The sequence below is a fragment of the Colius striatus genome, chromosome 2 (genome assembly GCF_028858725.1).
Source record: "Colius striatus isolate bColStr4 chromosome 2, bColStr4.1.hap1, whole genome shotgun sequence".
Classification (NCBI taxonomy): Eukaryota; Metazoa; Chordata; class Aves; order Coliiformes; family Coliidae; genus Colius; species Colius striatus.
The window spans coordinates 64,485,922-64,630,100 of record NC_084760.1 but is presented as its reverse complement, the minus strand read 5'-3'; the positions used below and the strand labels follow the sequence as shown (position 1 = coordinate 64,630,100).

At 38.1% G+C, this 144,179-nt stretch overlaps 1 protein-coding gene across 4 annotated transcripts; it reads right to left on the bottom strand.

Moving 5' to 3' along the window:
* Nucleotides 1-26,070: 26,070 nt before the first annotated feature.
* Nucleotides 26,071-139,747, bottom strand: ADGRG6 (adhesion G protein-coupled receptor G6). Of its 4 annotated transcripts, none has more exons than XM_061990821.1 (26): nucleotides 139,548-139,747; nucleotides 133,554-133,654; nucleotides 93,784-94,125; nucleotides 88,298-88,918; nucleotides 82,431-82,499; nucleotides 79,252-79,335; nucleotides 72,093-72,178; nucleotides 70,666-70,718; nucleotides 70,533-70,586; nucleotides 61,332-61,474; nucleotides 60,506-60,620; nucleotides 58,429-58,490; nucleotides 56,817-57,024; nucleotides 56,186-56,351; nucleotides 53,990-54,130; nucleotides 51,447-51,563; nucleotides 50,253-50,298; nucleotides 47,332-47,438; nucleotides 44,580-44,707; nucleotides 43,028-43,296; nucleotides 41,331-41,445; nucleotides 39,983-40,266; nucleotides 36,147-36,248; nucleotides 33,761-33,913; nucleotides 31,554-31,601; nucleotides 26,071-29,207 (listed from the first exon to the last, which is right to left on the bottom strand). In XM_061990821.1, coding segments are annotated over exons 1-25 (3,582 nt in total). In that variant the 5' UTR covers nucleotides 139,550-139,747; the 3' UTR covers nucleotides 26,071-29,207; nucleotides 31,554-31,587. The 4 variants fall into 4 exon arrangements, with proteins under 4 accessions (XP_061846805.1, XP_061846804.1, XP_061846806.1 ...); XM_061990820.1 differs by lacking the exon at nucleotides 139,548-139,747 and adding an exon at nucleotides 138,752-138,810; XM_061990822.1 differs by lacking the exon at nucleotides 139,548-139,747 and adding an exon at nucleotides 138,695-138,743.
* Between the last annotated feature and the right edge of the window lie 4,432 nt (nucleotides 139,748-144,179).

Genomic DNA, 144,179 nt, shown 5'->3' with positions numbered 1-144,179 from the left:
TTATGAAATTCCTGCATAATCAAATTATTGCAGGCATCTAATACCTCAGTATGTTATTTTTCATTTAAAAGAAATCTTTACTCCGATGACCCTTATGCCACTCTTAAAAGCTGATCCAAACTGCTCTGCAGTCAGTGGAAGGATATCAAATGCTTTTACCAACTCTGGATCAATCTCCTAAAGCTTTACTTAGAAAAATATTGAATGGTAAGTTTCACTTTGGAACTTTTTTGTCAGTAGGACATTTTCAGAATAAACTTTTATTACTTTTCAACAGTATCTGAAATCTATTAGAGGAAGAGGTAATGCTAAATGAGTGTACACTGTAAAACATAAATCAAAAGTTATAGGAAAACTAAAGATAAATAATTATGTACTGTAATTATATGAAACATAAATCAATAGTTATAGAAAAACTAAAATAACAACAGTTATTAAATCCACCTGTTTTATAGTTTGCCAAATATCACATGCATTGCTAAAGGTCATCTCACTATGATAGAGGTATCACACCATGAGGGCTCATTTGGCGAACACTATGAGGAAGATGAAGAAAAAACACTAGATGAAGTAAATGACCACCTAAGTGAAAATCAAGGACGTTAAATGGACGGTGGATGGCAGCAGGGCATTGTGAAAGTGTCAGTCTAAAAAAACCTAAAATCACTGAAATTATGACACAGTTTGTGACTGTTGGGGAGAGAATATGATAATAACTTTTGAAATTGTGTAACTTTTTGGGAATAAATATGGGGCTGTTTTTTAAATTAGTTTGGCATGTTTGGTGGGGATATCCCCCGTGCATCCAGGGCTGCAATAAAGAATATCTGCTTAATAAAAACTTTGTTGTTATTGAGTCCTTTTTCTGGAATCCTTACCCAGCTGCACCTAACCTCCCATTCTTAGTGAGGAGTTAGAAAGCAAGGAGGTTTGGAAACTCCAGCTTTGAATCAATTGGCACCCAAGATGGGACTGTCTCTGCTCAGCTGCAGGATCCATTGAGAACAGGACTCCCTTGGGTACTCCTGGGAGCTTTCCAAGAGGGACTCCTCACCTCAATTGGATTGCTGTGGGAATAGATCCATCCACTGAGGAAAAAGGTATTCTTTTCTTCTTTGCTTTTCTGGGGGCTGGTCCAGGAAACCACTCATAAGTCTCAGAACTGATACCTGTGCAGAAGTAGTTGCACAGGGTTGCTAGCCATTACTGTGCACTCTGGCCATGTGAGGCTTTGAGAAGGTTGATGAATTGTGTTATCCGGTGGTTAATATTCTTTTAAGATGGGAGGACAACAAAGTGGAGGTATTCTAAAGAAAAGCCCATTGGAATGTATATTAACCCACAAAAAGCATGTTGCTGGTGGGCAATGAGGAATTTTTAATCAGAAAAATCTAATTAAATACTATAATGAATGGTGCCCTCTGTATAAGTTAGATGATGGGACAAACAAGTTGACTGTTAAATTAAGAGTATCTTGATATCTCTGCCATTGAACTGTGGTTTTGTATTTTGGTTAATGACTTTTGTGGTACACGGAAATATTTTTGGTATATTACTGTTGATTATAATTTGACTTTTGCCAACTTGTATTTTGTTCACTGAATTATGATTATTATTGAACTAAGCAGAAACTTAATTAAACAGAAAGCTTCTGATTCTTCCTTGACTTTAGTTTAAAGATTAATTCAGTGTAAATTTCCAAGATTTGTGTCTGAGTGCTAAACCTGTTGCGTCAGTCATATTCTATGGCAAACATAATTTCTAGAAACAAACCCCGTTGTTTTTATTATCCAATTAATCTTAATTAATCAGTAGAATATAAAAGGATGTGGACAGTGCAGATAGAATAACATTGGTTGCCAGATAAAATTTCATCCATAAGTCAATGCAAGTTTTCCACATATAGTGGTAGTGCACATGACCACTAACGATTTAAACAGCCAATACTCTTAAAATGGAAGATTTTCTTGTAAAAAAAGGGCATGGAGTCCTATGTTTATTGACTCTTCAGACATTTACACTGGAGATAAAACATTGCCCCAAACCAAGCCAAATTATGATATTTTGTGACATTGTGGTGCCTTAGAGCAACTGTGACTCAGAACATAATGTTTCTGTGACACTTGAAGTCTGACATCTGAGATTCATAAATGGAAATTTAGTATATGAATGAAGGGAGAAATTCATTTGGTTTACAATTATCATTTAATGAAATGCCCAGGACTGAAGAGCTGTCTATACATCAGAGATATTTTCAACTTCTACACATTTTGAAACTGAAGTTCTAGGACTTTATATTGAACAAAAAAGTCTCGTTATTTTGTTATCTAAAACACACATCATTATTTAAAACAAGAAAACATGCCTATTTATAAAAGCATCATAAAATAAAACAAACTTCAAATTGCTCTTTTAATAAATAACCGCTTTCTGGTTGCTTACTGCTTAACATGTAATTTACACCTCTCTACAGTGGCCCAGATTCTTTAGGCCTAAATAGCATCCAAACAGTTTAAACCATAATCCAAAGGGAAAGGACACAGAACAAAACCTCTGCTCTTGCAGGGCGTGTGACACCATAATTGAAGCTGGCAAAGGGCAAGAGAACATTGACTTCCATATCAGACTGTGTCTAAGGACTGTGCAGCATGCTCCAAAGAAGGTGTAGTAATGAGAAAATCCTTGTCAGTGTGCACATCTTTCAGGTACCCCACATCACCTTTGCAATGAAGGTGTATGGTGCCTTTATGGACCCCTAAATCCCCTCGCCGTGACATTAGGAAGCTGCAGGGATTCCCAGTTATGCGAATAGTCAGCTGTCTGGGCTTCAGCCTCAGCTTGGCTTTTCAAGGCGTTTTGAGCCAGGGTTTTGGGCCAGGATTTTGGGCCAAAGTGTGTGAGTAAGTCCCCAGCATGCAGCAGACTCTGCTTGGACTCGTTCCGGCTGCACCAGGCCCAGCTGGTGCTCCAAAGGGCTTGCCGGATCTGGCGCTGAAAAGGAGCGGTCACCAGGAAGCCTCTCACCTCAAACCACGTCATCATTCCTGAGTAGCTGTCTGCAGAAAGAGAGATTACTGGCCCGGTCACAACTGCATAACACCCTGACACATCAGGACTTAGTTATCCTCCCAAAGGAGTTGCATGGGCTCTTTGTATCAACATCTGCATCTTACCACTAGAAACCTACCAAAAGGTTTCTTCTCACTCCACTGGAGCAGACATACTGCAGGATGTCTCCAGGTGAAAATATTAACGTGTCCCTCATCCTTTCACAATTTCTACTTCTAACAGCATTGTGCAGGGTCTGCCCTATTCACATCACCTTTCATATTCTGGTCAGGCAAAGATAGCTTTATAGCTACAATAATAGCTTTTTTTGATTTTTTTTCCACTTTTGTTTTTGCAATCATTTCCCCTAAGAAGGAAATCTAACAATAAAAATTATACATCAACATTTCTGTCACGTATGTATCATTATAAGGATTATTAGAATTGTAGAGTGAAGCCTCACCAGTATTAGGCATTTTTATGGCTTTCAGGGACTTGCTTGTCATGCTCTGCAGTTTTTCACCATATATTTTTTGCGCTATGTTTAATGATGTGTGGAACAATGAAGAACGGTGCAGTACAATAATAACGCTAAGTCCTCTCAGAAAACAACTTCACATTAATTTTAAAGGAAACCTTAGTCATTTAGGGGGTGCAGACTTAGGCTAACAATATTTAATGAGCTTTGTTCCAAAGTCTTTCCTGATATCATCAGCAATTCTGATTCAAAGATGAGGATGCAAATAAATGGGAATTATTTTCCAGAGCCATTAAAACTAGAAGATGAAAGACAAAAAATACAGCTGTGGGAAAAAAAGGTTATTATTTATCAAAATATAATTTAGCAGATTTGCTCAGCTTTTATGCTCCTGCTAATGAGCATGAAGTTATATAAACTACTTAAAATTGTCTCTTTGAAAGCTGTTTCACTTCACTCCAGCAATACTTTATTTATCAAATATTTTCCTTGTCATAAGGCAGTATGTGGGGTTAATTTACTGCAATTAATAGTGGTCATCCTTGCTTACAATTAAAAACATGCTGTAAGTAATTTCAATTCATTGAAACAGAAGGATTACAGAAGGTATTCTGGAATACTGTAAATGTTGTATTAAGTGTATAAAATAACTATCCAATACCTTGGTAGACATTTTGAAAAGCAGGTTGGGGAATTATATTTCCTTTATAGAAGCCCAAACAACGTGCAAGTTATTGTCATTATATTCTCATAATGCAAGTGACCCTTACATTTTTGTGTGAGATGCAGAAGGAACTAATCAAATTTTATAACCCAATCAGGATATGTGAGTGGTGGATAAACATATGCTATGGAAGTGGTTGTATAACATCATTGCCACTGATAGTTTGCATCATGGAAACTAAAATCTGATTAGGAACAGCATTGTCTCTTCTTACTTTCAGATGGCATCAAAGATCCATGGGAAGTTTGTTTCCATTAATGCATTCTTCATTGATAGCAGCAGGAAAAACTTTTAAGTCTGGAAAAAAACAAACCGTCCTTTTTTTTTGAAGTGGTGAATATCTGTAAGTTTTTTTAATTTAAAATTTCTTCAACATATGCTTTGCATTCTGATGGAGTAGAGACTTCAAAATCCTTACATCAGATTTTTTCATAGTTTTGTTACAGTGTGCCACACAGCACTCCCTCCTTGTTCCTTGAGAAGCTATTTCTGGTATCTAACTGCACCTGAGGCCAACACCATGCAGAAAATAAAGCCTTAACCAGGACTATGAACGACCATCACAGACAATGAAAGGCAATATTTTCTTGTGTCCTATGTACATTAAATGACACATGAAAATCAGAACCCTGGAACATCCGAGGTGAGACAGGACCTCTGGAGATCATTTGGTTCAACCTCCCTTCTCAGAGTAGGGTAAACTGGAGCAGGGAGCTCAGGGCCTTGTCCAATTGGGTTTTGCGTCTCTCCAAGGATGGAGATGCCACAACCTTCCAATGCTCTCAGCTACAAGGTAAAATAAAAAATGATTTTCTTAAGTTTCAGTGGAATTTTCTACATTTCAACTTGTGCCCAAAAAAACTCACATGATGACACTATTTACAGTTGTTAAGTCTTTCAGGTTCTGTGGCTGAACCAACCATAGCCTAGGAGTCTAGAAGACGTATTAGCTAAAGAAGTGAACATACAGTAAGGTATGCTCAGTGATAAATTTTAAAGTGAGGGAGACAACCAGATAGAAGAGCAAACCTGGTTTAAATCAGTGACAGAAAGTGATTTAAACTTTTCATCTGCTCCTGATCATTTGGTTGGAAATCTCAACTCAGTTGACCCTGTCAAGCTCATATGCTGCATGGCCAGCTTAGTAAAGCTTTATTCATGTGGAATTAATGATCAGGGTACGAAACTACATGGTGGAACAGTTATTTGAGCACTAACACAATCACACATTTGTCTTGAGGTCGGCTTGTCAGAGGGCTGTCTACAGGTGCTGAGAGGGGTACAAAGTATTAAAATAGCAGAGCAACTCTGAAGTGCAGGGTATGACTGAGTGCCTGCAGGCTTCCTTCAGCTATCTGTGATTACTGTATCAATCTCCTCTTGGTCAAACCACACAAGAAGTGACAGTACTCCCTGTATAACAAATGCATATGGCCTTGAAAAGTAAAAAAAAATACAGATATCCAGTTGTGGGTAGGAAAGTTCAGTTGTGGCTGAAACAATTTTTGTCCACTACCGTGGACATCTCTTCAGCAAGGCTGACATCCTTTGGTCTGAGGAATGGTATGATGTGCATCCTCAGGTCCTAGAGAAGTGAAGTGGCCCCTTTGATAGCAAATGGAAAAAGAAACATAATGTCATCCAAAGACTTGATCCTAGCAATGATGGGGGGGGAACCTATCAGTAAGCTTATGAATGGCTGCAGATTTACTTTTTTTCCAAAATTTTAACCAGAAGAAAAGTAAACCCCGGCCAGTGCTTGTTGCTCTCACCGTACACAATAAGCAAACCTCACCAAATCTTCTGTACATCAGCCTTTATGAGGTCTGCAGACAAAAGTTTTACATGTAAAATGTTAATGGGCCTCTCAGTGAGTGAAAAGCCTGAATATTACCTCAGCTCCCTGACAGTTAGTCCATTGGAATGGATTTCCAGGGTAAGGCCTGGAGGGATGGAAATGTCACTGTGAAGCAGAAAAAGAAGAAAGCACAGACCAGACAGCCGACAGTAACAACAGAGAACACCTCTGTCCCTCCTCATCTCGCTCCATCCTCAGCTCTATGTGCTGAATCTAAACCAATAATTATGTATGGAGTGTGCAACACGTGACAACAGCCAGGAGACTGAGACAAGGTAAGCAGGTTGTTGGAACAGATTTAAGAAAGGAAAAAGGAGGGAGACAATGTCATGTGAACAACTTAGGTTGGATGGGGAAGGTCAGGGGTTAGATATAGAATCCCCAAACTCTCTGACCTGGGGCAAAAGAGTGGCTTACATGAGGCCTAAATTCAGCTGAAGTGAAGTGGTCTTCATTTTGTCCCAGCCAAGAGAGCCTTGAGGCATGGCCTCACATTTCCCATGTGCTTTAACTACCAAACCAAGTAATCTGGAGAAGATCCCTCCATATTTCCCTGCAAGCGTACCTTCAGCAAGACACATACCTAGGAGACCACGGGATGAGGTGAGTACTGGGAAGCTCAGTATGACCAAGGCTTGGTGTGCCTTCCACTCCCCAGGGACAGATATTTAGAGTCTCTGGTAGTAACTGGCAGAAGCTAAGGAGATTAAAAATCACATGCAGAGTCTCTGTCTCTCTATGTCTCTCACCTGTCCTCAGTGCTGCCTGCCAATATGTACTCACATTTCTCAAAAGAGGCAAATGAAAAAGCTTTTTAGTTGACTAGTTTTCCTGCACAAACACGGAAGCAATATACTCCTTATTAGTCTTTGTCTCATTTTTTTACATTATTTTTTTTAACTCTGAAAATATATTATAGAAGAGTGCAGCAAGGTTTAAGATCTCAAGTCCCATGTCAGGATTTGATCCTTCAAATCAGATAGATGCTGTTATACATTTTATCCTAAGCCTTCCTTTCCCTTCTCTAATTTGAGCTTAATTCTCTTGATGTGCAGTGGATAAATGAAATGAAACAAATAAGTCTCCTTCCTGTGTATTTTGCTCATTTTCTGCAACTTGAGTCCCTCAATGTTTGGAAATTATTTTCAGAGATGGATTTCTTTAATGGCATATGTTGAATATGTAGTAAACATATCTATAGCCCTAGTCTGAATTGTTAGGCAGCAAGGAGAAAGATTTACTATCAAGAGGCTTAAAGTTGTAATTATTGCCGTTTTGGAGAAAGAGACTTATGCAACTGTTTAAATTGATCAAGCAATTAATTTTTATGCTAAAGGTCTTCTCTTTTTTTTATTCCTATTCCCCTGACACAAATCCTTCTTAGAAACTGGTAGCTTCATTTCACTCCAATAAGCACCAGATTCCTTTTGGGAAAAGATTGGCTCTAGGCATATGATCTGTTCAGTCAACCTCTTTACTTTGGAGGGAAAAGAAAAAGATGTCAACACAAACACAAGTCTATGACTGATGAGATGTTTTAGGGCAGGAGGGAATATTTCCAGTTTCAATTTGTTATGCCCTTAATGATGAAAAAACTGAGGTGATCCTGAAAATTTATTTAGCTTAAACTTACTCCGAAAGTCTAGACTTTGCCAAGAATGAAATAAAATAAATTTTAAAAATATTTTTTTTTTCTGTTGAGTTAAGGATTTTAAAAAAAATTAACTTCCTTTTTTGAAAGGCATTATTTGCTTTGGTACACAGCTGTGCCAGCCTGGCTTTATGTGGATTAAGTGTGTGGTAATGACTCCTTGAATAATGGATTTTTTTCATTGACCAGTCAGTCTAGGACAAAACTGACAATTCCTGTGGGCAATGTCAGCTGTGAGACCAAGAACTCAGTGATGCCAGTGACCAATAGCTGGTCTATTCTCCTAGAAAATCAGGATTGATTTTCTAAGAATAACTGAGCACTGTAACCAATGGATATTGATTAATTCAGAGAAAGGCTGTCTCCTATTAGACTTGTTTCTTTCCCATTAATAAGAAGACATTCATTAGAAAAAGGGATTTGAATCTTGAGCAACTTCACAAGAAGTGACCTCTGTTTGTCACATATGTCACTTCAGATTTGTGTAGAAAAATTTATAACATTCAGTCATATAAGAAACAAACTTTCCCTTAGAACTTACATGGGTAAAGAAGGAAAAAAGAAAGGTTTTACGTCATTACAACATAATTCTTTCTCATCTAGACAACCAGCGAAGTCTTCCTAAGAGGACTTTCCCAATTCTGAGTTAAACTACCTCCTTTTCCAAGCATTAGATTGATTTACTTGGTCCTGTCCTAGGAACATATTATTTTTAGGAGTTTTGCCCATTTCGTTTGCTAAACAAATACAACTGTAAAATTAATGGGTTTTAACTGCCCTTGTGTGTTTTAAGACCTCATTCAAAGTGAAATCTTTTGGAAAGATCAAAAATATTCCTCTACTGTGCTTCCTGTCTGGGTTTTGATTTTTTCTAAGTTTTCTTGTTAGTGTTGTGGTAATTCTTATGACACAATGGCTTTCATTTGAAAGAGAGAAAATTTTACCTTTCTCCTTTTTAACTCATTTATAGACCTTTCAGGTTTCTTCTGCTTCATGGCAGGAGAGAGTGTCATAGGAGAGCACATAAATAATATTGCTTTTGCTCATAGTATTTACATGAAAGAGGAGGGATGAGGAGGGACTATGTTACCCAGGCAGCACCTGCAACAGGTAGAGCTCTTAGTACATGCTTAGTACATAATTTGAACACTGTAGCCAAGTGGTCTTTCAGCTGCTGAGCCTGTGCTCCAAACACAGCTTCTCTGAAAATGAGCAAAATTCAGCTTGAGCCCAAAAGTCCCAAAGAGCATGGACTGTCTATGTCTGAAAATGTTCGATTGTGAGACATGACAGGTCACACTGTGCTTCCAGTCCAGCTCTAGATTATTGCATTTGACTTCCAACTTATTACCTAGAGTCTGTCAAAGAGGAGAACAATTTCCTCACCACCATATGCATTATCATGGGCAATTTGTTTTCCTGTTCCTGCAGTCCCAAATTAAAAACTTTGTTTTTCAAAAAAGTAATTTTAGTATCTCTTGTAATACAGAGTTTCAGCTTTCTATTATGGAGAGATGCTCAGCAAACGTGTCAGCAAATTGCAAGTGGGCTGTCTGCACGCCTGGTTTCAGTAAGCCCCCTTGTTAAAAATGGATGTCTCCCTAGACACTTCTCTGCAGCCAAAGATTTAAATATTCAAATAAATATTTAATGACTTGATGGTGACTTGATGGTTTTCTTCTTCACTGGTGTGAATTTCCCTTTACATGCCAGAGGGACCTAACAGGAGTGCCAAGTGGCTTGAATCATGATAACTCTGTTGCCAGTAAATGGCAAACTGTTTTAATTGGCAAAGACACTAAGGAACATAGCAGCTGTGAATTATTTCTTGTCTCGGAATTAAAGGGGTTCGCAGAACAATTAAAAATAAAGCCAGATAATATTGGGCTGGGAATGATGAAGAAGTTGGGGAAAATACTGAAAATAGCTGAGAAAAGTCTAGAAGTCTCACTCATGTTATTCAAAACTATGCAGTTAACATCTACAGTCAAACTACAGACTGCTCTACATACCTTTAAGAAAATGAACAAGAATGAGAACAACGACTCATGAAAAGTTACATCTGTTTTCCTTACACAGAAAAGATTAGATTTTCTAAAGAAGAGTGTGTATGTAGGGCAAAGCTGTGAATTAGCCCTGTTAGTAAACTATGGAAAATCTTAGCTGAGAAATGGAAGTTGGAAACGGAAAGGTCTTGTTAATTCATCTCATTCAGACTTATCATGCCAGGAGGGCTGTCTCATGATATTTTCTAGTGACTCATCTAGCCTCCCTTAAATTCATATCTATGAGGTTATTACTTTCTCTTGCTTTTGAGAATTCATGCTCATGGAAAGGGGGAATCTAGGCTTAACTACTAAGAAGTTGAAATTCATTGCATCAGAATCCATGTCTCATCTCCAGCAGAATGCTCCCTTGTCCTTTCTCATTTAAAAATGAGGGATTTGTTCACCTTCTCCTCAAATATCATGATTCTTGCTGTCTTGTACATTAAGTACTCCATAGAGCATGCCGAAATTACAGGAGTTTTCCTGATTAGCTGTTATGGAACAAGATTCCTTCAGTACCCAGTTAGCTGCAGCATACCTACTGGGCAGCAGCAGTTACAGACCTTGATGGATATAGACTTTATTAAGGTTATGATTAACATTTTGACTGCAGCAAAAGCATGTATAGATTGTAAATAGATTTTTAGATGTGGAATGCTAAGTGACTGGCATTGTCCTGCGTACTTTGTAGCCCCAAACTAAAAGTGATTAGATAAATAATGTCATCAAACTATTTCTCTCCTGGTGCCATGAAGTGCTAGTCACTGAGAGAAAGCTGTCCAGATGTAGTGAGAGGCCCAGAGGTGAACTAGCCCTGAACACCACATGTTGCCAGAGCTGGTAGCACAAGTTCTGAAGGATCTCAACCGTACAACTGCAAAACTATTACCTCCGTCAATAACACATAGTTTAAACCTTCAGTAACACCAAAGAAATGAAAGCTTACAAAGGTAACTTTACTCACTGAAGGAGAGGTTTTGGAAAATCTAGACCAATGGGTCTAATTTTTCATTCTGAGATATCAGTAAAAAAATTACTAGAGTGGAATAAACAGATACTGGATAATATATTACACAAAGGAACAAAATATGGATGTTAGCACAGACAGTTATGTCTCACATAGCTGTTGGAGTCTGTTCTAAGTAATATACGTAGATTCATGTAGTATATATGGACTATAAGCTTTCAGCAAGACCACTAGTCTTAAAAATCCTGAAATCCCTTAAAACCCCCTTCAACTAGGAAAGAAGCCCCTTTGGGGTAAATAACTGATAAAAAATAAAGAATTTTATCAATGGAATGAGGTTACTAATGTAGCCCCATGAGAGATGCATTATTGCAGGATGTACTCTCAAATACACCTATATACAAGTTGTGATGAAAACAGAGAGATCACGAAGCCTGAAGGAGATTTGGGATACTCAGCTGGAAAGATGACAGTAAGAAATTGAAGTGTGGTATTGGGCAAGAGGGGAATAAAATGACAGATGAAATTTAATGTGAAATACTGCATGAGGGCAAAAAATGACAATTCCAGTCAATGGTCTCAAAGTCGGTTACCAGCAATCACTTCAGACATGGCTTGTTTTTATACTTTTTCCTAAAGTGCCTGCTGATAGCCTCTGTTGGCCAGGCAAAATCTAAGCTAGATGAATTTTCAGTCTGAGCCCAGGTGACATTTTGTTGTGATTAAAAGTTTCGATTAAAAAATGTGAAGAGATGCAGACTTCATGAGTCCACTTTAAATATTTTCTGTTTACTTATCTTCTCTCTGATGATCAACTTTATCTTAAAATATGTGAACCATTAGTCCTGTAATATTGACAGAAGAGGACAAAACATATTAATTGTGTCATTCTCACCATGAAATGAAAATAGCAGAAGAAACTTGTATGACATTGAAAAGGTGATAGGATTCAGGAATGTAAGTATATGTAAATACTTGAATGCTTTAGATTTAGGAAAGATGTAAACAATCATGTTTTAAATCTCTTGGGAGTTCATTTCTGATCCAATGAGACACAGATAAAATACTATGCTTTGGACAAAAAAGAGAATTTTAGTACTAGCCTGGCTAAATCTAGAACAGATTATTATATTCTATTTATGTAAATGTCATAGTAATTTTTAACCTTTTTTGATTGTTTTTCCTCATAAGTGCTCCTGTACAGATGCAGTATTGCACATGTATTTGTTATATTCCCTTAGTGCTTTAAAAGGTTTCTTTCTGTACTGTTTTCAGAAGGATCAAGGTTATCTGCAGGACAAAAGTGAGAAAGACCAGCATCGGTACTTTGTTCAGGTCTTTTTAGTTTGACACTGTCAAGCTGCCATACATACACCAAAATCCATTTAGCAGTGGCCTTTGTGTACCAGGACTGACATTGGAAGGAGCAGGTGCATGGGAGAGACTGGCCACTTGAGGACCATCTCCTCATTCAGGACTGTCCTGTAGAAATGACCTAGCTCTCCCTTTCCTTCTTCAGTTCAGTCATTGTGCTGGAAGGAAAGGTGGCATCAAGGAGTGACATCCACCTTCACAGACAGAGAATACTCTGTTTTCTCTAGACTACCCTCTACATATGAAGAACTGCAGTGGAATGTATACCACTTACTATACTGTGTTAACTTGGCCAGGTAGTACTACAAAGTAAGGGATATCTTTTGTCCTGTTTCTTGATTTTTATTTCTCCTGCTTGCTCTTCCCCTAGGTGCTGTCATCAGTTCTAAACCAACATGTGCTGCACATGTTTAAAAAGCATTATCTTACATAAATCGTAAGCTCGAGGGTTGCAAGTCTTTTGTGATCCTTATGTGCCAGTGAATAGAGTCTGGTCTATTGCTGAAACTGAACGTCTGGAAAGGGAGGAGGAATAAACCAGAAAATTGTTTCTTTCTGGTGGAAAGTAGGAAAAAAAAATATCCATGGAAAGAATTCCCCTTCATAAACAGTAAATTGCACTTGTAGTTTATTAGCTCAGAACAAAGACTTGATACTTATTTCCTTTCTATTACAACTCATAGAACTCACAACTGAAATTTGCTTTTTAGAAAACAATAAAAGAATAACAAGGAAAAAAAGAAGTTGCAGTGAGCCAGCCCATAAAATGGTATCGGACTCTTTAAAATTGTATTATAATTGGAATTTTAAAACCTATATAGAAGCATTACTGTGCTGAAAAATCTGAAATAAGGTATTTTCAACATAAAAGTTAAACAAAAATAAATGTCAGTAATTTAGAGTAGGAAATTACAAATTGAATCCCTCCATTTAGAAGGGATTATGGCTAATGTAATACTAGGCCTTTCACTTAACATTGCTCTACTTCTTTGGAACTATGCACCAAGAAACAGTTGAACTATTGCATTGTGTGTGGCTATAAAATGCTATGTACAAATTCAAGTTACAGAATAAAAATGCTGAAAAAAAGAATTTTGTGACTTAGGCTTGCTCCTGTCCCAGCAGTGGTGGTATGGAGAGGAAAACCAGAATAATCTCTCTAAAAAGGGCAGAAACTGAGCACCAAAGCAACAGGGATCTGTGGTTCTTGGTTTAGGTTCAGGTCTTCCAGTCTGGGGTCTGGACCATTTGTTTTTTTCTGAGAGAAGAAGGAACAGTTGTGGTTTCCAGTGAGGAAATAGCAGAGAGAGCCCAGAGTGTCTGTTGAGGACCAGTAGATCCATATAGGTAAACACCAAAGAGACTGTAGCTTTCCCAGGCTGGGGTCCAGCACTATGTCCCCACTTTGCCCACAAAAGGTAACAAAACCAAGGCAGACATAGCAAGCAGGCATAAATGGAGATGTTGGCACTACTATGACTGCATTGGTTGCCCCTTGCAGGTGCACATCAGGTCACTGGAGCCCGTGGGGCTAATTCTGACCTAACTTGATACTACATAGTAGTGCTGTTATTGTGTAGTCAGTTGTGGAGTATTGCAAGATCAGAGTGAACCCCCAAGTTAACTGTTTAAGCTTTTAGAAAGTTTACTAAAAGTACTTACGGTTACTAAGAGAAGACCTCATGCAGTGACAAATTTTTTAGCTTGTAGCTGCATCAGTTATGACTAAAAGCAATTCCAGTCCCAGGGTAAACACATTGTTTTGTAAGCATTTGTATCTTAATTCTTTAGAATTTATTACAGGGCTGGGAAAGAAGCAGCATGTGAGATAAATGAAATGACAAAAAGATGTATGAGAAGAACCTGTGATTATCAGCATAGATTGCAATTCCACCAGTGTGACTATGCTGATTTATGCCAGCTGAAGTTGGGGTTGTTTGTCTGCTTGTATTAATTGTGTTTAAAGAGTATTCCATTCTAATCCTCATGTTGCAGAGAAGTGCTTGAAAACATAAGTACATCTAATTGTTCAAAGAAGCAGAATGCAATTATAAGAGAACGTAATGGTATTATTATTTAATGTTGTGGTATTTAAACAAAATTATTCACAGTTTTTTTTCAGACTTTTTAGATAGTTTGATAGGAGTTTTGTATAATGGTAGTTTCCTTGGTGTTTTTGTATATCTCTCAAACAGTGCCAAAAGACAGTAAACACTACCTATGGTAAGAAATCTTTAGCATTAAGATTAGACACGTTCGATGGTAGCAAATGTAGGGAATACAGTAGCTGAATTACTCCCTGCTTATCTGGAGGAATTGATTGCATCCTGTACAAGATTCCTAGAATTTTTTGACACTAGAATTTGAAATATCTTTTCTCATAACTTCACATCAAAATAGTTGAAGCCTTCTTTGACTGAACGACCAGAAGGAAAAGATTTGAAATCCACAACTATATTGAAATGAACTACAAACATCTTATTGTTTTCAGAATTCTTTCTCAAGCAGCAGATACAATCTATGAAACCTTTTCATACTTTTATGGCTCGCCTTTAGTGGTGATCTGCCAACGTTCTCTGAGTTATTGGATTTGCTGCTGAGCAGACTATACAGACTGTCTGTTTGCTAAGGATGTTTTTCTTGGGCTCTGGAAAGAGAAGAGGCAATTATTTTCTCATACATTTCAAAGAGTGCAAACCTGGAAGAGGATGAACTCAATCACTTGGAGGAATGAAAAGCTAAGATGGGAAGCAGGGAGCACAACAGCTTTGTGTTGCATCTCTGCATGACTGTGCTCTGTGTTTGTGTGGTGTTCTTGCAGGTACTGGTCAGTGGAAGGAAAAAACTAAACCTTTTCTGATACTTACGCGCTTGTCTTCTTCACACACCATACTTGGTATGCTAAAAAGCCCTAGTCACCACACAAATGTAGAAAAATACTCAGTGAAGTGACAAAGATTGTTGCACATGAGTAGTAAACATCAGAAAGATATCATCTTTTCTGCCTAGTATTGTTAAAGAATACAAAAAAGAGTAAAAACTGACACTGGGGTAGATTTAGGCCCCTTCTATTCACAGCCATCTGCTGCAGAGTTGGGGAACTTCGTAGCAACAACTGATCAGGCATTTAAGCTACACCTATTTATCATTTAGCCTCTCCACAAAGATTATTTATTTATTTATTTAATTGCTGATATTTCAGTTCTGATGAGCCTCACAGTTATCCAACAATAGGTAGTGTCCACCAAGTTGATTTGCTCCTCTCAACACCAAAGAGAAGCGCCTCAAGGAACAGCCTACAAGCCAAACAGTATTTTGGGGGTGACAAACTTGAAGAGTGGCTCACAGGTCAGACTGCCACAAGAGCAAAGTGACCCCCCTCAGATGACCTCAGGGCTAATGGGGAAGTTAGATGCAGGCAGAGGTTTTGCAGGTGTGTTGGGAGTTAAGTTTTGCACATGCAGCATGTAACAGACATTCTGTAGATACTAGGTGAGACAAAGTACATGCATGCATGCATTTTTTTGAAACCCTATACAATAGATAAGATCATTCAGAAGGCTGCCTGAGGAGCTGGTAGGAGGTAGAGGCAGCTCTTAGTCTTCATCACTGCAGCCTAATCTGCTCACTCAAAGGACAGCAAAACTGTTTTTAATTCAGCCATACACTGTAGCCTGCAATATCCTCAGTTAGATGAGTTCAGAAAAACATGCTCATCCCTTGCATTATTAGGTTCTCTGCTGGGAGTTCTCATTTCTGTGTATTTTATCTGTATTAAGCAGGAAAAATCCAAGTTCTTGCAGAGCAGGAAAAATCTGTTGTCTTTAGCTCTGCTTGCAGTTAAGTGGCATTGTTCAGGCACAGAGAGTCTCCTCTGAACACGCTGAAGTGCAGGCTTGAAACTGATGTGGAATGAAGAGTGATTTCTGACAAAAAATAAAACTTCATTCTAACCACTACTTCCCATATTGGTTTTCTTTTTGAAAACATAAATAGATAAAAAGAAAACATCCGTCAGCATGTAAAAGTTTTCTGTACATACACTTTTTGGTTTAAAACTGAAAAAAGATGCTGAAGAATTAAACATATAGAATTTGTAAACATACTCCCGTAAAAATATTTAAAACTTTTCCAACAACTTCTCTTACTTCTCTTTAATGTCTTTATTGCCTTATAGCTTATGCATCAATTTATCTGTGTCTTTACCTGAATTTGAAGGCAACTATATCAGACAGATGCTTAATGTCTGACGTGTGACAGATTTCATATGAACATCTTTGGTCATGAGTCTGAGGCTCCTTAGAGTCACTGGTGAATCTCAGTGACATTTGTCTTTCTCCATGAAAAGTGCCATCACACAGTCTTGGCTCAATAAACCCAGTCCAACTTCTGTAAGGTCAAACTTGCACTGTTGCACTTCTGTCCCTGCCGTGGCTGCAGGAGCACAATGAGCATGGCCACAGTTGAAGATGAAACCACCAACACGGTTTCTGCTGGCAAAGGTCTCCACGTGGCCTATCACAACTTGCCCCGCAGCTCGCTCCTTAACACCAGTTATTCCTCTACCTATCTAGATGTGTTTTTCTCTAATTGTTCAGTACCCTAGACCTGATTTAGCTTATTTTTAGTCAGCCATCGATCTTTGAGGGTTCCTGACTCTTCTGAAGCCGTGGGGCTGTGTGGCAGGACGTTATAGCTGTGGCTCTGCTGCCTTCCCACGCATGGCCTTGTGCCCACAGATGCACCTGCCACTGGGCTGGTGGCTAAGAATAGCGCTCTGTCAGCAGGAGCCACATTGAAGACAAATAACTGAAATAGAGAACATGAGATTCTTAGGGTGCCAGTGGGGTGCTTTGAAAACACTAGCTCCTTTCTGCCCATGTCAGTTTGCTCCAAGTGCCCGAGTGCTCACCAGCAGGATCCACAAGGAGTTTGAGGGTAAGACGACAGATTAATGAACGCAGGAACTGAGCTTTGCCTAACACTGCTGTCAGAAGGAAGATTTTGTTTCACTGACTGCAAGATGAAAAGGGCCAGGAATGAGAGGGAAAGGTGAGACGGTGTCTTGCTCTGTAATGCAGCTTCCTGGTGGAGGAAATGCTTCTAATCCTGTAGTGCTCTAGAAAGACTCTCACTGAGCAGAGTGAACTGGGCTCATGCCTGTCTCATGGAGGTCTCCTTTTGGTCCCAGTGCAGAGTGCAGGCACTCTCCCAGACTCCCAATATGGACAAGTGTGGTGTCCAGATGTTAGGCTCACAAGCTGAATGCTTAACACTCCTTCACTCCCTGCTTTCCAGGGCAAGGACAGCTCAGATGGGTGCCCTGGCAGGTCCCTTTCTTGGGCACCAAGCCCTGAGAAGTAAATACAAATACAAAGCAGTAAGTACTTTGCTGAGCAGTAAATACAAATCCTCTCACAAAGACCACACTTAAGCCTGGATCCCCCATCCTAAGTCTGGTGCTCTCCCAGCAGAGCGACCCTGAGGGCCTCTTGCCCGGTACACAGCATCACAGAATTCACTCATGACTCATCCTGGGGACAGTCTCATGGGCCAGACTTGGAATAGCTTTTACCCTAGAGTTTCACGTCTGCAGGAGACAAATGACAAAATTTAAGGCTACCCTTCATCTTGATTTTTAGCTTTGGCTCATTACTGAATCTTAACTATAAATTTGCTTTTGGTTAAGCTGACAGTTTCTTGCAATTGATGGATTTTTCAGCGCAAGTAGAAATTGTCAATTTACATTTCATTTAGTGGGCTTGCAAATATTTTTTTGTCCCCCCAGACAGAAAAGACTTGCTGATCACTCACTCTCATGCAGTGACTGACCAGCTGCAGTTCCCTATTCCTTACTCAGATCTTTGAAATCTGTTTTCATCTAAAATTTCACTGTCATAAACTTGTAAGCAATGTTGCTGGTAAATTCAGTATGACAGAGAATTTATTTTCCTTTTTGTCTTTTTTCCCTAACACACATTATAGTGCATGCTACTAAGAAAAATTAAGGTATTTTTAAACACTACATGTTTATTATTAAATGATCTTGTAAGTTGATGTTCCCCCCTTTAAAAAAAGATAATTTCAGTTACATATAGCTATCATTCAGCTATAAAAGCTACAGATAGAATTGCCTCATTCATCAACTCTGAAATAATTTATTCTTATGACCAAAATAATTTCAAAGACAAGCAATTGTTTCTCATTTTTATATAGCTAGTTACAGCCTGCTTCATAGCTCAAAAAAACCCATCATGCTACATCAGTAGCATGTCACACTTGATCGTTCAGTGCATGTAGGTCTCAGGCATGATGTTCTGTTGCAACAATTCAATGTGCATCGAGTGACTGGCAGCAGCTAGCTCAATTCTTAACTTGTGGTGAGTGTAAGGTAAAATACGCTGGAGAGAAAGAGGTGGATGAAGAACCTGCACCTTGTCAGTCCCAATGACTCAGGAGGATTGTGCAAACTTTGTAAATGGCAATAACTTGGTTGTATGTCTGAGCCCCAAGATTTATCGAAAGGATGAGCTGAATGCCTGAGAAAAGATGCCAAACTTTGTGCATGTGAGAGGCCAGCCAGTAAGACTACATGTGGCTGACTATCAACCCTGTGGCTGTAAGCTTCTCTTACCTCTACAGTGAGGCTATATGTAACATAAATACCTGAATTTAAAAGCTTTTGCTGTGCAGCTAAATGGTTCCTGATAAAATGGAAAAGTGAATAACCCATTGGGGTTGGTTGTGCATTTTTCTTACAATGTAAGTAAGACCTGGAGAATGGTTGCACTAACGCTCCCCTGAAAGGGCATCCATGCTAGTAAACCAAAAAAGTACATAGGGAGGCAATGCACAACATCAGGCTCAGTCTGAGCCCTCCTCAGACTGGGAAGAGAAAGAAGGAAGGCTCTGTTCAGTCTGAGTTAAGCTGATGCTCTTCATCCTCCTTCAGTTGTGTGACTTCATAAATAAATGACAAATTTATGACAAAAGAGTTCAAGCAAGCTGGTCCTATTTTAGCTGATATCAACAGAACTATGTCTGTGAGAGCTTCCTGTCTTACATATAGGTGTTGGTTCAGTGTACTCTATCCATTCGCAACTGGACAAATAAAATTGTGCAAGACAACCAACCTTTGTTTTCTGAACTCAGGCACTTGGTCATTGGTAACTATTTAGAATTGCTAAATGCGCCAAAACACTTCCTAAAGAAGTATTTTTTTGTTCCTCGACTATTGCATCTGCTGCTTTTCCACAACCACCTTAATATTAAAATGGTTCTCTTGGCATTGTGCCAGCCATGGGAAAAACAAGCTGGTTGAAAGTATCCACACGCCAATCATAATCATAGGGCTGCTCTACAGACATTGAAATGTCTGGCTTACAGGAATAAGTCACCGCAACTCCTGTCATCAGGCAGCCAAAATCTTGTGATTTCTATGTGCCAAGACAATTCAAGGTTTGTGCGCACAGAAACCCTGTTAGGCAGAGGTTGAGAGCTGAGGAGGAAGAACTCTTTGCCAAAGGGAGAACTCTTTTTTTTTTTCTGTAGTATGAAAAATAACAAAAATCGAGCCATTTAATTAAATGTCTAAATGTGGAACTGGGTTGATCCACTTACTTGCAAATATCCTGGAAAATTATCTGCTAGTTTCTATATGCTGGACTTTGGGATGATTGCAACTAGTGTTTTGCTTTTACCATGGATGGTGTATGAAGCACTTCAGAAAAAAAAGAAAAAAAGAAACACATGGTCTGATATTTAGACTTGTCTGGGATGTGTGTATGTGCATAGAGATATTCCTTCCTCCACATGCAGTACCAATTTGCATTGTTCATTACATCCTTCCCGTCCCACTGAGTACCTGCTGAAATGGTTTCTTCAATGGGGAGCACTGCCGCAGTGTCTGAGTCTGCACACCCAAGCGTTTGAGAAGCTAATCCTTTGAGTCAAACTTCATGTTAACACTACCCCTGAAGCTTCTTTCTCACTGAAAGAAAACACTGAAAATGTCTTTTGCAGTGTCTTCAGTAATGGATAGATTTCTTTTAACTGGGAAATAAATGGCCTGCCAATTTTAGGCGGCAGAAACAAAGGAGATGCAGCATGGTCAAAGCAGCACATCACACAAGCAATAGTGTAAATTTAACACAAAGGTTAAGGAGTGAAACAAATATCTGAAGCTTTAGCACAGATTTGACCCAGTCCATAAAGATGCCTGTCAGAAGCCCTGGTTTCAGTGTAAATTGTCCACACAAGCCTACACTGGATATTCAACTATAATGAAAAAGGAAAATAGAACCAGAAAGTTTCTCAGGAGAGTGTCTAATTTTCCTCTCTGCTTTAAGGCAAACTTACCAGCATCAAAATTAACCCTGAGATACATCTGCCTAACTCAGAGGTTTGCAAACCAGCTCTGAAAAGGACCTGTGCTAAAAGATAGTGGTGGCGATGGTGCCTGCCACTGCTCCTCCAGTAGATGTGTTGCCTGCACATAGCAGTGCCAGGCTGCTCAGGAGCCAGGAGATGTTGCTGTTGTGGCCATTTCTGCTTTAAATCTAGAGCAGAGGCTTCAGTGAGTGAAGAAATAGGGGCTGTTGCTGCAGTGGGAGGAGGCTGGTTGCTTCCACACTTGGTAGCATGGAAGTGTGGTGGATGTGGGGTCCTTGTTTGGGAGAGTGAAACTATTTGGTGGATAATGCAGCTGTTATCGTCAAAGGGTTTAAAGACAAGAAATTAGGGAGGGAGAAGAAGATAAGCCATGGAGACAGGGTACTAATATGAACCTATTGTGGGAGCACCTTCCTCCTCATATAGTGTACTGTTAACAAAAATAGCTACATGAAATTAAAGAAGATCATGGGGCAGGAGGTTGTCTCTGTGTGTCATCTGATACTGCTGTCGGTGTTGATGGTGGTATCCACATACGTGGGTTTAGGAAGCCCAGGTTCAGCTTGTTCTTAGACACTTCCAGAGACAGAATGTCTCTGTCCTGAAAGTCTTCTGGTGCTTCACTAGGACATATCCTTCACCTTTGCCTGTATCAGGAGACAATTTATAGATTGTCTTTACACTAGGCTTCAATTGATGTCTAGTCCAATTGCAGTGAGAGGACTTCTTCACTTGAACATAGGAAACATCATATACAGCATCTGGTAGGATAAAATATAGTAGGATGGATTGCTTGTTTTCTGAACCAGACCACTCTCAGTTTGGGTGAAAAAAACAGGCAAAGTGAAAGACTCGTCTTTGGGAGATGTTAAAAATCAATGACCATAAAAGAGCGGGATGTGTTAAAGTCAGGTGGCTGTTACCCAGCAACAGTATCTGACAGTTACACTCTCAAGGACAAGTTGCTTCCACTGATCTTGTTCAGGTTGATCTCTTATGCAATGAAATGTGCATTTGGATTTTCTCTCAGTTCTGCCCAGCCACCTCGGAAGTACAACAGCTTTGCTTTACCATGCAGTATGAGCCTTGAACAGGTTCACTTTTTTTTTTTTTTTTAAATCCAGCTAAGTACCTCCACAGAGTAATCCTTAAAACTATCTACTAGGAGCTGGCAGGCTTGACACACTGGCATAAGCTGCTCAGAGAGGGTGTAGAGTCTCCTTCTCTGGAGATTTTCAAAACCTGCCTGGACACATTCCCGTGCGACCTGATTGAGGTGAACCTGCTTTAGCAAAGTCCCTTCCAACTCCTACCATTCTGTGATCCTAGCTTCACTTCCATCTCATGTGGCTAGAATAAATTTAAGTTCCTCATCTCTGGTAAGAGTTGCCACCTAACCAGACTGGGAAGTAGGTGCTGGTTTGCAAAACCATTTTAAGGCCCAGCCTGCCTAAATACATCCTGCTAATATGCAAGAGGAATTAGCTTGAATGCTTCAAATCTTGCTCCACAAGTAGCAACATCTCTAGGCTACACCAAAGAAAATGTGAAGAAACCATCCATGGGTTAAGTTCCAGCTAGGCTGCTGGAACTGCATCGCCTTGAGCTGCCGTCCTTGCAGAGCTCAGCCTGGGCCAGTCCCACACCAAGTTGTTGCAAACACACATAAAACTCCTCTGAGAGCTCTTTGAAGATGCACTCTGAATTGGAAACCACAGTATTTCAACCCCTGTCCTCCAGTGCCCCTGCAAAGCTTTGTAAGTGCAGGTTTCCCATGCTTGTCCTCCTTTCTTGAGCACTCTCACTGTTCTAAATGGTTGATGGTAGCTCTGTATATATACTGGGCAGTGATCTGGGCAGTGCTGCCAGCATCTGTATACTCTACCTTGGGTAACTCTAGAAAATTGCCATGTCTGAGCAATGACACATTTGCAGCCAGACTGAGAGGCATGCTGGCATGTCTGCTTTCCTGGGAAGTGAGTGCTGGTTGTAGGGAGCACAGAGAAACAGCAGGGGACTCAGGCTGGCTCCTTTGCTGTGCAGAGCCACACTTGTGTAAGTTCACTGAGAAGGGATGTGCCAGCAATGCAGCTGTGCCATGACTCTGAACTTGTGCAACACCAACATCACAAGTGTTTTGGAGAAGTAATGGTATCATAACATAAGTCATACTAGCCTTGTGCCCTGCACTGTACACCAAGTCTTGATTGTTTGTGGCCCTCCCTTCCCACTGCTCCTTCTTCCTATGGCTGAGGCAGTCACATCTATGGCTAAAGCAGGTCATGCCCTTCCCTGGCTTCCTCAGGCACTATATGCCCCAGACCATCCCTGTTCCCTTAGCTATGTGCCAGCTAGATGTTGGTGCAAGTGCAGCGGGAGAGCAACATGACAGTGAGACCCCAGGGACAAGCACAGATGAGGGAATTCAAACTGCTTCAGAATTCCTTTCCTCAAAGATCTTGCCAGAACTGCAGATGAGACATTCTAATTTCAATACAGTGCCATTTTCCAATGCAGCAGCTTTCTGGCCAGCCCTGCCCTATGACAGACCAGCCTTGGAGGGCAGCTGATAGCCAAGCATGGAGACAAGCATGCAGACCTTAGGTGAGATGACTTGGTAATATGTGCCATGGGGAAATTCTATGTGGAGCAGAGGACTCGGCTGACAGCAGATCTGTCCCCATGCTGTTGAAGTAAAAAGTGACAGAGAGGCAAGGTCCTACGTGTCCCTGTCAACAGAGGGCTGCTGGGTGTTTTTTTCCTCCCTGGGTAATTATGCATATAGTGAATTTCTGAGTCACAGGATGGCAGATCAAATCATTTGCCCAGTACTGGAATAAGCTAATGTGCAAGCCTGAAGTGGTGAGCTGGCTCTGTTTGCTCAGCTGACAGCAGTGTAGCAGTTGCTAATTCGACTGCATCCCCTCAGAGCTAAAAAGGAGAAAATGTAGCAACCAGCAAGAGAAAATACAGAGAGATTCTGTATTGCTCTTTCCACTGAATATGCCCAAATGCAGGCAGACAGCTTTCTCCTCTCACTTCCGTGAGCACAGAGTGTTTTGCTTTATCTGGTGATGTAACAGATTGCCAAATAATAGACAAACCTGATATGACCTCTCCTACTTATCTCTGCGCTGGTGCTTGCATGTAGAAGAATTTTATTGCATTTTTCACTTGATTTTAACAGCTTTAAAACCAGCAATATGCCACTGCCCTCTGCTGGAAAAGCACATGATAATGGAAAAGAAAATCAGAGGGGAATTTTGTAAACATCTAATATCATTGAATTTACTGCAGTTGGAATTGGAGTTGAAATGCAGCATGAAGGGGACAGCAGGAGCCCTCTTTGGGTAGAAGAGGATGAACTCCTGTGCCATGGCCCTTCTCTTGCTTCAGTGGTTTCTCAGAACAGGAAAAAACTGGTAGTGGAAGAAAACATCAGAACAAATGTTATCAGAATTCACTCTTTCTCCTACACCTCACACACAGAATACAGTAAGGCTATTGAGAATTCTTACTAGAACAGGCTGGACACAAAGGGCCTAGTTTAGGCTGAAGATTCAGGCTGTCATGTATTTTTTATGGTAGGTCATTCAACACTCCTTGAGAAAAACATGTCATTCAAACAGCTGTCAGATGGCTGTGGTTATACAATCCGTACAGACATCACCACAATGTGCACTCCTTATGAGTACAAAATTTCGTCTTAATCTAAGACCACTGGCAGCACTGGCTTTGAGTGAGCAGACATAACTGAAGAAGGGCCATCTTTCCAGATGAGGTTTCCATGAGATTTATTTAGCTATTTCTGGTGTGGTGATTGAACCTTTTCAAACTGACTTCTCATCATGAAAGACATTAAGTCCTTCCTGAAGTACAGAAACATTACTGCTAGTTCAGTTTCAAAGCACAGAAATACTAGACTTGCTGCCTTGAAGAAACATGGCTGGATGGTCAAAAATACCAGTTTTGACTGAGAGGTGCACAACCAACCATGATGGTGTCTTCCACCTACCCCAATGGTCTGCCTCCATCACTGGTTAAGGTCATATATCCCATGCTAAGGGGCAAGAAATCATTGGAAAGTGTAAGAAGATGTAGAGCAGGCTTTGACAATTACCCTTTCCCTTTCTGCTTCCCTTTCTCTTCTTTCTTTTTCCCTTTCCCTAGCAATGCAGTAAATGATCATTCTGAGGATGGGAGTGCCACGATGTGACTAGATTTGAAAATTAAAACAGGTTGAGTAACCGAAGACCAGCTAAGCAGAGAGTGAAGGGGAAAATCTCCTTAGCATAGCGGCAGCTGAGGCACTGGACATGAAGCAGCTGCTCCACAGACTAGTTTGCATGATAGGTTTCCCTGACATTAACTTCTAAGCCCTTTGCCTAATTTGCTGACCCATACATGATTTTATGTCTTTCTATAAAGGCATAACAACTTTTTATAACGGCTCCATGAATGACACACTGCTGCCCTGTAACTTGGTAGCTATCCCTGTGGTTACATAGATGTGTCTGATTATAGATCAGCCTTTCAAAAGTAATGAAATGAAGTGGCATTTTATGTAACTCAATGGGTTACAGTAGGAAGCTGTTAACAGTAGAAGATTAAAATAAAATTGTTCTTGGTATTTAAAAAGTGATGAAACAAGGAGAAAAATAAACCCACCCCCAAATGCTGCAAATCGCTCCTTTCAAGTTTGGCATCTGCTAAGATCCTACTTGAAAAGAAAAAAAAAAACTGGGCTCCTTCCCTCAGAGGGCCCTCCCACACTGTTCAAGACATAAAGCTCAAGGGTACTGTTCACTGGAGTCCACAGACATGCACAGATCGTCCACAGGCACACCCAGCACTCTCAAAATAAATATTGCCTGCCATTTGTTTGGGGTTTTTTTAATTGCTTTCTACAAGATATTAATGCTGAATCTTTACACTCTGTGCATTTTCTGTGATGAGACTTAAATACAGGGGAGCAGACCTGACACATTTCAATAGGTTTCCATCTTCCTTAAAGGTAAACATTTAAAAGTAGGCCACTGCTGTGTTACATTTAATGGTTATATATTAGTGTGCATTAATCAAGTGACTGACTAAAATATCTCATCAGTGATTAAAGCATGATTACAAGTTGAATCAAGCTATTGATAAGGAGGGACTACATTCAAGTGAGAGAAATAACTCCTGAATTTTAGATTACCCATTTGCGTTACTTCTAAAAGATCACCTTACCATAGTTTGTTGCCTTGATCTTCTTTTCATTTCTCCAACATGACAGGTACTATAAATAAATGAACTTGCACAACTTTCAGATCATTTGCTGAACGTGGCATTGAGTAAATCACTAAAGGGAAATGCATATCCTGCAAAACGTGTTCTTCTGACAAGATGGAGTTAGTCTTGCACATTTATTTCCAAAATTTTGGATAGGCATGTACCTCACATACTTAATAAGCACATGATTATTTTCCAGGATTCCACTGAATAATTTTTGCCATTAAACACTAAAAAAGAAAAAAAAAAAAAAGCAGCCATTTGCTATTGAAAGACTTTAATGATTTGGAACACTAACATCAAGAATGTTTACTTGAAAGTGTTTCTTTCAACTTTAGTCCATCTTCAAACCTGTTACACTATATTCCACTGACTAGTATTACAAATTACACTGATGTTGCCTCATACTTGTAAGATAGAACTACAGTAAGTTGTTTCACAAGGTGTTTGGAAAAAAACCCCAACATATATAAGAATTTTTTTCCCTGTTTTTCTATGATGAAACAGAAGCTTAGTTTTAAAGTAACAAGAACAGTCAGTATAGAGCTAAATATATTTGACATATTTAACCTCACAAATAAATAAATATATACAAGAGAGGTTACAGCATGTCAACTACAAATTAGAAGTTTTACATTGGAGAATGAGAGCATTCAAGAGCATCTAACTGACACAGACAGTTTAAGATTACTACATGGTAGTAAAAAAAGGGGAAAAAAAATCATGTTTCAGCAAAAAAATGCAGGTGGCTGTACATTAAAGTCATAGGTTACAGCTCAGCTTCAGTCAAGATACTGTGTTTGCTGTTTATTTATACTTTAGTGTTCTGTTTTATCGATTCCTCATTTTTTCAGGAATGTTTGGTTTTCCTTCTCTTCACTTTTGAACATCTTAGGTAGAAATCTCACAGTAAGCTGCTACGTGAACACTATTATCTACAGTAGTTAAGCGAGTGGGATGGTAAAATGTAAGTTCAGTAAATGCTTGTACATAATCTCTCCCTAAATTATTTCCCTTATTAAAGATATCTGACAACACTCATCCCTGTTAATAATTACACGTTAAGTGAGTCGGGCTGACTGTCATTCACGTCACCACGAGTCAGTATTTGCAGTTCCAAGATGGAGGCTCTGTTGTGGCCTGCATGGGGAAAGCAGCGTGTCTGGCTGGAATGCTGCCAGGGCATCCTCTCCTGACAGGTGTCTGCCCTTTGTGAAGGGAAAAACGTGCCCTTTGTGCTGTCACAGCGTTAAACGACCTTTGCCTGCCCAACTGCCGGCAAAGAGCAAAGAAAGGCACAAAGTCACGTCCCTAAGCACGGAGCACCCACCTGCTTGGTAACTGAAAAAAACACCTCAGCACAACGTTCTGGTTACCTTCTGCAAAAAATTAATTGAATATTTGGCAAAAAATGTTTGGTAAAAAACCTCAACAAAAGTGTTTTTTTAAAATGAAAATGTTCATTAGGAGACATTCTCCTCTGAAAACTGTATTTGGAAATATCTTTGATGTTTTGTCCCGTGCCTTCAGTTACAGATTCTACAAAACCCATCACAAGGCAAGATGTGCTTTGCGAGGAGAGGTGCACTTTTGGCAGTCACGGCCATGTGCTAGTGTGTCACACATTTATAGAGATTACAGCAATTAAGCTCTTGTCTGTCCTCTGCACACATACACAACTCAGTGTCGTTTTGCACTCAGTACAGCAATGTGACATTCTCTAACATTGCCCAAACACTGTTTAAACTCTGTGTCACCAAGAACTTCAAGCAAGGAGTTAATGGACAAAAGCTGGAACACAAAAAGTTCCACTTACGTATAAGGAAAAACTGCCTCACTAGAAGGGTGAGGTTGCCCAGGGAGGTTGTGGAGTCCCCCTCTCTGGAAGTATTTCAACCCATCTGGACGTGTTCCTGTGTGACCTGATCTAGGTGGACCTGTGTGAGCAGGGGGGTTGGACTAGACAATCTTTGGAAGTCCTTTCCAGCCCCTTCCATTCTCTGACTCTGTAGTAGCAGGGCAGGAGAGGGATACTGATAACATTACATGCCTAGAAAGACATTTATTTATTACTGGTAAATGCATTCCAGGTTATTCTCATGCTGCAATGCAATCTGATGGAGATGTCTATACATACAGTATATCTGAAGTACAGAGATTGGCAAATGAACCTATGGGTTTACAAAGTATTTGTCTTGTATTTAAATAGCTAAGTTTTAGCACCATTCACTGTTCCACATTGTGGTTTTTTCTGTCCTATTTACTGTGTGCATTATTATAAAAATACGTGTGGAGAGAGATCTAGGTATACATTTACGTATCTATATATAGTTGAATGTTCTCCATTCCGTTTAGTGAAAAAGAACACCAGGCACGGAACTGCACTGGGAGATGTGGCATTTCATGCACACCAACCAGCCAACACTGAAATGAGACTCTGTGTGATCTTTGGATTTACCTGTGTACTTATTCTGCGCAGATGCAAATGGCGACCATTGGTTTCCACACATATCAATGGGATGGAAATTTGCTGGAGTTACTAGTAACCTGCACACCCTTCTCAGCCAGCACATCTATGTAAGAAGTGTGCTCCTATGTACATGGATACAAAATAGCCTGAATTTACAGCATATACTGTTTTGGTAAGCAAGATTTGCATGATTAGGTCTATTCAGTCAGAAATAGTTTAAAATGACCCTTTAACACCAGTGTTAGGGTTTTATTCACTTATGAATAAAGAGCAGACAGCACTAGACTGCTGAGAAGCAAGAATCTAACACGTGTTGTAGGGAAAATCCATATTTTTCAAGAGAAAAAGACCATCAGTCAATTGCCTAATAAGAGCTTGCCTGCACTCTGTGACATGTCTACTATTTTCTCCAGGAGTTGAGCCTTGCTTCTGTTTGGACTATATAATTTGGATTTAGGCTTGTGGCTCTTCAGTCTTAAAAAATATTTACACAGGATTACAATTAGCTGTCCAGGCATCATGTTGGCTGGCACACATTTAAAACCAGCTCAATATCACGGTGGAAAATTGTCTTTTTTCCACAACAGTAGAAAGGTAGAGAAATTGGTCCTCAAGTGGAAGTTATTAAGAGGAGAACATTACAGACTTGGAAAATGTAACTGAACAGGTCACATTATACAACATCCAGTATTCTCCATTCCAGGCAGACTTTTGGTTTTCCTTTGGTTCAAAAAATTCAGAAGTCCAGTTAGAACTTTGTGCTGTGACTAAATGTGTCAGACATGATGATATTTTTATAGAAGTTGTCAGAGCGAGGATTGCAGTATCCCTTGACCTTGTCAATAACCTGGTGGACGGGGATGATTGATGTCTGCTCTCCATCCTCTTGTGCAAATTTTGAAGGTGGCTTGTCAAGAAAAACATTCTCTAGGAAGAGGAAAAAGCAACAACAAGAAGTTAGTGCTTTTTAAGCACATTCATAATTTGAGAGTCATATCGTGCCCACGTAGATATGCCTTCAATTGTCACTACCGCTGAATGAAATTACTGCCCTAAAAGCCAGCAAACAACTTTTTGGCTTGGCATTCCTGCTCCTAAATTCTTTTGAGACGCCTGGTTTTGTGGGCAGATCTCTCAGGTTTCTTGAAATTATCCCCTACTCTTTTGCCTAAAGGATAACTGATTCCTCTGACCCTTTAATTGACTGTTGATGCTTTGAATCTTAAAAACCAGAAAATGTCGACAGCACTGGAACAGAGGTGAGTTCCACATCATCTAGTAAATAATATCTCTGCATTATGAAGTAGTGGAAAATGTCAGTAAACTACTTAATTTAATTATTTAAACTAAACAGTGGAGGTTTTACACTATGCACAGAAATGATGTGTTCTGCACAGAAGATGACTTGCATTTTATCAGATAACCAGAGTCAAAACTTGCCTAACCTTTGTGCTTGCCTAGCATCACTCTGGTTTTTTTTAACATAATGTGGAGGCTCCAGACTGAACAACTGTGAGAATGAAAAGATGCAGAAAACTGGCATCTCTTCAGAATTCATTTGCCAAGAGGGGAGCTGAGAAAAAGAGGCAAAGCAATTCTCAGCTGGGCTGGGAAAGTCTGCTTCAGCAGCTAACACTACTGCTGTTCAGAGAACGGTCAGTAGGTAGAGCTCATGTAGTGAACATGGAGAAGAAGAGAGCTTGTATCTCATTTTCTCAAGTACATTGCCCTAATGAGCTTTCCTATCTCTTCCATGGTAGCAAATGAAGCTAGAATTAATTCTCTTAACCCAGGCAAGTTTTGGACCATCACGAGCAGACAGTAAGATGGAGTATCCTGTGAAGTAGTGTTTTCTGCAAGTGATATTCTTGATGGCTGTTTACAAGACCTGGGGGAAATCATCTTCAAATATTCCTTGTTAAAGGGTCATTGAAGAATTTAACATTTTACTTAAATTATGACTTCATACAAAACTTTTTTCCTTTTAAAAATAAATTAACTCAAAGTAAACAGAAAAGTAACCCACCCCTGCTAAAGTCATGATGTCAAGCCATAAAAGAAGATGAAGTGTTGCAAAGGAGAAATGGATCGCAGAGTGAGAAATCAAAAGAGTTTCACACATGAGAAAAAGAAACAGGCACGTTCAGGCACATTTTTCCAAAGCGCAAAAGGATGTCCATGAATTGCAGCAAATAACTCCATGTCCAATAGCAAACTGCTGAGTACTGTGTGCCTTTCAAACCTATGCCTTTTCCAGCCAATAGTATTACATTTTCAAGTTTTTCTGTGTATTGAATATCTTATTACAAAGGTAAAAAGTTAATTCTCAAGTCTTCAGAGAAAGTATCTGAAATTCTGAATTGTGAATTCTGAAATTCACAAATGTGTACACTTTTTTTTTTCACAAGGCACCGTTGCATTGTTAAACACCAGCTATGTCCTTAAGAAATGTGTATGCACGGGAATCCTGCAAGGCCTTAGAAATGAGTGGTGCCCTCTTTTTTTTTTTAAACTCAATGGACTTCATGCCTAAGTACAAAGTTAAAACCCTGTATCACTGAAGTAAATGAGACTTGGACCACCAAATTCTCTACCAAAATAATATTACCTTCTAATTCATAGAAGTGTTACATAAGGTATTTAAGTAGTGTCTACAACAGGTTTGTTTCAGATTCATAGACACAAGGTTTTAAAGTGATTTCTTTCATTCAGCCACTAGGGTCCACCCAATATTCATGTCCCAGTTGGTGCATTCTGCATTCAACCAGCAGTTCACAGCATTGCTTTCAGGCATATAAAATCTGTCATTCGGAGTTATTTTGACGGGACATGAAAAAACTAATGGCTAGAAGACTAATTCCATGATGGCCATAGATCAAATGCAAATGCAGTATCTTAAAGTTCCTGTTAAAAAGCCTAAAAATATTATCCAGGACTCAATTAGATTGGTTTTGCTCCTTAATGTATGTTTTGTGTCTAGTGTTTCTACTTAATCTCCTTTCCCCAGACTACAGTACACAGGCATTAATGACAGGACACGGTTTCTTTTCTAAAATGGTACCTTTCAAATGCTTCATGCCCCATGCAGAGTGCAGACACCCAGAGTTTGAAGCACACTTATCCTCTGATTCAGCATCAGTGGCGCAAGGCGTAGCGAGAAAGAAGCAGTATCTCTGATTAGCAAAGTCCTCTGTGTCAATGAGGACATCATGCAAGTGGTATCCCTCCACCCTGTTCAAATCATGCATTCAGCAAAAGTAGTTTTCACTTTACCTGCAATGCTCCACCACTGATGAGGAAAGGGCCTTTAGAAGACATTATCTATACCACAAACACACGAATGCTTGTGTCAATTCCACGGGGCACATTACAACCATATTAACAAGAGTTGCCAAGACATGTAGCTATTACGTTATTTGACTGCAATTTAGCTAAGACATCAAACTGCTAAGTTCAGCTGTATTAAAAATCACAATGCTATTTTCTATTCTTTTAATGTGTGAGAAGACATGTCAGTATTTAAAACTCTAACGTTGGCAAAATTTCTTTTCAAGTATCACAATAACATTTGTTAGAGGTCAAATCAAAATGCATTAAAATATTAAAAACAGAGAGAAAACTGGGGTATTCCCTTAAGGTCCAATAAACCATCCCATTAAAAACTGTGATTGCATTACAAACTGTAATTCCTTTTGGGAAGTAATTTATGCATGGGATTAAGCTCACCACTTTTGAAGAAAGTACATGATCATGTTTCCTAACTGCAAGTTTCTTTTAACTAGCTACTTCTTATCTGGAACTGTTTTATTGTTTTGCTTCAGAAATGCATCGCAAAAAAGCCCTGAGTCCTACAAAACATGTAAGCATATTTTTAACATTAAATCCAAATCCAAGGGTCTAAAGGTTTATCAGCCGTGAGTACAAATGGGAGTTCTCTGTGGAACAGAGAATGCTCTGCAATAGTAAGAGCATTACACTCTCCACCTCTACTATTAAATTATTAGTAGCACTGGGATCAGTAGATGTTATAGATTCTGTTTGTGGAAGACTGCCGATAGATGTGTCCCTTCAAAGGAGAGAGAATTGACGACAGCTTGCTCAGGGCAGCTGGGGGCACTGCACATAAAACTTGAGGCAGCAGCAGAGACAGACACCCTGGTGAGGCAGGAACCAGCTGTGTGCTCCCAGCATAGCTGTGAATGATGGTCCTCAGAGCAAGCTCAGGTACACCATGGAATTTTACAGACACTGCCCATTTTTAACTGTATTCAAAGCAAGCGTACTTCATGTAAACTCTTGATAACCAAAACAGATTTACACTCTTAATATATCTAACGCACAATCACTCATGTTAATGGATGCACTGAATATAGGTCAATGAGAAAACAACAGTGTAATTCTTAAAAAGGGGGATGTCTAGGCAAAAGCTGTGTGCCTAGCAAAAACAGGTAATGATCACCAATAAAAATAGGAAGGTATTTCCTGGAAAGTACACCACATATCAAGAAAGGACACTGTACCATCATAAATTACACCTTGGTGCTTCTGAAAATAATTTACTCTTAAGAAACAAGGGAACTTTCCATCTGGTAAAATCATCTATTTCACTTCTAAACATTGCTTCTAAAAATATTTTAAAGCAAGAAAATACATCTTTGGGTTAAGTATGTCTGCAGACTTTATTTCCACAATGGTTTAGAAGAGTATTCTGCGACAACATTATATGTGACTTCACCGAGTACAAAAACATGAGTTCACAAAAACCCAGTAACAAAAATATCTAAACTACCTAAGTGATTTTCTGAAACATTATCTCCGATATAAGCCAACAGACCTGCAAATCATTCCATCTCCTCTCTTTTTGTGCTCTTTTAAAGTGTTCTTAAAATGAGTGCATTTTTATGACATGAGTGGATGCTTTTACTATATACACCACTGACATCTAAAAAAATAAGAAGTAGGTATGGCATGCTATTTATAGAAGGGACTGTGGAAACACTAGATCCATTCCCAAGTAGCCTCCGTTTGTCACTTTACCCATAAACGTCACAGGTGAATGGAAGCAGTTTGACCAAGTCAATCAGCTATGGACTTGGATTCAGAAGACTTGATGTCTATTTCCAGCTGTGCTGCCAGCTTTCATGTTACCTTAGGTGATGAACATTATTTATCTGTGCTTTGGCTACCCTATGTTTACAATGGGATAAGAAGGCTTACCTGCTCTTAGCTAAAAAGGTAGATGTGCTATAGAAAAAGCAAGATTTTCTTTCATCATAGCTATTTTTAGTATAGTAACATACTGAGATCAGAAGTATATATTAGAGGTATAATAAGTTAAGATTTCCATTAACAGTAACACGTTTTTAGAATACCAAGACTATAAATTGGTGAAATTTTCTCACATCAACCTTTGGGTAGAAATCCCTATTGTATGTTTAACATGAACCACGTATTTACTGTGTTACAGAACAAGAACTGACCTGTATGGCTGTTTCGTTTGCAGTATGTATTCGTTGTAGATTTTGATTTGGACGTTAAGTAGGTTGAATTGGAGCCGATGGAACTAGAGGATAAGGATTTCCCCAGATTATCGGAACTCTTCTTGATAATATTGGTTGCTGTTTTGCTCCAGTCTAAAAATAATTGAAAAGTTTTACATAAATAATTACCATAGATACTAAATGCTTGATTTATTTAATTAGGAACATTCCAAGTATCAGATGTCATTTCTTAACCTTGCCTATAAGAAAAACCTATCCACTCCCTAGCCTCTTTGGTTCTCAAGAAACACAAAAACTATTCCAACTTGATTTATTTGCTGTTTATCACAGTAGTTAAAATCGGTGGCTCTAACAGTCATTTTTCTTGCATGGCAGAACTGCAAGATCTGGCTTTCCAGGACGCAGGACAGCAGTGAAGGTCTGTAGCAGTGTAAGGATGACAAAGTTTCACCACCTAAAGACAGAAATCCAAAGGGATAGATAGGAAAGGGATGGATGGGAGCATTTACAGAGAGAGGGCTCCATCTGCTGAGGTAGATAGTACACACTAGTGGATCTGCACTTGTTATAGGGTTTTGCATATTGGTGCACTATTAATAACAGCAAATAATAATGATTATTCAGTAGTAGTTGACATTTGGAGAGTTTTGTCTGAACCATTAACACAGTAGGCTCTTATACTGGAACAATTTCCAAAATTAAATTAACTAACTAATACCAATAAACTTGAGGAAAACCGATACTTGAAAAATTAATCACAAATGGCCGAAAACCAACAGAATAAATGTATCTAACTACATTTGTATCAAATACTTGCAAGTAGGTACATGTAGTTTCACACTTTTGCCTTCCTGCTGTTATTCACTGTACTGCAATGAAATTCACAAAATGGAAGAGAAGTCCAAACCAAAGATGCATGGGCCACTTTAGCATTGATTTAAAACCAAGACAAATATTTTATCCTAAATCGTTGCTCTGGGGTATAGGTTACATATCTCTGATCTAGCTATGGCAGTGTTGCAAGGCTTTGACTTGTTTGTTTCTTTGCTTTATCATGTTATGCCCTTAAGTCCACTTCAGTCAGACAGGGATGCAGGTTCACGTTTGGCTTACACTTTAACTGTGTCAAGTTCATGGAGAATAAAACCAGCCAGTGAGGATGGAATGGTTAATATCAGAGGTAATGACCACACGTTAACTATACCCCTCATGCACTCAAATCCTTCAGGTTTTAAATTCTATCGTAACTACAAGCTATGCGACAGCAGCATAAAAGTCTGGAAATAGTTTGATCCATCTGTGTTTTCCAGTTCACAAGTTACAGCAAGAAGTACATGGAAAGTGAACATATGAATCAATCTGGATGCCTCATCAGAATGAAGAGGCGTTTCCTGATTTTTATTAACTCTTTTAAACCACAGATCAGGTTTTCTTACTACAAAGTGAAAGCATATATGTTTCACAGTGTACAATGAGAACGCATGCTCTAAACAAAAGGGAGTAAGACAAAGCAAAAGTCTTGATGTCAAAGCAGTTAGAACCTTGAAACAAAACTTGAACGCCAAGAGAAAAAGGATACAAGGTTTTTTGGACCACAGGATAGACTGGCTCGCCTTACTAGGCAATGAGCTTATGCCACCTTACATCAACAATAGATTTCAACCCTGGTCATTGAGCAAGAACCATACGAAAAAGAATTATATAGTCCAAAATACTACATTAGATAACAATGCAAGATGCAGTTGCATAAACACAAGAGTGTAGTGCAATCTGACATGGTCAAAGGTGCAAGAGACAACAGAAGCAGCATCTGAAGTGTTGCACTTTTAAATACCCAAACCAATCGCTCTCTATCTCAGAGTTGCACATAAAGGTGAACTTCAATTCTGGAACCTAATTAGGTTCCTGCTAAAGTATTTTCTATGTCTTTTTTATCTCTAATAGTCTCTCTGAATTATTTGTTGAAAGACAGAACAGTTTGAAAAGGCAAAAGAACTGAGAGTATTTCTATCTGCCTTTTACGAATTGCTCCTACATCAACCTAGCAGTTCACAAAACTCTGTCAACATACTGTAATGTAGAAGAAAAGAAGTAAGATGAGCTTTTGAACAGTAGGATTTACCAGTTGCCTTCGGTGGAAAACTGAAAGACAAGATTTAAGAATTTTTATGAAGTGATTTCTGAAAAGTCCCTTTGCAATTGTTAGTAATGAAGTGAAGCCTATGATTAATAGGCTACGATTAATCTATTTTTCCACATCTCTGGCTTACATTGTATTACATGAAAAATAATATAGTAAGCTCTTCACCTGGACTTTTAAGGATTACTGCACCACTTAAGGAGGGGAGCTGTGAACTGCTTTTACCTGAATTGTCTGCCAATCGGAATCTGCCACAACAGAGATGTCTCCTCCATTGTTTCTGCACATTTTCTTTCATAGCACAATGAAATACAAATATAAACAAACCTGTGACAAAAGTAAATAAACAGAAAATTAAGTATATATTTATAAATTGATAAACAGATTAGCTGAAGTCTGCTAACAAAAGACTATGAGGTATGAGAAAAGGAAAATAATCTTAAAGATTTTTATTGTCATCTATGCCTTATTTAAAAGGTATGGAAATTAATTAAAGCTTTCCCATCCTCTAGCTGCTATGCAGGTATCTAGGATATTAGAAGAGAGAAATGGGATCCTTGTTATTGACACTGTTGATTCAATTGAAAAGATCCAGCTCATTTTGGATTTTTTTTTTTGGCTTTGATAAAAATAATTAAAAGTTTTTTGTCTGTGAACCAAATTAATATTTTGCACCCAACAAGCACACAAGAGCCAGATTGCAAAGTAAATACAGACACTATCATATCTGTAAGGAAATATTTTATCTCCTCCTGTTCCATATCTAGAGAAATGTGGACTGTATTCCTTCAAAGCCAGAAGTCTTGTAATTCGCACTACAGAGTACCCTGAAAAGCATACTTGGGTTTATGTGCATCACATGTACGTTCTTGGAATGATTATGAAAATGTTAAAAATATGTTCACAAGTACTATTTAGGTGTTCAGCTTTTTGAATCTGAAGAAAATTACCTGGTTTGTACATGCAATCACAATAAATGTTTTTGTAGAGTTAATTTTTCTCATGCAATTGTAATCTTTATTTTTGCCACAAAAGATAAGCATCTACCACGTGGTAAAGGAGGTCTTAAGTGGGCATATGGTATGATTTCATCATTCTACAGAGATACTCTGGAGCTAAATATAGAAACTGGAAACCTCATATGCTCCTGGCTCTTCCCAGGCAGGCACCGGCTGTGGAATCTTCTGTCATTCTCTGGTTTGGCCTGTTCTTGTTTTACTCTTTTTTTCTGGGAGAGAGCCAGCCTGAAGCTCAACACCTGATGGCAAAATGCCACTGCCAAATCCCTCATGATTATATCTTAAACACAAATAAAAGTTACATAATGTGGGCAAACGTGGTTAGGAGCCATCCTCTCAAACTGTTCCTTTATGATCAGCATGAACAGCTCTCTATATTAAGGCAATTGGTAAAACACAATGGCAGAGTATAGCTTCGGAAAAAAATATGTTCTGGAACATAAAATTATCCTCTCTCTCCTCTAAAGTGCTGAGATCTAATGTTGCTCGAATATATGTCATTGAACTGGACTTGTATTTGACTATAGACATTGGGTCAGGCTGAGATCACTGAGATCAGTTAACTTTACCTAAAGGTTGTGTCATGAAACATTTTTTGCAAAGTTTTTCAGAGCTGATGGGGAAAAAAAGGGAAAAGCATAATTTAAGACAGGCAAGCATATCTTAATGCATCCCATATGCAAGCTCTCTTACATTACACTTGCTGTGTCTGCATTTAGTAGAACACTTCTGTGTGATACATTTTAAGCACAGAGTAATTTGAATGCAATCACTATCAGCTCTTATAGGCTCAGAGATATGTAGTTGATTGTGGTCCAAAATACCTTTTAGGACTTCTGCACAGCTACAAACTTACTAAAGTGATGTTTATTAAGTTGTGGTGAGTGATTGAAACATTCTGAATGGTTAAAAAAGAAAATGCCTTTGTCTACAGTAATGCAAACCAAATGTACTGCATTAAGTACTTTGCCTTTGCCCTATCTGGGCTTGGTCTCCAAAGTTTTTTTCTCTGTATTTCATTATTCATTAAGTTTACAATGTGCTTTAGTAATAAAGCTTTGGTTTTGTTTCCCAGAGCCAAATCAGACCCTAGGCTTGGCTCTAGCTTGGCTCTGACTTGAAAGTGTTTGGCTTGCCCAGGCATATATATAAAATGAGCAGCCAAATAGAGATGTTACCAGATTTTTTCCTCTGAGCATCAAAGAGAGAAAAATCATTTCCTATGCAGATGAAACAGCAAAGTACAGTAACACCAGTAGCTGCTGCAATGAACTTTTTCACTGCTAGTGCACAGAAAACTGTTCATGGAGGCTGCTGGTATAGCTTAAAGTAGTCATGCATTTTTCAAAAGCTTGAGAGAGAGAATGAACATATTTACTAAAACCTTGATAATTAAGCTCACACTGATACTGATGAAAGACATTTTTCTGCTAGGAAATGCTTCCTGATACTTTTTTTCTTTTTTTCCCCCCTTTGCTTCATTCCATCCCTTACATGTGCACTGCACTGGTCACATGATTTTAGATACTGGACTGGTATCTTCCTATGCTTAATGTGACATCTTTGACCATATACTGTGTCACCATTGCTACCACAATCCATGAAAAGTTCATCACTCTTCTTTTTGCATTTATACCCCAGGTCTTTCAGTTTCATTTTCTGACTTAACTGCCTTTCAATGTTTCATTGAATAGTGCTATTACTTACTCCACAGAGACTTATGCAGTGGTGGTCAAACCTCTGCACTCTGCACATAAAAAGCTGCACTTGCAAATTCTGGTTACAGAGAACTTGTTTAATTTGATCCGTGGCACGCTTTTCAGACTTTTAGTCTTTTTTTCATGTTCTTCCCATACTTCCAATCTCTCTAGGCCCTTCTGAATTTCTAACACCAACACACCACAGCAAATACTTCACTATGCTGCTAGGGCAATATCAGAATCTGTGTTTTGGAATAAAAAATCTTTATTAAGAACACCACATCCAAACAATTTTTGCCTTTTACCTAGCATTTTAGGTTGAAACCGAACCAAACCAAAACCCACAACGTTATTCTCTTTCCATGAAAGCTCAATAAGTCTTTTAGCACAGTAAATACAACTCAACTGTAACAGATAAAATTCACACAGTGTAACATTAATTACTTTTTCCATACAGGGAGGATATTTTGCTGACCTTGGGCATATTTTTTTTAATCTCAATATTTGTGTGGCCTAATATATACTCCTCCAATAACATTCTTGGGTTTGTCTTACATTACTTTTTAAGTAAAATGATTCTTTATACCAATATGTGTGTGATAGAACATATGCCCTTCCAATGCCCTTCTTGGGTTTTTCTTTTTGTTATGTTTTCAGTTGTTCCTTATTAGCAGATAGGACAAGTGCAGCAGAGATTCCTACATCATTTGGTACACATGCAAATTTCAGCTCTGAGCTGAACTGTCAGCTACGTAATTCTGTAATTCACAATTGTTTGACAATTCACAGCATTTTTCAGAAGGATAAAGTGCGCTAGAAAAATATTCAGTAAGGAAACAAAACCAAGTTGACTGTAACAGTCACTGGACTTTCCTTAAAGAACTAAAGAATATCCCATAATTCTCTACTATCTCTCCACACTGAAACAAGAGCTTCACATACCCTAATAAAGTAGTTGCGAGCTTTACAGATTCCCTACAGGTATAAATTAAGGAAAAAAAAAAAAAGACTCCTGTATTTATCACAAACGGTGAAAGGAAATGTTGAAGGTCACACAGCATCTATCTCAACACAGATCATCACACACTTTTAGCTAGGAACAGGGCTATTTATTTATAACACAGTGGATTTTATGGAAAAGACCTTGAAACATTAAGATACTCAACCCACAGGGACTTGGTGTCATTATTCCACAAAATGGGAAACTAATAATGGTTTAGTGTGAAGGAAAAACCTAGAGAGCTTGGATCTGAGTTCCCTAGTGAAATCACCGGACATAATTATGTCCCAGAAGAGCAGCAGCTCAAATATTATTGGTCCACAGAACAGAAATTCAGCTTACCTTGTAATGAATTGAAAATTGAGAAGAGGTACAGAAAAGGAAGAGTTAAGGGACCCCAGGCAAAAAAGGCAAAGCCCCACGTCATGCCCAGGAGGAAGGTCAGGCTGACCACGCTACGGAGGTTCCTCAGGATCTCTTCCTTCAGGGTCCGATTAGTTCTTTTCCCATTCCTCCCACAGATCTGCACCATCACCACAATAAACATGGCAACATTCATCAAAAACATGATTCCAAAGTAGCCAGCACAAGTCACATAAAAGACAACTTCATTCTTGATCCAGCAGCTGTAAAAAAATGTGAAAATATGAACACTTTTAGATAATGCAAACTACTCTCCAATGACTTATATGACTACAAAGAAAATCAGTCCATGTCTGATACCACTCTATTTTAAAAATAAAATCTTTGTCCATTTTCTGTTTTCAAATGGGATGAAACCCAGTGGCATCCTAAGTGACTATGGCCCATAGTATTGTCATGTCAGAAATCTGAAGGTTGTTCCATTTTAGTTAAAACTAATTAAAAAGGAAATCTGACCTCAGATACAAGGTGTGGGAACTACAATCCCATCATGGAAAGTTTAGACTCAGTATAAGTAGCTTCACCACATTTATTTGTGTTAAGTACAGGATGCTTTAGTAACAGAATGGACAAATTTGGATCTTCAGTGTCAAAATCTCAAGTTTCTGCCACTTGAGCTAAATGAGAACTCATACATCTCTAGAGAAGGAGCAGGACGGGTAGTCCTTTGAGGTAGCCATTTGACAGTCACGTAAGAGATCTGGCCTATTTGTCTAGCAGCAAATGGCTGGAATGCTTAGCATAATAATATCATAAAAATGCAGAATGACACTTTTATTTATCATGATGAAGCTTTGCCAGGCAAGGAACAGAAAATGAAGTAACAGTCACAGAATCTTTTGACATAGGAGATTATTATCTGCACATCCTTAGAGAAGAACATAGAAAGCCATTGAACTAGATTGACAAAAGGCTGGGCTATTTACAAAGGAGACTATATACTACTTCTTTCTTTGCTCTTATCTAGAAGGTACAGTTTTCAGTTAAGATAAACCCGAACAGGTATTTTTATTTTATTTTCATGAAAAAACTTAGGAATTATTCTTTTGCTAGAGAAGTGTTTGTACCTGGAATTGAGTAACAGAGATTTCCCTTCGATTTTTCTTATAGCCTTTTTCATACTTCAAATTTAAATAATTTAGAAGACCATTTTGCCCACTTTGCTTGTCTAATGCACCTCTGGCTTTTCCACAACAATCCAACCGATGTCAATTTTTTTTTGCAGACTGTAAATGCTAAACTGTAGAAGATTAAAAGAAATACTCACAAGTCATCTCCTCCTTGCCCGTTAGCATCTCTGCCATATAAGTCCTTACCATAAACATCAGTTGCGTTTGTATTAGCACTTGCTAAAATAATTGCTATTACCACAGCTGGCACACCTGTAACACAAGAAAACTTGCAGCTTGCTTTCAAATCTCCTAAACCTTAAAATCACGATGCAAAGATGAATTATTGATGTCACCATCCCTACTGCTTTAGTACACAGTAACCTGGGGTAGTTCTGTTTCAGAAAACTGCACAGAGAAGTAGAAGGAAACAATTTTTCCAACAAACATACATTTATATAAGCAGTACAAATGTGTATAACTTGTAAAGTACTTAATGGGTATTAATAAATAAGCCTCAAAATGTTCTGTAAGGTAGAAAATGTTACTTTAGTATGTGATACCAGAACTAAAGAAAGATAATCTCCCTTAATTACCCCAAGTTAAATTTTAAAGTACACAAAGGCTCTCAGAGGGAGACGACATACTTGCAAAGACCTAATGGAGGGATGGTTTTGGGATTTTTTTTGAGGGATTTTTTTCAGAGATGTTAATGTTACTTACTAGGCGAGGAAACTAGGGAACATGAACTTGAACGCATAATTTATCCACTGTTAAATCTCAACTGTTAAATGTCTTATATTTTTCTACAGTCTTACATCCTTTACTTAAATGTCACACACACACAAAAGGCAGCCATCTATGTATTTTTAATAGTAAGGTAAAGTGAATATTTTGGGAAAATAGACAATTCTGTGGAAGAGAACCCTGTGCACAGAGATACAGTTCATGCAAAACAAATGTATGTTTCCTGACATGCCTTATTTACATGTCTTATCCTTGCTATGACAAAACAGATTCAAAGGGGAAGAGGTTAATTTGCTTTTCCGACCACTCAGTCCTTGTCCTCCGCTGAGGCTGCCAAAGAGGATGCTAGTTGCCAATGAAAAGACATCAATTATCAGCTGGACTGAGGTCAGTGATCTACCCATGAGGTTAATGGTTTTTTATTGTGTTGTATTATTTCAAACACAATATGTGCATTCAGGCAGAAGGCACAGATTCCTGATATACAGGAAAAAAAACAGAAGAAAAGTTTTGCTGCCTGAGCCTCACAGTTATTTTTCAGTATTGTATTTTCCATTTCATTTCTACTGTGCATGTACTGCTTAGGGCAGGCAGGTTTTCTCTGTGATTTAAAGACTGTGCTGAAGTGAAGGAAATTTTGCTTGTTTCTCATTCCACCATAGGCTTTGCACTTGTTGTCAAGAAACTTTGAGCTGGATTGGAATGCTTTTAGAAAGTCAATGCAAAGATCCTAACAGACTTTGTAGAAACTACAAACAGTTTCTGAATTCATTGTCTGCCACAGTTCTTCACCCTTGATATCACAATAATATCTCTCTCCTCCTATTCTGGCTTCTCTGAAAATTAAGACCAGTTTTTCCAGTCTCCTTGCTCTTCCTTGAGCTGTGAGCTGCTTCATGCAGAGAGTTCCAGTTATGGTGCATTTGCACAGAATTGTACAGGGGACCTTGACAACATAGAGAGTTGTCTTTGTGCTCGCATTGCCTTGGAGCAGAAGAAAGGATATAGCACACTGACTTTGATTCTGCTCTGCCTTTGTGATAAGGAACTTTTATATTGCATCATTTCAAAATACAAGCTGTGTAAATATTGCATCTCCTGAACTTACCCCAGCCAATGATGCAAAATTTCAGTATGTATCGTCGTATATACGTGTTGAAAACCTTCACTAGAGCAATGTACATATGAACGGCTTCTAGGCCCATCCATGTAAAGGTGGCCAGAAGGAAAAAGTGCAAAAGCGCAGCTATGGCTGTGCAGAGGCCATCTATGTCAAACGATGCAATCCAACCATCAAGCAAGAAGATAAGGTTAAGAAAGAGTAGGGCTGTGCTCAAATTCATCAGGATTTTGGATGGATAATCTCTTCGCAGCTTCCTAATGAGATAAATACAGGTGTGTATGATTAATTGGCTACAATCACCCAAGCCACTTACAGCAGCCGGGTTTACCCATTTGCTAAGTAAACAAAAGCACAAGATCCCCCCTCCAGCTGTAAGCTTTAGTAACAGGAAGGCATAGTGATGTGTACTTCTGTGTGATACCACTGAAGGCTTCTGCTGTATGTGGTGGGGGAAAGATACAACTCACTGCTTCGTGTCCTTAATGAACTAATTAAGGGACACAATATTTTAGCAACTGATTTATTATTTAAAACATTTCAGATTAAATATAATATGATATGTTTTGTACTTTAAATGAAAAGAAGAAAATGAAAACTTTCAAAATGCAGCTGGCCAGAAGCTCATCTCTAATAATTTTATAATTAAATCTTTGCTTAATTTTTGGAATATATTGTCCAGTTCATGTTGCTTCCTGGTTTTTTGTGTGTTTTATTTTTAATAGAGTCTTAGGAAGATTGAAGATCAAGCCAGTCTTTTTTTTTTAACTGATACATATTGAAAGGTATGAACTGAGGCAAGCCAACAACTTCTGCCGCCTTGACCGAGAATGCTATATCATAGGTAATGCAATAGGAATGTAATCATTGGAGATATTTAGAATTCCAAAACCCCCTTTCCCCGCTACAAGCAAACAGCTCTTCTTTAGCAGCTACTCAGTCCTGTTACAGGCAGAAGCATTCCTTTGTATTGATATGACTTCATTTTCTCTTTTCACTGTTCACAGAACTCTATCACTTCAAAACTTCTGCATTCCCTTAAGTCACTTCAGCAGGACTGCTGTTGAAATTGCCTTAACACTTCACAATTTATCTTCATTTTATTTCTTATCCCACTTCATTCTAAAGGGCTCTAGGATGTGATTGTTCCAATGGGAAATTTCTCTTTTTATACTTAGGACTTGTTATGCTCACACAGACAGATTTTGATTTTGTTTTTACAAAAAGCTCGGTTCCGGATTTTAAAATAATATGTATCTGTTCAAAATCCAGAGGATATCATACTCCAAAAAGAACACATGTTGAGGCACATGAACCTTATTCCCAAGCCTAAGCAGCACAACACATTGGAAACAGGAGTCTGACCTTATGTCCCTTTGAAAAAAATGTTCACTTACAACACTGTGACCATGATTTTGCAGGTTTTTTTTTTCAAACATAGGTTTCCCTTCCTAGACAAAAACCCCCATGCTAGCCATATAATTAATCTATTTTATTCATCACATACAGGTACTTCCTTTGTGATGTAACTAATACTTACTCAAATGCAATATATGTCAGAAGAGTTGCAGCTGAAAATATCGCAGATATCCCACAGCCTATGTAAGTGAGGAAAGTGAGGACCTTGGTATTCTGGGAGTCTATTTGTGTAACGGTTCTCTGAAGGTCCTATGTGAGAGAGGAGGAAGAGGCATCAACTAGAGCAAACACCTTTTCCATAAGCACAGCACACTTTCTTGGTAATCAGTCAAGTAAAACTCATAAGCACTTTGGCAACACCACTATAACCCTGACACTAGGGTTCATGTTTACTGAGTATACTCAGTCTATAGTTGTTACACCTCTCACTTCCTTCCCATAGCTCTTCAAAACATTGTGCTCTAAGTATTATAACTGCTGGGATCAGCAGATAGACAGAGCCTGACACCAATCCTTATAATTCATTACCAGGAATTCAAATGTCCTTCTCTGGAAAAATCTTCCCTTTGCAAACTTTCAGTTCTGTTGCTTATGCATAGCTCTCTTTAAGATGTAAGATTTAGGAAAATGTAATTTACAAGTATGCATATGGAAACGTAGAACATTCTGGGGATTTTCTGACCACTTCTCATTATTAAAAGTTCAAGAGAATCTAGGTAGCTAATCATTTATGGGTAAAACCAAGGGCAAGATACTGTGTTTTGGTTTATGGACTTTTTTGACATGCAAACTACAGTTATAAATAGAACTGGTTAGAAAAATAGTGACAAAGACAACATTTTTAAAAAAAATTGGAAACGAAGAAGGAACATTCTGAGGATTTTTTTTCCAGTTTTCTATCCAACTGTAATTGCCACACAGTACCGTCTGAGAATAAATGCCAGTGTTTATTTCCTTCTTTAAGGACAAGAAAAAATGAGTATTTGGATCCATATCACTGTGGAGGAAATGTGAGCAAATACTAATATATAATGGTGTCCATTCTACAGCGTCACTGCTGTTTCTAGCAAAACTGTCTAGCAAAAAGAACAAATAAAAATGCTACAAAACTTGCCATTCTTCATAGGAAAGGGAAGGAGGGGGTTTTTTACAACCTGTCTCAACCTTATATGAGAGTTTATCTATCTAAGGAGAATATTATTTACAAAAAAAATATATATTCCTATCTAGATTAAAGTCAGAAAAGATTATTATAATAGAAAAGCAATTATAAGGGTCAAAACTGTGTAAAAATCTATTGGAACACAGCCCAAATTCAAATAACTTCTGCCTTATTTTGCCACAAAAGCATTTGGGCAAGAGAAGGGACTCATTGAATATATTCTAAAGAAAGCCCCTTTTTTTCCCTTCAAGGATGAAAAGTGAAACATGACCACAATTTAACTTGCAAAAAGACAAAAAGCTTGTGGCTTTTTTACATCTACATCTGATCATGATGTGAAGAGGGCAGCTCTGTTAAGGAGGATCCTGAAGGCCAAAGCTGAAAAAGGCAGTGCATGTGGCTCCCTTGTACACTCAAGTCGTGTGTGTCACTGCAACAAATGAAATAAAATCCCAAATACTTCCACTAGGAGCACTAGTGAAAACAAACTAGAAGCAAACGTCTTTCCTGCAGGTGTGTTTCAGAGACCAATGAATGTTAATTTCAGATGGGAGGAAATGTTTCAGCCCATTACTGAATATAAAAAAAATACCAAATGATGAGAAAAGATAGAAGCATTCCATCTTTTTCATATTGGGATTTTTTTTTTCTCTCAAAAACACTTCCTCAGGAGGCACCTGAATGCCAGAGGAATTATGCTACCTAAGATGAAGCAATCTTCTAGGTTCCCTCATTCATCTCCCTGACTGGCTGTGCTCTACCTATCTCAGCCACCTAGTCTGGAGACTTTACCCAGGGATCTGATAGAATACAAGTTACACATTTTGTACCAGCTCTCACTTGGCAGACACTGTCCAAAAGAAGGCCTGTATTGCAAGTTAAAGTTATTGGCCAGTTAAAGTAATTTAAAAGAAACTAGTAAAAAAGAGTTTACAAATTTCATGAAGGAAGGTACTAACTTTATACTTTATGACATGAAAGAAACAGAAGTCTTGTCAGATTTACAATCTAAATTTATAAATGGCATTTTAGCCTCCTGCATCTCAGGATGAAAGGGAATTATTGTGCTCTCTTGACTTCTCAATCTCATTAGCAGTTTTACTGGCCATAGGAGATTTTTCTCTCCCTGTTCTCCCTGACTCTATCACGTCCGAAAACAGCACTTCAACTTTTTTTTTCCCTGCAAACAACTTCCCACTTTCCTGATCTTGAAATTCCAAATCTACCTGGACTTGTTTCTCATTCACTTCCCTCTTGTTACACTCTCCTGTCTAAATTGCAGGTCGTTTTCATCAGATTATACTGCTAAGGGAAACAACAGGGACTCCCTGCACCTTACAATTAATTAAGATCAATTTTTTCTGCTTTGCTAGTAGAAGAGGAAGCACTAGACCTTGTTTTTACAGTATCTAACTTCCTTTTTCATCCAGACTTTGAAGTTTGATGTTATGCTATTTGTATTTTGGTATCTTTCAGAATTCTTAATCCCACTGCTTTTGTGGCACATTATTTTCAAAATTTAGAATACTCCGATGGACACAGTTTACTTTTTATTTTATAACAGATAACTTGATGACAGTTAAGAGCGGTAATGATATATTATTATTATTATTAAAAAACATGTGCAACAAATTCAGAGATGTCTTGACCCAAGACAAAAACTACATTGCAGTTCCTAGAAGAGCTAATCGTGATCAGTGAGTTTGCCTACCATTAGGACTCCGAAGTGTGTGAGATGGTTGCATAAGCAAATTGTCTCATTTTCATTGGACTCTGCATCCACTTGGCAGCCTGCAGGATTCCAGCCACCATTGCCACCTGTGGAAAAGAAACAGGAGAAAGTGTACTTTCCAGAAAACTCACACTCTTTTAACAGACTTTGTAGAATCACAGAATAGTAAGGGTTGGAAGAGACCTTTAGAGGCCATCTAGTCCAACCCCCCTGCAGAAGCAGGTTCACCTAGATCAGGTTACACAGGAACACATTCAGGTGAGTTTTGAAAACCTCCAGAGGAGACTCCACACCCTCCCTGGGCAGCCTGTGCCAGGGCTCCCTCACCCTCACAGGAATGAAGTTTTTCCTTATGTTTAAATGGAACTTTTTGTATTCCAGCTTCTTTTTTCTATTACCTCTTGTCCTGTCACGAGATATAACAGAAAAAAGTGCCATCCCATCCTCTTAACATATACCTTTTAAATACTTTTAAGTGTTAATGAGATCCTCCTTTAGTCTTCTCTTTTCTAGGCTGAGCAGCCCCATTTCCTGCAGAGTTTTCTCATAAGGAAGGTGCTCCAGTCCCCTGATCATCTTGGTGGCGCTGTGCTGGACTCTCTCCAGAAATTCTCAGTCCCTCTTGAGCTGGAGAGCCCAGAACTGGACACAGGACTCCAGATGAGGCCTCACTAGGGCAGAACAGAGAGGGAGGAGAACCTCCCTCAACCTGCTGGAAACACTCTTCTTGATGCATCCCAGGATGCCACTGGCCTTCTTGGCCATGAGGGCACATTGATTAGCTTATTATCAACCAGGACTCACGGGTCTCTCCACAGAGCTGCTACTCAGTAGGTCAATCCCCAGCCTGTACTGGTGCATGGAGTTGTTCCTTCCCAGATGCAGGACTCTGCACTTGCCCTAGTTGAACCTCATGAGGTTCCTCTCTTCCCAACTCTCAAGCTGGCCAAGATCCCACTGAATGGCAGCACAGCCTTCTGGTGAATTGGCCAGTCCTCCCAGTTTGGTGTCATCAGTGAACTTGCTGAGGATACACCCTGTCCCTTCATGGACGTCATTGATGAAGAAATTGATTACGACTGGCCCCAGAACCAACCCCTGTGGAACTCCACTGGCCACAGGCCTCCAACTCAACTTGGCGCTGTTGATGACCACCCCTCTGGGCTCTATCATTCCGCCTGTTCTTGATCTATTTCACTGTCCACTCACCTAATGCACACTGCCTGAGCTTTCTGATGAAGATATTTCTTACTTCACCTTGTGCAAATGCAGAAGTACTTTCTCAAATTGAATAAGTGAACATTAAAAATAATCAGGAGAGAAGCAAGTGCCAGACTTCCTAGTTTCTGCAGACAATCATACCAGATGAGTGTCCCATCAAATGGACTACTGAGCAGAAGCAATAGATGGAGGTCTATAATAAAGGTAGCGAACTTTCCGGTGAATGACAGATGAGTAAGACCTACTACGTGGATAACTCATTAAGAAACACGTTAGTTTTACCCAACATTAAGATGATTTTAGAACTCTCTTTTACCACATTGTGTATGTCTTCACCTGCCTCCCTCCTACTCCTACGTCCCCAGGCACATGAAAGCATTTATGGCCCAGGAGCAGAGGGTCCCACCCTTCCTCTCTGCAGTGTGTAATACAGAAGGTCAGAGTGTAGAATGCCAGTGATCCTTTGTGGCTTTAAGAGAAAACACGAAGTAAAGGATGTTTCAGCAATGGAAGTGTTTGAGAAAAATGATGTTCTGTAAACTACCCCTGACTCACCCAACCTAACATTCAAAATAATAAGAAAGATTTACTTTTTAAATATGAAATGTTAAAAAGCAAAATTTACACTTCTGATTACTTCTTTTATTTTCCATGCTAAAATATGAACTTTGTGAAATAGTTCATATTTTCTGTACTCTTAGAGACATTTTTGCATAACTCCAGGAAAAATCCAGCAATTCAAGACAATCTCTCAAAAGACTGTGAAGATGTTCCAAACCCACTTAAAACTCTCCCACAATCAAGAAGCCACTGAAAATGGTTTCCTCTTGGTCTGTTTCTGCTTTGATCTGCTTCTTAAGTTTAGCTTCCTAACTTGATTTTTTTTTTTAAGTTTTGTTCTTCAGTTCTCTTGCCTGCATTTCCTGCTTTTAAGCATGACTTTGGATGGCAAATTTTGTTTCACGCATAACTCTGTTAAACCCCTTCAACAACTGCTAAGGATAGTTACCTCCTTGCTCTCATTTGTTTCATTGTAAGGAAGAGTAATATCTCAGTAGCGATCTTCAAAACAGAAGGTTCTGGAAAGTCATTCTAGTGAACGACTTTGTCTATGCAAAGGATGAATTGCCTGAGTTTAACATCAGATGTGGATTAGGCAGTAGCAGTGAAGAATGGGCTAAAATGCTGCCTTGTTAATGTCTGTCCCCATATAGGATCTCATCATGCTGAATGTCATCCATTTACAAGGTGGATGAAGTTTGTGTAATGTAGTTTCTAAGTTTCCATGGAAAAAAAAATAGCTTCAGATTTGCAACAGACACAATCTCAAAATTAAGTATCAAAACATTTTTTAAATGACCATTAAAAGTATGGTGAGGAACCATTCACATATCTGAGCAGTATTACTATTTAATTTGCAAGTAAACACAGATCAGTGAAAAACTGCTACCAGATAAAGAAAAGCAGAGAATCTTAATTTACAATTTAAAAATGTTAAACGAATTTATATTAAAAAACTTACTTAACATCTACTGTTACAAGCAACTATGGAAGAAATGATAAGTCTATAGACTTTATCCAATTCTGCAAGGAAGTAAGATGAAAAATGGCAGAGACTGAATTTAAAACTGACACATTTATTCCCCACATAAAATAAATGACACTGTTTTTAAACTTACCATTTTTATTCATATCCCAGAAGACACAGGTAGGCTTCGGATCTTCCTAAGAACACAGGCAAAAGTAGACTTTGTATACTTCTTCAGATGTAAGTCTCATCAACATATGCATTTACAACAGATATTTTACTACATATCTTTTCATTTAATGAGCAGAAGAATAAATGTTATTTGTATTGTGGAAATTTTGTCTACTGTAAAATTAGAACTTTGCTAGAAAGACTATAGATGTATCCAGACTATAAAATCTACAGCACCGTTCCTCTGTGATGCTCTTTTTCCACATCCTAAGAGTAATGAATTTTTATTGTCTCATTGAAGACAGTCAGAAGTATTATGTCTTTACAGACTCTAAATACTTTTTACTGTTCACTTCCTTAGGTCTTCTCAGTGAATCCTCTATGTAACTAGCTCTTAAAGTGTGCAAAAACCTGCCAAACCTAAGTGGAGGTTGTTTTACCCTTAAAATACACCTTAATACACCTTAATACACCTTAAAATAATCATGATAATGAAATACAAGATAAAGTTAATAAAATTGAAAATTACAAACCAGCTCCTCATTATACAAACAATTTACTTAATATATTTTACCATCTTAACTTCTCTACTGCTGTTATCTCTTTTGGAGGAGCTACTGACAACATGTCTGAGAAAAGGGTCAATATGTTTTTTAACCGAAACAGTATGTGTCAAAAGGTTGTATTTGATCTGTATTTCCCTAAATTAACTGTAGTTGTTTTTTAACAATACGATTCTGTCTACTCTTGCTTTGCTGAAAAATTCATGAGAACAAAACAAATTGGGGGATTATTAACAAAACAATTAATATTTGATAAAAGAATTTAAATAATTCTACAGTCCAGGGTAATAAATCACGTCCCTCATCACTGGTCATGAACTTGGTCATGAATAGAGGTTTTGACAAAAGTCATTGGTACAAATATTGCCTCTGAGTGGCAGAATTGATAATCTTTCAAGTAAACGTTAGATCAGCAACAGAGTAAGAATGTGTGAACATGGGAGATGTTATTTATTTTTACTTTTTCTTTACTTGCTTTTGTTCTAGACTTTTTTATTTCCATTTGAATTTTTCTTTTTATTCAAAATCCATCCAAATCCATCAGGCTATATCCTTAGCCTTTACTATACAATGTGCATTCCTGTTCTACTGAATAATCAGTGTTGTGTTACCTGAATTTTGGTATGCTTGATTGTAACCTTCACATAATCCTGAAGATCCTGAATTGTTATGTTTCCAATACTGCATGCCACCACAAAACTCGTCAAATTGGCAGGATTTTCTGCATCCTTTGAAAGATTCAGTAAAATGTAATAAATGCTTGCACAGCACATAATATAGAAGCCAGAGTACACAGTTTCATTTTTGCAGCATGCCAGAATAAATATGTTGTCAGCATTTCTACATTTTTGATCATGTAATATAAGAACATTATGCTTATAAAATCAACTTATGGGTTTGCCTCATGGAAGTTTCCTTATTTTCCTTGTAATTGTAAACATATATAGGCACAATTATCGAGAGACATTAGAAGGCATAAATTCCTCTTTTAATCGTTATGTTTGATGCCAACAAAATTATAACTCAAACAATGTAGCAGATAACAACCCATGATATGATTAGCTCATTTCCCTAAACAAGAATGAACTGACTTTCTTATCTTACTGCCAACACTATCCTTTTTTGGAGATGCAAAGTTTTTGGAGAATAACTGGTTTCTGTGTATACTTGCTAAATCAATCTCCATCTTGCAATGATTGACTAAGAAGTAGCAAACAAATGCAAAGCTATGTTACATACTGTAGGAGATAATATTTTTATAAGGCCTTATTTGATGGGAATTTAAATTGAAGATTGACATTATCAATGAGCAACATCATTTCTAATCTGCAGCGAAAAAGTAGCAGGTTGAGATTTTTTCCAAAAGAGTAGTTTTCCTTGGAAATGGATGATTTATTAAAATGGAAGTGCTTTGGAAATACTATTTTCTTTTGATGAGCTTCCATTGAAATCTGTGTAGTTACATACCCAGTTGGCCTTATCGGAAGCTGGGAAACTTGGTCATTGCCTCCAACAGATCCTAGGTCAAATAAAGTCTCTATGGACAACAGTTCAGTCATACCTGTCTTTGGTGAAATTAATCCCACCCTGAACAGCTTACAACAATTTTTCATATAGTTTTTTAAGTAATGTAACCATAGGATTTTAATGAATGGCAATATAAAACTTACTAGCATTTTCTCGGTTGCAATTACAAAAACACTCCAGTGCTGTGAACAATCATGTTTCACTATTACACTGAATACAGAATACAGCTAATAGTACTGGGATTTTTTTTTTAACTTGCAATTGGAATAAGTGTATTTATGAAATGCTTTCATATTAACAGACAAAGTGATATGGTCTGAGATGGCATGTCGATCAATTTACTTCTAGAATTTATTTTTAGCCTTTATACACGTTAAATGCGTCAAGCAGGAATAGTTTGAAAAAAACAGAAAGAAAAGGGACTTTTAGTTGCAAATTCAGATGCAAATTTTCTCTTTTTTTTTCTTTTTTTGCTTACCAAGTATCCCTTAGAAACACATTCTAGCACTGTTAAAGGATACATTCTGACTTTATATAATTGTATGCCATTACGACAAGCCTACATCTATATTCTTATGATTTCTTTATTTAATGTATCCATCCTGTTTTTCAAAAAAGTAGGTTTAAAATGAATACTATTTTAAATAGTCACAGATACTTTGGGGTGTACTCCAGAAGGCAACGGAGGGTCATGGGTATTTTCTTGTCTAGATTATCTGAAGAATCTGGATACACTGCCAATAAAAACGATAATATAGGGACAATACAATACTACAGAGTTCTGCGGATGCACAAGAGCCAAAGGTCACTTGAAATACTAATGGGAAAACAAACTCAAGTCTTCTGAGACTCAGTCTTACTGTTCGCTATGAAACAATGTTTCCTTCTTAATTAACTCTTTTTTTTTTTTTTTCAATATAAGTATGTTTTTGGCAGTTTTTTCCAAGCTGCAAACTCTTCCTGATTTTTTTTTGGCATCTGCCATGTAGGAACTACTTATAATTACCATGTGATAGGATCCAAAGGAGAAAAAAAGTCAAATCTACCCAAGTCCCTTTAGTTTTCAGGTACAAGTATTGTTAGCCTCATTCCATCTTAAAATATGGTGTGCTTATAAGAAAATATATGAATAAATGCTCTCTGGATGATGACCATCACCCCAGAGTGTTCCAGTTGAATATAACTAGTCAGCTGGATATGAGTGCCAATCAACTCTCTTAAGGAAAAGAGTACCTGGCAGTGCTCTAGGCCAAATTTCCTTCTGATAGAAAAGAACCTGGCTCCACTGAACATCAAGGATTTTAACACAAGTTATGTTCTTAAAGGTGCCTTGCTACTTTACTCTGATTATAAGCAGCTGGGATATAGTTTTCCATAGATTATCTTGAGAAGAAGTTTGTCTCATATGTGACAGGAATCTGCACTCAAACCACTGACTAATTCAACTTGGGTACTTTGACTATTTTGTTATGTTGAACATAACACTGTCTCTAGAGCCTACACCTGCTATCACCTTCTCATTCCTTTAACTCATGAGATGGTCTGAAATGCTTACACTACAGGAAACTTCTAACAGCTGACTTTGACTCATCCTAACTGAAATGACTTCAATTAAATTAAAGTTTACCTGAAAAAGACCATTTTTATTGAAGAAAGTAAATTGAGCCCTGGATATAGCTTCAAACTCATCTTGACTTAAATTCTTCAGTAAACTTGGTGGCAGAACAACAGAAGCGAGGGCTTTTGTCTGATCCTTGTCAAAATCTATCTGTTAAATAAAAACAACACAAGAACTATTCAAACAAACACAAAACCACCCACTGTCCAAAACTGGGTTCACACCCTTACATAAAGATTTCTAACCGTGAGACTAGAATCAATCTACAATACTATGACCTGTAAGAACTGATGCAATGAATATATAAAAGGCTTAGGAGGTTTTCCCACCCTTCCAGCATATCAGCCTTCTGCTACAAAAAACAAACAAATTAAATCCTCCACTGCTATAATGAGGATTTGGAAATACTGAGATGATAATAATGGCAGTCATAATAATTTTCAGTAATCTTCAAGATACTTTTCCTCAGTGTTGTGAAGTGAAAAATACACTCCAAATCCTTCTTTCCTGAGTTGTATTATTTGGCTTGATCTGCATGTCTGAATTAATTCTTCTATGAGCTTTACTAGTTTTTCTGTTACAGAAGGAAGATTTTAAAATTATGATTAGTGTCACTTCTCTATATTTATTATTCTATGTGGCACACAAAAAGACACTTTCTGCCATCAATATAAGCTTAATCTATACTGACAATGTCAGACATCTGAAAGCCCTCTATGGCACAGGGGTATAACAAGTAAGTAGGAAATAATAGAGGATGCAAACTTCCATTTCATAAGCTCCCAAGCAGCAATTCTATGAGTGCATGCATGCTCTCCCACTATGGCATACTCAAGGTGTCCCACCCTAACTATCAAAGGAATGGGAACGAGCCATCTCACAGTGGCCCTACAAGTAAAAGTGTTTAAGAATTTTACTGTGAGATAAGGAAGTTCACACTGCTGACTTCTCCTGAGGCAATTTGGGCATGTACTTTTGCCTCTCATGATCAGTCATACCATTAGCTAGTAGAAAGTTAAAAGTTATAGACTACTGGCAGATTTATTTAACTTCTAAATTTTCACTGATTTACTGTTAATAACAGGCACCCTTGGAAATTAGTAAGAAGTGGTTCATGGGTATCTCCTGACAGGGCTAAGTGCAGCTGAGTAACATTTTTCAAAGGATAATTCTGCCACATTAAACAGAAAGTGTGTGTGTGATAAAGATGTCCCATTAGGCATTGTCTGCAAATAGGAGTGGAAGAGGCTTCTACAAAGAATTATGGATATATTACAGGAACAATTTAATAATATGAATCACCAAAAGCTAACTTAGTCAAAGGTTTGGCAAGAAACATAAAGACATAGTGGACTGAAATAGAATCTTTCCAAACTGCCATGGACACATTTCCTTGATATCTACTTTAAAAAAAAAAAAAAAAAAATCTGGAAACATTCTGACATACAGCTTGAAGAATTTAATGCTCCCTGATGAGCCTGGGATAGATCATCACATCACTGGTGAAAAACCTGGGCTTTCACAAGGGAATCTCCCTCCAGCAAGGATAGCAAATATCTTTCCTGATAGGCACGGAAAAAATAAATGGTGACCACAGCTGCTGCAGACTTTTCTGGTAGGAAGGATGCTAAGAATTATCAATCAGCTGTTGGAAATGTGAAAGTTTGAGAACAGACTCATGTTCCAATAGGAACATTACAAATAATTTGATGGAGTTTGGATTTTATGATTATTTAGACAGTGTTGTAATAAATGATTCCAGGGCAAGAAAGTTCCTGGATGTCCTCAAGCCACAGATGGTAATTGTTATTATACATGCAAACATCTCAAACCTGGCTTTAGAATTTTTCCTTTCCTCTTTCCATAAATACAGGATGAAATCTGGAGGAGAAACGTTCCTTTGATAACAATCAAAGAATAATCAGCTATTAAGCTTCATTAATGAGAGAGCTAAACAAAAGTAGATTTACAATCATAAAAAATTTCCAATAGAATTAATTCAAAAAAAATCAGCAAAAATATCTATGAATGTGTATATGAAAACTCATTTACATTATAACCACTCAAGGAAATACTACATTAATCTGTTTGGATGATAACAGGAAAAAGGAAACAGAAAGTAGGGTGAGAATTGGGACTTGTAAGTATTTCTATAGGAGCCACAGTAAACACACTTGGAACAGAAGAGCACTGTGTATTCCCTACCTGGAAATCAGATGCATTATTCTGTGGACTGACACTGAAAGAACCACCTTTGAATGAAGTTGAGTTTATAGAAGACACTCCAAGTGCAAGGTTTCGTGTTGAAATACTCATGGATAGTCCAGTGAACTGAATCTTTAAAGCCAAGGCATCAATAGTTTTTAGAGCTCTAAAAACAGAAATAAAATTATTCTAAAAAAACCAATACAGAAACCCCCCTCACTAGGCACTGCATGGTCTCCATCTTTAGTATGATTCTCTTATTATTGACTGTTTCTATCACCCATCTGTGTATTCATAAGGAGACCGTCAGGCTCTACATGTATGTATTTCTGTTGAAAACAAAAGCAAAACAAAAACTGTTGAAAACAAAACAGAAACTATCTGACCATGTATCACTGGTCCTGAAATAATTTTCCTCAGGAGACTTCTCTTCCATCCAAATACTCTATCTTTGTCATGTGCATTAATTTTAGGACAAAAAGAAATACTTGGAAAATTATTTTTGCTGGAAGTCAGAAAAAGTTTTGGTTTTGTACTGCAACTGATTTTATACTGCAACATATGGAAAGATGAATCTTTTCAGCCTTGCAAGGCCATCTCAAAAGCTTGTTTCAAATAAAGAAATACTTACTCTGAAGATGATGCTGCCAATACACTGTCTGAACTGGTTAGAATATTGGAAAAAATTGTCACAACGGTAGAACCCAGAGATTCATCAATTTCTTCATCATTCACAATTTTTTTGAGCTTCTGCACGACATCATTTACTTTGTCGGAGGTTAGCTGCTGCCCTTCACCAGTAAGATTCAGAAGCTGATTGGCTATATCAGCTGCATTTTCTGTAAGTGCACAGGTAAAATGAAGTATAAAGAGAAAATAACGTATATCAGTCCTGAAGCAATTCAGAAATACAAATTTTTGTCTTTATTAAAAGCTAGAGCATGTTGTGTGGTACTTCTAATGAGCATAGGATTTTATCAAATTAATATTTTAATGAAAAAGTAAACAGAACCTCCTGATTATTAAATTCTGTCCCCATTGTCTTTTCTGTAAATTGATTTGAGTTTTTAAATCAGAACTACTATTGAAAGGGGTGGCTGAAAGAAAAAAAGAAGTAGGGAATAAAACATATATTTTCTACTTTTTTTTTCTCCTATTTTACCCTTTCTTTCTCCCTGGGAAAATCAGATTCATTCTTGAAGTGAAACAAATATGCCTAAAGTCACTAATATTGACAGAGTATTCACTCTTTTGAGCTTTGGGGAGAAAGTCCAACCCCAGTGCAAATGTTTCAGTTCCTTCAGAGGATTGTACTCTTACCCAGAGGGTCTGCAACTACAACACACAAGCAAATTTCCTATGAATCCTTTGATAATAAAAGTTTGTTAGTGTGTCCAATGGCAAAACATTAGTGTAAATCACACATTAAAACTGTAAATTTGATGCCACCTTGGTAGAAAAATAAGGAAAAGAGTAACATTTTACGATATAAAAATATTTTGAATTTTACTTTGAAATAAGATTAGACTTCTTTAGTCTGCAACTGGTTGTGTTTTTAATGTCATGTTATATAATATAGCTTTTGCTATGTTTACAGTAGAGTGTCCACTTTACATGAGCAATGTTTTCATATATCCTGACTGCAAGTGATTAATTAATTATGTAGCCAGGCTCCCTAGAACCCCTCTATCAATGCCTAAAGAAAAAAGAAGCTTCTCCAAGAAAGCAATTCAGAACAGGAGCTGATTGTAGGTGCTCTGAATTACTTATGAGAGTATCATTCTCTTTGTTGCCTCTGGTACTAAAAAAAGGGGCCATAAACTTGTTGTCTATTTAATTTATTACCCCTTTAAGGCCAGAATGACATCAAGAGGTATTTTGCAAACTAAGAACTAATCTGGAAATGTCCGATCATAAGCCACTGTCATTCCACAGACAGCTACAGGCATTGGAAACATTTAAAAATTTGTTTGAACCTGAATATCCAATTGAGGAAATTACCTAATGAGTTTGATTTATTTCATTAATTGGTATCCAGAGCTTTTCATGGATGGACTGAATTCAACTTGATGTGGTTCCCCAGAGTTTAAACATCTATTTTGCACTGATTTTTTTGAAAGATTTTAAGTAACGTTGCATAGAGGAGGAAGATATTCTTCCTTAATGTAACTTCCTTGTAGTAAGCAGTAATCAAAGTCTACAAAACTATTTCTCTAGCCAAAGACAAACATGACAATACCCACCTGTGCAATTTCTAAGATCAGGCTGACCCCAGTATGACGTATAATTTTGCAGACCCAAATAGCTAAAGAGGAAAAACGACAAAATTTACATGAAATACAACAGCAAAGTTACAGAATCTTTTCATAATTCTTTTGTAGATGTGACAGAGGTCCTCAATTCACAATTTTCCTAGCAACATGTCCCCTAGTGAAAAGAAAAATGTATGCTTGACAGTGGAAATATGTCATCAATTAAATGATAGTGCTGAGAGGAACCCTAGTTCCTTTGGACAAATTCCCATCTAATTCCTACATTAACTTGACAAACTGGTGGAAATCAGTGGAAATTCTGGCCTTTTATTTCAGTAAAGAATGAAATATTGTCACAAACTATTATGTCCCCATTATGGACTAATCAGACTCTCTTTGATATAAATAACTTTGATCAAGTCAATAGCAAGCTGTAATACCTCTCAGAAGAACATGCAGAGGAGCTATGTGGACATATAAACTTATGCAACCCATGAAAACTAGTGCTGATCATCATCAGATCCTAGTCCAAAGTGAGGGGCAGATGTAAAGTATTTTTTGTTTTCCAAAATGCTTTTTTAAAATGCCTTATGACAGCAAAATACGTAGACATGAGTTCAAAACTAAGAACACTTTTTTTTCCTGTTTTCTTTAAAGACAAATCATGTTATAGCATGGCAAAGGCAGGATGGAGAATGTGAAAAAGTTATCCTTTCACTGATTAAATGACAGAACAGTTAACCTCCAGTCAATCACCTTTACTATAGAACTGTCAGGTAACCTACTGTGGGATGTGCAGGACTATCAGAGACCATTAGAAAAGCTTTCTCTTCTCTGTAAACACATCCCACTCACTCTCCACACTGACAAAAGCTGGTGGAGACAGAGGCAAGGGAACTAATAGCACTGTACAGAACACAATAATTTTTTTAATGAGAAGTACTGCACATGGTACAATTAATGGTATTGTGTAGACCGCAAATGAACAATAAAGATAAGCAATACAGTGGCAGCAAAGGCCAGAAGCCTTAATTTTTAATGATGCTGAGGCACTGACATAAAAACAATTTGACTTCTGCACTACTCACTCTACAATAAAAGTTGGTCAATCAGAATCCTGCAGTACTTGCACAAGATTAAGAGGCCGAGGAAGTGAGTTATTTAAATATAATGCTGGTTTCTTTCCTGTTTGGCACAGAACCTCAATGCTGATTCATATCCATGTTGCCATATTGTTTTCAAACAGTAAAAGATCTGGTCTTCTCAGAACATGTTGCAGATGCAATGTGGACAGATAAGGCTGTTATATTGCATTTAATGGTGATCATTGTAAATACTGAAGAAATTAACACTGCATCATCATAGCCATGTTCAAGACACTCAAAAGAGATCAAAGTCACATTGTTTTGATAATATATCAAGTAATATTCCCATTCTGCACATGGGAAATAGAGATATATGTCTAAATCTTCTGTAGATGTTCACAAAGAAAGCCCACATTAGGTAAAAATTATCCTAAATCTTAAAAACAGAAGTTCAAGTCTTTAAGGTTATTCTTTTCAATTATGACTAACTACTGACAAAATCCTTGTTTCACAGAACTTCTTTTACTTTCCCTTAATGAGACGAGAAGTTACGGATTAACCCAAAATCACATCTCACCTTCATAGAATTTTGTTGAGAATTTCTTATACAAGTCAGATAGTAGCAGTGGAGTGGTAGCAAAGGTGAACCTTTGGTTTTGGTAATATACACATAATTACTTGAAAAAGTAGTTTTATTCTGTAAAAAGGTGCTATTTTTACAGTAATTTACAACACGTATTAATCGTGGGTCTCACTAATCATGGCCCTCAATATGCCCTACAGAACTGGTAGATGAGCTTTTTTTTTCTTACCAATGAAGTACCTACTCTTACCGCACACACACATAATCTCTCTCAGTATAGAAATCATCATCCTAAAATACAGTATCGGCCAATGGCAACCATTATGAAAGATCTGCTTTAACTATATAACTGGCAAGTTGCATTTGAAGTTCTCAGCTTCCCATATATTTGAACACCTACCAAGTTCTTGATGCAGTCTGAACTGAGCTCCCATGGCATAATGTGAAGTTGGTCACAGTTGGTCTGGTATCTGGCCAAAAGTAGTTTGGAGGGTTTTCTTCAGCTAAACATTTTTCTGTAAAAATAAAAATATGTCAGTGTTACTTGTAAATTTCTTCTTCTAATCATTTTCCACTTACTGTCCTCACCTCATCAAGCAGTCCACAGCATAAAGCTGTCTTCAAACAAAATCCTTGGTTATTATCTATAGAATAGTGGCAACGGAGAAGTGCACAACAGAGGACAATATATGCTGCTGATGCTCAAGGCAAAGGGTTAAATGTGTGTGCTGCATCCTCTTTCACCCCACCAGCCCCCACCTTTTCCCTCTCAAGGGAAGGGCAGTCTCTAACTGGAAGGAGCTGAGTGGGAAAAGATGAGAGCTAAAGAGAGATTGATTAAGGGCAGCAGCTGGAAGGAACACAAACAACAGGGTTAAAGAGTGGGCATGAGAGGCCTTGGAGATCCAAAATGTCTCATTATAGCTCTGGCTGTAAATCGTACTTCTTTATCCTCAAACTACCACAGGAGCTGTCAGGAACTGTTCCAGACTCTTTGAACCAGACAGCAAAACACTAACTAAAGCAATATGGACAATTATGTTTGTGTTAAAAGAGATATCTTGAGTCTAGTTCTGAGATTTGTTGAAAAAAGATGCTTAAAGTGAAAATTTAAAATCTGAAACAGTCATACTGTTTGGAAACGTGTGATTATTTTAACATAGAAGATGCTTATTTATGGACAAGCCAATTGAATCTGTTGTGTAACAAAGCCAAAAACTACTTACCCACTGGATCAACATCCACACTGTGAAGCCTATATCCTCCTTCCATGGTGCCATTGTTATTTATGAGCTTCTGTCGGATGTCTTCTTCTTCTAAGTTGATGTTGTTGGTAGAATTATAAACCAGAAGAGCCAAAACTCCAAAACTGCAAGGAAAATTAGCCAAGTGTTTGAGGCAGAACAGCAGAGACCAAATGTGTGTTGAAATAAAAATAACTGACAAACTAGTTTTATGAGTATGGAACAGTATCACCAAGACAATGTCGCTCATTATTTGTAAATTATTAATTTGTATATATAGTGCCATGAGAAGTAAGTACAGTTGGGAAATTTCATCCTCTAGTTACTGTTAGAGAAGGATCAAATAAAAAGACTTAAGAAATGTTCCCAGAAGATTTAGATCATTTAAAAAGATACTAAAATATGAAAGCATAAAGTTTTGAACCCTAATTAAATTTTAAAATTTGTTTGCTGATGGCTTAGGAACTTAAGAGCTGGTTCATCGCACCTTAAAAAACTTGTCAGGATGGGGCAAAGTCATCCTTCAGACGGTCTATCTCTCCACTGGCTACAGAGGAAGACTGGAAGATTAACAAAGAACAGATGCCTAATATTTAAATGTCTAAATTTTGATGGAGTGAAAAACACCCTGACACACTTCTGAAACTTTTAGTCCTAATTAGGAAAGTCTAGTTGCTCAGATGAGTAATTCAAGTTTGAGCAGTAATAGCTGTTTTGTACTGTAGCCCACTGCTACTTTCTTGGGCATAAGAAGTAGTTCAAAGTGCCCAAGTCTCTTTCCTGTGAGAGAAATAAAACAGTCCCCACCCTACATCCAAAAACATAGCTTTTCTGGAAGGGAAATAATGAACAGAAAAGTAGTTCTAGCAGGACACAGGAAAGAAGCCCAGAATGGAAGGCTCAAAAATTTCCTCCTGAGACACAGAAAACACATGTTGGAGAAGAGAATATGTTGGTACCCAAGAGCATTGCTTGGCTCTGGCTAGTAGGAGGTGACGCCACTGAAGCATGGAACATTGGATCTCCATGGGAGCCAAAATGTGGAAAAAAGGAAAAAGTAAGCCTGCTTTGGGCTGTCCTCATCTCAGCTTTGCCCTTGAATACCCAGCAGCCTGAATAAAGACAGACCTTTGCGATGTGTGTGAGCAGTTCCTGGCAGCCTGGGAAGTGGCAGCACTACCAGCACACATACAGTGAGCAGGGCACACACAGAGAGGGATGCTTTCACCCTCAGTCCCCAGTGCAAGAAAACAGCAGTGAGCCAAACTATGTTGTGGTCTACTAGAAGAAGAGTTGGAGAAAAAGTCTGCAGAGATGCTGTATGGAAGAGGGCTAGTAGGGTTTTCAGGAACAAATCCCTTCCTAGACAGACCACGACTTCATTTCCAAAAAGCTTCCAGAAAGACATCTCCATGATGACAGCTCAGAGTTGCACTTTCAAGAAGTGCCTAGTCTGGTAAGTGAAGTATAAAACTACAGCTTAGTGTGCAGGTATTGTTCTTAGATGGAAGATTTAACCCTCTTTCTGTCAGACATCATTCTGAAAACTGGGTAACTCAAACCAACAATTCTGAAATACTCTCAAATAGTGAAATGGCATTAGAAAGCAACTTCAGTCTAGGAAAAAAAAAAAAAAAAGAAAGCAAAGCCCAAACCTCATGAAGAAATTATGAACTAAATACTCCCAGATTTCACTGTTGCAGCTATAAAGAAATAAGTAAATAAATATAAACAGTCCCTGTTTGGTGGAGGTTTTTTGCTGCTTACTTTGTTGAACACCAGTACACTTTTCTTTTTTTCTTGCTATATTTGCTGTTGTATTGGTAACACGATGCTGGAGAAGAAGATAAAAATATGACTACCTACTGGCTTGGTTTGTTTTGCCCCAGTGGATGTATTTTTGTATTTCCAGCTGCCCTGCTCCCAGAGATACTATGTTCCTCCTGATATTGTCTTGGTCTCTGTGGAGTGTTTAATGTATGGCAACAGCCTCAGTAGAGTTGATGTACATTAGCAGGCTTTTGCTGTATACCTCAGATATATTAGGAGGCACAAGTTTATTATGGCACTTATTTTTAGCAGAAGCTGGAAATTGCCTACGGGATTGCCAATTCCTTCAGCCCTCCAGTACTTCAGCCCCAGAGCCTCCTGGCACTTAACCATCTTTCCTAAAAGATTCTGGCCTCACTCAGCTATTCCCTTTACTTCAGAAGAGGAAAACTTAATATAGTGATGCCACTCCCTACCTCAACACTTTGGCTGCAAAACAGAACTCGTAAGTGAACAGTCTGCTACTGCTATGTTGCCTATTGCAGGACTCTAAACTAATCAAAGTGATATTTAGTACCCATAGCTGTGCGGAAGGATAATGGCAATAAAGCAGAAGGGATAAAATACAGATGAGGTAGAACTGGTTACAGTTATCTCGAACAAATTATAGAGAAAAGTATCGATTATGAAGCACTGCTAAAAATAATCTGTTGAACCACCTTGTTATTTGTTTTCTGAGAAACTCTTAGAGCACAAGTCATGTATACTGGGTAATAAGAGCCTGTTCCATATTATGATGAAAACAATTTCTATAAACTTTTCAGAGTGAGTCATACTAGCTTTCCAGAGTAAATAAATACCTTTTAACTTGACAGCTGACGCAAGATGAAGCTGAGTGCTTCCTTCCACTTTTGTCACACTCTGATCCCTGAGGGAAACATTTTAATGGTGCAGGACAAAATTCTAGATTTGAGAAACAGCAGGCCTACACTCGGATAATGGCAACACTGCCATGCTCTGCTCGAGTTATCGGATTTGCTACACCCAACCTTATATCTTTTATTGTGTGCCACACAGGAGCAGATAAGATTCTCACAGCATTAATCAATTACAAATTACATATCACCTAGAGTAACCTCTACTTCTAGTGTTACTGATGTCAATATAAAAAATGGACTGTGGTGTAGGTAAACACAATGGGGATAAGGATTTATGCCTCTCTTCTCTTAGACGGAGATGGTGATAGCTGGAGCAAGTGGGAAGCAGAGAAAGACCACCGTGTCTCCCCCTTTGTCCGCTGAGCTAAGCTGGCTCAGAGAGAGGAGCTGAGGAAGCTGCATCCTCACCAGAGGCAGAGTAGGCTGTGGGGGCGCCTGCGCTGCTGCCGTGGCATGCACCACAAAGCCGGCTTTCTTCTCCGGCAGCGTGACTCAGAGCTATTCCAGGACAGTATGCCTACACACGGGCTGTGGTCTCGCTGCTATGCCATGCGAGCAGCCCCGAGGAAGGATTACCAAACCATGCGAATCGTGCAGCACAGACTGTCTCATACCTGATAATGTGTGGCTGATAATTAGCAATGCGCGTTTCTCCTCTTGTTTCAGTTGTACTAGACAGGTTGAGCTATGGAAATATTGTGGCTGGCAAAACGTTTAACAAATCACTATTAATTTATTTTCTAGTTAACCATACTTGATTTAAAGTGTATAAAGAGTAATTTCTAAAGCACCTCAGTAGTCATGGAATCTAAATTTCTACTAAAAATTTAATTCCTAATTACCCTAGCATATTTTTAAAAGTTTTAAGATCTCAGTATTAAATTCTTATCCAATCTTGCTGTTATGTTGGCTTTGAGGATAAGCAGCAATGAGCAGCTATAACTCAAGACTGGCAGCAGAGGTAGGCCCACATAGTCATCTGTAAACGCTACTAATTTCTTCACAAGAACTGGAAAGACAAAAATAGAAGTGTGTGCTGCTTAAGTGAGTGAAAATGTAACACAAGCAGCAGACAAAATGGTAGAAAACCCATCAAATGAGAAAGAAAGAAATATCAAAGGAGAGGGAAATGAAAAGCATTCCAGAAAAGCATCTGAGTCTTGGATAAACTCTTACTTGAGGTGATTGTGACTGTGATACCATCAAAATGTTCAGAACCAAGAGAAAAAATAACATCTGGTTCCTTTCTCAGCAGAAGGTGATCTAACTGAAAAAAATATAAAATCTGAGCAGCTCGGTCATGCCTTTGTGACTGCCCTTGTGTCTCCAGGCCTTGTTCCTCCTTGCATTTCTAGTGTTGGAATACAAATAATTACAGTTCTTCAACAGAAAGCACTTATAATATATGATGACATGGTGTGAAGAATATTTGTTAGTGGAGAATGTAGCAGAAAGGTAAAACAAAAAGGGCCGGAATCCCTCTGATTTCAACATGGTCTTTGCTGTTGAAAAAAAAAAAATGAAAAAAGGAAAAAAAAAGAGGTTTTGGTTACACTTGAACTATGTTCCAAAACAACAATGAGAAATTTCATTCTACAATACACTACTTTCTTAAAAATGGCATCTAACAAGCCTACACTAAATCCAACTAAAGTCAGTGGAAAGAGAAAGGAAGCAACTGGAAGCTGGATCAAGAGGATCAAGAGCGGGCAGCTTCAGCAGGAGACTATGAAGGGTTCATTCTTCAGTCATTCAGGAAAAACTCCCAAATTTCTCCATCTGTGCTAAAGGCTTTCTTTACAGGTCACAGACACAAGATGCACTGGGGTGAAACCTGTGGATTTCTGCTTGGCTCTTTCTTGGACAGTTTTTCAAGCAGATATATTACACATGATGTACACACTACGTGGCATTTTAAAATGTTCAGCAGTGGTCAAGACTGTCTCTTACTGTCTTTGCTTATACTGAAGTTCAAGTTGGGAGAAGTAGAAGTGGGCCAGGCTCAAGTAGTTCTTAGAACCTTACCAGTAGAAACCAGTAAAAAATTTCGAAATAGGGAAAGGCATCACAGATGGGATCACTTGTAACAAGAATAGAGTTATTATTTCGTAACAAATAACTCGAAGTAATCTACAAAGAACACAAAAACCTAATACTTTACTTGGTAAAGATACTTGGAACTATAAAAGCGAAATTATGCTGCTCTGATGTTGCTACCTCATGTCTAAAACTATTACTTAATGGAATTAGCTTAAGTTTTGTCCAAGTGCAATAAACTTTCCATTAAGCAACACAGCACCCAAGAACACAGCATGCGGGAGCCTGAATCTGTCTCACTGACACTGGTGGCAAAACTCTCACGGACTTCAAAAAAGCAGAACTAGGCATAGGCAGCTCTGATTTCCTTCTTTCCTCTTTATTGTCCTTCCTAAGAGAAATGATTTCTATTTAAGTGGTCTTTACACAGATTGCTACCACTATGTTTTTTAATTTGGATGAGTTGTTTAATGGCACTAACATCAACGCTGTTTCACATAATAGAAGCAATTAAACAGAGGAAATAGGCCAAAATTCTGACAATCAAGTAGTGGACGTTGGAGCAAGCATAGTCTTATTTGTATGTTAAGTGCAGAAAAGGTTATAAATTAATAGGGACTTGAATTCTCAAAAGTGCTTGCAAAATAAAAGAAAAACATGGAAGCAGACAAGCTGAGCTGCTTAATAAAGACCAATTCCCCGACCGAGGTAGTCATACATAATCTGACAAGACTACAATAAGTAGGACTCTTCCAAGAAAAGCGGCAGCAGCAGTCACAGAGAAGTTTTGAGAAAGCTGCAGAGAATTAATGAAAGGCAAAGAATTAATGAAACACACAAATTCGTAATCTATCTACATAAAATCCACAAATGAGCTTCACTTTCAAAGGTTTGTGTAAAATAATGGGAGACAAAGAAACAGCTATGTCCACAGCACATTCTGAACTGCTGTTTGCTTTATTTTGAACAGCTGCCCTCTCATTAAGAGATGGAAACAACATGACCAGAGGAAAAACTTAAACACAGAGTCAAGTATAGCTGTAATAAAATTCTATCTATTAAAGTAGTTAATAATCTACCAGAATATTAGCTTGATATACTGCTTTCATCTAGAGATCGCACAGTATTAAAGACGCTGATAATAGTACGCACTTTTGGACTTGGCATTCTGTTTGTCTCTCATCACTATGCACATAAACGTGCAATAAGCACAGTGTACTTTGGATCTCTGCAGGTCATAGAACACAGCAATGAAAGAGTAACAATTCACTTCCATATTATTGTTTTGTTTTGCTCCTCTCCAAAATGCAGTAAAGATTAAAATATTTATTTGTAAAACACCTATTTTTACCATGCCAAAAAGAGCAAGCTTCCTAACTCCTACTTACAGCTTCTATTTCTTCATTGAATCATTCTCTTTAACGATCATTCCTCTTTTGCTTGCAAGAAGCCTGGGTGTGGAGACTGACAATCGAAGTTCCTTGATAAGGTATCACTGTGGTAAATGAGGATTGAAGCAAGGCAAAAAGCACAGAAAACTTTGGGAAATGTTTTGCTGTTGGACATTTCTTTTAACTGATGTGAAAAATACGGATCCAAAAGGTAAGGAAAAAAGATGTGATTTGAACAATAAGAATTGATTTCATGTAAAAAAAGGAAAAACTTCTCAAAGAGCAATTTAAAGAATAATGACAGTTTCTTCAAAATAAGAAGGCTATGATCTTGTGGAAAATTCAGAAAAGGGAAATAAGGTTTAGTGAGTTAGAGGAAGACAAAAACATTCACTTCTGTAAAAGATGAGGTTCAGGGCACGATACTTACTGGATAGGATATTTTAACTGTGGAGTGAAATTCTGTTCAGATAGACATGAAGGTAAATGGAATAAAAACTAAGGGAAACCATAAAGTGTCTAAAATGGCAACAGACCTATTCTTGACTATCCAAAATGGAGAAGTAAGACAATATTTGAGTAAATAGTCTAATAAATAATTTATAGGAATATTTAATCAATAGAAACTGTATGAAATCACACTTTGAGCAAGTTACATACAAGAACTCAGCCATAACATTTCAGTGGATCATCTGAGTAGTGAGAAATTAACATTACTTCCATCAGGGAATAAAAACTTCCAATCTGTAACCTGCTTATTTTTTATACCCCAAAATGTTATTTTAGTGTCTAATAGGATTTCCTTAGAATTCTACCCAGGATAAATCCAAGAAAGCAGAAGATGTAATAAAGTATCTAAAAAGTAATGATTGGAAAGTAGTAGGGGAAAAAACCTTTGCTTTCTGTATCTTCAGCAATTCAACAGACCTCTTCCTTGCAAAATCTAGAAACAGTTGTGTGAAACTCAAAGAATTGGAAATCTGGTGACTAAACCCAGGAACACTGAAGACTACTGGGAGGCTGATCCTCCTTCTATTTCAGAAGGGAAGCAATGTACAATGACTGACATATAAGAGCTAAAGCTGGGAGAACACCAACTTTTCCTAAATATTTCTCCTGCGAGAGGTAAATGGTGCATGAAAATACATGCAAGTCGTGAAAAATAGAGAAAAAAATCCCATGTGTATATGTTTTTATATATATAGATATTGATATACAATGTGTAACAAGTGCAATTTTTGTTAGTCATACATCATATAGGTTGATCAAATTTTTAATTATCCCTGTGTTGCCCAAACTGGTTTGCTAGTTTGGGCAGAATCTTGACTTTTTTTTCCATTTCTAGGAAAACATGTGAGCTTAAAAATCCCGACTATTTGGAAACCTGTATAGTTTTGTATAACATGACTAGCATTTATACTAAATCATTCAGAATGATGACAAAATACCATTTGGCCTTGACACAAAGTGCACTAGAGACCATGAGAAGATTAGTTTCTCATTGGACCAGGTCTCCTTTGAAAAGCTTTATAACATATTATGAACACGTAATTGCATTGCTTCTGAAATTACACATGACGAGCAAAGTAAATCAGAATGAGGTTGCTGCTCCCTAACAGTGATACATTATTAGAAGTAGTTTAGTGCCATATTCACTGTATGCCAAAAAGTGAGGGAAAGGGGAAGGGAATTATTAAAACAGCCTCCATTTCCTTTTTTTTTATAGAACGGGAAGAAGAAATAAACTCCACAGGACAGGACAGTGGGTAGGTGAGATGAAATCAGATGTGCAGTCCAGGGGAGAACAGATGCTGACAAGGTGAGCTACTAGCCTCATAGAAGATGCAAGAGTAACATTAGGGAAAGCTTTGTATTCCTCAGCAATCTTGGATTGTTGGTAAGACCTGAGGCATAGTCTCCACTTCAAAGGTTTTGCTGACATAGCCTTATCATTTAGAAGTGTGAAAAAGGATCCCACCCACTGTAAAATGTAGGTCAAGCAGCAAATTAGCCCATTCAGAGACTGGTTTTACACTATACCAGTTAAATGGTTTTGCCAATAAAAGATGTCTTTCTGCTGTAGGTGTGTGGGAAGGAGATAATAAGTTTTACAAATCTTTTCACATCTAGGCAAACTCTGTAGAAAACTCAAAGCATCAGTAACTACTTCCTAATGGTAAACTGGGAATGCTATGCTATCTCTGAAATAAAAAGTCCAGCTTTTGTGGCAGTTCTCAAGGGTCAGTAGTTACAAGTCCGTTCCTACCGTACTTTTGCCTGTACTGCAAATGGATACATCCCATACGCACTTTCTGCCCCTTCCTTAAAAGACTAGTTGTATTTTGGTTTTTTTCTTCTTAATTTGCTCTGAAGATTCAATCTCCACATATTCCTCAGAAATCAGCCTTCTGCTTTCAAAGAAATCCCCTGAGGCCCAATTTCCAGGGGGTGTGATCCAACTAACTTTCTTTGGCTGCCTTTGAGGCTGTCCCAACTCCAGTGCCTCTGAGCCCAGCAGAAGTCAGGAAATGAGAGCATATGGTAAATAGTTTAACTCACGCTAGTTTGGACTTCAATTCCAGCATGATGTTTCAGTGTTTTGCATTGAGTAAAATGTGTGTTAACTCAACAGGCTCTGGTTCAGAAAATGAATGCAGTGACAGTGAACAGATATCAGTGTACCAAAGCTTGTTGCTGCAGAAAGGTGGGTGTGCCATACCATTTTTTATATATATATATAAAATATACATATATATATATCTAAAATATATATATGTATATATATATACACACATATATGATATGTCTATTTGGTTTTGTGGCGGATGAAATCCAAGCTATGAAAAAATTATCTGTTAACATTTGAAGCTCAAAACAAACATAACTAGTATTAGGTTTCTGAGCACATCCAGAGCACTCAGCCTGTCAGCAGTCATATATTTATAGACTGCCAGCATACACCAAATAATAGACAATAAAGCCTGTTGTAAAGCCACTTGTAATAGCATCCATTGCCTCTATCAAGAAAATGTCTTTAAAAATGTTACCTTTTAATACTTCTTTTTTCTCTTGCTCCCTCTTTTACAGAGCCAGGGTGGATGCTATAAAAGAAATAAACATAATTAAAGTGAGTGAATTCCCAAAAGCAACGTAGCACAAACAGCTTCCCCCTTCATTTACCTGATATTGACCACATACACAGTGTAATTCCAGTTCTGAAAAGTACGGTTTAGCTGAAAAACAGAAGACATTGATCACATGTATGGAGAGATGTTAATGGGGTTCTTTGTTGCTTAAAGTAAGAGTTAGAATTTCACCCTTTTCTCCCTTGAGGAATCCCCTTCAGTTTTTCAAAGCACAACCACCTCTCATTTCAGTGAGGTGATTGTTGTATTAGATGTACAACAGGTAGCGAGAGATTAGGCTATTCTACTGAGAGAAGAAATCTGTATAAGGTCCCACACAGTGAATAGGTCAGGGCACAGGATGTTGAACTTTCCCTTTTCTCCCTGTCCTCCTCATTTTAAATTTTCAGAAACACTTTGATTAGAAAAGATGAAACTACAGGGTCAGTTTTCACCCAGAAGTCATCTTACAATGATCTCTTTTTCAGACCTTTGTACTATTTATTCTGAGTTGACAATGCTACCCAGTCTTCCCCCAGAAGACACTTTTGCATACTGTCCTAGGGTCAAGTGATACTGTTCCAGATTCTTTGGCTCAGGCATCTACATACTTGGCCTGACTACTGCCGCTAAGAGAACCTTAGCAGGTAGGGATGGTTGCATTTCTGGTTTGTAGATGACTATAGATAGTTTCCTTAGCTTCTGAAAGCTGAAAGCATACAGGTAAAAAGAAAAAAAAAAAAAGAAAGAAAAACAAACAATAATTGTCATTTCTTTATGATGTTATATTTTCAAGTAAGCAGTTAGTACAAAGACTGTTTACAGACTGTGTGCCACGATGTGAAAGTCAAAAAAGACAGAGAATATTTGTACTCAGATAAGAGGAATTTTTGAGGCAGGAACTTGAAGAATCCTCCACCCAGAGGGCCCAGAAAGGATTCTATGTCTGTAATTAATATGGGTTGAAAAATCAGGGGCTAATAAAAACCCTAATAACTGACATATCGCAGAAGACTTCTGAAGTAGAGAATATTAGGGTAAATGGGGACAGTGTACTGCCTCACAAATAAAAATGAACACTGTCTAGTTTTTTTAATTATTTCTATCACAATGTAACTTCAAATCACATTAGTACTTGAGGAGAAAAGTTTTGCTCTATTAAGTGATGCTGGAACTTAGAGATCTACTTCTTTCAGTGGGTAATTTTGACTTTTCCATACTTTCCAAAATCTCAACTGGTATCTAAACTTCTTAAGAAGATGGCTAGTATGGTGGAGATATTTCAAAATTTTATCCAGAGTGCCTAAGAGTCTCACCTAGACCTGAAGTCATTATTCTGTCAATCAATAATAATAACATATTCAGAGAACACATTAATTTAAGAATTTATTTGTTTTGTTTTGTTTTTTTTTCTTTTCACATTGATTGTATCAGTGGGGAAGATTCCTATATGTAATTACAGAGAAAAGAAACTTAACTTACCCATTCTGCAATGACATCATGTACTTTCGACACTGAGTTGGAGTGGGAACTAAAGACAGTTATAGATATCCTGTAGAACAGCCCACCTGTCCATTAAAAACAGCATTATAATGTTAGAAACTGAGAAAATGTGCCTTTTTAACAATGAGACTTTTGTTTCATGATGAATATAAAGATTGGGCTGAATCCTAGATACGAGGATACCTCAAGCTCATGTTGTCCAAGTTTGGAGTGAACAAACCCTGCAGGCTTGGGCCCATTCTCACTAGTCTTGCTGAATTAGACAAGAATTCCCTCTGCTTCCATATTTTTAGAGACACTTAAAATGTGACAAGGAAACTCACAATGTACATATAAATAGTATTTTGCATATGTCTTGAATGTGGTGTGTAAAAGCAAGACCACAAAAGTCATGAATGTAAAAAGTAATTACTGAAATCTGTAATAATGGATAAATTCTGCTCTCAGTCCTATTGTCATCATCCAGAATTCAACCACTGCAAAGTAGACTTACAACTTTATGAGAGCAGATAAGGCTCATCAGCTAAAAGAAACAAGATAACTGAGGACACAAACAGATGGGCAAAGGGATATCCAGCTCTTGTTTTCACAGCACAGTCTTTGCTTTCAGGCCTGGCAATGATCAGATGGTAGAAGAACCCACACTAGAAAATTGGCATCTGAACAAACCATCTTTCAGTTACAAAACATGTAACTCTTGTCCTGGAGCAATTTTATATTTAGTAAAATTGTTTTGAAACAGCACTGGTTAAATGTAAATTCTCTTTATGAGCTGGCAGGCAGAGTTAGAAGATTTCCCATCTAATAAATGACACCACATCATCTCATAGCTAGTTACATTCTCTTTTAAAAGTCTATACTTCTCACGTTTTTTTTTTTTTGTTAAGCTACTAAGAATTCTGTATGCTCTGTTTGGATAAAATTTCCCAGGATGAGGTTTAAGAGCTTCTGGATCAATTCAATGGCATGTATTGCACACATATGGCATTGCTTGGTTCAGGGCTGTTACCAAACCAAGTTGTAGGCCTTAATCATAGATATGTGTATTAATATAAATCTTATAGAGAAACGACATACTACAGAACAGGACATGACAACAATTATACAGAAATCCCTTTCTGTCTCTGGATTGTGAAGGAACTGCTTTAACTTTCTGAGTCTAAATAAAAGACCTTTTATTCTAGGTGGAACAAATGTCATCATTTTACAGATTCATAGATAATCACTTTACAAGAGCTTGAAATAAAAGTATCAGGAAAAAAAAATTGAAGTCAGTGTGCTTCAACTTAATTGTGCGTATTGCTTACTATCCCACTTATGAGCTGGCTTGAATATTGTTTTTTCTTTTCATTATGGAATTGATTATATGGTCACTAAGGTTAACATGAAAATTCCTCAGTGATAAAATTCTAAAGAATCAACTTCTTGCAGGAGTATGGTTTAGCAGCTACCTTCTTTGGTAAGGTATGATTAAATTTTAGATATGACAAGAATGAACTTGCTTGCTTTTTCATTTATTGTCTTTTTTTCATCCTTAACTCAGCAGACACATAAATTTGAATTGCAGTTTAATTTTGAAAATTTATTCTAGGTTCAAGCTAAAAAAGAGAAAAACAAGTCTTTAGAAATAATAAAATATCAAAAATAATATTTAAAAAATAGTTAAAAAAATAGACTTTGGGCACGTTGAAAACACTTGCAAGGTTCTCATTTGGCTTGGATCTCATTTCTATGTTATATCTCTGTATACACATATATTCAATTTTGTATGTAAAATCTACCTTTTCTATGTTCTATACATAATATACATAATTATAACCTTATTTATATAATTATGTATACGGACAAATCACCTTAATGTAGGAATTTCTAAAGTATTTTAAGAATCAAACATAGTACCTACAGACTACTCAACAGCTATGAGATCTCTGTCAGATGGTGACTAAAAGCTTGTTTTAGTCAGGTGAAAAAAGAACAAGAAAAAAAAGAGCTAACCTACATTTTTAAACACTCTCAGGAGACCACAGTGGCAGATAGTGAAAATTAAAAATGATATCTCACTCTGATTTCCACTTTGAGGAGGAAATCCCACCTCAAAATGCTGAATGAAAGAAAAAAAAATGGCCAGAAAATTGATGAAAAGTAGCCAAATATAATTTGAAAAAAAAGAGAAAAAAGAGCTTGGAAAAACAATTTTATCCACACCTGCCATTAACCACATAAATACAATGATTAATGAAATACCAAGATTGTGGGGTGGTTTTAATTCTGCTAGGCAAATTAACCAAAAGCTTGGTTTGGAACATCTTTTCTTTTTGGATGTTAAATCCTCAAAATTATATCAATACTCTAAGTGAAAAACATTCATGCAATGTCAAATAATAAAATGGCATAAAAATATATGATACAGAGCAATCCATCATATTATCTTCAGTCTCATGAGAGCTGTCTTAGAGAAGTACAAAAAACTGTAAAACATGTTAATAATACTATCACTAATACATTACAAATTTCCTCCTACTGTAAGTAGAATACTATTCCAAAATCTTTAATATGCTAAATGGATCTATATCTAAAGGATGAAAGCCAGCTACTTCTATATTCAGTCTACCAACTGGATATCTAATAGATAAGACTATCTGCTTTTATTCTATATCTAACTTAATAGCTTGACATACTGTAGTTGACCTCAGGTTGACACAGGCAGCCCAGCTCAGTGAAGGAGTAACACAAACAAGATAAAAAGACTGCAGGAGAGCTAGTAAGTTGATTCAGTGGTGGGTAAGGGGTGGTATTTCGGCTTGTCTCAGATGGTAAATCAGCCAAGGAATGAACATGTGCCAAAACTGATGACCGAGGGTATGTTAGAGATGAAGCTGACATTTGGAACTGCATGAAGGAGTGATGGATTGCTGTTGCAGGTGTCATAAGAATGCCCTTCAAGGTGGTCTCTTTGTGCTGAAGAAAAACTGCACTGTAGGAAGAAGGCAAAGCTATGACATCATTCATTATTGTAGTTCTTGATGACTCCAAATTAGAAGAGAGATTTGCAAAATGTTCATAATTAGCATTTTCAAATTCCAAGGCAGGACTACTAACAATACGCAGGGAAGACATTCCTTCCCTGTGCTTGCTAAAGGATCCATACACCTCCTCTTCCAAATCCCATTTGGAAAGCCTCAACTTGTTTGTTGATATCAAAACTGCAGAATTCCTTATGTCTTCATTATCATCAATGACTTCTTGTTCTTCTGCCCATAGTGAATATCTCAGACTGTCCCCTTGATTTGCAATGGAGTTTTGTCCTAAAACAGTCAGATGAATTCTCGGTGTTGCTGTTGTTGGCAAGCTTAACTCTGCTACATCCCACTGAGGTGTCATGCTTGGAGAAATTGTATCAAGGTGGTCCTGAGAACTTTGTGGGAGTGGAGGTATGGAGGAGCTGTTAGGAGGTACACTGACTCTGAATTTTAAGTCTGAACGAAGAAGATGCCTTAATTCCACAGACAATGTCATTGGAAGGAAGTCAGAACTCACTGAATCAATGTATTTTAAAAAAACACCTGCATCTATTTGAAATTTACTTCTTGCTTTATCAATAGTATTTGTTACAGCATCACTCGCTGAAAGACTTTGAGATTGGGGTGATCCATATGTTCTTGTAGTGTTTAACAGATTCTTAACTGGTGTATTAATCAAGAAAGCAGCTTGGCTATCCCTTGAAAGTAAAGGCTGGGTTCCTGAATGTGTTGGAAGGACAGAAACAAGATGCTGCTTATGGTTTAGGAAGTTTGCGTTGGTTTGATCAGTTGCTTTTTCAGTTTGCATGTGCAAACTATCAAATATATTTAATTTTTCTGCAGAGTTTTCAAGTACCTTATCAAAGGGACTTACCTGAACCTGTACAGAGGGCTGACTCAAAGGTACTTCCAGGGAAGGGAAAGGATAATCAAAATAAAATTCACTGTTAGAAGGCATGGTCAGGTTTATAAAGTTCACTGTTGACTCCAACTGTGATATTGTCCTGTCATTACTTTCTGAAATTCTCTTTGGAAGATATGGAATAAATGAACTAAAGATTTGTGTTTCCAAACCTGATGCATGACAAGAGAAGTTCATTTCTTGAGCCCTATGATCTAATAGTCTAATGGAAGGTGTTTGTTCAGAGATACTTTCAGACTTTGCAAGTGAACTAATGGATGGCAATCTCTCTGTTGGAGAAGAAAGCAGTTTATTAAATGAGAGCCACCAATTTTCTGATGGCTCCCCAGAAAACATTTGAGGTATTTCTTTCAAATGATAGGAAGCAGTCCAGAAACTTGCTTTTAAAGAGGGTGAAATATCTACATATTTTTGAAAATCCAAGTAACCTGAGTCCAAGAAGTTGTCAACGCTATGCACGTTCTCTGGCTCTAATATGAAAAAAGCTGACTCTTCATTTTTAATACTATGATGAAATGTATCTAAATTGTTATCCAGTACTCTGTTTCTGAGGGTCTTGCTTGGCTTTTGAAAATATACTGGATGTTTTAAATAATGAGACCAGTAATTGCTATTAAATATGCTATCACTTTCCAAATATATGTCAGTCAACGATTGTTGATAAACAGGCAGGGTTGTTACAATGTGCTTAAATGCTGAGCTTGTCCAGCCTGTTCCTACCAGAAGGGCTGAAAATGCTAGCACTTCTCTACTGATTCCTAGCACTGAATTTGTCAGTTGGATGTCAGGTTTCAATTCTGTGCGTGTTTTTTTCATGGTTTGAAAACAAGTTGTTGGGTTTGAATATGGAGCCTCCACAGAGGTTAAGTTTGTAATGTCTCCTGAGTGATCTTCCTTAATGTGTGTAGATTTTCTAAACTGGAACTCATCATTTGCTGCTAACATAGAAAAACTTTTCCTATGAGCACTACCTTCTGACATTTCAAGGTAAAAATTTTCAGGTGTAAAGTCTAGCAAATCTAGACTACTTTCTTTGAATGTGGATTTCTCCTCTGTAGGTAATATAGATAAGCTAGATAAAGAATGATGTCTGTCTCCTTGAATGTCAGAGGCAATATGATGATGAAACACAGTCTCACTCCACCAACTCACAGGCTCCAAGACGTTGCTTATATGCCTGAAATTGCTTGTAGCAGTGTTGAATGATGAAAGCCATGCAGTTTCTTTTTTGTGTTTGTAAGCAGTGCTGCTGCTGCTAACAGAAGAGCAGAACACTGACTCAGAGTCAGAATGACCTAGCCCATCTGCCAACATCTGTGCTAACTCTGCACTAGGACTTCTGCTTTGAAAAAGAGGAACTAGTGCATTCACAGAAGGCTCTGTGACTGCATCTGCTGTATCAGAAGTGCCGTGAAATGAACTTCCAGAATAATTAAAAATATTTTCATTTGGTAACTGATTCATCACAGTACTATCTAGGTCATTTTTTTCTGTAAAAGCAGCCAAGGTATCATTGCCGGTGTCCTCAGAAGCAGCTGATGTAGATGTAGTTGGAAGAAACAAGCCGTAAGTATTTTTTCTCCCTGGGCTCTCATCTGCTGAGTTTTTACTGAAACGGAGAGGCCTTTGTTTCACTGGCCAAACAATTGGGGTTGAGATAATTCCTATGTTTTTGACCCCTTCTATCTTAGACTCTTGCTGCCTCTGTAGTTGAGAGTGGGAGGATTCAGGTGAATTTCTCTTCATTCTGAAGATAACTGTAGCAGGAAGACTGAATTCCTGCAGGTCTGTGTGTAGTAAGTCACAAAGTTAATGGATTAAAGAAAATATATGCAACTTAACTGTCTGTTCTTGTCTGTCTGCTCTTGGTCTAAAAATCTACTTACCCAGAGTGGAAAATGATGATAGATGACTGAAAGTTTAATTTGCTTCTACTGTAAATGAACTTGACTTTTATTTCTTAGTCTTTCTACTTTCTCTCAAGACTTTCAAAGCCAAAGAAATTGATTACTTGTCCAGTTTTACTCATAGTAACACTAATAAGGCATTCAGCTCCTTCTGTAGTTACAAAAAATCCAAGTTCATTGATCATGGTGAATATAGAGTGAGTTGCTCCACAAAAAGTAAAACCTCACAATTTGGAACAAATTTTCAATATTTTCTTCTTACTTCTACAGCTTAGTAAATCCAAACAGGCTGAATCCAGATAAATTCTTTCACACTGTCTACTGTATTGCCTGATTGCCAACACACAAGGTATTATCTGCCAAGAAAAAAAAACTACTCCAAGAATTTTAAATCCTACAGTAACAACTGATCATGCATTTGGGAAAAAAAAGAACCCAAACACACAAAACTCCCCCAGATTCTAATTTATTGCTGTGGAGCACATTGAAAAAATATATCTTAAAATAATACCTTGAAGCCTCAGGTGAAAATTGCAGAAATCTACCTCTGTGTTGTTAACAATGTTTAGCAACTATCTTTAACAAACTAATAAATATTTTAGCAGTGTCTCACAATATGATGTTTAGTCTCTAGGTTACAGTGATATCACAGAATTTGAGAAAACCTCAAAAGAAATCCTTGCTCTTTTCCCGTGCTAATAATAGACTCATTTACTACCTTATTTTTTCCCCTAATCTTTCTAAATGAAAAGTAAATGATATCTGATCCTGTCAACATTTTCCCTAGTAAAGTCTGATCCAGCTCTTCTTGAAGTCAGTGGAAAGATTCCTGTTGACTCAGTGGAAGTGGCTTTGATCCACAGGAACAATTCCACTTGGCTCCTGTGCCTGACTAGTGAGGAACAGACAGTCTCAGCATACTACCACCCTGGCTGCCTAATGCCTCATAATCAGCAGTGTTAAAACATTTCAGTAGTATGGTTCTTTTCAGACCCTTTTTAAAAACCAGCCCCTCTCCCTTTGCATAGCTAAACAGAATGGGTGACACAAATTAGTCCCTTTCGTACAAGAACCAGGTAAACAGGGTAATAATAAGTATCAAGTTTGGTTCTGTTCTCATTTACACTTTACACAGTCAAGTGAAGCTACTCCTGATATATTTTAGTGTAAATGAGATCAGAACCTAGGCATGACCCTTGACATTATGATAGTACGAAAAACACACATTAAAATACAATAAATTTGTTCTAGACATGGTACAATGAAAAATGTAACACAGGAATTCTTACCATTGTTTGGCTTATCGTTTCTATTAGTATCAGGCATGTTAGTGGTGACAGTGGGTGGTGTAGGAGTAGTAGCATTTACAGTGGCTGGTAATAAAGATGAGAAAGAGGTGAACTTGAATGAAATATGAATGTTAATAAGGTAAGACAAAATGGGAACAACGAATGACAATGTAAAATGAAACCATCTACACACAATGCCCTAAATGTTAAATAAACACATTATTTGTCTGCATAAAGTGAAGAATGGATATGAACTGAAGTCCCAGTACTGCAGTTGTCACTTTCACTGGCTCCAGTCGGATTTTTGTCAGTGCAAAGGTTGCAACATCAGTCTTGTACTGCTTTCATAAACTCAAAATCTTGTGAGTGCTACAGATCCAAACAACTGTAAAGCCCAGAAAATAGATCTTATAAGTTCTAAGATGCACACACTGGAAATATTGTTTGTGAAAAGAATAATTGTCCGTACTCAGAGATTCAAGAGGATAAACAATGGCACAACCAAAATGCCCATATAAGGATCTCATTAACTCCACTGAACTTCATACAATGAAGAGAACTGAAATCAGATTTGGAATAACTGAAGTGGAATACATATTTTTGAAAGCTTCATCTATCTTGATCAGCTTCATCTGATCTCAACTGTAGTGTTCCCACTTATACTGGCAGGAGTCACTGCACACAACCCTGGCAAAATGTTTTCCAGGAGAACCGGGTAGAATAATTTTCAAAATCACAGTGAGGGGACAAAGCTGGAAATATTTCCCTCCTGCGGCAGACTGCAGGTGTATATATGCTAAAAGAATTACAAGATCATGCCACTAAATTTTAAAATAATAGTTTGGAAAGTAGTTTCATTTTATCTAGTAACTACTAGAGAATGTAAATCCTCTCACTGATAGATTACTTTTTTCCTGAAAATTCTTTTTAAAATCTGAAAGTTGGTGCAGTATAATCTGACAGTGTTATACAGCTTTTGCAGATTTTGACCAAGAACCAACCTGGAAAGGTTAAGCAACTATATTTTAGGCAAGAAATTGCATTTTCCAATTTTTTGTGAGGTTGTTCCTTTTGAGTCTGAAAGTCATAAACTCAGTTGTCAGCTTACGGAACAGGTTCATGTTCAGGTTTCAGTGAAACAAAAAACTTAGGGAAAGAGGAGGAAGAGTTGGAACACGGCAGCAAACAGGTTCTAATTGAGAAAATGAATACATTAAGTGATGCCTCATAATACAAAAAAGTCTCTTTTTTCCATGAAACTTCAGGGCTATATTGTCTGAGAAACGTGTTATAAGGCTTTTTACTGATCTTCTAGCCAATGCTGTTAAAACAGGCATGTTCCAATGAATGAAAATATTTACTAAGCATAATGAAGAAAATAGCTCTTTCATCAGACTGTAGCTGACATAATCTGGCATCCACAAACTTTGTTACTGGTACTATTGCACAACACACAACAAAATAAACAAAAAAGGAATCCAAACTGGCCTCTCAGTTTAAGTCTGAAGTGCTGACAGAAACAGTCAAGAATCTTTTTATCATTTTCATTATTGTGACAATAATGATGATGATGATGAACAGGGTAAATGTGATCTGCCACTTCCAAAATGACAAACACAGAACACCAGTGACACTTTACCAAATACTTTTCAGAGAAAAAAACAGCATTACCTTTGTGAAAGTACTCATAGTGTTTACTGAAGTTGTGATGGTCTAAGAAGTTAAGAGAGGCAAGTTTGAAAGGCAGCATCTTTTAATAGAGGCAGTATCTTCTACTAGACATGTTAATAAAGCTGGAAAAAAGGATGAGGCTTTTAGAAAAGCAGGCCTGTTTTGCTGAAAGTGTGTCCATTTCTGCAGCCATATTAGCTGACCTAATGGAAGATATTCCCTCACATCATGCCATTTTGACAGGGGAAAACATTCAGAATTCTTCCAAGAGAATACACAGAGTTTTTATATGGTCGTTGTATCACCCTTTACATATAAAAAGACTAACACTGAATAATTGCTGTTGTCACATTTACCCAAGGTATTCAAGTAGTAGCACTTAAATCATTATTGTGTTTTGTAAATATGATGCCTGAAAATTACTACTTTAAATTTGATTATGGACATAGCTGGCATTTCACTTTCCATGTGGAGACCAATACAATATGCTCTAAGAACCTGAACCAAATTTAGGAGAAGTATGCTGATGGCTCACATGGATTTCTTACTGGCTTCCCAAGTGGAGTGCATTTGCCTTTTTGTTTTGAAGTCAAATCAGATTTATTTGCAAATGTCAGTTTTGAAGGAGTTCTGAGACTTCCTCCTCCTCTTTTATGTTTTATTCTTTCCCATCTCTTTCTTCCACCCTCCAGGCTGAAAAGGGTACAGAGGTAGACATTATTTTTTTATGCAGTTGCTGCTGTGATTAAAGTTTAACATAGCATCCACCTCATTAGCAGGTCTGTGTTCATGAAAATATTGTGGAAAAGTGTTGATGTTTACGTCGAGAATTTGTACAGAACTTCAGCCTCTAAACAGAGCAGGAATTAACTGTCCTTGCATGTCCAATGAGTCACATGTCATGGAAATCTTTGGAGTTCACCTACTCCTTGTATTCAAATAGGCTGACCTTTAAAGACACCTAATGACTTCTTGTATGTGTTGATTTTGACATTGCTAAACCACCACTAAGTGCTATAACAAGTGTTTCACTAACTAATACCTGCTGGATTTTGCAGTTTGATGTTAATTTTTATACCTTCTAATCTCAAAGTATCTAATCCCAAAGTAAGTTATTGGAAAAAAAATGAGTAATAGTCAGTTCCTTTATTTGCATCTGTTCTTTTTTTTTATTTACAGATGTACCCTTATTCTGGTTAATATTTTACTGTCAAAATGTGCAGGAAGAAAAGAGATGGAGAAAGAAATTAGAGTAGTCAATTAATTCAGTTTCATATAAAGTAGACTATTTGGAAAACATATTATCAAGGGAGTGATCACATTTTTTCCACATATTGCATGTACAGGACACCCACACACTTGATGAGACCAAAGAATTCCTTTCCCTGCTACTTTTTATTGCAATTCATCCTTTTAGAAACAATAATTTTTAAACAGTGGAATAAGAAACCCAAGGAAAGTAAAGATTTCCCAAAGACCAAACTGTGAAAACAGCCTGGGCTTCTTACCTTGGCAAAGGCTTCCTAGGTTTGCACAACTGGTTGGTTCAATTGCAGAAGAGGGAATTAGGTAAGAGCCTTTAGAAAAAGAAAGTAAAATAATTAGAAAGATTTGGCTACTGAGTATATAACTGGGTATGTCTCAAAATATATTACACCTCACAGTGACCGAGTTCTCTTCCTAATTTCTCTCAGTGGCAAAACTGATACTCTCGGTCCTCTGTAAGACTTATGTGTTTCCATTCTCTGTCAAGGGATCCATGGAACCTTGCTGATTTGCAAGTTACAGTCAATTACATATCTTTCCCTGATTTCTTTAGATTCCGCTAATTAGCATTGCACTAAACGAATGCAGCTTGCATCTATGCTGTGAAACGGCTTTATGTGGAGGGGTCAGCATGGACATTGGATTTATGTAACCTGCATGAGTAATAACGTACACCTTGGAGAAGCACCACACACTCCATTGCTGCAGTATAGGTTACGCACCACACGCTTCTGAGTAAGCTGCCTTTGACAGACACCAACCAGATAAAAGGTGATTAAACTTGTTCTTCTGCCCAGGGCGTGGGTGTGATTAATCTTCTGGTATGCATGATTTATAAGCAGATAGTGTTGTAAGTCTGTATCTCTACTGAATTATTCATAACAACATGCACACACTTTGATCATCTGGAGACAAAAACAGGGCATGTAAGAATGGCTATAGAAAAAGAAATGGTGAAACTGCATTAATTACACTTTGTGTATCCCAGTGGTTCAGTCGCAGATAGAGCTGCTTGGGCACACTGTGTTGAAAATAATGGGGCTACAGAGCATGGCATAATCTCAGCCTTCTGGAAGCACTGCCCTTTTGGCTTTTGCTTTACCACTTCAGAATCATATTGACTCAACGAGGTTCTGTCATGAAAATTGTATGCTTCCATAAAATTAAAGAGCCAGCACCCATCAGCTCGTAAAGATAGCTAGGAAAATATTTCCTGTGATGAAAGAAGAGATGAAGCATGCAGCCTTGATATAGAAATCATGTCATGCCACGGATACCATTACATGTTTTGCCAACAAAAACAGGGCAGAATTTAAAACAAGTGACCCTCAACAAATACTAAAGCTCAGAATTTTCTTTTTTTAATGGATTAAGAGATACAGACAAATTCACTTCCTTGGTACACTTCCTGTGAACTCCAGAAAGGTTGTTGTAAATTAACTACTACCTCCTGTATGAGACTTTTTTTTTCCAAAATATATTTGTTAAAATTAAACATCAAAATTTCAAAAATATAAAAAAACCATCAAAATATATTAAAAAAAAAAAAATCTGCTGCAACTTATCTCCTCTTGGCTCTGTATCACGGAAAGATCACCTGATAGTTGGCTTGGAAAATCTGTGGACCTTCATATTTTCTTCAGCATTTAAAAAAAAAAAAATTGGGTTTTTTTTAGGTGAAACTGGAAAAAATCCAATCCAACATTAAAAACCACATAAGCCAGAAAACTTTTATTGGGTTTTCATGACAAAGTTTTGGTAGCATGGGGGCTACAGTGGTGGCTTCTGTGGGAAGATGCCAGAAGCTTTCTCTGCGTCTGATTAGAGCCGATGTCAATCAGCTCTGAGGCGGACCTGCTGCTGGCCAAGGCCAAGTTCATCAGTGATCATGGATGGCACCTCTGTGAGAACACATTTAAGAAGGAGGAAAAAAACCCTGTGTATCTGTAGAGTGAAGTCAGAATATTTGAGAGGAACAACTTGGCAAACACCAAGGTTAGTGGAGAAGGGGGGTCAGGAAGTGCTGCAGGTGCTAGAGCAGAGATTCCCCTGGAGCTTGTGGTGCAGACCATGGTGAGGAGGTGCCTGCCCCTGCAGCCATGGAGGAGCAGATATCCACCTGCAGCCCACGGAGGACCCTAAGCTGGAGTGTGGGGAACACGAAGGAGACTTTTGACCCTGTCGGAAACCCATGTTGGTTTACTGGTTTGCTGGTTTAAAAAGAAAGGTTTACTGTCGGGACTTGTGACCCTGTGGGGGACTCAGGCTAGAGCAGTCTGTTCCTTAAAGACTGCATCCTATGGAAGGGACCCACATATGGAGCACTTCATTAAGAACTGTAGCCCATGGAAAGGACATATGTTGGAAAGGTTTATGAAGACTTGTCTCTCACGTGAGGAACCTCACTGGAACAGGAGCAGTGTGAGGAGTCCTCCCTGAGAAGGAAGGAGCAGAAGAGAGAAGGTGAGATGAACTGACCATAACCGCTATTCCCTGTCCCCCTGTGCTGCTGGTGGGCTAGAGAAAATCAGAAGTCCAGGAAGAAGAGAAGGGTGGGGGAAGCTGTTTTTAAGATTTAGTTTGATTTCTCATTATCCTACTCTGAGTTTATGAGTAATAAATTCAACTAAACAGATGTGTCTGTTTTGCTTGTGATAGTAATTGCTGAGTGATCTCCCTTGTCTTTATCTTGATCTATGAGTCTTTTTTTCTCTTTTCTCTCCCCTACCCAGTTCAGGAGAGGAAGCAGGATCAGTGGGCACCCTGTGTCCAGGCAGGGTCAACCTAACACAACTGTATACTTTGAAAAGGAATATTTTCAATGAATATATTCAATAAGCTTTTTTAAGTTTTAATTGAGTTGAATTGAATTAATTTAGTTCTGGCCAGCTTAGACTTTCCCTCATTGTCCACTGAAGAAAACAATGATTTGGATCGAGACAGATACTTAGCGTAAGTTATTTTATGAAGCCTAGTGGCATGGTCAGTAGTGTGGACCTGTACTACACACACTTTGTATGATATATCTCACTTGCTTCAAATGCCTAAAACTCAGACATCCGTAACCTGCTTGCCTTGCTAGACTTATACTTAGTGGAGAGGAACCGGCTACTCCTACAGCAAAAAACTTCTGACTTCACTGGGACATCTTCTCCACTATGAGATGCACTGATCTTTGGAACAGTCTTTTTCATTCCTCTATGGGCAATTAGCTCAGCTGCATAATGTAGACAGATCCCACTCTTGAGTTGAATCTTTTAGTGAAAATAAGAATTCCTCTGGTCTTTGTGAATGAAGGACTCATATTAAGTGTACACAAAGTAAATGTGATTGCAGGCATGGACAGACATGTGGCCACATTACCCTTAAATTGAGTAGATCATATTCTGCTATAGGTGTAACCAGTGCAGGCTCTTAAATCAGCATCAGAAGCTGACTAAATGCTCCTCAGTTTCCCTGCACTGAGCTCTGAACTGGTGTTGTTACACTGCTATCGTTACCTAGGCTACTTGTTTTAAAATTAGTCTGGATACCCAGGCTGTGTACATATACCTTTAAATGCAAGCCATGTGAAGGTACACCAATAAAAACCAAATTCCATGAAGTCTTACAGGAACACTCCACATGATTGCACAGCTGTGAAAACATTAGTCTAAGGAATAAAGTAGGAGAAGGTAAAACTATGAAAAGATTCTCTAGAACACTTTGCCAGTGTTTTTATATTCCATATATATACTTGAGAAGCTTTGTCTGAAAAGCCACGAAAAAAATACTCCTTGAAAAATACAAGCACTGTTCAGACACAGATATGTCAATATCACTGCTAAATTGGTTGGTTTGGGGTCTTTAAAGTTACATGCTGCTTCCTGGGGAGGCATTGTTGGAGCTATGATAAAACCTCTTTCTGCATAAATCCTTCCATTGCTGCTAAATGAAGCCTAATCAGTTAGAGTCATCTCTTCACTGTCAGTGTTTTATTCATGGTTGATAGCCTGACTCATCAACTCTCCGGCTGAAGGCTTGTTTTACAATGAAGGCTTTTATTCAAAAAGATGAAGGGAAGAAAATGGTAACAATTCCATCTCTAGGATTAGTAACCGTTTTTTGAAATGGCAGTTCACCCAGTATTTTCTTTTAGGAAATACTCTGTTTCAGGAAAGCCTTTATCATAGGGTATGATTTAACATCTTAGAAAGAAAAAGACTGAATAGTGAGTTAAGTTTTCTCATAGGCTTAGTTAGAGGGGATAACAGTGCTTATCTATAGGTACATCTGAAGTGGCTTGCATAGACACCTGGGCCTAACATCCGAATGCTAATATATGTTTTCTGAAACAACATTCTACTGTCAGGAAACTGTTGTGAACAATGACATCGTAAAGAATAAAGGTGTGGAATGAAAATAAGTGTACTGTTTCTATGACCACAGCTGTGATACCACATTCGTGTCACAGGACTGCATAGTCTTTAACAGTAAGAAGGACAAGACTTGTACTCCAGTCAAAATTAGATGAGACCTCAGTGTTTACAGAGGTCTTGGTAGTCTTCACAGTATAATGGTGTAAGTGGAGTATGATCTGCAAATTACTTCCTGTCAGATCAATTCATACTGATGGAAAAGCAAAAACTTTTCAGTTCAGAACACCTTCATCAGTCAATGTTTAGATCAACTTTTTCTTTGCTCTGGTAGAGAGGTGAAGGCACCCAGTTGTTTGTGTTTTTATAGAAGTATTGCTTACATTTTTTTAGAAGAGGTATGATGAGAGCTGTCTCAGCGAGTCTACATGTGAATGAGTACCTCACATTTTGGTTTGAGTAAACTAAAGCAAACAAGATGTGTTTTTTAGCCACCTTAATCCCTCATGAACTATTAGATACCGAACCTAGCACATCTTAATGGTCAGCTTCTGTTTTAAACTACGCATTCTCAGAGTGTTGACAGATGCTCTGTCAGGAGCTCCATGCTGTGTTTCAACTCCTTAGTAAGGTGTCAGAGGAGCAAGAAGGCAAGATCAGAGAGAACAATATTAGATACAAAGAGACCTCATGTGGTTCAGATAGAAACTATATTCGTAACTGTTTACTTTGACTTTTTGTTTAAATAATGTGTATTTGCTACAATAAGACGGCTCAAACACAGTGTGATAGCAGTTGATTTCCATATGTATCATACCTGTGTGTACAGGCTACTGCTGGCCATGATTCCAATTCTCCCTTATGCATTTTTTAATTATCCAAATATCTCTGAAGTTGTTACTAACATTATAAAAAAAACTGCTGGTCCAAAGTGACAAAGATTTCTCAGTTTGTTTTTTTTTTTTAATCTGGAAAAAGATGTTCCAGTAGATAATTGTCAACTAGCTGTAATAACATATATGCAACCAGACACTTATGCAGATCAATTATCTAGGCCTTGAAATAAAAACAGCTTGGACAATGTACTGAAATTTACCTTTAGGAGTAATCTACAGGAAAAAGGATCTTCAGTAATCAGCAATTAAAAGAAAGACTGATAATACCTTGTCATGAAGATAAAACTGAACGATTTTGATCTAAAACTCTTCCTTTCTGCCTATCTCCTCTAATTTAATCTTTTCTCAAACTTTTCAGTCTCCTAAGTATTGTTGTTTTGTGACTGGTTTTGCTGGCTCTGCACACACAGCGCAAGGCTAGCAAGTCCTCCTTCAGACTAATCAATGGCCCAAAGAGCAAGTACAGTAACATCTACTAAATGCTGAGTTAGCATATATTTTTTTCTCCAGAGACCACGCTAATCTTACCTGAGGCCAGCAGATACTTGTCTGTTATCTCAGTTTCATAGAGTGGAAGGCCAATAAACAAAATGTTTAGGAAAAACTTTGATCTGCAGATCACTTCAAGCAGCAATCCAATATACTTAGGAGACCTGTTCTTTTCCTCTAGGAAATCAACACTATACCCTTACAAAGCCTCTGTGTACGATATGAGTTGAGCTAAAGTCTAAGAAAGATAAGACCTAGCTGCTTTGCTTTCACAGGAAGTCCTCTTTTTCTGTGCTGATATATATGTTCGGCACAATACAGATGTGTGGGAGGAAAATAAGCAAAAAAGATTTGGCAAGGCATACTCACCACAACTCAAATTGTTTTCTGCTTTCAGTGCTGAAGTTGGAATACTCCAGAATTCATTTTCCCAGTCTACAATGTTTCCTTTCACATCGCAGCTGAGGTTAGCCAGTGTTTGCGCATTCATGGTGAAATTCCAGAGGCGGAAGTTGTAAATGTCCCCATTTAGAGAGCTCATTTCATTGCTGTTAGAGCCCAGCACCAGCCTCCCATTTCCAGGGATAACTTTGCCGAAGATGTCTGGACAGTCCACGGTACGATAGGTGCTTTTGGCATATATACCTATACTGCCTGAGAAGCTATCCCCTACAACACAGAGCTGTTGAAAGGTTCCCGTGAAGAACTCTGCATTTCGGGGCAACGCATTCTCAAGGATGCACTGCGTGCCTGAGATGGAGAGAAAATGGCCTTTTGCAGTTTTCCCAAAGCTGAAGAATTCTGTCGACAATGCATCAATGTAGGAGAAAACCTTCCAGTCGTCGTTGTCATCGCTGCTGCCCTTGGTTGCTTCGAAGCACAGTGTAAACTGGCTAAGCTCTGGCACCGAGACAGTCTCTGCCACAGACACAGCATCGACATCAGGAACCTGGGGAATGATGACTTTTTGATTCCTCAGAGACACGGCAACTAGAACCAAGAGCAGATAAATAAATTAACAAAAAAATTAACAAAAAGACCCCATCATGCAGAAATAAATGAGACTAACAGCAGAAGTTAAAGTAACATCCATTAAATCAAACATTCATCAGGTGGTTTTTATTACTGTAATATAACACCAGCACACATGAAAGAGAATTAAGCTCATGAGTTGCACTCAGATAAAAATATGCAGACTTCCTTTTCAATGGCATGGAGAATGCAGTGCTACACATTTAACAATCCCTAAAGTTCCATTAAGAATAATTATTAAGACATTTTACCTACCAGCTTACAACTCTGCCTCAGCTCACTTTATAAAAATACTGAAATACTCATTCAACTAGTAAAGACGCATTACGCAATGGAATAAACCAGTTGATACACACAGTAGTACTTGCTTTTAAGATAAATTCTTTTAATTACTTGTCTGCATGACTACATTATGCCAATGGTTCTTTTAAATATCGCAGTAGAAGAAAGCCCCCATTACATTCCTAGGGAAAATGAAGCCTTTTGTTCCTGAATTCAGCTAATGGCTTGCTGCAAAACATTAGGCATCTTCTCAAGCCTTCTGGTCAAATACTGCAATCGTGTGTTCATGAATATTTATGTCCAAGTTGTTCTCTATTTGCTAATATCTGGGTCAGCGGTTTTGGATTTTGCCCAGGTATCTAGAAATGGCTATTCCTCTTGTAAATACACATTGCACTACGGGTATTTAGGCATGGGCAAAACGATTGTGTCTCTAATTGTTATTAAGTGTTCTCATTTGCACTGGCAAAATAACAGTAATGAAATGTGAAAAAGAGTATCACACGACAAATGCTTTTTCTCCATAAGTATATTTATTATAATTCTGTTCATTTTACTTTGGAGATAATTTTTTTTTTCAAAATAAAGTGTCAATATGCTCAGTTTTATTGGCACATTTATGGCAGTAAAATTCTTCCAGTGTATTTCTCCACAGAAAGATCAGATTGAAGCAGCCCTCGGTTTTATTTCTGGCTTCTCTGTTCTGTGGCAGACCACATCTCCAGCAAAGGTCTGCTACCTCTTTTATGCATTTTCACAGTACATAGGTGGAAGTGAAACTGTTCCTTGCCAGACCTGAAGAATAACTGCCACAGTAGTTAATGTTCCCTGGGATTTGTAAGTGATGCCACGTATATTAATTACTACATCTCTTCCCTTCTCAGAATGAAACAAAAGCCTTTCAATATGAGCGAGACGTGACGGAAGGTGACTGTCACATAACACTCTGGAAAAGAGAGATATGTGAGGTATAAGGATTCTGTGCAGTCTGTGGTATTGCAATTTCCCTTTGCCAGCTGCTTGCAAAGAGTCCAAGCTCCAAACTACCATATTTGGATATACACAAGAACATAATTTGACCAATATATTTTTTAGTGAAATAACACAAAGCATTGCACATTATCCACCAACGCAGCAACTGGAGAATGAGAGGGAAGAGAGAAAAACACTGGGCTTTTATAGTTACTGGATTTACTTCATAGATTTTTTTTTTCCTCCCCAAGGGCAAAAGTATGTTGCAACAATTTTATAGATAGAAAATGTGTTCAACTCTCCATTGAAAACAGAGGCATTTTTTTCATGGGTTAATTATACTGCAAGCTCCTTTATGTAACATGGTAAGCATTCCAGGAGAAGTATAAGGATTCAAGACTGGAAAATGAGGAAAGCTCATTCATATGAGCACTGTCCAGCGTGTGCTAGTGTAGTCAGGAGAGTTATGGATCACTTGGTCACATTTAAACAGTATATTAGGAGAAACAGGGAAGATGTTGCTCTGGTACTGAACAAGTCTACTCAACTCTGCTGTACTCATCTGACAGACTTAACCACTGGCACCTTCCCTGCACAGTGGAAGGACAAAACTGACAAGTGTTTTGCTCATGTGAAGAAAACAGAATGCTGACATGAATATTAAGCCCAGATCTCTTTCCTCATTAGTGTTGCATAGCCAGTCATCACACTGATGAATTTCAGATGTTAGTGTTGGAGAAACTGGTTATTTTCTGACGAAGAATACACATATAGTCTTGGAATATCCATCCATCCAAGTGATTAGACTACTTTAAGAATGATAATAAATTGTTTCTATTTGGAAGATAACTGGATTGCAATGAATAGGTTTGAGTTTTTTTAACACATTGCTATTTACTCATAAAAAAAAGTACAAAAGTCTTGGCAGCCCAGTCACAGTAGGAGTGACAAGCAACAGGCAGATGACTGTTCTGAGACCCACATTTGCTTGTACAGGAGTACTGAGCTGACACAAAGCCTGCCTCTGCTGCTTTTTAGAGACCCTAGCTAATTTGCAGCTCACTCTGATACACCCCTTTCATATAAACAAGCCAGGAGTCCCTAGATATTATTTTACAGTTCATTGTAGGGAAAACTGCTCTCTGCCCAGTTAATGGGCTTTTTGGTATGGTCTGGTGCTTGAGTCGTGGCTTCTGGCACTCCTAGCTTCACTGCTTTCATCTACCCTGTCACTGATACTGGAAGAAATGCACCAACTTTAATGAGATCTGCAGGTGTCACATACCAAATAACTGAGAACTTTTTTGTTACTACTGTACTGAATTGTGCTTTTAATCTAGGCTGTGTGTTAAATTTTACATGAAATGGTCTCAAATGTTTCTGTATTAACAGAGGTCTGTTGGCTTTCCTACCTCTACTTTTGGTGACAGAGCAACTTCTGCTCTTCAGTGAAGCTACTACTAATGCAGTTAACTAGTACTAGAAAATTATTTAACATGCCAGCTCTTCAATGGGTGTAAATTGACATAATTCCCCTAAGACTAGCAAAGATGCCTTAATTTACTGCAGCTGAGGATATGGCCCATCCATCTGCTGTTGATGAGCTGCAAGAGGTGACAACCAGGAAAGCCAACATTTGTGCAGGTGGCCAACTTGTTATGGATAATAGAACATGCTCTCTGAAATCCATTTTGAAACCATTCTTACATAAAACCAAGCAGTCACACAAAAGCTGCTCTATTTTTATCTACTTTCCTCCTGAAACTCACTCTATAATATTTGTATTTCCCTACATATATTTTGTGTTCATATTGTATATTAGAACATACCATTAACGTCTTTTTAAATGCCATTTCTACATAACAAAGTGCTGTGTGTCAGTGGCGAAGGCCACTGATAATGTTTATTCACACTGGGGAGTAGTCTTCTTATTCAAAATAAAATTATACCTTCCAAAATATTTAACTTTTAAAGACACTATCCATGACTGTAAGGTACTATTCAATTGGGCATGGAGTTAATATTTCTGCTTTCATAAAAATACATTACCTATAGGTGTATATATATACAAATGGTTCTCCAATCATGTCTATGGAGCTTTCCTCTCCTCCTTACTGAACACAGATAAAGGCCACACTGCATCTTTCAATTCCAGTTGTAAGTAATCTTATCACTTTATAGCCCTACTTAAGCATTAAAATATTGAGGAGGAATAAATTATTTTGAATAATCTGATTGCATATAATTTTTATGATCCACCTGATCTTACCAGTTCTTACAATACAGCAAGAGCTGCTGTTTCCAGAGAAACTTTTCAGAAAATTTGCTTCCACTTTCAGACGAGAACAGGTGCTTCTAGGACTATTAATACATTCACTTTGTCATCATGAAAGAACCTCAGAATAAAGAAGTATTTTTAGCTCCTCTGATATAATGTTACCTTTTTTCTTTTCAGAATTGCACATAAATTTTGCTGGCACAATCATGACTACTTTTGTCTTATGATTCCAGGGAGTTACTGTCTAAATTATTTGAAAATATAGAACACGTAATAAATATTTTTTTAAAAAAATCATGAGGATGATGTGCTTGTGAGTGAAGAGATAACTGCAGACATCCCTGCTCTATGTTTCTACAGCATCTGGCCAACCAACAGTACGTGTGCTACAATAATATAAAGGATCAAAGCAATACTAGTACTCAGCTTAAGGTGTGAAATTTCAACAAAAGGAAGGGCTACTGGGAGTATGCAACTATAAATGGTAATCCTGAAGTGGAATGAATGGTGAGAAGCATATGGGGCTTGTGGGTGATCTCTAAGCCTGCCGTTACTTTGCTGCTCTTCACTGTTACATAAGAGAAACTTCTCATTAACACTTTAAATAAAAAACCAAACATCAATCACATGCTGTTTGTATCCTTACCTTCTATGGGAAAAAGCATGAGTGTCTTCTTTTACTTTTTTGCAATTGTTAGACTTTTAAAAATGTAAGGATTGCTACGTATTTAAGGAACAGAAATGAAGGTCAAGGAACTAGAATAAAAAGTAGTCATTTTGTAATGCCAGTTCATCCCTGGGAGTTCATTCTAGAGGCTGGAAGAACCCCTGAAAAGTTATGCCTCCTATGTAAACTTCTCCCCACTGCTGGGCATCTGACTGGGCCAGAGGTCCGGGCTGGCCTTGTTTCTGGTTCAACTAAGTTCTCTCTCATGCTCTCCTTTAGCTTTCTATGTACCTCTACAGGTACTCTGACTTGAAGGACAGATGCCCTTGCTTACAAACCTTCCAGTGTAAATCTGTGTGGAGAGGTACTGTTAGGTCCAAAATCTTTGCATGTGAAAAGTTTTTCTAAGAGACTTGATCTCACGTCCCAGAATAAAATAATAAATTTTCACCTAAAGAAAAATAAATTACTTTAAAAAACATGCAAGAGAACTCTATGGCCTGCAGGCTCCCCATGCTCTCCCTTCTCGCGAATGACTTGATTCCTTTGGGAATTGTTCTAACCCTTAAAGAACATTTCCTTCTAACATCTATAAGAGGGATAAAATGCTTTGGATTTACTTACTTCGTACATAGCTGGCATTAAAACCTTTCTTTTGGATACTGAAGTCGCTTTTAAATGATACAATCATTTCATTTCCAGTAGAGTTATAGGATAATCCTTTGGCAGTGATGCCACAAAGGTTCATTGGGCTTTCTCCATTGTCTAATGTCAGTGAATCATAAATGCAGCCAGGAGCTTCTTCAATGTCAAAATCAATAAACGTTAGTTGTATGATGAATCCATGAGGTGCGCGGATGATCCACTTGCACGCTTGGCTATTGGGATAATCACTGGGGAAGCACGGAGAAGTGAAAACTCCAGAGGGGTCAGTTAGCACGATCCTACAGTCATAGCATCCGTGAGCTGGCAATAAAAACAGAGAAAGGCTGAAGATCAGGAATAGAGATAACATGAAATGAATCATGGACACAATAAATAACTGTATTTCTATACAGAAAAACAGAGATGGGAAGAAGAAAGGCAGAAAAAGGGCAAAATGCTCAAGGAATTGTACAGCAAAAGAATATTTCATATAAGAAAACCTACACAGAGCAAATAAAATTATACTGCTAAATACTCACTGTGGACAAAACATATATCTGCTATTTATATTGACTTGACAAAGACAAAGCAAAAGTACCACATTTTAATTCAGAAAGGCAAATAAATTTTGAAACTGCAACTTCTAAAAAAGATGACTGTTATAATTTAAATTTTTTTGGCTGATGGTCTGATGCTGACCAGCAGTTCTGCGCCATGCTATTGTTTCCAATAAAATATGCTTGGAACGCAGCAGCACGAGAGATGGGTTGAAGAAGGGCAGAAGCAGCAGCTCTGTAGAGGTCTGGAAGGCTAGTTATTAGCATTTCAGGCAAATGCTTTCCACATCACACAGAAGGGTAGCAGTGAGCTACTGGCTTTTGAATCAACAGCAAATTACTGTCATTTTCCCATGCTGACTCAGCTCCAGTGATGTATTTGTGCCAATCGAGCCCTAAGAAATTCTTACTCTATTCCTCATACTCCTTTGCTTACCTGCTATGCTTATCCACAGGAATTTCAGGCCCAGTTAGTTCCCAGGTTTGTACATTTTGTTTCATTTACATTTGCTCATTATTCATATATTTACTTAGTGCATTATACAATGTAATTACCATGAACTACCCACTGCTAAAATCTGTAACAGTTTGCCAAAGCAGTACTGAACAAACTAGGTGTGAACTGAATACCATCAATAGATAACCAAAGAAATTAACCAGCACATTTATGCTAAATCACTTTGCAAACATTTCATTAGGTCATAATTCTGCATCAAGTACTACAAGCATGAAAAAAACAGGACAATGTCCAAGTTAAAAGCAACTAAAAAAGTTGTCAAGTGTAAACCACAGATGGAGCAGCAATAAAATAGAAATAAGTGTAATAAACTTCTCCAAAGAGAAGTTTCTTTTTTGAAACACCCTGGTATTGTTCAGGTACATCCAAATGGTGTTCGGCCCAAGCAAATGAACCCTGACTCTGAAGCAGCATGGCAAAAAAAGAAGCAGTTTACATCTACAGGGAGAATTGTGAGATGCATTTTAAACAGTTTTTGTAATTTTTATTTGCAAATCACAAACTCGTATGGCCCCACAGAGGTAAAGAAACTATGAATTAATTTGGCTCTCACAACCAAATGCAGACTGATAACATATCACTGCATGCTTATTTGTTGAAAAAAAGATTGCTGAAAGATTTTCAGGTAGCTTTGGGAAGAAATGGCACTCATGACATTGGAAAATTTGATCTATGTAGTATGAACAGGAGCCTATCCACTTTTAGTTGTTCTGCAAATCTTCACAGTTAGAGGACTATGCTCACCTGCCCTGAAACCCTGCTGTTCCACTTATAAACCAGAGAGGGAATATTTACTTATTAGTATAGTGACTATAAATGCTGCAGTTGTACAAACAGATGACAGCTTCATCCAGTGTATTTTGCACAGATAGGTTATCGTTTTTCAGAGAACCACCCTAGCCTAAGATGAGGAGGCACAAGAAAAGTACACTACAAGCCACAAGCCACTGTGGTCTCCTAGTCCAAGGGGAGTGAGCCTCTACAAGACAGAGCAGCTGTAAGATGGGCTCTGGCTGGAGCTGCCTTCAGCTGGAAGGCTCAGTGATTCATGCTCCTGCCTTTGTTATTGCGAAGATGCGGACTACAGGGGCCAAGGACTTGGCAGCATGCCACACCCACTCTCCTGCTTATTGCTGCCAGAGAAGTAAGTGTCACAGAGCTATCTGGACAGTTGAGAGCTTTCCCCATGCACTCAGATGGACCTGAAGCCAAGAACTAAGCTCTTAAGCGATGTAAATATATATAGGAACACAGGTGTTAATGTACACTCATTCTCCCTTAGGCCCCTAAAGTAAGTCTTCAGGGCATTATAAAACATTGCCAGACCAGAAAAAAATATGCCACTTGCTAGTAAAAATGTATAGCTCAAATTGGTAGAATATTCCATTCAACCCAAGATTGGGAAAGTAAAATTTGTCCATCAGAAAGAACACAGACATTCTTAAGAGAAGCCTGCCTTTATTCATTCTATTAATTACCATCAGTCAAAATAGGACTCAGCTCTTCTATTCATCTCTCTTATTTATCGTTTCTAAGCTGTGTTAAAAAAGTCAGTATGTGTAACAAAAATACTTTTATCCCTACTGTCTGTCACTGTAAATACTATTTATGTTATTGGGTTTTTTACTTATTTAATCTTTTCACTAACAAACTCTAATTTTATTATATCCATATTGTTTTGTTGGTTTTGCAGAACTAACACTAAAAAAAAACCTGGCCCCTATCTTTAGGTAGGAAAATAAGTGCTCAAAACTTTACATACACAGAAGAAACAGATTTGGTGAGCTAAATAGTTTACTTTTTTGAAGTGGGTTGGCTCCATTTTGGTATAGTAGCTATTCTGTCCATGACTGCAATTTGAAGGAGAAATATCCTGTTTTCATGCAAATGTCCACAGTAGTAAGTAAAAAGAAAAGAAAACAAACAACAACACTATATATAAACAGAATGGTTTTGAATGGAACTTTTTGCACAGCTTCTCATGAGACAGTTATTTTTCTATAAACACTACCTATTTTACTCTTTAAAGAGAAAAATTGCTGTGGCAACCTTAGGCTGTCAGCCAAAGCTGACAGATATTTTGCAATCCCATTGGCTCAGAGCAGTTCTGAACTGTGGATACTGAATATTTGTTACAATACACACCACTAACATTTCTAGAAGCAATCTGAGCTATTTTATTGATTTTAATGTGAACAAATTTAGATATGATATTCTTGGTAAGAAATCCCACATGTGCAGAACCTGCAACCCAAGTATTTTTTACTACCCTAGACCACAGGTGATTCACTCTCTAAACATATTTTATTCAATAAAGCTTCATGATTTCTGTCCCCTCCATTCTTTCTCAAAACAAAATGAATACCCTCCCCATATAATGAAATTTAGCACTTAATGTAAACATTTTCTAAATGGACAGTTTAACTGGGCAATTGATGTGTCTCCATCATGAGAATACTCTGAAGTCCTTTTCATTTCACAGTCACTTTATTTTTCCCTGCAGGACTCATATACTAAGAATAATTAAGTATTTAGTATGACACCTCGACACTATACTAAAAAGGAAAACTAATAAATTCCTCTGGAGGAATTGTTAGAGCTTCCACCAAAGTTATCTAAGTGATTCACAAATGTTAATTGACTTCAGAAGGGCAACTGACTGTAGGAGAAATGGCTTCTTTTCTCCTGTTATGCCTATTTTATAAGGATAAAGTTAGGCATGGAGGTAATGAGCAAAATTAGCAAAAATTTCCATGGATTTTGTGTTCCTAATCTAAGAAATTAGAGTCCTGATTATCCTTAGATACTTAGTATCTGTACAGGATTTTATGTGTGCAAAGCACAGTATCAATGGCTTTAAACTGCATCTGGGATAGCAGTCTGCCTATCTGGCTCACTGCAGAAACACAAAAAGTACTTAGTGGCCAATGGAAAAGTTTACTCAAAGCAATTTGGCCATCTTTAATAGGAACTGATTGATAAAGGCAGAGATACAGTCCCAGTCTCATGGCTGCCAATTTTCCAAACCATGAGACCATTTCCTCTCTTCTATGACTCTCCTGCCTAATTCACATATATACCTTTTAATTTTGATGAAGAGGATGGTACCCTATATGAGTCTTTCCTACATCATGCTAAAACATGTGAAAGCTGTCCTAAAACTAAGGGTCTACGGGAAACTCTGTGTAACTCATTAAAGATTACACTATACAAACAGGCGTGAGCAGACACAAATCTCATATCCTATGAAACAAAATTAATTGCCCAGCTTGTCCTGTCTACTGATTCTGTTTCTTTAGAGCGCCAGCACAAAATTCCACCTTTTGAACTCGTGGAAACACCTAAAGGCACTGAGATACACAATTGGTAAGTACCTTTCACAAGTCATTTGTGGGCAGCTGAAGCCACAGTCTGACTCAGAGCTACAGTGCTGAACTGAAGATTTGGGAAGGAAATATTCTGTATATAATCTCGGCCTATACGTTTGTACTTCTCATTTTTGGTTTCTTCTTACATGACTAACATATTCCAGCACTTGCTTCCAAAATCTGTGCTAATATTAACATTTTCCTCTAGCTCCTCACGCTTCTCTACTTCTCTCCATCACCATCATTTTCCCTCCAAACCTCATCTTTTGCCCTAGTATACTCTGCACTACATTCTCAAACATGAGCTTTGACTTCAATATCTCCACCTGCTTTCATTTCTGCACTTACCCAACCACGGAGAAATGCTGAACAAGAAATTTTTTTCACCCAAGAATATTTTTAAAAGAGCAGAAGCAATCCATCTTGGGACACTACCTATTTCAGCCCTAAAGACTTCAACGTTTGTGAAGGTTAGGATCAAAAGAGAACAGGCTGTCTGGGGAAAAATGTCTCTGCTTGCAATTCATATATTTTCCAGTTTGTTTTTACACTGAGTTACACCTTGCAGTGGGTTTTTCTTTTTGCAGCTGTAGCATGCAGCTGGCCTTCTGTACAGCATTTTTCACCTGGCAGAAGTGTAAATGACTACATTTGTGTATGCAGTGGCACCAATGATAGTGTGAATTGAATTAACGCTCCTGGTATTTTAAGTCCATTTAAAAGGCTCTCTCATAAAAGTAAGATAGAATGCTGCTGGATTTTATTTTGGCATGAAAATTAACTTTGTTTCTCCCTGTAGAGAACAAAATTTCATAAGAAAATATCCTGAAATAAATCCAGATAGCTCTGGAATCAAATTTTTAAAAAAATCACTAAACAGTTTATGTGAACTCTAGCCTTTCTCAATTGAAGAATAAAATCTCCTCTGCCTGACAGAATTAAGCCAATCCTAAACCACAGAAAACCCTAGCTATAGTACCTAGCACTTTAGACATAAAAATGCATTACCGAATTCATTATCATTTTCTTTCATGTAGACATCTAAGTATCTTTAAGTACTTTACATACATTTGAAAAGTGGCACTTACAAGGTTAGTCATTTTGAACTAATTAAGAGAGAAGCACAGGGAGCTGACTTGACGGAAGCTCTTTCAAGCATGTGGCAAAGCCCAGAAGAGAAGTGAAACCTTTTAATTGTTTACTGTGATGGCATGAAAAAAAATAGCTATTTTGATGAACATTAGGCAGGAAAGTGATGTGCTTTATAAGAAGCAATTAATTGTTGGTTTGTTGGGTGTGGTTTTTTTTTTTTTTTATTTCAAGCATGTCATAACAGAGATATGGCCAAACATTAGGTTAAATGTATTTATGACTCCAAATAGATGGGTGAATGAGGTCAGCAATGGGCACACCTGCAGACAAGCAAGAGGAAGGGCCAAACCACCAAGATGTGGGTGGGCTGGAATGGCTACAGAACAAACAAACCTGTGTTATTCCAACGAGACACAAACACTAAACCCAGAACAGCTATCACATGGCAAAAGCTTCGACAGTAGCTTATCTTCACTTTAAAAAATAATTTTGGATGTAAAAGGGATCTGTAGATCAACAGAAATATCTGTCTTAAAGGTCTTTTCTAACCAAAATGATTCTATGATTCTATAAGCAAAATGTAAATGTATTAATCACAACAAAGTGTCACATCATTCATTCTAGAAGTAAACTAGTGATCTGCTTACTCACTTACAAGTTAGTTCTAAGATAAGACCCACACAATGTTTTGTGCAAAAACATTAAGCATAGCACTCTTTTGGAGCCTCTGCCCACCAAACCATGTCGTCTGCTCTCTGTGCAACCCACAATTTGATCAAGTTCTGACTGAGAAAGTGCAAATGAGGAGCTGTGTCAGGTTTATTTTTGCTTCTTTATTTGCTTTCCAAATTGTAGAAATGTTTGATCTCCCAGAAAGATCCTTATTCTGCTACAGTACACTGGCTCTGATAAAAATTACTATATACAACACATAGTTTAATGTTAGCATGCATTGTAACCCTCAAATTTAACAGACAATCCTAAGTATCTAAATGTTCGGATATAAAATTAAGAAGACAAAAATAAAGGACAAATCCAAGAAAAAATATTCTCTCTGCAATAAATATAAGCAAAATTCTTACCCTGACATGTATAAAAGTTGGTCCCTGTCGCATTAAAAGGGGATACAAAGTTGCAGGGCTGAGGTCTGCTGGTTGGAAATATGACTGTGATTGTGCATAAATGTAGATTACCCTGATATGTAATGATAATATGGAACTAAGTTTACTACTTCACTTCTACAGTGTGCACAGCTAAAAAGTCACAAAAATATTGAGCAAAGCCTAAAATCTCCCAGATATGATTTTGATTTACATATGGATGTAAAATTCAGCAACTGTTTCAAGCCCCTTCCTACACAATGATGCCTTTGAGTCCTGCATTTGAAGCTTTACAGTCCCGTCTTCAGCCTCGCAGCCCCCTCAAGGCAGAATGGGAGGGCATGACTCTTTAACTGCTGCCGTACAAAAACAACAGTGAAGGCATTGCTGAAACCCAAGCAGTGAGGAAAGCTGTGCTATCCCCTCTAATTCTGGTAATTCTCTTTTCCTTTTAAGGAAAATAGCAATAACTAGCACAACATACGCAAATGCCCATCCAGGGAGAAAGATCCGCTCTGAAACACAGGTTGCATATGAAAAGCTGGTGATTCTGTGATTAAATAATTACCATAAGTGGTTTTACACCTGGCCCAATGTCCACACAGAGATCCATACTCTTCCTTCCTTTCCTTGCCAATCCACTGGGCATATTTTAGATTCCCAAGATGACGACTGAATTTAGGGGAATGAGAGGCTGATCTTTTATATCAAACTGTCACAGAAATAGTTCCTTCTAATCTTTGAATTTCCTTCCCAAATTACTTTCTGTCAGAAGACCAGGAAAACCAATGTTTTATCTCTAATTCAGTCATTAACTTTCTAAAAATGTCACCATGTCAAAGTCTCTTATTCCCTCTTCTCCCCACTTAGAAATAGAAGCATTACTCCTCTGGTTAGGGTTCAAACACATCCCGTCACCCTTTGTTAGTAGGATGCTATATTAACTTGCAGCTCTGCAAAGGCATCAGTAGCATGCTTCAATGCTGGACAACTTGTGCGTGGAGAAATATATTTCAACTCACCTTTGGGTTTTTTTAATTTCTCCAAATGCTGAACAGTTAAACTGCTAGTTACGAAGATGGCAGTGTAGTGTAGGTCATAAAAAAATGAAACTCAGTACAACTTAAATAAGGTCTCCAAAACATTCCTAAAATATTTATTTATACTAATAGTTGTAAAATGTCTAGAATCATCAACAGGATAAACATTACCAATTTTTATGTGAAAGCTCATCAGTTAATATAACAAGTATAATTTAAAAAATTCAAATATTAGAAACTTCATATGAGTGAAACTTTGCATTGTACTAAAGTTGCAGCATATAATCAAATGCATTTTGCACAGTATAATACAGATGTAATTAGGAAGAATCTTTTATCTCTGTCTTACTTTGCCAATGTGACTTCTTTTGTTGATTTGTAAGAAAACACTATTTTAAGCACTATTAAAAACTCAGTCCAGACTCTCATTCTGCATCATTCCCATTGCATCATCTACATAGTACTCCTTGTACCCAGCAAGAATTTAAAGCCTCCATATTCCTGACTGGAAATAGCACATAACCCTGGCAGAGTCTTTTATAATTCAATGAAAGACAAGATTGTGCTCTCACAAAATAATTCAACAATTGGGTTTTGGCCACTGAAGCCAGGAGACAAAGAGAGTACTATGCCCTGGCAAGTGATATCAGCTTGCCTCGCATCTTCTTTTGCTGATGCATTACGTCCTCCAGCATATGCTTCAAATGGCTGAACCGGTTGGTTCACGTAAGAATAACAAAATGCTAGGAAAAAAATTCTCCTTACAGTCTAATATACAGACATACTTGAAAGTGTAACTGTTGTCTGTGAAGTCACTTCTTATTCCTGCTTCCTGTTGCTCTCTTATTGCTATTCAGATTATTAATAAAATTAATTTTTCATCATATGGAATTAAAACTGGTTATTTTGTCTCTTTTGTTAGACAGACAGGAACAAGGCACTTAATTAATAAAATTATATGAGGCAAATTGAAAACTGATAAAAGACAATATTTTCTCTAATGTTATAACATCAGCCTGTGTAACTCTGACCCAAAAAGTATCAAAGCAGAGATAAAATTCAGAAAGCTAACAGACATTTTTCTGTATGTAACAGTCTGAATCCTTCTAGACGTATAATAATTGGTGAGATGGAACTGCAAGGGATTGTAAATATCATGGTTTATGCTTGAAATCAATCTCAACCAACTGATTGGGAACAGTTTTAGTAGTTCTGCCTTGATGGTAGGCATGATCTCAGGCTCTGGGACTTGACTGCCTGTACAGTCACAGTGTGAGGCTGACCCCAGCATCGCTCAGGTCAGCCCAGTCAGCCCTTCTCCAAACCCTTCCTGGGCATGGCTCAGCAGCCAGCACAGGCCAGAGACTGTTACAAGCATGCAACCTGAATACAGCTACTCTAGTTTTTACAGCTGTGTGCATTTGAGAAATAGTATGAGCTGGCCTCTGAGATGGAGAACACCCCTTGAAATGTCTCATTTACTGGAATAGAGGTGGCTGGTGCAGATTTAGGAGAGGGAAACCACACAAGGCAGAGCACCAGGCTCTTTCTTGTGTGTCTTATGCAGGAGCCAATAGAGAACTTCTTGCTAGTTTTGGCGATTCAAATGCTACACGTAAATCCGGAGAAACAGGTGGTAGTACAACCTGTTTCTAACATGATAATCAAAATTATCTCTCAGGATATACTTGAGGTCAGTAACACTAATAATGTACAAAAAAAAAAAACCAGGAAGAGCAAAGCTTAATTTGAAAATCTGAGGTTAAGATTAGAAAAGCAGAAGTGAAAATAATATATCATTGACTTGAAGCATTTACTATGAACATGAGCAGTTAGCAGATACTAAACCAGCAGCAGACTTTTCACTAAAATCAAGACAGTAGAATCTGATCTGCACTTCCTCTTGACACAACTGTATAATGTGATCCTACAGTGAGAGAGATTTTCTCATTTACTTTCTCATAAATAAATCCATTCTGTAAGAGACATGGACCAGAACACTACAATGATTTAGAGTGTACCATTCATGTGCAGGCTGCTGAGACTTTGGACAGGACATCTCAGTGTACAGACCTCAAGACTAGTATCTTAACTAGCCCTGAAATGGAGTCATACAGGTATTGACATTATCAGTATTTTTTATATGCTATATCTCCAAGATATTACGATAATCCTGGAAAGATCAGAGGTGATGCTCCTCACTCTCTCAGAATGAGCTGGTAGCACAATACAGAAACAAACAGAAATTCAATGTGTTTCTAGATATTCCATACCACCCTCAGATCCCGTTTTATGCTGGAATTCAGTAGGTATCTAGTTCTGTTGGGTTATCATTACCACTAAAAGCTCTGACCCCTCTTGACCACTCTAGCACAAATATCCTACCTCCTGACAGCAACCGACTTTATCACAGCAGTGACTCCAGCAGGTTTTGATTGATCTGGGAAATTGAGGGAACTAGCTACAATAGAAGAAAATATGTTCAGAGCCAGGGTGGGGGCCCTGCACTGCCTGTTTCCCCTTAGTTGTTTGGTTTTGTGCCAATGAAAATGGAAGTGGAAACAAACATACTGACTGGGTAAATCTGCCCTGACCCATACGAGTGGAGTTCACACTGTAGACAAAGTTATGGATTTCCCCCAGAGGGAGGGGGTAATGTGAAAATCCTGTGTTACACCCATTGTAACTTAAGAATATTTTCATTGGCATTCCAGCGAGAATCTTATAAAAATAACAGAATTGACTCGCTAGTTTTGGCTGGAGTTGGATTTTTTTCCACAAAGTAGCACAAGTTTGGGACAAAGAGTGGTATTGACAGTTCAGTTTAGATATGCTGGTTAAAAAAAAGAAAATCAAACAAACAAAAACCCTCCTATTAACTGGTAAGTATATGGGTTAGTACAACAAGCACATAAGCTAACGCACATGTTAACAAAAAGACTGTTAGGGAAAAGACAGGGTGGGAACAGGTGAGGTTTTTTTTGTGTGGTTGCTATATATAAAATAATGGTTTCAAACTAAGATCAAAGTGTAGTAACACTCTATCACAAATCATGCCGGGATTTACAAGAGAAATGGTCATCAAGAATGCTGGATTTTTGTCCATTCCAGCAAGAAATTCTGGTTGCTGGCTCCTCGCTGTTCAGTTGTTGCATTGTTCCAAAGTGGATCACATCCTCAGCTGGATCGAATCCATGAGTGCAGTTAGCTTCAACACAACTACAGCAGGCTGTATAAGTTGGGGAGCTCCATAGCTAAATAACTTCTTGGGTATCATTTCTATAAGCAAGTGTTATGCTTGCCTGGGAAGCTGTTAAAAAGTATGAGAGACATATATAAACTGTAAGTTGACAGTCTTTTAGTGAGGTGTGCTTTGTAGAAATCTGAGATCCAAACAAACTGCATAGTGGTTAAAAACATGTTCTATAAGGGCGAGAGTCATATTCTTATTAAAATTCAGTCATACAGATGCATACAAGACAGACATTATCTCTACATATATATCAGACACAGACTAAAGAACTGTTAGGATGAAATTTCTGTGTAACAGAATACTTTGTGCAGTGGAAGTAGAAAATAGCTGCCTCTTCACTGGATGCTTTACCCAACAAATCCAACATATACCCAAGATACAAAGCAGTTACCATTTGACCCATGATGCATTCAACATCTTGTAAGTGGACAGTTCAATTTCAGAGTTTTCTCTCCTAGGCTGCAATGTTGGAATACCTTTTCTGGCTGCTACTATTGGTATTCTGAATAAACACCATTCTTAACTTTTATGAAGCCCTTCAGAAAACGCTAGGTAGGGAGGTTATTGTACTGCTAGTCAGTGATATTCTTCAAGTTTCATGTGTTTATAGGCCAAATTGGGTGTCTGGAAGTTTTTTTAGAGGTATTTTTTAGCTATCCCAGAAAATCTGCGATTAATGACATGGATCTCTTGCAGCAGAGGTTGCAACTACAGTTTGCTGGAAATTATGCAAAATTATTTTACACTGGAATTCACTATTATAATATGATACCAAGGCATTCTAGGCATAGTGGTAACCATCACTCAAACCCAACTTTGTACAGAGCCTTTGAATCTTTTTTAAGATTTTATTACTTGTCTTTTCTACTAGTTTTAAAAGTATCTATTCCAATAGATTTGAGCTACTTCTATTTCAGCATTTTAGTATTTTCTAGGTCCTTCCAGTAAGCTATTAAAAACATCTGTCTCATCTGATCTGCAAGAAGGAGCAATCTAAATGAAAATATTTGTGATTTTTTTTAATATCACAAAATTATAAGGAGTTTTTATATTACACACAGAAATATTTTCTTATGGTCCATCACACAAAATTAGACATGCTTTATTCTTCCAAAGACAATAATTTTTTCAGTGTTGACATTTCTCATTCAGTCAGTTCTGCCACTAGCAAACTGAAAAGATGTTCTAAATAACAATATCAGGTATTTTCTTGTGCACTACTAATGAGGTTAGACAGCCTCTTTGTTCATTGAAGCTTTCAACTCTCGTACTTCATTTAGGAACTTGCTGGAAACAATGAAACTACATAAGTAAGAATGAAATAAAAAATTCTCCAAAGTTTGCATTGCTGAGAACTGAGCAATGCTATGTACAACACGTCAAACTAATACCTATTGTGGGAGAGAAGTGTGTACATTTTTTACATGTAGTGTTACTCTGACATCTCTAGTGCTGTTTTTTGCTCTATATTTTCAGACAAGCCATTCCATAGAATTTTATATCATATCAGTGATACAGCATCCAAAACTGCTCTCTCATGTTTCAGATGGAAAGGAATGGTATACCTAGCTCAAAAGAGTAATTCCTTCACCGCTGTATTACTAGTTTCCACCCCTGGTTTCTTGGTGTCATTTCTCCTTTATAGAAAAGAAAACATCAATGCAGACAACAAACTCTTTTATTAAACAATTGAGTGTCTCCTTACTGCTTCCATTAAGCTTATAATGACTGATCTTTGTGTGACTAGACCAGAACCTTTTATTTTTGTCAGTCTGGACTATATTATTTATTTTTCTAACCTCCATCCAGTTCTCCAACCGTTCTAGCCACTAAACTCCCACTACAGTCTATCAACAAGTCTGCCTACACATTCCAGTGCTTTTTCCAACTCTATCCCCTTGTTCTACCAGTCTCCTAGAGAAAAATATTCCATGGATGAATGAACTTCAAAGTTAATAATTTGACTCTGATTGAACTACATTTATTTAACACCTGATGGACATCTGTTTAACACAGATGGACAGTGAATGCCCCACTTCTCTTTTTACATCTTCCTTCTTTACTGAAAGCAAAAACACAATTCATAATGACCAAATCAGAAATAACTGATCTAACTGTGCCTTTACGTGTCAACTATGACCTCTTAACACATAAAAGTATAACACATTCTCTCTTTAGCAAGGAAACTATGGTAATTTTGAGTAAGTTTGTCTTGAAAATCCCTGTGTTAGGTTTCAGAATTCTCTATTTATCGGTTTTATTATTTGTCTTCTCTACATCTTAAAGAACAGGTTTCCAGACACTGATGTGACATTTTTTAATGTCTGCTACAAAGTTCAACTGATCACTGTGTTCAAAACATGTAGAGCATTTAATTGTGCAATACTGGATAGTTTCAATCTCATGTACCAGGACTGAATCCACTGAAAGAGGAATTCTGAATATAGACTTCACGTCTCATTTCCCTAAATGAAAATCAGCAAGTTATGCAGCTTATTGTAACAAGAAGAATGCTTTCCCAGTCTTAACAGAACTTGCTTCATTTGAAGGAACTTATTTTATTTTCTACGATGGTTCTGCAATCATCAGCATTATTTGGAAACCGCATCTAAAGCTCTTTCCACTTCATGGAAACGGCAGTTTTACAATTGAGTTGCTCTGCAATTTCTGAAACCAAACCAAGTCAATCAACCAAAGGAAACCTCTTTCATGAATCTGTTATTTACATATAAAGCAGACAGGAAAAAGGTATTTTGTTAGCTCTGGAGACACATTTAAAGGAGGTTTTACAAGATTAGGAAGTATATTGACAGGTGCACAGTGTTCCTTGAAATGAGGCAGGAAGTGAGTGTGAGACAGAACCTTACGGCATCATCCTTCTAAACTAAATGGACAAACTGTTCTCCCTTAATAATGACTATAAACTAACATTTATAACTAAAGTATTGTACCTTTACTTGACCTTTAACACATTGTACTGCATTAATTGCCTTAACTATTCAATTAATGACAGCTAAGCCCGTTTTGCTCCCATATTCCTTCTGTCTGAGGTTACTTAAAAAAAAAAAAAATCCTGAAATATTAAACTCTGCAGTTGTTTTGTATACAATAAAGCCTTGGAAGTTCCAGCAAGCCAGTATGTGTTATCATCTCAAAATGTAACATCCTCACCTTATCAGCTAATATTTCTAGCAAAACCCACCCTCAGAGAACACCAGTGACTGCAGTGCTCTCCTCAATACTGTCTCGGACAGTATTCATTATTACTTTTCAACTGTTCTCAAGGAAAGACTATTTAAAAGCAATCATGAAAAACATATTTTTTAGAGTTAGAGTCCATTTATCAATTTTCTCTGTCTTTGCACCTGAAATATGAGATAAAAACAATACAGAAGTAACTGTTTAAGATCTGTCATCAGTATTGACCATCTAGACAGAATATCTGGATCCTTATGAGGTCAAATCCCAGTTTAACTGCTAGTCTACTACTGTTAAAATTTTCAAAGACTCAAAGATTGAATCTTCAAGGTACTAAGTCCTGAGCCTTCCAGTGATGGAGCCTGATTAATGTCTAAAATAAAATGGTCTAAATAAAAAGAGTAAATATGGAAGAGACGCTAATCAAACTCTAATATTGAACACCTGACTCAAGTTCCAAGAGCGCTTACAACTCCCATTGCTTTCACATTACTTACCTTTTATTAATCACAATTACTGATTCAGCAAATACTCAAAAATCTTCAAGTTCATGATATTGCAACTTTTGATCTAGCTTTTAACAAGCAATCGTTCGAGCCCAAAGACATAAACATACCAATGTGAAGAGAATAAGCATACTTCTTAAAAAGAGAGAGAGGATTTTACCTCCTGAACATAGATTTATTTTGCAGTAATAGTTAATAAGAAGAGGTGGAAGCAAATAGTTAGAACTCAGTATATTTTTACCCATGACTACAGGTTCTTGATTATGCAGAGATAACTGCAAATTTGGAGGTAGAAGGTAAGAGAAATATCTCAGTGTTATGGCCCAGAATAATTAACAGAAAAGCTTTCTGCCATGTGTGGCAGTTAATAAAAAAGCAGCAAAATATAAAGACATGGCAATTGCTACTGCACACGCCATTATATTACCAGTATGACCCTTAACAATGCACTAAGTAGAGCTGCAAGGTATTTAAACTTACCTCACACATTAAAGAGGATAAAGCAGTGTTCATGGGATTCTCTTTTTTTTTTCTCTCCTAACTTCTTCACATACGCTGTGTAAACTACTAAACTGCAAACTGTAAACTTGGATTCATAAATTAACCCATCAATGACTTTTATCTCAGCTTGTTTAAGGCTTATCTAAATGATCATTTCCCCACACCAAAAACTCACTTTAAAGGCTAATGACACAGATCAGTAAAGTGTTCAAAAGCAGTCTGAGGAGTCTGGTGGGAATAGTGTCTGTCTCACACATCCACATAGAATCACAGAGTCATAGAATGGTAGGGATTGACCTTTAGAGATCATCTAGTCCAACTTTCCTGCAGAAGCAAGTTCACCAAGATCAGGTTGGATAGGAACATGTCCAGGCGGGTCTTGAAGACACATCCTATCATCCTGTCAAGTGCAAAATTAGGGGGAACTCTACTCACTGTTGACCACTCAGATATTCTAGATATTTTATCAAAAGTCCAGATAAACACTTAAAAACAGGAATTCAGAGTAATAAATTTCCAATTTTGAAGAAGACATGATTAAATATTTTTTAAAAATAACATCTATAAAATGACAGAACCCAGAGGATGGTGATCAATGGCACAGAATGGAGTTGGAGGCCTGTGGCCAGTGGGGTTCCACAGGGATCGGTTCAGGGGCCAGTCTTGTTCAACATCTTCATCAACGACCAGGATGAGGGGACAGAGTGTACCTTCAGCAAGTTTACTGATCACATCAAACTGGGAGGACTGGCTGATTCCCCACAAGGCTGTGCTGCCATTCAGCAGGTATCGACTGGCAAGTGCCATCTGGGGAGGAACAACCTCATGCACCAGTACAGGCTGGGGGTTGACCTGCTGGAGAGCAGCTCTGCAGAGAGAGACCTGGGAGTCCTGGTTGGTAATAAACTAACCATGAGCCAGCAATGTGCCCTCATGGCCAAGAAGGCCAATGGCATCAAGAAGAGTGGGGCCAGCAGGTTCTGCTCTCCCTCTACTCTGCCCTGGTGAGGCCTCATCTGGAGTTCTGTGTCCAGTTCTGTGCTCCCCAGCTCAAGAGGGAGCACAGGGCCACCAAGATGATCAGGGGATTGAAGCATCTTTCATACAAGGAAAGGCTGCAGGAACTGGGGCTGTTTAGTCTAAAGAAGAGACTGAGGGGGATATCATTAATATTTACAAATATCTTAATGACGCATGTCAGGAGGTTGGGGCATCCCTCTTTTCTATTGTATCTAGTGACAGGACAAGGAGTAATGAAAAGAAGCTGGAACACAAAAAGTTCTATTTAAACATACGGAAAAACTATTTTACTGTTCAGGTGAGGGTGCCATGGCAAAGGCTGCCCAGGGAGGGTGTGGAGTCTCCTTCTCTGGAAGTTTCAAAACCCACTTGGACGTGTTCCTGTGTGACCTGATCTAGGTGGATCTGCTTTAGAAAGGGGGTTGGACTAGATGACATTTAGAGATCCCTTACGACCCCTACCATTCTATGATTCTGTGATTCAAAAATACATGTAATTCTCTTTAGTTTTAGATGTTATGCTTTCTAGAAGCTTTTCTCCTTTCATGGTTCTTGGACAGACCATCTAGTTTTTACACTTCATCCAAAACTTTTTAAGCTCAAATAAATGTTCTGACTGTTTGTGTGGGATTTGGATCAAACCTTATAAACTCAAACATTACAAACTGTAGCTGACAACAAGGGAGCCTGAGAGGGTGATCTAACTGCTAGTCATGTACAGTTTATGAAAAAGAAACAAATTACCTGCTTTATTATCTTAACATACAAACTTCCAACAGAAATGCAGAAGTTGCTTAAGGTGAGCACCTAAAGCATGGTAATTTTTTAATATGGAAAGTATACTGTCTATGAATGGTTATAATATCTGATCAGAAAATAGCAGGCAGCAGAGTGGATAAAGTTCTAATTACTTCATCAATCTATTGTTTTAGTTTTGTTCATTGTTCAATGTTGTCTCTACCAGGCATACAGAATTAAGAGAAAATCTGCACAAACAAGAAGCAAAAATGATCCAACAAATCATTCCAACAGTGTTGCCCGAGGTCCCTCTAACATCTATCTGAATACAGAGAGTAAGAAAAACTGTAAGCTAATGAAGCAGATCACAGAACATTTCCAGAGGGAAAGAAAAATATAAATGCAAGGCCTAATCTGAGCAATATGTTACCTTCACAGAGGTAGTGACAACAAAGGCAAGAAGTGGCCTAAAAACTTAGGCACTAACTGTTGTTTGTGGAGTCCTTATTGTAACACAAGAATTGCAATAGGAAAGTTACAGACATGGAAAATAAGGTAAGGTGTGGGAAACCAAGGTGCAGGACTCAATACAGAGTGAAAAAGAAGTGGACTGGCATGTGAACACAGCGTGCACGTGTTGCTGATTGGAAGAGCTTTTGCCTGAACAGGAGATGCAAGCAGCAAACAAGTTTTCAGCACAGCTGCTCTGAAAGCCACTGAACAAAACCAATCCTGATTAAATGGAACTAGGGGATATAGGTAAAGGGGATGCTTGTACAATAAATGGTTCTGTTCCTGCACCTTAACAGAATCCATGCCCATGTAGCCACAGTAAGGCACACCACAACACTGTTTTGCTTGCTAAATCATTGTATCATTGTACTTACACAAGGGTGAAACAGAAAAAGCCCAGTGAAAAAACAGTAAGGGCTGCATCTGACTCCCTTTCTCCTCATAGCATGGTCTTCTGAAAATGACATACTATATCCTGACAGCATGGATTTCGAAACATCCATCAGGCCACCCTATGGGTAGGAACTAGGAAGAGGCCTGCAAACACTGTAATGTATAGATTGTAGCCTGCTGTATAGACCTGCTAAAACACAGCTTAGAATACTTAACAAGTTGTAAGTGTGCCTTACCATGGCATAGCAAAATTTTTTTAGTGGGCATATTTTACACATGTAGGCAAGAGAAAAATGAGTCATGAATGATTTCTAACAGCTCTGCAGAAATGAGTCCAACACCATGGCAGCATAAGAACTAAACTGGACAGGCCGTCAAAATACCGACGAACAAGGAGAAAAGTGTACAAAACCATCATTAAAAAGCACAGAGCAAAGAAGACAGAGTCTGTGTAAACAGGAAATAAAGGAAGTCTTGTATTTCACCCTGACCACAGTGTCTTATTGCCATGGATACAAAAAATTAAATGATTCCTTTCACACTACCTACATACGTAACCATGTAGTCATTGTATTCTGCATGCTGTCATGTTGACCTAAATCCACCTTGCTGTAGTCCTGTGATGGCATTATTTCTTCAACACAAGTTAGTGACTAAGCCTAGAACTATGGTAGACTCCCACGGCAGGAATGGCAGAATTTTTAGGCAGATCATCGGAGTTTTGATTTTTGACTGATCCTTTTTATTAAGAATAGATCTCTGGTCAAGAGTTCTGCCACTAAAACTTAGTGACTTCATGTCCCCTTTCTTCTAAATTTTTCTCTGAAGGACTCTCAGCTAGTAGCAGCTCCTTAGCTAAAGTTCTTCTTTTTATTCTAATTACTCCAGTTGACTTTAGTGCCAAGTCCTGCAAAACAGCTGCTGCCCAAAAATAAAATGAATATCATATCTGCTTTCTTAAAACAGATGGGCTATTCCAGATCTCCTAGTTCTTATGAAACTAAACTTATTAAATCTATTTTAGTAGCTGTATGGCTGGCGCTAGCATCAAGCATTGCAAGTTTTTCAGTGAAAGTAACCGAGCTGTGTGTGCAAACCAACAGAGAAGTCTTCAGTATGATTCAAGATAGCTTCTGTGCAGCTCTCTCTCAGGATGCATGGAAATGTTGAGAGATCTTGTAATACCTGCAGGTACCATTCTATCATTCTAGTAAATCTTATATGAACCTAATATCTGGTCAGCTGATCCAGACGTTAATTTGGTGCAGCAAAGAAGTAACTGGAAGATTAAAAGTATGATAGCTGCTTGTTAGACCTCATGAAAGTAAGCACAGGAATAACTAGAGACGAAGACTTATTTCACACACACACAAAATGAAAAACTAAGAAGTCTCCTAAAAACATACTGTGCAAAATAATATAAAGTAATTAAATTCAAGTGAATCAAGACTTTTTATTGTTATTGCCTTTGAAAATTTTAGGAAACCTTTTCTAAATAGTCATGACTCAAAATTTATCTTTGTATTTTCAAAGCAGTATTTTTTCTCCATCACCAAAACAGTTCAGATAGAATTTTTATCCTCTCACTTCTCTTCAAAATTGATATACTTTTCTGTTTCATCAGAAACAATATGTTTGGATAAAAACACAACCAGTCTGATTTAATAACAACTCCATTACTCATCCAAACAGTTTTCAGGAATGCTAATATATTTTGTCCTCTTTTTAGCTTTCTTAAGTGTTATGGTGCAGTAAACTCTGTGGTATACCAAGTGCTGAAGACACATCTGTAGGCTGAAAAGCCTTCAGGTGTGCCAGACAGCTCTCCTGTGACTTTCATCACTGCAGGGGTTTCTCCATCCAAGCAGTTCTTATCCCTTTCTGTATTCAATCTAGCCAGAACAGCCAAAACAGGCTCTGACAGTATACAGTACTAAAAGCAATTAAAACATTTTATAGGATGTGATAATTGAGTCATTATGATCAGGCTTCAACAACTACAAGAAGGAAAATGCTTATAATAGCTCAGATGGTAACTGCTTGTGTATTTTCTTTAGTCGGATTTGGATTGGTTCTGAAAATGGCAGAGCACTGCTTCACAGTCTGCCTAGAACATCGTTGGGTGAAATGCCTTCCTGCCAGCTAAGGCCTACAGCGCTGAATAGAACCATTCAGGTAACCACTCATATCCATGCAATGTCTTAGAAACAAAATGTTGATGTAATCCTGATGTAAACAGCCACAAAACTGTGAGCGCATCTTCCAGTACCGAATTCCATGCTGCACTATGTGGTAGTAATGGTGACAGGCTAAACACTGTTTTGGCTCATCTGGCAAATCTGTTCCAGCCTGAACATTAAACTTAACTAAAATGAAGTGCCAGAAGCAGATTTAAGCAGTTTTTAGTTATGAAAATGGCAGACGGTTGTTTGCAAGTAATCGGGCAACTCCTAGATTCATTACTAGGTATGACTTGCAAATATCTGTCAGAAGTGTCTTCTTTCACTTATGAATAGACAGAAAATTGCACTTTTTATTTTCAGACTTGGCCATTCACAAGTGCTACCTCCGAGGCTGAGTCTACAGATAAAACAGATGCAAAATGGTAACAGAGACAAATATATTAATACAGTAGCCTAAAGCAGCTGATCATACCAACTTTCCAAATGGGTCAAATCAACCACCATGCTTATATTCAAATCTTCTTGGCAGAGTAAGAATGATCTTATTTTGCCTGTTTGTGGAGAAAGGGCTGTGATGAAGTAGCATCAGTCAAGTATAAGAGTGATGATACAGCTGTGATGAAGAATTGTCATTAGAGGTCTGGAAAGCCAACCCTGCAGAACCTACTTGCTTTCATCAATACGAAGTGTTGCTGCTTCTGCTTACAGGCGTGATCTCACCTCCTCCAGCATGAACCACAGGTTCCTATCTTTCCATGGCAAAGAGCCCACTACAGCTGCTTTGTTGCTTTATAGCAGATGACTTTTCAAACCAGCTCTCAGCTCTGCTTGAAGTTGGTCCTCCCTTCCCAGGACTATCTCCAAGACTAATGAAAGGCCTAGTTTCATTTCAAAAGCCAAAACATGACATATAATGGGAAATCACGTTGTTCTGGTTGTAATGGACGATACTAAGCACATATGCTATGTGGAACATATTACTTCATGGGAAATGACAGTGACAATAAGAAAACAGTAGTTTCACTACCAAGTTTCTTAACCTCAAGAAGTCATAGTGATGGCAAACATTGTAGAGGACCACAACACAATGGAAAATGGGTATATTAGAAATATATTGTAACAATCAGGTGTCATGGTTTTGTGTGGAGCCGTTTCTGGTAATGGGGAAGGGGCTGGAAAGATGGCTTCTTCAAGTTGCTCAAAACTCTCCCCAGCTCTCAGTCAGACCCACTTCTAGGGCTGAGCCAATTAGGTGCCTCCATGATCACTTTTTAAGAAGAAGCAGCTGGAAGAGGAGGGTGCTTCCTGTTCCTTCTTTTTCTGTTCCTCCTTTTTTTCCAGCTGGCAGTGCCAGGCAAAACCATGACATCAGAAGTACATTATTTTCCTCTGCTACCACTCAAGTGAGCTGCTCAAACTTTTCATTACATTTTAATACAGTTCAAGAAGTACAAATTTGGGCACTTAAAGTGGTAACATCTAATTTTAGAAATGTGGAAAAACTGTTCTAAATAAGATACTAGGTAGGTATAAAGAGACATTCTTCTACTGACTTGCCCATGAGACTACCCTTGCACACCAGTAACATCATTAATTTTAAAAGAACTCTAAAAAGTCCTATCTACGGATCATGCTCATTTTCTTTATGTCTATATATTAGTGTGGTAAAGTGGAATGTATGAAAAGCTACCGTTCCAGTTGTAATGCTGACACCCAAAAATAATTGAAAAGCCTAGTAATTTAAATATAATAAATAATTTGGGCATTCTTGTTCACATTATTTTGTTTTATACTTAAATGTATTTTAAACCAATTTTGTTATTCACTGCAAATGCAAACCTTGCTATTTAATTTATAATTTACAAGCCTTCCTGTTCTGAGAAAACAATTACTTTGCAGGAAGTAGTAGTATCAGAAGTTTCTTGGCATTTGGGTTTACTAAGAAAACAAAACTAGCACAACAATATTATCTTCTATTTAGAACTGACTTATGCGTGGTCTTTCAAAGAGAAAGGTATGAAACCCTCCGATCTCTGAACTGCCTATCAATAAGAACTAAGATATTTTAATTATGTGACCGTATTTGAGTCAATACAAGGATATGCAGAAATGCTCCATTCTTCTAAGGGAGAGCTAGACCTGTTAGTTCCATGACTACCAGATCTGCACTGAGCAGAGTAACAGGTTTGTCTCTACATCTCTGAGACCAACATATTAACACATATGGTAAACTGCAGATAATGTTGGTTCCTTCTGCATTTTAATTTATTCCTGTCTATTCTGCATTTCAGACGAAAGTTTTCTTTTTCAATTATAGTTCTTTTCTCCCCTTCACAGTCCAAGAGAACATTATAAGAAAAGTAGACATTGTTTCTTTACTCATGATGGTCAAACTGTGGTCTAGCCATTTGCTGCAACCAAAAAGGTTCTTCTGCTAATGTTCACAGTTGTGAGCCACAAGAGTGACTATAGGACAAATTTCTAATGAAGAAGTACCACTCAAGTGAGATGCTCAAAATTTTCATTACATTTTAATAAAGTACTAGAAGTACTGCTCAGTTCTTGCCACTGCTTGGTAACATGTTCAAACACATCCTATTATTTTCGAGCACATTTCTGCAAGAAGGAGTCTTAGTCTAGAGCACTGGAACAGTACTGTAATTACAAGTCATACATTCCAAAGATTTGCTCATAACATTAACACCTGTAAAGGTTGTCAGTAACTGGCAGTCAGGTAGAACTGGTTTACTCCAATTTTATTTTTCTCACTGACCAGACCATTGCCACAAGGGATCTGTGGTATAAGAAATCCTAGAATTAGTGGACACCTGAATAAATAAAGTATATTTGGGAAAGTTAACATGACTTCTGTAAAGCGATGTTTTGTCCTGCAAACCTCTTGAAGTTCTCTGCAGGGTTCAGTCATGCTCTGCAGGTAAATGTGACCCGGTTGACATATTTCATTTGGATAACCAGAAAGCTTCTGGCAAGGAGTTTTACCAATGGCTTTAAAGGAAACTAAGCAACCATTACATAATAAGGAAGGTTCTGGTACAACTAAATAACTGTTCAAGAGGTAGGATGCAGGAACAAATGTGAAGCTGTAAAAAGGGAAAGTAAGTCACCAGCAGCACCCTACAGGGGTCTTTGCTGGGATCCACATAAGATACTCTGAAAGTATCTTAAGCAGTAGGAGAGGACAGAATTTGCTGATGATAGAAAGCCATTCCAGATAGTAGATACCTTGAAGGTAAAGTATGAAGAACTGGGAAATGAGTCTCTTCTAAGATAGAGTGACTAGGCAATAAAGTAACAAAATTCATTGTAGTTAAGTGTGACAGTGCCCTAAATGCACTAAAAGCCCTTAACTAGTTTTCAGTTTTTGCTGGACTTACGTTGTAGGTGTGTCTGTCTCTGGCCTTGTGTCTAGCTGCTCCTGATCCAACTCCCTGGATGGAACCTAGACCTGGCTCATTGCCTCATCCTATCTGCTAATACAGCTCAGACATAGTGGGACTGTGCCCAATCAGCAACTGTCTATGATGGGGACACCACAAATCCCAGATCCTCCCCTGCCACCCAGCTTCTGCTGCTTCCAGATAGTTTACAGCCCAGGGCATATGTGGGTGTCCAAGCCTGGGCTTAAATGAAGCCCTTGAGTCACAGGCAGAGGATGTCTGGGTGGAGGCTCTGTGTGGGGCGAGCAAGGGAGTATTCTTCACACTGGGAAAGACATGATGTAAGACAGATCTGATAAGTCTACAGAAGGTCTGTGGGTAATACTGAAAAGGGACTATCTGCTCACTGTCTTCACTTGGTGGCCCCTTGTTATACAAGCCAGGTTCCAAGTAAGAAGAACAAGGTGGTTCTTCATATAGCAGAAAGTAGACATGTGGCACTCCCTGGCTCAGGACAACTGTAGATGTGCGAGTTCAAAGGGAGAGTAGGCAACTAGTTGGCAGAAATCCATTACAGACTACTAAACAGGCAAGCCACACCAGCCTCAGTGAGATTTTCATTCCAAAAATGGGAACAGTTAAAGACTGGGAGAGTTTTGAGGGAAAGCATCATGTATGCAGGCCTTGTTTTAACTCTTCTTTTCCAGCTGACCCTCTATAAAAACTGGGCTTCTTGGACCCCTGGCTTAAGGTAGCATCAGACCTACTTCTGTTCCAAAGGCAAATTGGCATCAGGACTTTGCCCACAGTTACAAGAAAATCAAATAATTTGATAATAACTCATTTGGCCTACCACTGGCCACATGTCTGGACGGTAAGAAAAAAAAAGTTTTAAAGGATATCCTTTTGCAAATCTTATGTCTTAAGGACTACAATGCTTGTTTTTGAAGATATTGGCACCAAAGGCACTAAGGAAGCTGGGGGATACTTGGAATTGCATGCCAGTTGCAGTCTTTCATCTAGGAGAAGATCTTCACATCAAAGGTATCCTACCCTTGAAAGATTTATTAATTTACTGATTTTATTTATTGCTGAAGAAGTACACATCTTTCCACAAAGCTCTGGGCACCCTGCCATTACTTCAGATTCAGAAAGATTTTATGTGTTTCAGAGAACCTACTTCCTAGCAAAATGCTACCTTCATTCAAACCTCAGTCCACACAGGACCTACTCATCCACACCCTAACATTCCCCAAGGGCTTCTTCAGACACAAACACTGCAGAAGTCTTAACATCTCTTCTTTACTAGATAGATAGTTTCTTGTCTCACTTTTGCTAAGTTTAACATTGAATTCTATGTTCCAAATGCAAAGTGTTTTGTTTTCTTTTTCCAACAGGATGACACAAATCAATCATCAATAAACTAAGAATTGCAGTTCCCTAAAACAAAACAAAACACCTCACCAAAACTAAAACCCCCATGCAGAGTATCACTCTGGAAAGAATACTGGAGATGATGGAGAAAGCACATATTTCAAATATGTAACCCAAAGTCCCCTTGATAGGTGAAATAAAAACATTGAAGAGAAAAAAAAATAAAACTCTTACAAGTGATAGCAACACATAGGCAGCACTACAATAGAACACCTCTCTGGGTTTTTTTTTTCTTTTCATTATGAAATACTGTGTTCTGGTGTTACATAGGTTGTGCAGAACCAAGTTGCTACTGTTCCATCTGCTAGGTCATTCAAAGGCTGCAATAAATAAACTAAAAGGAAAGCTCTTCTAAGTGAATACACCTACTTACTGCTTCTTGGTGAAGTAGCTTGATTATTCCATTCACTGTCAATTTCAGCTTCCTTAAACTACCTCAAAAGTAGAATAGAGAACATGCTGATTGAGAATTAATAAAAGAAGAAAAAGAAATAGTATTTTGTTAATAACATTTTCTCTCTGCACATGGGTTAGATTAAAATCCCAAGTAAGCATCTTTAACAGTAATTATACTGTTATCTGCATACACACACACCATACCAACAGTATAAACCCCTCCCAGAAACATGCAGACACCATTAGGACTGCACAATCAAGGACTATTAAAATTAGGAAATGCCAGAGTTAACCTTCCTTTGGCCTTTGTGCATAGATAAATGAAAAAAAGTCTTCAATTGCATAATCACACACTAGTGTTTTTGCAGGACTTATTTCAGTGCACAGGAAGGACAAATCCCATGAAATCAGCAACTTTTCAGTATTCTGCTTTGCCTCCATTCTTCGATGTGTGACCTTCAACCTTGCAGCAATTCTAGTCCTCTCCTGAGACAGAATCACTGATTTCCTCATGAGTTCTTCTGTGGTGTTCATTAGTATAACATCTCAACATTTCTCCAAGTTATTAATTACAAATTTACAATAGGACTGTGGGGGAAGAAGTCTTTTAAAATTAATATTGTAGATGGGTAGCTGGGGAAAATCAAGATAGGACAAATCTTCCAATGTTTAGTGTCTAATTGCAGACACACAAAACCCAACTTATTCATGATTTGCAGCATTATATAGAGGTCAATAAAATCAAACACGGTTCCTATTCACTTCAACAGCAATTAGAGATGCAAATCACTCCAGAGCTTTAAATTAGACACACAAAATGAGATGCACTAAATACTGCCATGAAATTCATCTGCTAAGCCACTCCTAGCAGACAAGAGTCAGAGACAGTGTTGGTTTCTAACAAACACAACTTTCAACCATCCTACCCATGAGATCTTCTTGCAATCCAGTTCCTCATTTAGTGTATATATTCTACCTGTGGCCACACATTAAACAAAGACTCTAAAAAATATGTTTCTTTTCAGCTTCATACCATATCTGCTCTGTACAAAGCTGGAGGCCAAAGACAAATAGCAGATGACTTTGTAGTTAAAACCTGCATTATCACAGTGCATGTGAACATGGAAAATTCCACATGCAATCTGAATTCTCCAGTTGTTGTCTACAAATTATTGAAATGCCAGTCTTCCAGCCTTCATATTTTCTATGTAATATTTTTTCCTCAAGCTTTCTTCTGTTATTTAAAAATAAGTCAAACTTTGAAGACCACCATCATTTGACAATTACAGACAACCCACTTTACTGGTTTATCCTTTGATTTCCACCACACAGATCTCTGATATGTCAGCTGATATAGCAAGTGCTGATTTTAGATTATAATTCTCTATTTTGGTTGAATAGCTGAATCCAAATCTTTTCCTAACCTCTACATAAGACAGGTAATTATTAGGAAGTAAAAAATTTAAATGTCTTACTCTGTCAGAATTGGTAAAATTGAAGGGCTATATTACTTTAAAGCAGTAACAGATAAGTTACAGAAATTTAATAGCATGTGAAATTTCAGAAATAAACATAATGTGTCATAACTAGAAAAAAGAAATTACAGGGGAAAAGCAATAACCTAATGTAAGCGGGAGATATTCACTGAAACCTCTCCTATTGCTGCTGACAAAAGGGTGCTCACAATGAAAAACATTATTCATTCAAGTCTCATATCGATATACTTTTTCCATGACCAAAGCAACACATACTCAAGAACAAAGGTAGATAAAGGCTCTGTGCCATTGGGCTAGTATTATAAATCTGTCAGCGCTCACAGAGCAGGAGATCCACCTGCATAATCCAAATAGACACAGTAATGTGTTTGCATAGGGGTATTTGCCCTTCAAATATTCCAAAAGTTTAGCTCTATATTTTCCTGTATTAAAGTTGCATCACAAACATGTAATGTTTTATAGATATTTTATCAATATTTTTTATCAATATATAGTTTATATTAATCTTATTTTTAAAGTAGTGCCAAAGAACAAGTCAAGAAAGCTTGTTTATAGCAATAAACAAGCACAGGGTAATGGCTGACACATCCAGACAGTATGTCTCCAGTGATATATAATGATGCTAACTAGTAGAAGTTTACTTATGCAAGATCATGCTACATAGAAAAACAAAACCTAAACCCACCATCATTACTATTTAACATTTAGAATTTGAAAGGGACAACCCTCATGGAGTTGCATTAATGGGAATGTATTCATTAGATCAGTGTTTAGACTGGACATATTGGTCCTCAACCAATTGTTGACAAATTGGTAAGTATAACCCAAAACCAGTATCTAATGATGCAGATTATCTGTTTGCATTTCAAGTAACTGGTGTGAGAATTTATAGACTACCTTGGCCACACAAAGTCTACTTGCATAGCATTTGATTATCATAATAATTGATACCTTTGGTATTTGTATGCACACTTCTAAGTTTACACTCCAATACCGGAAGTTTTATGATATAAACAATCCCAATTAGTCCTTTTATGAGAGCTATTGTGAGGGCCAATATAAAAAATTGAATCAAAAATATGAAGAAAATGAAATTATGGCAAACTATAAAGAACAAATTGCAAGTACCACTGAAGAGATTCTTGGCAAGAAAGAAAACTCTGTTTAATTTTCACCAACTCACGATGCTCATATTTTGATGATTAGGTTCTAGTTTAAGACCTTTTTTTTTGTTTATTTTAAAATAAGAAAGATTATTTTCTATTCTGCTGTCATTGTAACATTCCTTACAATGAATTCTAAAAAGGAAAGCTAACAGAAATCTAACGTGAAATACCATGAATTGCTAAAAGAAGAGAGTTATTTTGTTTTGTTTTGTTTTAGTTTGGCTTGATCCCTCCTAATAGAAGATGTTTCTTCAGATTTTCACATATTTCAAGTGAATAAACACAGTAGCTGACTAAGATAAGAAGTATTGCAGACCTCACCCTAAAGATTAAAGCTCTGGCCAGGATAAGCTGTCTTCTGACTAGAAACACACACTACAGTAAAATATGAGGAAAGCTCAAAAAAATCTATCATGCCACTATAATCAAAAGCAATTTATTTAAAGCAGAAAGAAGAACGCTTTCCTCTGTGTGGTAGGATGAAAAAACAGGCAGATTATGGATGGATGGGTAGGTAGAAACAAGACTGGATGTCTGGATTCTTACCATATTTTAACTGGCTCTGCCAGTTACTGAACAATCCCCAACAGTATGCAGTAAACCCTGCTAAAAAGATGGTAGGGCAGAAATGCTGTCCTCTCCTCAGCTCAGTGTTGGCGACCACTGAGAATGCTTGCTTTGCACTGAATCTCCATGAATCTAAGATACTGCAAATGGTACCATGTCCTGCATAGAGTATTGAACAGTGCTGGAAGAAAACAGTATCAGTCATTCCAGGAGACTGTGCATTTGAGTTTGTTGCTGGAGCTCAAGTCACTTCTTAAATACCAAGTCAGGATTCACATGACACGGGGATTACAGATAAAAAGCAGAATACAAAACCCTCTTCTATTTCAAGCATTACTGGGTGAGATTAGAGTCATCTGCAGACAAAAACCACAGGTTATAACATATAATCGCTGCCAAGTGTACACAGCAACTCTTCTTTTGTTCTTTAAGCTTTTCTCCTTTCTGAATACTGAAAAGAAATGTTGCAGCACCATTCACATTAAATCTTTTTAAAAGCATGGAGCAGAACTTTTGCTTCCTCTGACATAACACTGTTTGGCCAAGACAGCAACTTCAAAATTGTTTCTATTGAGACATTGGGGAGGGATTTTCCAAAGTGCTCAACAGTGATGTGTACTGGCCCTTTTTCAAGAGCATAGTAAAACTGCACTGACTTTGATGGGGCCAAATAAAATCAGTTATGCAATCCAGTTAAAATGGAAGAACCACTAGATTATATGTATCTAAACATTTCCTGAAGAGTGTCCTCATATCTTATTCCAAAAGCTGTGCAAAACTAAGGTTAACTAAGGTTAAAGCAGATCTACCTCATTTCACTATTCCTAAAAAAAGCAAATGGCATGCTTCCTACATTTTCTTTTTCTGTCATGTAATTAGCAATAACTATTTTTCTTCACTTTCTTGAAAAAAACCTTTTTAGTTCAGAAAAATAATTATTTTTTAAAATAGGAAACTATGGTGAAATTTAAAAATCAACATTATAATTCTCTCCTTCAAATTCATAATATTTATTACATCAGAAAAATGATTAAGATGATAAAGCAAGATAAATGTTTTGAAAACAATAGCTTTAAAAATTAGACTCTTCTAAGCTACGTTTCTGAGATCTGATACATTCCATTGCTATGATGTGCTATTCAGAAAAGATTTATGCAGCCAAGTACAAGGAGTTTTTTTTCCTAAGATCTCAATTTCAGCTACTTAATTAAATTGCCAGTCACTCAATTCTGATGTACTATAAACAACATAGAACAACTTCAGATACTTCTGTTGAGGGTAGCAGTCAAATGAGTCAGTAACTACAGGAGTTGCTTAAAAGAAAATACTTATATTGCATACATCAACACTGCTGAGTAACAGGGGAAGAAAACCACTCAGAACTTAAGACAATTGTCTAAGCCAAACATATATGATTTGCAGGTAACTTCTAAGTTACTAGTCTTTGGCAAGGAACTTAGAAACCACCCATTTGGTATTACCCACAAGTAAAAACTATGCGCAGATTTTATCAGAGGAAGGGAGTGTATATATAGAGATGTTTGCCTTTTTAATCCTCAGTACCATCCCCTGATGGCCATGTACCACCAGAAAGAGATATTTATTATTATGCTGATAGTACTTCTACCATTTTTACTTTCAATGAGATCCTTCTGAAAATGTGGAAAGGCTAAATGCAATTAATTTGTAACACTGTGAAACAATCACGTTCAGAAGAGCAATTCCCTCTCCACAGGGAAAGAGAGCTCTGACTAGTGGTATTGCTGCTGCACAATATCTTTGCCAGTTTCAGTGACATGATTTTAGCAGAAGCATGCCCAATTCAAAATAAGATCAAAATACTGGATATCACCAAAACAAGATACTGTCAAAATCTGACAGGTCAAAGAAAAACGTCTACACTTTATAAACTAGTTATGTAATAAATTGTAACAAGAGTGGCTGGTGTACACAGCACATGTGATGTACCAGGCTTACGCGTAGAAGGGAGAGGGATCATTGTTTCTGTAGTTACACTTCCTTTAAACATTTTTATCAGTGAAATAATATTTTGTTTTTTCAGTACTCAACAATTTCTAACTCATTGTATGAACGATGCCTTTGTTCAACACCGGCATTTCACCCTTTTACTTTTGCATGTATATTACAGATATGACTTCTTGAGATATAACAATTCTCTACACTGAAGTTAAAATCCAATATGAGTTGAAAGCAATTTGGGCAATTTGTTATTCAAAGTACTGCACAGGTGGACACTCATAGCCAGCACGAGATCTCTTAGTAATTGAAGATTTCAGTACAAAAGACGTATCTATTTAATGATGCAGCAGGCAAGGTGCATTTCCTGTATACTTCCAGTTTCTGTAAAGTGCAGTATGATATATATATATAGAGAATTGGAAAATATTTAGATACAGAATTAGAAGGGAAAAAAGTAAAGGATAAAAATTAAACTCACTCATAAGCCTTTCTTGTAAGTTCAAGACAATGATTAAAAAAACCTCTCATACTTCCCCTCACTCGTCCAACAAGACCCAAACAAGAACCACTGAGGACAGAGGACTTGTACAAATGCCTCTCTGATAACTTCAACCATGAGTTCTTTTTCTCCACCTTAAAAGCAAGTTCTGATAAAAAAAAAAAATGACTTCAGCTTCATAGTATGGATTTATCACTGCAGAGCTATTAATGAGAAGAACTGTGAGAAGCCAGAGCATGTATCTGAACAAAACAAACCTTGTTCATCATAGGGAGTTGCAGTTTTCTATCTGACATCCATTAACTAGTATGAGGGAAAGAGTTGGAATTAAAAAAAAATCTAATCATGTTGTATCCTTTCAAAAGTTAGGTTAGCTGTGTGCCAATCTTTTAACGATCTACCCTGTGTTCTCTTGCAGATATTTATCCCTGGAAAAAGCAGGTTTTTTTACAAGGTAGTGGAAGACAGCTGGACTACTTCGGGAATATCCTGAAAAAAAAAATAGTATTCTATAGAATACTAAATATTTTGCATCTTAAATCAATATAGCTGTGGTTTTGGAGTATTAAATAATCTCGATTACCACTGTGGTGGCCTCTCTTGTCAACAGTAAGTACTTGCTACACTGGAATTTGTACCAGTAAATAACGAAAAAAGTGTTCAGAAATTACAGAAGCAAAAATTCACAGAATGGGAATTGGTGAGCATGTTTGAGGGCTAAAATCTTAAGGACAATTAGCAAAATTGTTTCCAACTAACAAATTGAAAACAGTCAAATTACTGTTCAAGCTGCCATTGTCCCAGACAATTGGGTAAAAATGACAACATGAAAGATGAGAAAAAAGGAATACAAATTCCTAGTGGTACCAAAAAAATGATTACTGGAGTGGAGTTCAGACTGGGAAATGGCTTGATTCTTGACGAGAAGGCCAACAAAATAAATCAGTGTGAATGATACCTGGAGGCCAGACTACATAAGCAGAATTCTTCACTATGACTTATGCACTTAATTTTCCTGTACTGCTGCAAGAGTTAGAGCTTAGTTTGCCATTTACAGGAACTAAGCAGAGCAGAGAGCACTGAATCCAGACAAAACAAGAGGTGCTCTGGAAGCCTTGACTTACCTTGGTATAAGTGCCCATATTATCATATTCAGGGCAGTAAAAGTAGTTTTGGTTCTATGTATCACAGTGGCGGATGTACTTCTCTGATATAACTTACCATTATTCCACTAAGATTTTAGTTAACTCTGTAGAAAATGTGTACAGTCTATAGCTGAAACACTTCATTTTCCTCTCATGGAAGACAAGTTTTTCACTTTATGGAAGGAAGAAATTCTGAAACAGTACAGGTAAAGTACTTAATCAGAGGTATTTCTATGCACAATCTTAACTAGGAATGTAATTTTCTGGGTGGGTCTTCTTATTTCTTATTACCTTACTAAATTGTAACTAAAATGTCTTCATTTTTTTCTTGTAAAATAAAGGTCATATATGCTTTTATTTTAGTATTGTCCATACATAACACATAGAGTAAGTAGATCTATTTCAGATAATTCTGTGCTATAGTTTGCAATTTTTAACATTTTTACATTTCAGTTTCACATTTTAACATTTATCAGACAGTGATAACTCAGGCCTTGATCTAGTGATCATTACATATCATACATTATGCAAATCACTTAAGCAATCCCATTAAATAAGTACATCCAATATTCTAGCAAAACCATCCAGGACATAACAATAGACATCCAAAATCTGCAAGATCGGCCCTTTTTACAAACTCACAAATGCTGACTTTACAGTGGTAATCATTCATTTCTAAAAAGTCCACCTGTATATGAAATAAACTTCTTTAATTACATTGTATTAATTGTAATACATACTAAAATGCAGGTCACATGATTGTTGGACTTACACATAAGGAACTTTTATCTGGAAAACTCTGCTATTGCTAGTTACAACCGTCATTTCAAGATGCAACATTTCTCCCATTACTAATCCACAAGAGAAAACAGTGACATTCGCAAAGACTTCAGTCTTTTAGTGAGACAGAAACCTTGTTCTAAAATGGTCATTCAGTTTCTTGAAAGTAACTAATACCATAAAGAATTCATTTCTTTGCATAATAACCTCTGTCAGATGCAGTCTTCTGTAAAGTGCAGTCCAGTTGGGCACAAGCCATTCTAGGGATACTGTGATATACCACCAAGCTAGATCATTTTCTTTTATGTTGTCATAGGCAACATCGACGAATTGACAAATTGTCACTTGGTGATATTTTTAACTTTTGACAGTGACTAGAAAAATGAAGTAAAAATAAATTATAAACTGATATAAACTAACATTCAGAGTTCATAAAGGTAAGACCTTTGGTGGAAGGTACATGTTTTCTTTAAAGCTATATTCTTTTTAGTCTGTCTTCTAATAAAAGAGTGCAGGGACTCTCTAAGATGTCAGCTTTAAACTTCTGTGATGTTTCATGACATTCCATTTGGGTTTGGCTACAGGTGCATATCAGAGGAAGGGGAAAAATAAAATCACTGTAATTTTAAAGCAGTAGTTTTATGGTTAATGCAATGAGGTCCAAACATTTTAGGGAAATGAGTTATCAGCACAATCAAAACAATTACAGCTAAAAATGTAAATAGAGTTAATGGGAGGCAGTTTTTTGTGAAATTCATTCCAGTAGTGATTTACACTAATAAACTGTCAATTAAGGGAAATACAAGAAAGCCAACTAGTAATTTTTTCTCTGCAAGATTTATATGAACATATGCCTCAAGACAGTAGAAATTTAGATATTAAATAGAACACAAAGGATTGCTTAAGTAATCTTTTATATTAATATATAACAGAAGACTGATAGAGAAAGGGGAAGGAAAAAAATACTCTGGAGCTTTTCATTAAATATCCAGACTCCTTCTGACTAATCTGTCAATTACACAAGATGTATGTATGCCTGTGTAAAGAAAGAGACTGCCAGACTGAATTATTTTTTCGAACTTATTAAGCTTTTTGTTTTTCCATAGCTTTAAGAAATGTGAATTTCCATGCCTGAGTCAGGGACAGCACACTCAGTCACATTTACCCTGCTCAGCAATGTATGCACACTTGTTCCCACCTCAGGAGAAGTTTCACAAAGTGCCAGTAATAATGTTTTAAAATCATCCCCTGCCTCCCCAGGGTACATGAAAACTATGCTGACTGGTTGGGTTAACATTTCGGCACTTTCATTCTTGTTGGGCACATGGTAAGAGAGAGAAAAACAAGGGAATGTGCTGACAATTTCATCATTTAGTCAGTGATAGGATCTTTGGCGTTTGTCTGGGGTAGGCAGTTTCAAATCTGTGGTGAAAAAACACACTTCCTCATTTGGGCTGCTCCAGATAAAACCCAATCCATTTTCAGATGACTAACTCTTGCTGCTAGCACTGATGACATGAGCAATATTTCCCACTATAGTCCCTTACCACCTCTTATTAGGCTCCAGAGCCCGCAAGGTCACTCTCAAACTCTCTCACAAACAAGGGAAGACTTTAATCCCTCCTTTATCTACACAGGCTCAATTAAGGAGCAAGATGTTCAGAGACCCTACATCTGAGGCTGTTATGAGCCATGTGGGTGAAGGCACTGCTTTCAGTTTTACTCTTTTTTTTTCTCAACTCTTTCTTGATAAATTAAAAACATCACAAATTTTTGCTTTGAATTAATGCTAAAAAAAAGAAATTATCGTTTCAGGGACTGTAACAAAATTGAAATTTACTCTTTGATGAGCTCCTGGGGATTGATTAAAGCATTTTGAGGATATGGAAGCATGACTACAGGCATCAATGCACTTTACCGACAGACGAACAAAAGGATGAATGCTCACTCTGGCATGAGCTGCAGTCACAGTAATTCATTGGTAACAGCAGAATGAGGCATAGTGCAAAGACAGTGTAATAAGATTGCTTTATTAAAATAAATATTTTCCACATCCTGAAAAAATATGATTGTGTGGTAATCAAAACTTAAAATGGCTATTGACTGTTATATAATTATGTATCTACTGATGACAGAAGAAGGTAACAACTTCTATTAGGATGTTGCAATCTCCTCAAAATCTGCAAGTGTACAAAACTCTGGAAGTCAAGTACTGACAAGATACTTGAAAACTAGATTGGAAAGTAATTACGCAAACCGGAATATGCTTTTAAGGTCACCAAAAAACCTATAGTTCTGCTCCAAAGTTATAATTGAGACCACAGCCTGAGGACAGGAAGGCTATTCAGAGAAACCTGGACAGGCTGGATTGATGGGCTGAGGCCAAATGTATGAGATTCAACAAGGCCAAGTGCCAAGTCCCACACTGGAGTCACCACAACCCCAGGCAACGCCACAGGCTTGGGGAAGAGTGGCTGGAAAGCTGTCCAGTGGAAAAGGACCTGGGGGAGTTGGTCAAAAGCTGGTTGAATATGAGCCAGCAGTATGCTCAGGTGGCCAAGAAGGCCAATGGCATCCTGGCTTGGATTAGAAATAGGGTGACCAGCAGGACCAGGGAAGTGACTGTCCTTCTTTACTTGGCACTGGTGAGGCCACACCTCAAGTCCCGTGTTCAGTTTTGGGCTCCTCATTACAAGAAGGACATTGAGGTGCTGGAGTTTGTCAAGAGACAGACAGTGAAGCTGGTGAAGGGTCTGGAGAACAAGTCTGATGAGAAGCAGCTGAGGGAACTGAGGTGGTTTAGCCTGGAGAAGCGGAGGCTGAGAGAACACATGATCACCTTCTGCAACTACCCAAAAGGAAGCTGTAGTGAGGTTGGGGGTCAGTCTCTTCTCCCAAGTAACAAGTGATAAGACAAGATGAAATGGCCTCAAGTTGCGCCAAGGGAGGTTTAGGTTGGACATTAGGAAAAAAATCTTCACTGAAGGAGTAGTTAAATACTGGCACAGCCTGCCCAGGGAGGTGGTGGAGTCCCCATCCCTGTTGATATTTAAAAGATATGTAGATGAGGTACTGAAGGACATGGTTTAGTGATGGGCTTGCCAATGTTAGGTTAGTGGTTGGATTTGATGATCTTAAAGGTCTTTTCCAAACAAAACAATTCTACAGTTTTATGAAAACCAAGTGATACAAAATTGAAACATAGGACATTTTGCTATGAGAAGACAAAGGCCAAAAGCAAGGGGAGACTAAACTGAACACTTTGTGAGGTTACACAGCAGTGAAAGAAGTGATTTTTACTTTCCACACTGAAATGCTGCTTCTTTATGACAGATAAAAATGAGGCCATTACAACAAGACGAACACCAACACAATTTTATAGGCACAGCAAAGGCACTATCATATTCCAAGAAGAGCAATTTCCAATGGACCGCCTTATTTCCAAGATTTTTGACCAAAATAGATTTTACAAGGCAAAGATTAAGGAAGTACTATAAAAATTAGGGAAGTTTGGAAATCATCTAATGTATTTCTCATACTCAAGGAAAGAGGACTATAGATTTAAACTATTCCTGGTAGATATACTATGCATTCTTAAGGACTGAGATTTCCCAGTCTTCCTTGACAATCTGTTCTACTGCTGCTTATACATGTTGATGAGATGTCCTCCCCTCATTTATCTTGTTGTAACTTAAGTCCATTCTTTTTGCCCTTTCAACTGCCCAGAAAGATCAGCCTACTCCTTTCCACTGCAACTGTCCCTTTAAATATTTGCAGTTCTTCTGTGTTCCCTCTTCTGCCTACTCTAGACAAAAAAGAAAATAACCAAAAAAAATCTTAGTTCCTTCTGTCTACCCTCATGAGTTATGTTTTCCAGAACTCTATTCACTCTTTTTGTTCTCTTTTGGACTCCCTGAAAGCCACAGAATAAACGTGCAAACAAAAAGTTATGAATGTCTTAATCTCAGAGAAAGCAGATTTTGACTACTTCTGTTTAAGACACTACTATTCAAACATCTGAGCTTCTACACAGTCCTTTCACTTGGAAGACAGTCAAGGTTTTGGCAAGAGACACGAGACATACACTCATTGCTATAGGCAGGGATACTGCGGCACAGCTGATTCACTCATTCAAAGCCATCAGGGACATCTACCTCAGACAGAAATGGAAACCTGTCAAGTTGCTTACTGAGGCTGCTCTGTAAGATCACACGATGTCTCAACACAGGACCTGAAGCCAGTATGCCAAAACAGTTACAGCTGCTGAGATTTTAACTAATGTACATGTTATATTTTTATAATTATTTTTTAAATTTTGATCATCTCTTTCTGACTTTTGGTTTTAAGTGTCACAGTCTATCCATCGATTCCTCTCAGGTATCAGACCTCTGTTTTGGGATTACACTTCACTGCTTTACCTGCTTGTCAGTACCTTATTGATCAATTTGTGGCTAAACATTCTTTCCACAGATCACCCCACTCCTGTTATAACTTTTCTGCTGTGTAATCCTCCTAAACTTTGTTTCAGAAAGCAGGCCAAGTCTTGTCGTTTTCCAAGTTAAACTATAAAATGATTACTGTTGCATTTATTCCATGTCACAGCATGATTGATATTTTTATCCTTATGAATAGCCCTTCAAATAATCCATAAAGCTTGCACCCGATTATCTTAATCCTTCACTTCTATGTAACCACCTTTAGACAAAGCTTAGTAAACCCCAATAGCTTTCTAAGATTACAGCTCACTAGTGAATCTGGATGAATGTCAGATTTTATGATATTTCTACTGTAACTTCAGTAAAGCTTAAACTGCCAGACGGATTACAGATACCATATGAATCCACAACCAAAGTGACCAATAACTTTTAAGAATACGAAATAAAAATATGCAGGAGCAGCAGTGTTTCCCACTTTGTCTGCCTTGCTCTATCAAAAAGAACAGATGAAAAGACTCTATTATGCAGCATAACCTATGCTTTTACATAAAAAGAAACATGAACCCCCTGAGGGTCTACAGGCAGGTACTGCCAAATGACAGGTTGCTGTAAAGGTAAATGTCTCATTTTCATTTCAGTCGAGTATTAACAGGACACTATCTATAATCTCTTTCAGGGCTGAACAGCAAACATTTGCCTATTGTACCTGGGTGTTTCCAGTGCACCTTATTTATCTACTCATCATTCAAGCAGATAAGGAAATGTCTTTTCCATTTATTGAAAGTTTTGAAGTCAAAGCTGAAGCAAGAAAGAAAAAACCACCAGGGATATGCACTTGAGATGTAAGATGTTCAGGTCTCTGCTCTGATTTCCATTAGAGATCTGGTTCTGAGTCTCCTACATGCCAAACCAGTGCCTGAGAAAGGAGCAGGGACAGTAACTATAATAGAGGAGACAGAATTAACTAGAATACTTCATCTGCTTTTACCAGTCCAACGGCACCATCAACTTTATTGCTGAAATAGTTAGCCAGGTGATTATATAATATGATTTTGTAGCAGTTCAGAGTCTGGCATAAGGCTTTTGACACATCTACTTGTTCACCACCAGCAGATGCAGCAATGGTATTAGCTGAATGCACAGGTGAGCTTGTAGTTGGCTTTCTGTGTCTTCACAGCATACTGGCTAGCACCTTTCAGCTCATGGGACTTATTCTTGCCATGTCTCCTGCACTTTCAATAACTGAACTGTTATAGAGGAATCAGCAGAGACTAATGGTCTTTGGGTCTTCATGTATTATTAGTCACCAGACAACAGCCCACAGTATCTGTAAATTAGAGAAGTGTTTGGTGATTTACTTTATGCTGAGGGTGGCAGCTGCATGGCCCAGGATCACATACGACTCAGGAACACAGGGATATCAGTCAACAGAGCTATGGGTGAGATTTGAGTCCTAAGTACATTTCTGGCTACGCAACTTAATGGAAATGGAAAACACCTATTAAAATGACATAAAGATGGAAACTGCTACTGCATTGTTTTTTCTGTAAATAAAAAGTGCAGGTTTAAAAAGAAAAAACAAACCAACCCTGCACTATTTATTTAGAGAAAAAACAATATCAAAGAAACTAGAAACTCTTTCTATATATAAACCATCCTTTTTCCAATGGCAAGTCTGTAACAGTAAAACTACCCATCTGATATGGAATTAGTTAAGCACTACAAGCTGCTCCAAAATTTTCATATGCTCCAGAATAAACTCCAGAGGTTTTTTTCCAGTAAAGCAGCTGGAGCGCTTAAAATAATTTGCACTCTAGTGGTTAGGAAAAGACATTTAGTAAATGAAATCCTTCATTCATATGTTTAAATAAAAGTCAGAATGTGTTACATTAGTGGGTACTCAAGTGTCACGACAGACCAAGACAATGTCAAACAGATTGCACTATACAATATACAATTATCTCACCTATAGCTTGCTGAGGAATGTTTCTATTATTTGAACCATAAAAGTGTTTTAAAATAATAAGCACATCACAGTTATTTTACAGCTTTGAACTAGAGCAAAGGGCTACTGAAAATGTAATCTAAAGGCACAAACATGACTGTGGAAAATGGAAGAACTACATTATTACTCACAGTATTCCAACAACCAGAAGAAATTGCAAAGAGAAGCAGGTATTAACAAGGTAAAAGCAAAAGAAGGGCAAGATGAAAGAATTCAAAGAACAAAGTCATAGAAAACCAAAAATAAATGAACAAGAACAGCAAAATGGTAAAAAGCAATAAAACCAAAATTCAGCAATAGCAGAAAATATGACCCAGCCTATCAAATCACAGGAACTAATTGTAACACATCACTTCTACCAAAATGTTACATTGTATATAGTTAAGTCATACATAAGGATAATCCTTAGCTATCAAAACATTGATTTCCAGATCATTTATTTAAGTGAGAAGATAATTCCTGACTTACCGGCCTGCTGCACACATATAATATATGTGGTAAACAAGCAGAGACAGTGCTGCAACTTCCACTTCCAGTGGTAGGACCACATTTCACTTACATGAGACATCCTGTACCAAAAAAAAAAGAGCAAGAATTCAGGGAGCTTTACAACAAGCCAAGAATATAAGAAAATACTGTTGTTAGTCAAACTAGTTCCTAGCAGTAAATGGAGTAGCACTTGAAAATTATGGATGGTCTTAGTGTTGCTTAAACAGAGACAAAACCCTCTGTGCTTGCTAAATGGTGTCAGAAATTATGTCATCTGGTCCTTAGCAGATAACAAAGTGGAAGACTGGTAAACACTAGTCTTCTATGCAGATAGGTGTGGGTGGTCTTTCAGTAAAAGAAACAAGCAACCTATATGGTCACATTTTGAAATACTTAAGGTGTAGGGGTTTTTGTGAGACTACAAAGTTTTACTTTACCTATTTACTTAATTTATGTATACATATATTTTATATATATGGTGAGAATTTGCCTCTGCCCTTAAGCAGCCTTTCTGTGTTTTTCAGTGGTAACATTTTGATAGCTACATTTTCAGCTGACAACTTTAATGAAAATCCTGAATTTTTCCTTGCCAAAATCTAGGGGCTCATCTGCACTGCCAGTAAAGTCAATGATATCTTTATTGTTTAGTGAAACAATTGCAAATACATAAAAATCTTTATCAGTTTATCTTTAACAGCTCAAAAATAAAGTTTAATTTGCCTTGAAGTGTACAGGACACTTAATGGCTAAACCAAAATGTTTTCTCCAGAGATGGTGGAAGACGAAGCAAGACAGACTCTTAAGAAATTTGGTCAGGCTCTTAAGCCTTCAGAACGAAAGGTGCTCCATTACATTCCTGTCTCATTTTATTAAACAAGTTAGCAACAAGCAAAAGCAAGCAGCAAGTAATGAAATACAACACATATTATTTTGCCCGACTTCTTCCCCTCCTATTTGATGATGATAACTGGCTTTTGTTCAGCAAAATACCATCTACTTAAGACTGGGAAAAAAAATCTCTAACAGAACCCCCAAAATATTTCACAAGTCTATTCCCAGCAACCATATATGAAGAAGAATCACAAATAAGCAGTCATGAAGAAACACTGCTGCACACAAAAGTCTTTCAGGTTAGTTGCATATTAAAGACAGAAATAAAGAAAGGCATTTGTAATTGCCACTGGTATGCTTTATCAGGATGGAAATATGAAAGAGGTAAGGCAAAGACAGTACAAAGTTCATACTCAGTGGCAAGAAAAAAATAATTTTGTTAAACTTGGGAAAATAGTATTCTCTCTGCTCCACAAACATTGCCCTGAACCTGCCAGTGAAACCTGGGGGCAAATGTAAATATTCTCCCACTATCAGCTTCTGTTGCACTTTCCAAAAGGTCAGTTCTGTAATGTAGATGAGTCAAACTTAATGCAGCAAGATAAATCATTGTAAAGGAACAACTAATGCTTCAGTTTTAAGTGTAGTAGTTCATCCTGTGGGCTAGAGACGCCAATGGTCCCAGGTAAATGGCACTTCAACACACTGCTGCAATCAGTTAGGTTTCCTGTCCGTACAGTGTATCTAAATACAAAAGAAGTTCAGTTCTTTATCAGCAGTTGTATCAAATTAGCAATTTGAAGATGATTTATTTTACTGAAATATTGTGAAGTCAAACTTAACAAGTGTTGAAGGCAGGCACAGAAAACACTGGACTCTGAAACACAAGAATCTCTTTGATGAAGGCAGACACACAAAATAACTGGATTATCAAACAATAGAATTATTGTTCTTCAACTTAATGACCCAAAAATCACTATTAAAATCTCAAGACAACAAATGCTGAGGGTTGGAAACAGATACTGTACAATGCATGTAATTCATATATCCACAATACCCTTAATATAAATATAGAAAATCGACTTTGAACAGAAGTCCTTTTAAGTCATGGAAATGGTTATAAGCACATGCAAAGACATACAGCATGCATATCTACTCTCAGAGTTGTGAAATGGAAACTTTGAGGATAACAGCATGATGTACCAGAGATAAGGAAGAATATTGCTGTTTCTACAGAAGAATTTGCAGCTATTGATGAGATATATACCAGCCTGCTGCATAATCTACCGAACTGCATAACTGGCTGCATTACTGGTTTTTGTTTGATGGTTTGTTTTGAGCAAGCACAAAGTTATCAGGCTAGGAAACGGCCACAAACAATTATTAATTCAGAAAAAAAAAAATCTGTATTTGTTTTCATCATATTGATGAATTTTCGTGTGTTACAACAATCATTACTTTTGATGGCTCTCTGAACTCAGCTGAAGTTTTTGTTCACTGAATAATTGAAGAATCCAAGATACAACTTTTAAGATAGTCAAGGAAAAAGAACATGATGATTTTCTGCTGCCTATGTCTGGAATTAGTCTACCCAGGCCCATTGCCTTTAGTGCCTTTCTTAAAGAATCTGAGATTCTATATTTATCTGAGATTGCTATGTAATTTGGCCAATTTGTATTTGTTAATGTTCCCTTGAATTTTGGTAATGCTTACAGGCCAGTAATCTACGGTGTTAGTTTCCTATCTGTTTCCTCATCCTCACTCTTGTAAAAAGGCAAAGCCAAGAAAGATTTCAAGAACATGGATAATCAACATCAGAGCAAGCATAAATAAGTGCAAATAACAAGGCAGAAAAGAGCAACTATAAAGATTCTTCCCCAGAGAAAAAGGCTAGATAATTATACAACTGCTATTAAAAAAATATACAATTCTCCACCAAAATAAACAAACATGTAAGAACCAACAAACTTGTCTCCTCCACTTACATTCTCTACTGATGAAGAACTAAACAATTTTCTTTATACCACATCATCTCAGTTGACAAGAAACGTTTATCAAACTCAAATAAGAATGGAGTGTGAATAATTATGCTACCAAAATATTCAACTAATGCAGGAACCATGAGTCAGATATGTTTCTTTTGGAGAGGACTTTGGAACACCAGTGTTACAAAGCATAACCTCTAGCTGAATGCTATAAATGAGTGAGGAAATAGCTATTTTCACGTTCTTGAGATCTTGCATAGACAAAAAGCAGAAATTTAGAAACCTGACTGCTCACAGCCTTATACTGCAACATGTAACACCCCTGCTCAGACAAGAAGTTGTCACTGATGGAAGTCTAACACATTGCCAACAAAAAGGCTTCTCTCTTAAGAAAATCTATCCCCGATACCATTACGATGTGACATCCCAATTGGCAGTCAGTTATGAAAAGGAGACTGAGCAAGTGGCAAATACTTCCCAGGAATTTAAAAAAACCACCCTACTTGGTTGCAGACATTATTCACCTGTTGGCATCTACTATGTTTATATCTATTTCAAGGTTCATCTTCTTGGTTATTAATATTAATTAACATCTAGAGATGAATCCAAACAATATATGAATAATTCAACAGAAAAATCAACTAACAGCTTTGGGCTAGTTCATAGCTTACCAAAGGATTATACGGTCTCTTGCTACCACAGCACTGACTTGATGACCCAAGAGATCCCTTTGGTCTTGTGTTCCCATTTTAAATATTATTAAAACGATGTGCCTTGTCATTTAATATTCAACAACAGTACAGAGAATGGATATCAGCACAGCAATGTACTAAAACATACCAAGAATTTAAGTAAGCAAAGCTGCCTGTAACAAAGATCTCTGAACACATATGGTTTATTTCAGTGCTGAGCACTGTTTATAGTAGGTTTTCTTCTCTATTTTGTTTCAAATTAAATGAAAAAGCCCTATTCTGTCCCCAGCTGGTAACATGCGAACAGCTCTGAATAAATCATTATAGACTATCAAACATCAAAATAACATTTTGCCCAACATATTCGGGGGCTTTAGGACACTTACGTTATTTGCTATAGTCTCAGAACAGCAACCCCTCTTAAAACTTTAGCAAAAAAACCAAACAAACTAAAAGCAGAAAAATTAGAAAGTGACCTTCTATGGAATCTGACAGAAGTACTAATTTTCCTATCGACTTGCATTATTCCATTGTAGACCCTGTGATATTACCAGTTATGCACTCTAGCTACCAATTCAATACAGTCTAGTCCACAGCTAGTTTCATTTCCTATACCATAGGGAGACAATGAGCTTATTCACAATTCATTCCAGAAGAGCAAAATAGACATGTAATGTATCTAATTCATAAATGGATGGTAACTTGACAAAATTCAAGATGAAATTAGTGGCAACCTTGCTACATCTAGCTACTAAACCTTTTACTCTACATGCCAGCAGCCAGCTCACACAACATCATCACCTTTTAGGGAGGATATAACTCTGCAAGAGAATACACACAAAATGTGAATAATCCTGGAGCATTTAATCTGTATGCTTTATGGTCTCAAAACATGCAAGATGTTTTTGAATACACCATCTTCCTTGTTCAAAGCTTCTGCAAAGTTCCCTGGAGTAGGATGTGAGTTCCGCCTCAGGCAGACTGACGTGACTTTCTTTGGTCTTTGACATGTCTAAAGCTATTAAGGAAAAATGTTGCTGACACTTTAAAATTAAAAGAAAGATAACATCAATTTCACAATTTTTTCTCACATAAGTTGTAAACAAAGAAATTTTAAGCTTAATCACCCTCAAGTGGAACTACAAGTCAAAGCTGATTAAAAGTTAGAGTTTAGTTCCTTCAAGTTAACAGAAGAATCGATTTTAACTTTGAAACGCTTGCTTTATAGTACAAGAGTGTCTTGAAAGAGTAATTACACAACGTCAACTTAAAACTTAAATTTTGTTAAGTATTACTTGTGCCTAATTATTCTTACAGCCAACACTGTAACAACCTCACAGTCACTGAAAGAGATTAAAAGAATAAGACACTGCCTTTTAATTTCAACAGTGTCAGTTCTATCAGATCCACCTTAATCCCTTGGCTTTCCTCTCAAAACGAACTTTTGCCAGTGGCAGGCAACTGATCTACTGGCTGTCTGCAGCTCTGTGGCACTGCATCACTAGGTCCTTAGGAACTCCTCATTTCTGCCCTAACTTCACCGTGCACTGTTAGAAAACCTTTTCCCCTCGTACTGACTCCCTGCGGTCCAGCCACAGGTACTCTGTCTCACCTGGCTGTGACCGCACCGGCGAAACGCCTAATCCCAACCCTTAGTGTCCTGCCTTACCTTCGGTGAGAGCCTGTCAGTAACGGCAGAGTATATTGGGGAAGGCGCCCAGAGGCCATGGCAGTGACCCGCCCAGGGGCCAGGCAGCGGGCGGACGAGCGGGAGGGAGGAAGAGCTACCGTCCCGCCCGCCGCGCCCCCCCGGCCCTCGTTCCCCGACTGCGGCGGAGCACTGCGCTGCCGCCGCTCTGCCGGGCGCTGCGAGGAGGTGCGGTGGGGCTGGGAAGGTTTTACGGAGCCCGCCCGGTCCTCCCTGTCCTGTCCTTTCCCCTACTTACGCTGGCACCGCACCTGGGAACGTTGCCTGCGGTGGACGGGGGCTTCTTGACGTGAGCCACCGCGGCCCCGAGCCGAAAGACCAGGCAGGGCGGCTGCCGGGGCACCGGCGTTTGCAGCGAGAGCGGCTGAGAGTTTCGCTACTTGCCTCCAAGCACGGGGAAATACCGCCAGAGCAGTCCTAAGGGCGGGATTACAGTGCAGTGGGAAAGGCAGCGGCCGCCCGGGACCCTGCAAGGCAGCCGCCGGCGGACCCGGAGCCCGGACGGGGCACAGCCCTGCCCGCCCTGAACTCCCGACCTGAAACTCCCTTGTTTCCCCATTCCTTCAGCCCTACCTATCTGCACAGCTCAAACCTGACATTACTCATCACGTACTACGGGGGAGCGGTAGTGGGGAGGGGGAAGCCGTGGCTGGCTGGCCGGGGTTTCTTGCCCCAAGAAGGTGCCCGCGGGGGTTTGGCCGAGCGCAGCGGGCGGCAAGCCGCAGCCCTCGCCTCAGAGTCCGGAGAAAAGACTTACATTGTGACATTACGGGGCGGCTCTCCTCCGGGTCTCAGCAACCATCCTCCGCCGCTACCGCTCGCTCTGCCTCTGGCCCGCTCCCTCGCGAGCTCCTCGCAAAGGTCATCGCCGCTCGCCCACCTCTCTTCCACGCCCGCCCCCGCACACGCCGCCCGCGGCGGCCGGGCCCACGCCGATCCGCTCCTCCTCCGCCGCGACGCCCCCCCTCGCCGGGACCTGCCTCTCTCGACACAACTCGGGCAAACTCCGGCGCCGCGGGAAGCCGCCCCCGCGGAGAGCCCGGCCACCCGCGCCCGCCGCTCCCCGCGCGCTCAGGTGATGGCTCCGGCGCGGCCCCACCCGCCGGGCCGGGGGCAGGACGGGGCTCGCCGAGCTGCCGCAGCCACCGCCAGCGGGGGGCTCCGCTTCTTCGCGGAGAGGACGGGTCCCCGCCGGCTGCTACCCACCCGCGCCGCGCCATACGCCGCTCCTCATGGGCTCACGGCCGCGCAACGCCCTAGTCCCCTGCTTAAGGGCTAGCCCAGGATTTCGCAGTCCCCAAACAAGTTTATACCCCACGGGAAACGGTTGCCAGATGCCCAAAGCCACCCCCCAAAGGACACAGGCCACCTCTGCGGAGATTCTGTCCTGAGGGTCATTGCCCTCGGTGATCACACTCTCATGGGCCGATCGGAGTTTGCCCGAGTTGTGGCGAGAGGCAGGTCCCGGAGAGGGGGGACGTCGCGGCGGAGGAGGAGCGCATCGGCGCGAGCCTTTGCAGCATCCCAGTGGCAGCAGGACCCTGGGGGCAAACACACCCTCTGTTCCCCCACACCGCACACAGAAGGCTAAGCACCTACACAGGCCTGCCTGCATACCGCCGGGAGACAAACCATGATGCTGTGGCCCAGGTTTTCTGACACAGACTCTGAGACGCTTAACATGGGACATTTTTCCTTGATGCAATGCAATACACTGCCCTTGGGATAGAAGACAGGCAGGTGGAGGTGACACATCTCTGACCCATTTTCTGAAGCATATGAGGCTGTACGCTGCTCATAGAGTACTGGCCCACACCTCTACATCTGGATAGCATTTTTGGAGGATGGTATTTGGTAGTGATCCTGAGTTGCTTTGTTCATTTAAAATCTATAGAATGTGGTACCACACTACAGCTAGGTAGAAAAACATTGAGAAAGTAGAAACACAGAAAAACACAAGGTCGCACAAAAGAAATGTGAAATTTTCACAGTTCTTCCTTGGGTCTGAGATGGAAGGGTTAGGAAGCATGAGAGAAGACTTGGCCTGGAGAATCATTCAATTAAATTATCAGCATGCAACAGCAGTTAAAAGCAAACAAGATTCCTAATAGAAATAAATAAAGATCACTACATTTTTCACGAAATTTATACCGAACATTAATATTTGCTCATTCTGGTCATGTTTTGTCATCTGCCATTAAAACCAATAAGCTTGCTTTTATTGCCAGTTCCTGGCACTGAACACGGACACAGGAACTGCTGGGGCTGGATTACCCAAATCTACAGGGCCAACTGTAACTCAAAGGCAGTACCAATGTCTTTGTGCCCTGTTTGCCTCTTCTCCGCATCAAGAGCTCTGTAGTCTGAGTAGGTATCACACTGCTTTCCACTCTGCTTCTGGGTCTGGTGCCACATGGAGGATGCCCTCAGGGGACTGTGGGTGGCACAGGGAGGGGTGCATGCCAGTTTTCCTCCAGGACTTGTAGTCAACTGGCCTACTGCTTTCTGTAGCAATCATCTGCTCTATTTCTGGATAAAGTCTGTGCGTATCAACCCTAGATTGCATTTGTGACGAGTCAAATGTATCAATGCACAGACAACTTACTTTATTATGTACAGTCAGTTTGTGCTTGGGCAATAAACCTACAAGTTCTCACTGTCTGGGTTTGTCGTACACATGCAGAGTGTATTTACCACAAATGCAGCGAAGTTCGTGCATCTAGAATGCAATGGACTTGCTGTACATGCACACATCAGTTGGAAATTAAGCTCAGTATCTCCTGGGCATGTCAAGAGCATCTGGAAGAAGTCAATCTGCTGTTTGTGCAGAGATTAGTGATATGTGTGTAGTATGGATCTTCTGACTGTACTGGAAACATATCTTCCTTCCCTATTTGCAAGGCATTAGAAGTAACTGCAGTTCCAGAACCCCATCATCATCTGTCTGCAGCTCACTGTGCCACATCTGCCTTTAGTGAAAAAACTTGTTAGGGAAGGGGTGGTTGGAAAGGTGCTATATTCTGAGGAAGACATTTTTAGGAACAATTATTTGGCTTAACATCATTGCTGTGGCAAATTCTTCATAAAGGCAATGATCTCTTTAACAGCCATGGATATTTCTTACTATCTTCCATAATGTGGTTAATCCTCATGACACGTCAATCCATGTTAATGTGGGATGATACCAAAAGGTTCAAGCCACTGATATTTCACCAGTTACATGTAGTGAAAAAAAGGAATATTTGCTTTCAAAAAAAGTATGGACATGAGCAACGTTAACGTCCCTTCTGTAATTTTCAAACTGTTAATCTACTGCTACTATCGCAGCTGAGGAAGCCTGCTACTTGATACCTGTCGTGCTGCTGCTGCTTGGTAAGTGTGAAAGTTTGTGTGTGTGTACAACAGTGTTTGTGTACAGCGATTTTAAGCTCTCCATCTCAAAGTGAGAAGCTACAGGCTACCTTACAACACTTGTCTCAGGTTAGCATCACAGGCTGTGGTTTATACAATATGAAGAAGAGGAAAAAAGATCACCAGATTCTGAGAAATGATGCTGTGACTGGCCAGTGAGAGGTTTTTTAACCGGACATCTTGTGAGCGATAACAAGAGAAAGGCAAGTGGGTCTTTTCAATTCTTTTCTTATCGTGTCTGTAGTGGCAACGTTGCTTTACGCTCATTTTTATTTTATTACAAGCAATGGTGTCTCAATGTTGCTAGGTATAGGGGTACCGTATTCTAGGAACATTCCAGAGTGTTTCATGAATATTCTGAGATGATTAGTGAAATATTTTGTATTAATTTTATAGGCTTCAATTTTTACAGCTTTGTTCGTGTATTTTTTAAACTTAGGTTTATTTCCTTACATCTTATGCAATGTTGCATGGACCTCCAAAAATATATTTTATAAGAATGTTAAAGAGTGTTTCATGAAATAATAAAATGCCGTATTTTATGACTGGATGTTTCATTTTAACATTTAAGAAACATGATTTTTTCTCAGACCTTTTGTTTTGCAAATTTCTTCCCTTTTATGTCAATTACATTTAGGAAAACTGGTGTTTATTTTTCAAAGAAGTGCAAATATTGAAACTTTATTGCCTGTAACAGTGCAAAAGAGAAAACACAACACATAACAATAAAAAGGAAGCTTAAAACAAATAGTGTGGTGCTATAAACTTACAAAGAAAATTCCAGATCATATGCATTCTCAAAAAGACCAAGAGGGAAAAAAACCCAAAAAAAAGCTTTTCACTCTACAACCTCTCTTGGCTTTCTGCCAGGTCCTTCAAGACAACATGATAAATATCCCCAGCTGAATCTGAAAGTTCAAAGGTGAGCTCCCAGAAGCTGATTTTGAGGATCAAAGTGTGGGCGTTTAAGGTGAAGTAGCAGAGCTGATGTGAAGTGCTTCTCCGAATACTTGTAATTCAAGAATTGCTTCAGATTGTTGAGGTACAGCAGACAAGGGATTGGTTTCACTATGCTTTTACGTAAAGTAATGCTTACAATCCTGCAGCTCCTTCTGTTTGAGGGTCGTCTGTTTCTCTGAAAACTACTTGATCAGCTCCCAGACTTTCCAGCCCTGGCCAGCCTTGTTTGCTTCCAACTTGGTCATAGCAGAAGCCAGCTTTTGCAGTCCAGAGGACAATCTGTCTGAACTTCCTAGTTTTTCTACCAAGTCTGCCAAAGGGTCTCTAAACAGCTCATCTTTCCTTATTTTCCCTTGTTTGAGAGATTAGGAGCCCTACCTTTCTGTTTCGGGTGTAGATAAGGTAAGAACAGGATCAAGCAGGTGTTTTGCTTTGTTCAGTTCTTTTTTCTGGAGAGATGCATTCCCTTCAGACTTGGGATGCCATCCAGATAAGGCTGATTCCTGTTACTAAGAAACTGAAGAGGTGGCAAGTCAGTGGTCCTGTAGTCCCTAATGCTGAGCAGTGATGGCTAAACACTGGTTGAGTGAATGCTTAAGAGGCTGATGATCCAGTAAATATGGAGAAAAGGCACGTAGTTTCTATGCGTGACAAAGTACCAGGCATATAGGAGGCAAGGGAATTGAAAGGATCAAATTGACTAAAGTTAGTAATTGGTGATACTGCCTATAAATAATTGCACTGACATATGTGTTCTTGGATTTAATTTTTTTCTTCTGAAAACAAGCATAGAGTGAATGGTAACTAATATATTTTTAGAAAGCATGTACAGAAAACAAAAGCTAAAATACACTAATATATTTGCTTCATTGGTACTTTCTCTGTGTGCTGTCATGTGCATAAAACTTAGGTTATGAACTATTTCCTGTCAGTGAGGTTACCAATGGCTAAATGCTTTGCTTTGTGCCAGATGAAATGTTTTTGATGAAGTGCTGAGAGCATGGCATAGACAGTGCCT

What these genes read in the sequence shown, in the direction of transcription:
- ADGRG6 (XM_061990820.1), bottom strand. Translation starts at nt 138,810, where the DNA reads ATGGCCTCTGGGCGCCTTCCCCAATATACTCTGCCGTTACTGACAGGC. An exon ending in TATATGTGTGCAGCAGGCCG is followed by an intron (nt 94,126 to 133,553) that starts GTAAGTCAGGAA and finishes TTTTATTGCCAG; the next exon opens with CTCACGGATGCTATGACTGT. An exon ending in ATTTTGCATCATTGGCTGGG is followed by an intron (nt 41,446 to 43,027) that starts GTAAGTTCAGGA and finishes CTTGTGTTACAG; the next exon opens with GTGTGCCAGCTGTGGTAATA.